Consider the following 144,179-nt stretch of genomic DNA (forward strand, 5'->3'; position numbering starts at 1 on the left):
AATGTTGCTAGGGTGACTCATGAAACTTTGAAGAAAATTATGGCCTACATTAAGTAAAATTGAAATGCCAGAACTGATGTCACAGATTAAAGGAGTGATAAAACAAATCTCAATCCCTGAGCCAGTTTTCTGACCCAGACCCCACAAAACAAAAAAAGACCCTCAGGAGTCCCTATGGGAAATAAATATAGTAATGATTCTTAGTCTTTTGCCAGAGGGAGCTATAGTCATTTATTTAGGAAATCATACAATGGAAAAGTGGAATATTAAAGCATGAAAGTACCTGTGCACTTTGATCTCCTCATGCCATAAGTCTATCAGGCAAGAAGAGGACTGATAATCCTGGCAGAGGGATTGACTCTGAACCTCAGGATGAGATGCCCTTACTTTGACACAATGGAGGCAAAGAAAAATATGTTCATGGCCAATACTGAAGGTAAGGGACAAATGCATCACTCACACCTAAGAAGGGCATTCAGGCTAGCTTCTTATCCATTTGGAAATGAAGATCACTTCCCCAGGTAAGCGACCTATACCAGCAGAGGTACCAATGGAGGAAGCAGACACTGTGGAATTGGTATTAGAGGGAGGAGACAATGACTATCATTTGTGGTCTCAAGATCAGCTGCAGAGTCTGTATTTCATCTTGCTGTGGACTAAAGATCTGTGTCCTCCCTCCCAAATTTATACATTGAAACCTAACCCTCATTGTGATTGTGTTAGAAAGTAGAAGGTTTGGAAAGTGAATAGGTACTGAGGGTAAAAACCTTATCAATTTAATTGTGTCCTTATAAAAGAGACCCCACTGAGATCCCTTACCCTTCTTCTACGTGAAGACACAATGAGAAGATGGCTATGAACCAGGAAGCAGGCTCTCACCAGGCACCATATCTGGTGGTTCCTTGTTCTTGAACTTCAGCTTCCAGAACTGTGAGACATAGATTTCAGTTGTTTATAAGCCACTCAGTCTATGGTAATCTACTGTAGCATCCTGAATGAACTGAAACATCCCATCAACCTTCCTCTTATAACATCTTAGGAAAAGAACCAAGCAGTCTTGAAGAAGCTATACCTAGAACAATGCTATGAAGGTAATACATATGATAGCATAAAGACTCAAGGATGCTGTGGTGAGCTACTCAGATCCACTCTATATCAGCTGAAGATTGCTTTGCCCAAGATCATGCCCCCTCCTTAGAGAATGGCTTGTCTTAATGACTGGCCCATAAGTGGAGGAGAATAATAAAAACTCATTTTCCTTACCTCAAGGTGGAACAACTGCAAAGGACCATCTCAATTCCAGAGCTACCTGTAAGATAGAGACTAAGAAGGATAGCCTAGAAAGAAAGAGGTAATAAACAAGGAAGTAGTGCTCCAGAAACTAGAGAGATGTTCCTAAGAGGAATGTGTGGAAGTCGTCTGGGATTTTCTTTAAAATAATCTCATAAGAGAGTTAAAGAGGGAGAGTGGAGACAGATATATACTGCTCACAAAAATTAGAGGATATTTCAAAATGAATATGAAGCTATAAAATATCCCCTAATTTTTGTGAGCATTAAACATGAAACTGGATCGGTTATGATAACTGCAAAGTTGGGTGATGAGCACGAAATGTTCATTTATATTTTCTCTACTTTGTGTATATTTGAAATTTTCTGTAATAAAAACTTTAAACAAAATACCCACAAACAGAAAAGGAGTGAATATTAATGAATATTGTGTAGGTGGCAAATTTAGAAAACGAAGAAGCTAAGACTTACCTTTTCCTTGTCTCTCAGCAGCACTGCTCTAAGCACTGGGGATACACCAGTGAACAAAACAGATGACAATCCTTGCCTCTGTGGGATTAGTTTCTACTAGGGGAGAGACAGACAATAAACAAAATAATTAATACAAGAAAAGTGTTTTTGTGCAGGTATGTGCTGCTTTTTCTTCCCTTCCCCGAGAGTATAGTGTATAGCCTGGGGAACACATAACTGGCTCATGGATGAAGGCAGAGCAATGAAAATATTCTATGAAAGTACCAGGATCACAGATTACACATACAAGTTCTCCCTGGACCCCTTAACCCAACCATAAAGTAGAAAGATAGTTTCCGTCTCCTCAAATCTAGCAGGACTTACAACATGGAAAGAATCACTTATGAGGAGCCCAGAGTCAACTATGCTTTCCATGAGGTTGATTTTTACTATGGGTTTCAAAAGAAGCAAAACGACTATAGCAGATCTACACCCTATATAACCTCTGTCATTCAAGTTGGCTGGGAAGACCAGAGCCTCTTTCCCAAAATATTAAGCAAAAGTTCCATTATGTGTCATTGGCTCTGATTGAATCATGAACCCAAAACCAAACACTGTCACCAAAGGAATGCAATGCATTCACTGACAGAAATAAGTCTTATGCACCTTCCCTGAGCTGAGGGTGGAGACTTGCTCAGGGATAAGCACATATTACAAATGGCAGGATTTGTTTTGACAGTAGAGTCTACAGGACTTGATGATGAATTTTAAAGAAATAATAGAGCAGGATTTTCAATAGGGTTACCATCACTCAGAAGGGAATTTTACATCTTTATAGGAGTATTTCTGATTGTCACAATTATTGAATGGAAACTACTGGCATTTAGTAGGCAGGAGTTAGGGACAGATTAATGCTCAGCAGAGATAGAAAAAGTGTACAGAGCAGTTTGCAAAGAGTAGATAGTCCTGCATCTTACACAATTTTTATATATTTTATCTAAAATTAAGCCTGGGCCCTGGCCGGTTGGCTCAGTGGCAGAGCGTCGGCCTGGCGTGCGGGGACCCGGGTTCGATTCCCGGCTAGGGCACATAGGAGAAGCGCCCATTTGCTTCTCCACCCCCACCCCCCTCCTTCCTCTCTGTCTCTCTCTTCCCCTCCCGCAGCCGAGGCTCCATTGGAGCCAAGATGGCCCGGGCTCTGGGGATGGCTCCTTGGCCTCTGCCCCAGGCACTAGAGTGGCTCTGGTCGTGGCAGAGCGACGCCCTGGAGGGGCAGAGCATTGCCCCCTGGTGGGCAGAGCATCGCCCCTGGTGGGCGTGCCGGGTGGATCCCGGTCGGGCACATGCGGGAGTCTGTCTGACTGTCTCTCCCCGTTTCCAGCTTCAGAAAAAATACTAAAAAAAATCATATAAAATTAAGCCTGAATGTATGCTCTACAATAAGGTGAGTTACAAACTATAGAAATGATCCCTGAAAGTATAGTCTTACAAGGTGAGTTACAAAGGGAAGATTTGTTTTCTATGACACTATCACCACCCCTGACCCATATCATAACAAAGAAAATTATTTTGTTCTCGCATTTGCAAATAATAAAGGCTGAGATCATTTATAAAATTACAATACGTCCTCATTTTTTATATTAACATGCTCAGTCTGTAACTTGTGTTGACATATTATCAACTTATCCATTTTAATTAAGAATGGTTTCATCATCTTATTTTATATCCTTGGGAAGAAAAAAACACAAATTATGAAATGCCTCTGAGATTTTCCCTATGGTCATTAGGGAAGGGGGTGCCTCACACAATCAAATAGGAAAAGTGGGACATTCTGATGCTCAGCAGAGGAAAAAAAAAGTGTAGCTGTAGTCAGAAGTTAGTACACACTTAAGGGGGAAAAGTTATTCAAAAAGAAGTATTGGTAATATGCATTTTAAAAAGACGACAGCAGCCCTTGTCTGTTGGCTCAGTGGGAGAGTGTCAGCCCAGTGTGTGGATACCTCAGATTCAATTTCTGGTCAGAGCACATTGGAGAAACAACCATCTGCTTCTCCATCCCTCCCCCTCTCCCTTCTCTCTTTCTTCTCCTCCCACAGCCATAGCTTGGTTGGAGCAAGTTGGCCCCTGGTGCTAAGGATACCTCCATGGCTTTGCCTCAGGTTGACATCAATAAATCATCTGGAGCTGCAGATTCATGGTAAGGCTCCACTGGGGATGGAACCACTTCTAAGTTCATTCATATGAGTGTTTCAGGGTTCAGTTCCATTCAGCCTTTTGAAATGAGAGCCTCAGTTCTTCCCTGGCAATTGGGCAGAGGTTATGCATAGTTTGTTTTAACCAGTGCTTCTCCATATCGGGGCTAGCTTCATCAGAATAAGCAAAAGCAAGAGTGAGAGCAAGAGCAGGAATGGGGGTGAAAGGATAATGAAAGCCACAGTTTTTATCAAGTGATCTTGGAAATGATTTCTTATTATTTTGCTGGATCTCTTTCATTAGAAAAAAAGTCACTAAGTCCAGGTCTATCCACAATCGAGGAGAAAGGATAACAGAAAGGTTATAATATAACTGGAAGCCTTTTAGAAAGCTACTTACCACATAGCCCAAGCATTCATGCACTGTGTGTTAAAATTATATATTTATATAATATAAAATATGTTATAAACTACATTTCTTTTACTTTTCTATTTTATGATGGCTAAGGCATGTTATTAATATTTTTACTAGGTGTAAGTTATATTATCAATGCATTTTATTTTAGAAAGAAAAAGAGAGTACTGCAAAATATTTGTTATTATAAAAGAAGGACATTGAGTCCAGCAGAGTTCAAGAATATTAGTCCGGATTATGTGTAGTTGTAATAGGAATGAAGCATGAGACACATTGGTGATGGAACATGGAAACAAAACAGAAGTTCTTGAGAAATCAGAGGAGATGGGAATCAGGACATATGAGAGGGGCTGAATTTCAATAAGGACAGAAAACTGTGTATTGCAGAAACTCAGAAGTAATAAGATAATTATTTTCAAATAACTGAATGTCTACCTTATAGAAGAGGAGTTAGACATAGTCAAGATTGCCCCGATCAGTAGAATTAGACCAATAAATGGGAATTAGAAGACATTATGGTGCATGAGTATATCTCTCTCCTGCTTTCTTCCTTTCTCTAAAGTCAATAAAAGAAACATTAAAAAAAGAGAAAACCAACAACCAAAAAATGTAAAAAAAGAATTTTACAAGGTGGAAACTCAAATAGTCAATAAACATTAGAAAGAAATGATTGATCTTATTAGCAATATGGGAATTGCAAATCTGAACTTCAATGGACCAACATTTCATATCCAGCAGCTGAAAAAATTAAGAAGTCTGATGGTTGTCAAGAGTATGATAAAAAAAAAGAGTATGGAGTAATGAAAAGTCAAAATGGTTTGGGCAGTGCAAATTTGTTTAACTACTTTGAATGAAAGAAGCAATATATAGTTAGTCTGGAAATGTACAATCTTATTGCCTAACAACTCAATTCCTAGAGAATCTCTTGCATGTAAGCTGCATACAATATATTCATAGAAACATTATTTGTATTAGCAAAAAGGGGGGAAAACTGGAAACAATGTAAATATTTGTAAATATTTTTCAAATGTAGAAAAGATAATCTAAATATATTCATATAATACCATACTATATATTGAACATAATTCAGCTTCTCCCATGAACACAACAGAAATAATGTTAAGCAAAACAAAAACAAAAAAAGCAAAAACCAGTCTTAGGAACAAAAATATGTTTTATAAAACAGACAAACTAAAAAATGTGTAGTCTAGGAGGACACAGAAAAATGAGAAACTATAAAGAAAGAGATAATTATCACAATGTTCAAAAAAGTGGTTACTTCTACGAGGAGCAAAGTTATGTGACAGGACCATCACACAGGAAACTGACTTGTAAGGTGCTGGTTATGTTTTATTTAAGACATAGAGATTGATTTCTAAGTATACCTTACTTTTTTCTAAATAATACACATTAACATACAAAACCACATATGTATGTTTTACATACTCCTGAGCGTGTGCAATATTTCACAATACATTTCATGTTTTAAAAAATAAAAAGTAAATAGTAACTGAGAAAGCTACAGCAGTAAATGTTAGAAAACTTTTTAAAGATTTTCTGAGAAACAGTAGAGAAATGGTCTTGTAAGTAAAGAAAAAATGCTGGTCAGTATAAGATCCTTTTAAAGATGGAAAACAAAACAAATGTGCCCATGAGAAAGAGCCAGTAGAGGAGAAACAGATGATGCAGAAAGAAAGAGTAGCTTCAGAAGTACAAGCTTGGAGCAGGAAAAAGGAGAATGACATTCATTAGTCAGAAAGGAAGGAGCTGGATTTAAAAACACAGCAGTCGTGTCTCACTCTTATAACAGAAAGTAGGGACAGATAGATGTGTAGTGTTATGAAGAAATAAATGAAAAGTTTCGTATCTGCTTGCTTAGAAGTCAAGGTTGACAGCTAACAGAGAGGGAAGTGAAGACGAGGGGTTATACAAATTTCAAAAAGAGTTGAAAGTAGGAAATATTTTGGAGAATGTAGCAGAAAAATGGGGAAATGCTGAGTGTTCCCATGGGGCTTTGTGATCATCAATTTTCATTGAAACCTTTCCACCTGGTGTATAATTTCCCCAGGTAACTTGTAACTTCTTTTTTTTTTTAATTGATTTTTTTTTTTTTAGAGAGAGAGGAGTGAGAGAGAGAGACAGAGAGAGAAGGGGGAGGAGCAGGAAGCATCAACTCCCATATGTGCCTTGACCAGGCAAGCCCAAGGTTTCGAACCGGCGACCTCAGTGTTCCAGGTCGACGCTTTATCCCACTGCGCCACCACAGGTCAGGCCTAACTTGTAACTTCTAACAAAGTTACAGAAGAGCTATAGAGTTGGGTTAACCAAGCTTGGAGATGGCTGTAACAAAAGTCAGAGTTTGTCATAAATTACACTGGGGAACAAAATTTTTGTTGCATCCACAAAAACACTTGTTCTTACCTAACTCAAGTGTGCTGATCTCATATCTGACATTAGTTTTTCTCTGTAAGCTACAGTTTTTTTTCAATTCAAAATTTTATGTTTTTATCTTATTGTAAAATTTACAACATTTAGTTTAACATAATGAAGTAGAATGTCTTCTTGGGAATCATCTTATGAAAATATAATAATTTATATAATGCAGTAAATACACTAATACACTAAAAGATAAGATGGCATCAGAATTTGGCTACAAATTTGAAATAGAACATATTAAAATACTTATTTTAATCATAAAATTTGCGTAAAACTTATTTAAATTCTATTCAGGCAAAAATTTGCATTTGTAGCTCTTGCGGTTGTATACTGGTTAAGGACAATTTCGTTTGATGCTTCATCAGTAGTCTGCCATGGTTTAGAGATGTCAAGAAATAGCCGCCATTCTGTTGGATTGTATGTGGTAACACCTAGCTGGCTGAGATGAGTATTGATATCATGACATTAAACAAAGTGTTTGTCTTTGGAAAAAAAGTCCATAAAAATTTGTTCACGCTTCCTGAAATGGGATACTTTAGCTGACTGGTGAAGTACATTCTTTTCTTGAAGCCTGGATGCTAATAACTCAGCTGTTTTCTTTGATAGGCCCAAATCTCTTACTAAGTCATTCAATTTGGGTTGGCTAAACTGCTGAGCGGTTAATGACTGCTTGGCATCAGAAGAAGACACTTCAGATTCTACAACCATTTCCTCATGCATCTTATCAAAATACACTTGATCACCATGTTCACTTTCTTCATCCTTAGAAGAAATAAAACCATTGAAAACTGTCTCAGAGTGTGGGATAGGTCATATTGCTGAAGGAATATTAGGATATGTGATCATATGCCTTTTTTTCTTGCCGATGCCCTTTGTATGGATCAGACAGAAATAACAGTCACTGCTGTGGTCCTTAGGTTCACGCCAAACCATGGGAATACCAAAAGGCATTCCTTTGCCTTTTCCTTTTATCCAGTCATGAAGCATTTCTTCACAATTATGACACATAATATGAGGAGCCCAATTCTTGTCTTGATCACCAAGGAGAACTTGAAAATAGGCAATATATGCACATGTCACAAATGATGAAATATTTCGCCTTTGACATTGAAGTGTGTAACAGCCACATATATAACAGAAGATGTCAGGACTGTTCTTACATTTACACCTACTCGAAGAAGCCATGATTCAATCTTAAAACAAAATAAGAGGGTGTTTTTATTAGATAACAATTTTTTACACTTAAAAACAACTACAATTATGTAAAAATGATGTTTGTAAAACATTAATTGCCTTGTGGTTATGTTCAATCCAAGAGTCGTTGCCCTTTAACTCCAATTTAAAAACCTATGCATGCTGTTAACTGTAACAAAAAGAAATTAAAATTGCACAAATACTAGAGAATGCACCAAAAAACGAATTTCAGATTTGGAATCAATGATGCAGAAATATATAGAAACAGTTCTAAAACTGCATGCAACAGAAAATGAAAAAAGAAATTGTTCTCCAGTGTTATAAGAGGGAAAAGAATCAGGGGATCGAGACTATTAACAAGGGAAAAAGAAGTTGAAAACAGTGATGTATCCATTGTCACCAGTGATAAGGGAGCCCTCAAGTCAAACAAATGCAGCTTATGTATGGTTCAAAAATTGTTGGAGAAGGGTACCAGAGCAGGTGTGTTTTAAGAAGAGAGGTGTCATATCAGATGACAATGAATGAATGCACTCAATGCAAACTGTTGCCCAGTTTGTACATTGTTAAAAAGATATCAAGAAGCCCCCATGACTCCCAGGTAGGAGGGCATCCTTAACAATTCTGTATTTAAATAACTTCTGAGACAGGCCAAAGAGTTTCAGCAGGAGAACTCCAAATGTGCTATGTCTAAAGGTGGGGCTCAGTAGACAAATAGATCGGGGAGTTATCTGGAGCTCTGAGAAGCAGAAAGAGTAGATACAGAGTTTACTGGGCTTCAGGCCAGTAATAATGTCCAGGATGGGGAATGGAATAGGAGACGAGCCACAGGGGCAGGAGCTGAGTGCACAAAGAGAGAAGCAGACACCCAGGGAAAATGGCAATGTAACAAGAGATCTGAAACTTCTCACAAAAGTTGTCAGACGCCTCTTATTGCAAATGTCATCCTAGGTGCAAGGTACAGGGTCAGCATGCTCCTTCACACAAAGCAATCTTTATTGAAATCTCAAGACACTAGGAAGTAACCTGGAAAAAGAAGGTTTGGAAAAGACAAAGGAAGGATACAGAGACACTTGTTCAAATGTTGGCAGGAGAGAAAGATTCACATGAGCTGCTTTGTGAAGGTCAGAGAGAATGTATAGCAAAGAAAAATATATGTCCTGACATTTTCTTCTTATTTGGGGGGTTAATAAAAAAGGAAAGAAAGTTAATATTTAAAATTCAGTGAAGTTTTAAAGCAATGAAACATTTTTTTGGCACTGAAATTGATCTACATGAGCCAAACCTAATGGAGTAAGTCAAACAAGCCCATTGAAGCATCATTTATGCTTCAAAGCTGATTGTCTACCTTCCTGTTTACCATCTTCTAAAGTATGAGATTTGAAGGTTTCAAAGGCTAAGTGACTTCCTCACCTGTCTTCTTCCACTCTGCTCTTACTGTTCATCTCCTCAGCCCTCTCTCTACCTATCCACTCCATGGTTATCACTTGTTGGTCTCCTCAAAAACTTTGATCTTTGCTAATATCTGTGTGCTAATGATTCTTAACTCCTATATCCAGTCCCAAACTCATGCCTGAGCTCCAACTACCTGTGTCTAAACTCCCTGCTGAAAATCTTCATTTGCATGTCCTCTGAGAACCACAATCACACCCAGACCCAAAGGAGGTTCTTCATTATAAATGTCTCCCAAAATCTGCTCATACATTTTTCTATTACTGTTCCTTGCAATCCCGATTACCAGAGCCCCAAATGTTCTCACACTCCTGAAGGTCATCCCATGTTGCTCTCTACACTGAACATCCTATCACTCAACAAGGCTTATAAAGTTCAGTTATTTAACACCTGATATTCATTTATTGAACAAAAAAGAAGTGTTCACTAGCCCTGGCCAGTCGGCTAAGAGGTAGAGCGTCGGCCTGGCATGCAGGAGTCCCAGGTTCAATTCCTGGCCAGGGCACAAAGGAGAAGCATCCATCTGCTTCTCCACCCCTCCCCCTCTCCTTCCTCTCTGTCTCTTTCTTCCCCTACCACAGCCAAGGCTCCATTGGAGAAAAGTTGGCCTGGGCACTGGGGATGGCTCTGTGGCCTCTGCCTCAGGCACTAGAATGGCTCCAGCCACAACGGAGCAACACCTCAGATGGGCAGAGCATCACCCCCTGGTAGGTATGCCAGGTGGATCCTGGTTGGGTGCATGCAAGAGTCTGTCTGACTGCCTCCCCACTTCTAACTTTGAGAAAACACAAAAAAAGTGTTCACTGATAATCGGAAACATATAAATCAACAGAAAAGGGAAAAAAAACTTGTCAACCAGATTGAAAATATAAAAAAGAGAATACTCAATGGAGGAATCAAATTAAATGAATGCTGTTGTGTGCGATATGTGGGAAGGTTAAACCTTTGCAGACCAGTCTTGCAATGTGCATCAGTCTTTATAAGTGCATTTTATTTAACTCAGTCACTTCATGTCTAGTAATCTACACCAAAGAAATAAAATGGAAAGTACATAACTATTTAACTACACTTAGCTTCAGTACATATTTTTAAAGAGTAAAAAATTATAAATTGCATAAATACATAAACAGCCTAAGAAAAGGATTTGTTAAATAAACTGTGGTACATTTGTAATATTTGAAGCCATTAAAAATTATTATGTAGCTATGTATGTGTGTATTTATTTAAGTTTTTAGGGAGAGAAGGGGAGGCAAAGAGACAGATTCCCACATATGGCCCAACTGAGATCCACCTGGCAAACTACTACGGGGAGATGCTCTGCCCATCTGGGGCCTTCACTCCATTGCTCAGCAACTGAGCCACTTTTTAGGGCCTGAGGTATAGGCTATGGAGCCATCCTCAGTGCCCAAGGCCAACTTGCTTGAACCAATTGAGCCATGGTTGTGGGAAGGAAAGAGACAGAGAAACGGGAGGGGTGGAGAAGCAGATGGTCTCTTCTTCTGTGTGCCCTGACCAGGAATCAAACCCAGGACATTCATAAGCCGAGCCGATGCTCCACCACTGAGCAAACCAGCCAGGGTCAAATAACAGTTTTGCTTTCTAAGGTTTTTGGAGGAATGTTGGTGGGGTTTTTTGGTTTTGTTTTTATATATATATTTTTTTATTTATTCATTTTAGAAAGGAGAGAAAGAGCATGCAAGAGAGAGAGAGAGAGAGAGAGAGAGAGAGAAAAGGGGGGATAAGCAGGGAGCATCAATTCCCATATGTACTTTGACAAGGCAAGCCCAGGGTTTCAAACCAGCAACCTCAGAATTCTAGGTTGACGCTTTATCCACTGTGCCATCACAGGTCAGGTGCTATATATTTATTGATGCAAATGATATCCACATAAATTCTTTGACATAAAGAAAGATTACAAAGCAAAATATCTTGTTTCCATTTTTAAAAAATATATATTTATGTATGTATCTAAACAGAAAAAGATATTCTAGGTTCTACTACTTAAGCAATTCATATAAATTGAAAATTATTTCAAAATAAAACTACTAACGGAAAAACATGGATCTGTTGAGGATTTCTGTTTGCTAAGAAAGCATATGAACTTTATTAAGTTAAATCTTAGATCAGCACATAAATATGCGGGAGTAAACTTTCAGACCATAAAAGGTAGGATGAATGTCAAACGACAATACCTATTATTTTAGTTCAGTGACTGCCCTTTATAACACAGAGGTAACTGCCTCCTGCTCTCTTTCTATTGCCAAGTTGTTACAAAATCGGGTAAAATAAATATGTCTCACATTTTCACTTAGAAATTAGATAAACTAAAAAACTTTAAGGGAGTATACAAGTTCTACTTGGACAGAAAATACATTTACTTCAAGTAAAACAACACCTGAGGCAACATACACTAAGTGCCAGAGAAGTCCAGGCTTAAGGTATGGATGAAAAGAACTGATAAGGTCAGAGAGGACGTCAAGAGCACAGGTTTGAACCTGATGTAAATGACAGTTAAATATGAGAAAGAAAAATGAAAATTTATTTCCATTAAAATACATAAAAGGAAATAAAACTGTGGGTAATGTGTTTAGGAAAAATTAGAGGACCAACTGAAATGAAAAGAACATTCTTGTAGAAGAGCTGTGAGAAATTAGGATGGCAAGAAGTAGATGTCACACACACATCCCATACACATAACATGCATAACACACATACCTGACATTCAACATATTCACAACACACACAATATGCACAACACACATTCACAAACATCATGCACCACACACACCCCACACACCCAACATATACAATACACACACACAAATTTACACACAGCATATAGAAGACATACTCCACACACAACACACATAGCACACACACAATAAACACAAACACATATTCTCACAAAACACCAGATATACACACAAACACACTACGTTACACAGAGATACAGCATGCACACAAATAAACTACAATACAAAGATACCAACAAAAACACAGGCCACACATAATACACAAGGCATACATGTAACACACATCACACACAATACACAGACACTACATATGAACACATACACCACACACAAACGCACCACAACACACATATACCCTCCATACTCCCACACACAATACACATACAAACATACCCTAGTATATACCACACATTCATAAAACAAAGAAAAAGCCACACAGACAACAACACACAGCAAACACAAAACACATAACACAAATCATGTGCATCAAATGAGAGTAAACATCTAATTTCATGATCTAAAATAAGGTATATTATGGACAAAATTACCTTTGGTTATAATATAACTTAATTTATTAATATTTCTGTCATATGATATTTGTCTCCATCTGTCCAGTTTCCACCTTCCCGTCATCTCTCCCCCTTGGCTTTGTTGTCTCAGACATGTGGGGAACTGGTCACCTGGTGGTAGATAGAAAGCAACGACCAGCAATGTGACTGTTCTACACTCAGATGCTCAACCATTCTTCCTCTTTTCCCCAGGCCTGTCCTCTGTCTGCTACCGCACCTGCTGCTTCCATTGGCCCACTTCCTCTTGAGATCCCCTTTAGAATGTTTAGATTCCAGGTTCTGCTCCTCTCCTCCCTCAACTAGTTACCATTTTGCTTCCACTTTCCAACTTGTGATAATGCTCTGAATTCATCAATCATCTGATACTGTCTTTTTTCCTCTTCTTTTTGTTTTCATATTGATTGTTTATACCTTTGTGTTAAAATAACTTTTCTATAATTCTACTGGGGTTTGGGGAGGTTATGGACATTAGTTATGTGTGTTCACTCTGTGCTTAAAGTCCTTATAATAAGTTTTAATGGTAGAAATGAGAAAGGGGTCTAGATAATAGTAATGGTTAAACCTCATTTCCTCTCATCTGAGATAAAGTTTGTCTTTTAATCCAACCACTAAGTTTTTTGAAATAAATGCACACAAAAGCACATGCATCATATCTACCCCCATACTGCAAAGCTTCTGAGACCGACCAAGGAGCACCATATTTAAAATAAAATTATCGCAGACTCATGGCAGCAGGAGTGCCCAGCGTGATATGCAGCCATTTTAGACAAAAATAATAACTTTCCCTACAGATATAAAATTGACTGAAGCATGCATGACTTTGCATGTCAATACTGTTACTATCGGGTAGAAGCAACTTTTATAAAACAAACTTAAACAATGGAAAGAAAATTCAGGTAGTTAAGTATAAACTGGAGTCCCTACTCATGCAAACAAATAAAAAAATCGTTGACTTAAATTTCTGGAGAGTGCCAGTTTTGCTCCAGCCTCCAGAACTCAGTCAGGTGAATCTTTGAAGCAATAGTTATTTCTGAATTTTCATTTAGTTATTCCTTTACTCATTCAACCAACCTTTGTTGAACAAATACTATGTTCTAAGCGCCATCTTAAAAACAAGGGATGTAGCTCTGAGTGAGATGGACGTTTCTCTTTTGCAGCTTTTGTTCAAGTAATAGGCAGAAAAAATGCAGCAATTATGATAAGCAGGAAGAAGAAAAACAATGAAAACTAAAGCAGCAGAGTGATAGCGCAGAGAGGAGTACAGGAGAGCTATTTTAGCAAAAGTGGTCAGAGCAGACAAGCCTTTGTGAGGAATGAAATTTGAGCAGACACATGAAAAAGCAAAAGGAAGATGAATAATGCAAGGGAGTCCCAAACTAGTGAGGAAATAAGCTTGTGAAAGTCTGGGGTAGAGAAACAGCAAGTGCAAAGACGCTGAGGCAAAGAAAACTTGGCATTTGGGGGAAAGACCAAAAAGGCCAAAGTGTCTGAGCCTAAATAAATAAGCAGAAGTTCAGAGATTTAGACAAGGCTTTTTAGACAGGCCATGAATGAAGATTTTTCTAGTGAGGGAGAGTAGTTTAATTTACATTGTTTAAATGAACATCTTTGTAGCTGTGTCTCTGGAATAATGACAGTGAGCCAGAAACAGAACTAGGGAGAACAGTTAGGAAGAACTTGGAGTCATCTTAGGGAGAAGGGTGGGCTCCACAAAGATAGTGAGAAGGCATCAGACTCAAGCTATGTACCTAAGTTAGAGCTCACAGAGCTTGATGATTTACTGGATATAGAACAGAGGTCGGGAAACTTTTTGGCTGAGAGAGCCATGAACGCCACATATTTTAAAATGTAATTCCATGAGAGCCATACAACGACCCATGTATGTTATGCATTATCCAATAAAAATTTGGTGTTGTCCCGGAGGACAGCTGTGATTGGCTCCAGCCACACGCAACCACGAACATGAGCGGTAGGAAATGAATGGATTGTAATACATGAGAATGTTTTATATTTTTAATGTTATTATTTTTTTATTAAAGATTTGTCTGTTAGCCAGATGCAGCCATCAAAAGAGCTACATCTGGCTCGCGACTCCTGATATAGAGTAAGAATGAAATTGGGAGATGGCCTGAAAAACTGAGATGGAAAAAACTGGGGATGCAGAAAGTTCCAGTAAGAAACAACAAAGTTTTGTCTTCAAAATGTTAAGGTTAAATTTTACTACAAATTCAAATGGTGATATTAAGTGAGTGGTTAGATATATAAGCCTGGACCTCAGGTTAAAGAACAGGGCTGGAAATACAAGTTTGGGAGGGTCATTAGCATTCAGATGGAATGCGGGGCCTGGAGGATCTCATGGGAAGGGATTATAAATCAAATCATCAGAGGGCCGAGAAAGAGGAGAGTACAGAGGAATGACTAGTGAGGGAGGATGGGGGAGGATGCCCTGAGGCCAAGACAGAAAAGTATTTTAAGAAGGAAGGAAGGATTTGCTCTGTCCAAGCTGCTGATGGGTAAGTACAATCAGGACTGCAAATGGACCACTGGGTTTGGTGAACTGGAGGTCCCTGGCAACAGGACAAGAGCTGTTGTAGTAGAGGAGTAGGAAACCCAAGTGAAGAGAGTAAGGGGTAAGGAGAATAGTGGTGTAACCCAGAAGGTCCAGACCCAGAAAATTGGTCTGGTGTTGTTGTGGGATCCCAAAGAAACCACAAGAAGGACCAGATGGAACAGACATAGCTTTTATTACTTACATACAGGGGCAGCACTAATGGCGGCAGGTTGGTAAAAGTCCGCACCTCACTGAGGAGGGCCAGGTTTTTATAGCTAAGCATTGGAAAATTGCATAAGAGAAACTCTTTGTCTACGGTCAAGCAAGCAAGTGAGCAGGCAAGCAGGGGGGAGGGGAGAAGTATATGCCCCATTCTGTGCTCTTTCTCCTTGATAATATCTGGTGACTCAGCCCCTTTGTCCTTAGTGAAACCTCAGCTGCAGTTTTATTACTCTCTCTTTCATAGCTTGCAGTCAGGATCTGTGACCACGTCACCAGGGACTGGGGAGAGGGAAGACCCATGTCCAGCATCGACCCTACAAATGGTGAAGACCTAGAAAGAGTAAAAACAAATAGATGTTTGGAGAACTGCTTGGAGAAGTAAAGAATCATAGACTTTTTCTTTCTCTTTTTTTTTTAAATGGAAGTTATTTCAGCATGTTTGCACATTGAGGAACTAACCCAGGAGAAAGAAAAATTAACCATGCAGATGAGAGGAGATGAAAGTGGAAACAAGAAGGAATAGAAACTGGACTCAATTCAGCAGTTGAGCTTTGTCTGGGGCAAGGTCAGTTCTTCCGTTTTTATTCCGACCCATTCATCTGTGTCTCTAATCTTGGCCTAAATCCACTTATATCTAGAAATCTATCAAACTTAATGTCTCATAAAGCTAGGGACCTCTTGCTGACATTATTATTTTTAATCCTTATTTTTTAAATTTATCATGAATATTTCAGCATATATGTATTTCCAGCTCACCTAAGTTTTGTTTCAGGTTCATTTCATTTAAAGTAATATACTTTCATATGGTTTGAAATTCAAAAGCTACAAAAAGCATACAATGAAAAAAATCTCCCTTTTGTTAATACCTCCCAAACATGCATTTTCCCTAGCTGGAAGCCAACAATGTCACCATTTATTGAATATTCTTTTAGAAATATTCTATGCATATACAAACATTTTTATTTCTTCTTTCTTTCCCCTTTTTATACAATTAGTGAAACATAGCTCTGTCTGTTGCTTTATTCACTTAAACTATATCAGAGATTATTTTATATCAGTAACCAAAGTACAGTGTCATTCTTAAAAAAAGAAATCTAAGTCTTTATTAAGACCCCATAAAAGAAACACGAGAACACAAGGAAGAAATGTGAAGACAAAACAAAAATAATAAAAAATCATACAGAATTGAAGATAAATTTGAAGGAAAATAAGGATGAGAAATATATTGAAAACAGTAAAAAACAGAAGATAGAAATTTAAAAAGTGAACAAAAGAAATTAAAAATTTTAAAGGATTAGTTGCAGCTTTATTTACAATAGCCAAGATTTGGAAGCAGCCCAAGTGCCCATCAGTAAATGAGTGTATAAAAGGGCAATGGTACATTTACACAATAGAATACCACAGAGCTGTAAAAAAAAAAAAAAAAGAAGGAAATCTTACATTTTGAGACAGCATGGATAGATATTGAGAGTACGGTATTATGCTAAGTGAAATAAGCCAGTCAGAGAAAAACAAGTATTATATAATTTCACTTAAATATGGAATCTAATGAAAAAAATAAATTAACAAACAAAATGAAAACAGAACTCAGAGAACAGATTGACAGTTGTCGGAGAGGAACAGAGTTAGGGACTGGATGAAAAAGGTGAATGAATTAAGCAAAGAAAAAAAATTCATAGATATAGACAATGGTACAGTGATTACAAATGGGAAAGGTGGGTGGGGGAGATGAAAAAGGGTAAAGGAGGGATAAATGTAATGGAAGGAGACTTGACAGGGGGTGGTGAACACACAATACAGTATACAGATGATATGTTTTAGAATGGTACAGTTGAAATCTATATAATTTTATTAACCAATGTCACCCCAATAAATTGAAGAAAGAATAAAATAAAGGAAAAAAAAGAACTAGAAGGAATACGAAAGCTACCAAAGACTGCAAAGAAAAACAATGTACACATGGTTAGAATACCCCCACCTATATTACAATAACAATAATATTAGTAACGAATTAAAACATATTTAAATACATAACTATAAATAAAAGCAAACATGTTTCTGAATGAGAAAAGCATACACTACGTTTTGAGACAGTGTATCAGTCTCATCAATGCAAATTCATATCCTAGTAGTTATCGAACTTTAAAAAAAGACTCCTTTGGGCAGGTAGACAAAAAAATCAGTCTGGCTTCTGATTTCCTCAGAGCAATGATCAACACCAGAAGACAAAGAACAAGGCAGTAACTCTGAGATTAAAAATAAACAAACAGCAACAATTAAAAAAAATTCTCAAGACCCAAGGATTTTATACCAAACAAAGCCATCTGTCAAATACAAAGATGAGAGAGAATTTTGAAGTTGCATGAACTCAGTGACCACAACCCTCATGAGACAACCCCCAGGAGCGGGGGAAGAAAATGGAAAGTTGAGTCAATCTGTGGCGATTGAGAGAGGAAGAATGCAATTCAAAGCTGACATACCAAGAGAAATGTGAGTAGATTACACTGATTAAATATAAACACTAAGAAATATATTACACTGGGGAACAAAATTTTTGTTGCATCCACAAAAACACTTGTTCTTACCTAATTCGAGTGTGCTGATCTCAAATCTAACATTAATTTATCTCTGTAAGCTACAGGTTTTTTTTTGCAATTCAAGATTTTAGGTTTTCATCTTATTGTAAAATTTTCAACATTTAGTTTTACATAATGAAGTAGAATGTCTTCTTGGGCATCATCTTTGTGAAAATATATATAATAATTTATGTAATGCAGTAAATACACTAATACACTAAAAGATATGATTGCATCAGAATTTGTCTACAATTTTGAAATAGAACATATTAAAACACTTACCTTAATCATAAAATTTGCGCAAAACGTATTTAAATTCTATTTAGGGAAAAATTTGCGTTTGTAGCTCTTTGCGTTTGTGTACTTGTTGAGGACAATCTCTTTGATGCTCCAGCAGTAGTCTGCTCATCACTAACAGCTCCAAGATTTTCGGGAAACTTATCAAGGTGACTGTTCAGGAAGTGAATCTTACCACTCATGTTACATCCAATGTCGCAGAAAGCCAACAGCATCCTTTGAACCAGAAGTTCATAGTTTTCTGCTTTTTTGTTGCCAAGGAAGTTCTTTGTAACTGCCACAAAAGACTGCCATGCTGCTTTCTCCTACTCCTTCATCTTCCTGGCAAATTCTTTGTCACGTATGAGGGTTCGAATATGAGGTCCATCTAATACACCTGTTTTTATCTTCTCAAAAGACAAGGCAGGAAAAGCAGAAATAATATGTTGAAAGCATTCACTTTCTTTATTCAAAGCCTGAACAAACTGCTTCATTAAGCCAACTTTGATGTGAAGTGGGGAAAAATGATCCTGTCTCGATTAACTACAGGTTCATTCACAATATTTTGCATCCCTACTTCCATAGCTTCACGTTTTGGCCACTCCTTCTGTGTCCAGTGTTTCTCCCAAGCTCAGCCGTCCCACAAACACAGAAAGCAAGGATACTTTGTGAAACCTCTCTGTTATCCTAGAAGGAAATTTACCATTTTAAGATCCACACAAATGATCCAGTTATGCTCCTCATACTTCAGAAAGTCAAGGACAATTTTTATGTCATTCTTACTAAGTCATTCAATTTGAGTTGGCTAAACTGCTGAGGGGTTAATGACTGCTTGGCATCAGAAGAAGACACTTCAGATTCTACAACCATTTCCTCATGCATCTTATCAAAATACACTTGATCACCATGTTCACTTTCTTTGTCCTTAGAAGAAATAAAACCATTGAAAACTGGAACCGAGAGTGTCTCAGAGTGTGGGATAGGTTGTATTGCTGAAGGAATACTAGGACATGTGATCATATGCCATTTTCTCTTGCCAATACCCTTTGTATGGATCAGACAGAAATAACAGTCACTGCTGTGGTCCTTAGGTTCACGCCAAACCATGGGAATACCAAAAGGCATTCCTTTGCATTTTCCTTTTATCCAGTCATGAAGCATTTCTTCACAATTATGACATACAATATGAGGAGCCCAATTCTTGTCTTGATCGCCAAGGGGAACTTGAAAATAGGCAATATATGCACATGTCACAAATGATAAAATATTTCGCCTTTGACATTGAAGTGCGTAACAGCCACATATATAACAGAAAATGTCAGGACTGTTCTTACATTTACACCTACTCGAAGAAGCCATGATTCAATCTTAAAACAAAATAAGAGGGTATTTTTATCAGATAATATTTTTTTACATTTAAAAACAACTATAATTATGTAAAAATGATGTTTGTAAAACATTAATTGTCTTGTGGTCGTTGCCCTTTAACTCCAATTTAAAAACCAATGCATGCCATTAACTGTAACAAAAAGAAATTAAAATTGCACAAAAACTAGAGCATGCACCAAAAGACGGATTTCAGATTTGGAATCAATGATGCAGAAATATATAGAAACAGTTCTAAAACCTCATGCAACAGAAAATGAAAAAAGAACTGTTCCCCATTGTTATTGATTAAAATCAAGCTATTAAAGAAAAAGAGAAAATGGGATGGTTCTTATGTCATCAGTGCTGTCTAAAAAATAAGGGAGTAAAAAGTATGTGTAATCCAATGTATATAAAAGTAACCAAGGCCCTGGTGGGTGGCTCCAGGGATAGAGTATCCGCCCAGCGTATGAACATCCCAGGATCGATTTCCAGTCAAGGCACAAGAAAGAAACAACCACTTGCTTCTCTCCCTCTGTCTATCCCCCTTCACTCCTTCTGCTCCTCCCCAGCCAGTGGCTAGATTGGTTTGAGCATGGTCCCTGGCACTCAGGATAGCTTGGTTGGTTTGAGTGAGTTAGCCTCAGGCGCTAAAAATAGCTCAGTTGATTCCAGCATCTGTTCCAGACTGGCATTGCTGGATAGATCCTGGTCAGGGTGCATGTGGGAATCTGTCTCACTATCTCCCCTCCTCTCACTTAAATTTAAAAAAATAAAAAAAGTGATTCAGTTCAGATGAAAATAAAAAGATGGAAAAATTACAACTAAGTGAATATAAAAAAGAAGCTTTGGTCGGTCTTAAAATCAGACAAATATAATTTTGGCCTCAAATCATTAAAAGTGACATAAAGAACGTTTTGTAATGCACTTAATACCCAACAGCAGTATCCACAAACTTAGGATACACTAGTGGGAAGAGGTTTTAAGTCACCTGTACATGTATAACAAATCCACAAGACAAAAATAAGTAAATATCTATAGTGAAAAGACATAGTAATACCAATAAATTGGGGAAAATATTTTAAGTCATATTTAAGACAAAGAACCACCTTCCTGATATTAAAAGAGTTCCCAGACATTGAGGGTTACAGGTTTGATCCCCAGTCAGAGTACACACAAGAATCAACTAATGAATGTATAAATAAGTGGAGCAAAAAATTCATCTCTCTCTCCCCTCATTCATCTCTCTCTCAAAAAAATCAATATTTTTTTAAAAAAAGAAAACACATGCAAAGTATATAAACTATCCACAGAAAAACCAACATGAGTAACCCCTAAACATATGAAAAAATACTTAATGTTCATCCATAATGAGAAAAAGTAGCTATTAAAACTACACTGAAATGCATGGCTTCTCACCAAACAGACACGCAAAAATCCCCAGGTTTTACAACATACAAGGTGAGAAAGGCTCTTGGTTTTCAAAAGGCCCCCTACATTGAGAGAAGGAAGAGACTGAGGAAAGAGGCCAGCCACTCTAGACTGGTAGGTGGCAGGTGTAATAAGCAAGGGAACTTACATACCAGGCTTGTCCTGGGTGCCACAGACAAGTAGATCTCCACATCCACCTGCCAGAATTTTACAATTTATATAAAGGTTAGAGGCCTTAACCAGGGTTCAGTGAGTATTCAGTCCAGAAGATCTTAGAAACACATTACTCTCTCAAGACTGCATCCTTGAAATGACGGCTAGTATAAAAAAGAGTAGGCTCAAAACATATTTTAAGGACAGAGGAAGGGGTGGGGACCTCTGATTGCACTGGGTCCAGGTCAAGGGTCAATTGGAGATCATCTCTTTTAGATTAACTCTTCCTACAGAAGCATTCTCTTACTCCAGGGAATGAACCAAAAGATTGCTCTACAAGAAAGAGCCCATCTTGGCAAATCTGAAGGGTGTGGGACCGTCTTTGAAATATATAATCTGTAGGTCTCAGCAATTCATGGGGTGCAGCAAGAACTTGCTTGATGGAAAGAAAAACAGGAATAATGTTGTTAAAGTTGAGAGATATAGCAAATAAAAATATAAGTCACCCAGTGAAATTTCAGATAAAGAATGCATTTTTTGGTATAAGTATGTACCATGCAGTAAAGTGTGTTTAATGCAATACCTGTGACATGTTACCAATACATCTAGTTAGAGTTTGGTGGCAATATACTCCACATGGGATTTCAGTTGGTCAGGTCAGACCCATTCCCTCCATCTCCCCCACTACTGACCACTTTCTACTTTGATAACCACACCAACTTTGATTTTGAAGCTCAATAGCCTTGGCCCCAGGTTATTCTAATGGAAGCTGAGAGGTCTCCACCTAAGGGGGTAGACCTGAGAGATCCCTCAAAATGTATCTAAAGAAATACCAAGGTTAGAGTACTGTGACGATGGAGGGCAAATAAGGCAAATGCAGCAAAGAAACAGCATCTAGTACTTGCACTAGATGAACTTTACGTCTACCAGCAATCATAATAAGAAGAACTAGAACTGAAGGGCAGTGATCAGATGTATTCTGCTTCATTCTGCCCTAGAATGTCACTTTGCCCTAAGTGGCATAATAGCTTCCTTTTAGATAAAGGTCAAGTATGAAATTCAAACTAGACCCTCTAAGTTTTTGATTGGTACAATTACAGAAAGAGCCATAAAAATCATAGCTCTGCTAAGAGCTGTGGAACTCACTAGTGTAGCCCTTCATCTTGCAGTTGAGGAAAATGAAGGCTAGAGAGGTGCAATATCTTGCTCAAAATCGAACAGGAACTCGAGAGTATCTTCGAATAAAACGCATTATCATTTCCATTACATGTTATGTGAAGTAGTGATTTGTAAAGTGTATTGTGATGATTTTTTAGACACACATGCATATTCTTTGAATTCTTATCAAGAGAGTTCTATCTCAAATCAGGAAGTGATATTTAAGTCTCCTCCATTTAAATCTGGACCAAACTTAATGCCAATAGAATATAGCAGAATTGAGCAACACAGGTTCTGAAGGAACATGAGAAAGTACTAGATAGCTTCTGTCTTGCTTGTTCTCTTGCTTAGGTCACTCACATTTAGGGCTACCACAAGGCCGCCATATTATGAGGAAGCCCAGGACACATGAAGAGACCACGTGCAGGTAATGTAGCTGATAGCATCAGCTAAGTAAAGTTCGAGGCAATGACCAGCATCAACTGTCAGATGTGTGAATCTATATGGGCCCTGGTCATTAAGTCACGCTCCCCCTTCTGCCATCTGCTATTATATCTTCTTAGATAAGCCTCCAGAAATTGTGGAGCAAAGACAAGCCATTCCCATTGTACTGTATTTGAATTCTTAATCCACAAAATTCTGAACTATAATGAAATAGTTGTTTTATGCCGCTAAGTTTGGGGGTGGTTTGTTATGCAGCAGTTGGAATATCAACACTATTTTTCCCCTTCTAATATTGCTTTTAAATGGGGAGTAAAGAGGAAAATTAATTCCTAGTGTATTTTATTTCACTTGAGGCCTACTAAAGCCAAAATACTATATTTTATTTGAGAAGAAAAATGAAATAAAACCTGGTTTGAAAATTTAACTTTCTGTAGCACAGATTCTTTGAAGAACAAATATAATACAATCCCAAGAGGTTTTTCTATTTTAAATGTCACAAGATTTTAAAATGATAAATACTTGCCTAGCAGTATAGTTCCCAAGCAAATATCTAGGCAATTAATCACACACATACAAGACTTACTCCTGTGGAGAAAAAATTTTTATTGACAAATACAGCTTTACTTTTATTAATTTTTTTATTATTATTTTTTATTTTATCAGGTGACACTGGTTAACATAATTATACAGGTTTCAGGTGCCCAGTTCTACAACACATCTCTGTACACTGTATGGTGTGTTCACCCCCAAGTCAAGTTTTTGTCCATCACCATTTATCTCCAGCCCATACTTTCTTCCACCTCCACCCCATCCCTGGGCAATAACTAGTGTTGTTTGTATCTATGAGTTTGTATTTCTATTTGTTCTTCTTTGCTCTAACCTTCCACTCCTTTCACCCAGCCCTGCCTTCCAACAGCTGTCAGCTGCTCTATATGTATGATTCTGTTTCTATTTTACTGGTTAGTTCATTTTGTTCATTAGACTCTACATCTCAGTGAAATCATATGGCAGGGGTCGGGAACCTATGGCTCATGAGCCAGATGTGGCTTTATCTGGCTCACAGACAAATCCTTAATAAAAAAAATAATAATAATGTTAAAAATATAAAACATTCTCATGTATTACAATCCATTCATTTCCTACCTCTAATGTTCATGATTGCGGGTGGCTGGAGCCAATCACAGGTGTCCTCCGGGGCAAAACCAAATTTTTATTGAATAATGCATAAAGTACATGGGTCGTTGTGATGCAGGAAGTAAACTTCCCTCCTTTTAATCAAGTAGTCAGCTAGCTAATTGAAGAAACTCTTTTGATGAAGAAGATGGCTAAAAGAAAAAAAGATGAGGAGTATCGTACTTTTCAGCAGGAATGGACAAAGGAATTCGCCTTTGTGGAGAGAGCAGGTTCTGCAGTGTGTCTAATATGCAATGATAAAATTGTGTCAAAGAAACAGTCAAATATAAAGTGGCACTTTGACACACACCATACTACATTTGCATCAAAATATCCAATGGGGGACAGCAGGAAGAAAGCATGTCAAGAGCTACTGTGCAGAGTGCAAGCTAGTCAGCAGTAACTCCGTGTTTGAATCCAATAAGAGGACTGGAATTCGGCTAGCTTTGTTGGTGCTTTAGCAATTGTGAGAAACAGAAAGCCATTCACAGATGGGGAGTATGCCAAAACATTCATGATTGATGTTGCCAATGAACTTTTTGACAACCTTTCGGATAAAGACAAGATAATCAAATGAATGAAAGATATGCCTCTATCGGCAAGAACTGTTCACGATTGTACCATCATGATGGCAAATCAAATTGAGGCAACACAAGTGAAGGACATAATTGCAGCACCATTCTTTTCTCTCACTTTGGATGAGTCAACAGACATAAGCCATTTATCCCAGTTCAGTGTGATTGCAAGGTTTGCTGTCGGTGACACACTACGTGAAGAAAGTCTTGCTGTTTTGCCTATGAAAGAGACAACAAGAGGGGAGGATTTATTCAAGTCTTTCACTGAGTTTGCTAAAGAAAAAAATCTACAGATGGATAAACTTATTTTGGTGTGTACTGATGGTGCTGCGTGCATGGTGGGGAAAAACAGAGGATTCGTAGCACTTCTTCATGAACATGAAAAGAGACCCATCCTAAGTTTTCACTGCATCCTACATCAGGAGGCGCTTTGTGCTCAGATGTGTGGCAAGCAGCTTGGTGAGGTGATGTCACTGGTCATTCAGGTGGTCAACTTTATTGTTGCCCAAGCTTTAAATGATCGCCAGTTTAAAACACTGCTGGATGAAGTTGGGAATAATTACCCTGGTCTGCTTCTGCACAGAAATGTACATTGGTTGTCAAGAGGGAAGGTGCTCAGCCGTTTCGTAGCTTGTTGGAGTGAAATCCGGACTTTTCTTGAAATGAAAAATGTCGAGCATCCTTAATTAGCTAACCCTGAGTGGCTCCTGAAGTTCTACTATCTCGTGGGCATGACTGAACATCTGAACCAGCTCAATGTGAAAATGCAAGGCATAGGAAATACAGACTTATCTCTTCAACAAGCAGTGTTTGCATTTGAAAACAAGCTAGAACTCATCATCACCGACATTGAAACAGGTCATTTACTACATTTTGAAAAACTGGGAGAGCTTAAAGATGCATGCACAGCATGTGACCCTGCTCAACATCTTGATCTCCAGCAGCTAGCGGGCTTCACATCTAATCTCCTGCAGTCATTCAAAGTGCGCTTTGGAGAATTTTGTGAGCACACTCGTCTTTTTAAGTTCATCACCCATCCACATGAGTGTGCAGTGGACAGCCCGACCTGAGTTACATCCCTGGTGTCTCTGTCAAAAATTTTGAGCTACAAGCTGCTGACCTGAGGGCCTCAGACATGTGGGTGAATAAGTTCAAGTCACTGAATGAGGATTTGTAAAGACTTGCACAACAGCAAGCAGAGTTGTCGAGCAAACACAAGTGGGGAGAAATGAAAAAACTTTAACCCGTGGGCCAGCTGATTGTCAAAACTTGGAATGTGCTTCCCATCACATACCACACACTGCAGCGTGTGAGTATTGCTGTACTGACAATGTTTGGCTCTACGTATGCATGTGAGCAGTCTTTCTCACATATAAAGAACGTTAAGACCAACCTACGATCACGTTTAATGGATAGAAGTCACAACACCTGCATGAAGCTTAACCTCACCACATATCAACCAGACTACAAAGCCATCAGCAAAACCATGCAGCACCAGAAGTCACATTAATTGTAAAAAGTACTTTATTCATCATTGGTCAGCAACAGTATAACAACGTTATTAAAAAGAATTCAGAGACTTATTGTACTTTAAAAGTGTTGGTCTTACATAAAATGCACACATTTACTTGTATTTAGTGTTAAACATATTGTATGGCTCTCATGGAATTACATTTTAAAATATGTGGCATTCATGGTTCTCTCAGCCAAAATGGTTTCTGATCCCTGTCGTATGGTATTTGTCTTTCTCTGACTGGCTTACTCTGCTTAGCATAATGCTCTCCAGGTCCATCCATGCTGTTTCATGTTCCTTTTTATAGCCATGTGGTATTGCACTGTGTAAACATACCACCACTTTTTAATCCACTCATCTACTGGTAGGTACTTGGGCTGTTTCTAAATCTTGATTGTTGTAAATAACTCTGCAATGAACACTGGAATGCATATATTTTTTCAAATTAGTATTTTGGGTTTCTTCAGCTAAATTCCCAAAAGTAGAATTGTTTGGCCATGAAGCATTTCCATTTTTAATTTTTTGAGATAACTCCGTACTGCTTCGCACAGTGATCTGCATTCCCACCAACAGTGCACAAGGGTTTTTTTTCTCTCTACTTCCTCACCAAGACTTTTTCTTTCTTGATTTACTGATGATAGCCAATCTGACAAGTATGAGGTGCTATCTTTTCGTGGTTTTAATTTGCCTTTCTCTAATGATTAGTGACACTGAGCAGGCCTGGCTGCTTATTTGGCTCAGTCACTGAAAGAGCCTCTAGCAGTACACAAGTTGCATGAGGAAATTTAACAGTGATTCACTACGTAGGGACAAGCGGTGTTCACTGTAAGGTATTTTTCCCCGCCGAGAAGGAAGGAAGAGGCTAGAGCCACAAAGTGTGGAATAGCAGACGGCTTTATTGAGTACAGAGCGCACATCCCGCCAGGCAAGGTTCCCTGGCCCTGAAGAAAGAAAGATGGAGGAGAGATGGAGGTCAGGGAAGTTGCAAAGATTAAACCGCATGGGAGATATTTAAAGGGTCCCTCTAGGGAAGTGGAGTTACTATGACGTGGTGAAATTTCACTGGCTGGCAGACAATCGCTTCTTTCCAAATGGTTCCTGGGAAGCTTCCTTTGGCGGACTTGATTGTGGGCGGTCCTAGCCAAAGTGAGCGGGTCTGAGTTCTCCACATGACTATCCCTCTATCCACTGACCTTACATTCACCAGATTGATACAGGTTCAAACTCGGTGCCAGTGCTGAGTCTGAGGCCACTCAGCAAATATCCCTGGGTATACCAGGTCTAGCTGCCACCCTCTGGGTCCTTGCCCATCTTTGTGTTAGGCTGAGGTCTCAGGAAGTCATCAGGGTGAGGCTAGCAGAGTTTATCAGGTCCAAGCAGACCAAGATTTGGCCTATTGGAAGGAGGGCTCAGCTCCAGTCAAACAAGCGAAGGAAAAATGACCCTGGTCTAGAGCCACACAATTCATTCTGTCCCATATTCTGCCGGGAGGAGGAGGAGCTCAGCAGGGTGGGGCTGCCAGGAGTCGGGAGGTGTGGCTAGTGGATCTCCCATGACAGGGATATGATGTTTTAGCTTCAGGAAAGGTTGGGGTTGTGACCCCCATCCATGTCACACAACTCAGTCTGTCCTGGAGTTGGCCCGAGCTCAGCAGCTGTTTTCTTATACGGAAAACAGTCATATCAAATTTATAGCCCCCCTACTCCAGTATGACCTAATATTAACTTGATTACATCTGCCAGACCCCTATTTCCAAATAAGGTCACATTCACAGCTACCGAGTGTTAGCGTTTAAACATCTGGGTGACACAATTCATCTCACAACAGTGTCCTAAACAGAGATTTAAGTAAAGGACTGTTGCCGTGAGGAAGATAGAAAAATTGCAGAGTATCTCTTTGTTAATTCTGTAGCCTGTAGAACCTGGGTTTAAATACTGACTAACCAGCTATGAAGCGGTATAAGCCACTTCTCTATAGTTTCAGAATACTTACCTATAAGTAAGGATTAACTGAGACAAGCCTGGCCACAGAACAGCAGCCTGGTCATCACTTTGTGAGAAATGCTAAATTTCAGCACTCTACCTAGACAAACTGAGTAAGAAATTGCACTTAAATGGGTCTCTAATAATTCACATGCACACTAAAGTTTAAGAATAAGATAAGGTACTGGAAAGTTCTGTTCATTTCTATCACAACAAGTTTCGACACGTAAGCACATGTTTATTTGGTGCATGTGTGCCTCTCTATTTTTATCACTTAATGTATACATACTGACATAGCAAATTAACTTAAACAAAGTTGATTCACATTAGTCTTATGTGTGAAGTGATAGTGTACCTATGGCTACTGATAAAGTTCATTTACGCCACTGTATTTTTACGAATTTCAACAAGGAATAAATGCTACAGAAGCATGTAAAATTTATTGAAAGTATTTGGTCAAGGTACAGTTTCTGATAGGACATGCAGAAGATGGTTAGAAAAATTCGAAACAGGTGATTTCGACCTTTCTGATAAGCCACGTTCTGGGCGACCATCTTTGATCTATGACGATGTTGTTAAGACCATGTTGGAGCAAGATCCTTTTCTGACAACATCAGAGATCACAGAAAGGCTTAATTCAGCTCAGCAAACCATTCTGGACTATATTCGGAAGATAGGATTGGTGTGGAAATATTCAAGATAAGTGCCACATGAATTAAGTCAGAAGAATTTGTATTTTGTTTTATTCCAAAAATGGACAGAACTTTTCGGTAGACCTTATAATTTGCCAATAAATGCTAATCCTCCTTACTTATAAACACCACAAAGTCATTTAAATAAAACAACTGAGTTTACACTTAATAACTGTAAACTATAATGAAAGAGAGATGGGAAGAGTGTAGGTCATTCTTAACTTACCTCCTTCAAAATGAAATTGGTTTACCAGCAACAGGCTGATACTGAGACACTAACTTTTGAAATCCTTTTCAATATCTCACTTTTTTTTTTTCAATTTGAGAAAAGTTTGATCACACTACATGCAAAAAATAAATCCAGAGAGGGGACTGAGCTCAGACACATTTTTAAAAGATTTTGTTACCTGAAAGAAACAGATGAATTCATAGGTTACTGGTCTGTAATTTTTATGTGAATTAACAATTACTTAAGTGTCAAAACAAAACAAAAATCTTGGAAGTCATACCCATTCCTCAGAACAAGTAAAGCTGAACAAACTGGAAATCAATGACATTTCTTAGATTTGTGGCAGAGGATAAACCACTGCCACAAAAATTGGAGACAGGTGAATACAGACTATATAGAACAGCATCCCTAAAGCAGAAGCCACCGGAGCCAGGAGCAGGGAGGAACACTGAAGTGGTGTCTTTAACAAACTGCTGAAAGCTAAGGATAGACTAACTTGAGAGTGAAAACCTCCTGAGAGCCCAGTGGAAGGAAGGGTCCCCCACATTCTCATGGATTTTTATCTCCAGTACCCGTACCAGGTTCTCACAGTGAAGACAGGAGAAAAATCGAAATGTTTGGTTGGGATGAGGGGAGTAGCCATTTTGAATATGTCACAATAAATGCCTACTCATCAAGTAAAAAAGACTTCAACAGAGTCTTATCTAGCCTGGGGTAAGAGATATTGGCCAACTCCAACCACCCTCCCCAGCCTGCCTGTCTAACCTATAGGAAAAAAATTTTTTTAAAAGCTGAGAAACTGGCAAAGTTCTTCAAAGAGAAGGAAAAGAATAAAGGTTAGAAACCCAGATCTACACAAAGAAAGGAAGAGAGTCAGAGAATGAGTAAGTGAAGATTCTTAGGTTGTCCTTTGAAGCCCCAAATGTCGACAGTATTGAACGTTACCTGAACCCCAAGCTCCTGGAAAGCAGCAAAGATTAAGGAACTCCTCACCCTCTGATTTGTGGGAAATGGCACGCTACGGGAAAGCCTCCTTCCTGTATGACCACGTAAGGCTACCCTCCTGTGATTACCTATAACAAGACCAGATGCAGACCCTTCAAATTCCCATTCTTTGCCTCATAAATGAGCTGGACTACTATGTCCCCAGTGATCAGTGAGAAAAAAATGCTCATCAGTCAAACTTCGGTTAAGCTTGTTTCCTGCCCCCATGTGCTAGAAGTTTGTCCCACCCTCAGCCTAAGCCAGAGATGTCTTTCCTGGGAAAAGGCTGGCTTCACAGTAAAACACCCTCTGATCCACTTTCAGATCATTCCCCATCTCCCTTTCACCACCAGCCCATCCCTCAGCACCTGGGTCTTTCTAACCTTGTTTACTCTTTTTCCTTTTTTGTAAAAGAAAACCCTTGTTTGCCTAACTCCGGAGACACTGGCAAAGCTTACTACCGGGACATTCCCTCTATTTACGTTTTCTTCCAACCCCCTGTCCACCACATGCAATAACCCTTGTGAATAACGTCTCTCCTTTCTAAGTCAGGATTTGTTTCTTATTTGACTTCCCACTTTGCAGTGGTTCCACGTCAGAGCCTGTCAAGCTCACGCTCCCATCACAGAGATCGGCTCTAGGAACAGTCCAGTCTGAGCAAGTTTCTGGAAAGGCTGTCTTTGCCTTTTTTGCTGCCTTGTCCTTCCAGCATCTGAGCAGAAGAGACATAGACCTCTGCACTTGTTGCTGCTGGGATTATCTATCTGTATGTGTTTCTCTCCACCTGAAAATATTTTTCCTGCTTTCTGAGTAAAGCATTCCTTTTCTGTGTCTTAGGCTCACTTGAATTATTTTTTCCTTTAATATTTGCATACAGGCATTTATACAATGTTACAATTAACCTTGCCTACCATACTGGCCTCCTGACAATAGTTTTAGATGAAGAGTAACATTTGTTTTAGGGGGGAAAGGCTGTATGTTTTGTGCAGAACTAAACATTCTGAATTGAATCAAAAGATAGCTCTTCGGAAGCTAGAGTTTTGCTGATTTTATTGCCAAAGCAGTGATAGTAATCAGTTTGCCTATGTTGAAACTTTGCAATATTCTGTAATTTTGAATTGTTGAAAGCAGTTTTAAAAGAAGTGATGTTTGAAGGTTTCTAAGGGAAACCAGGTCATGCATCCCATGTTTACTCATTGAAATTACTCTTTCTTGAATGCTTCCCATGTGCTGGATCCGAGAAGGAAATATTACAACAAATCAGACATGGTTCCTCCCCTCTCCTTGAGAAGCACACTTTTTCATGAGAAGTAAATATTAAATAACTAATTAATATTATTAAAGATTACAAATAGGAGAAGTGCTGTCAAGGAGAACTAACCTGCCAAGGGGCAAGTAATTCAGTGAGGTAGGGAAGGATGGGTATAAATGGGATTTAGGAAGATGATTTAAGAAACGACAAAGACTGATCAGCTTATAAGTGAATTATGCAAAGAATGGTACCTGTTGCCAAGGGCTCTGCCTATTCATTAAGCAGAAGTATAAATCTATGAGCAACTAGCACAATACGGTATTTTTTGTTTGTTTATTTGTTTGTTTGCATTTTTTCGAAGCTGGAAACGGGGAGGCAGTCAGACAGACTCCCACATGCACCCGACAGGGATCCACCCGGCATGCCCACCAGGGGGCGATGCTCTGCCCATCTTGGGGCGTCGCTCAGCCGCAATCAGAGCCGTTCTAGCGCCTGAGGCAGAAGCCACAGAGCCATCCTCAGCGCCCAGGCAAACTTTGCTCCAGTGGAGCCTTGGCTGCGGGAGGGGAAGAGAGAGACAGAGAGGAAGGAGAGGGGGAGGGGTGGAGAAGCAGATGGGCGCTTCTCCTGTGTGCCCTGGCCGGGAATCGAACCCAGGACTCCTGCACACCAGGCCAACACTCTACCACTGAGCCAACCAGCCAGGGCTCACAGTACGGTGTTTTGCACAAACAAGGCACTTAGTAGTTATGACCTGAATAAATGATGCTTTACCCACATGTTAAAGGGTACAGCTCAAATTTGAAAAGTTGACAAAAGGGGTTGAGTAGTAAAGAATTAGGAGACAAGACAAATTCAGGCATCTCCTTGCTGATTTCTTTATTAGAAGATTGTTCTTTAGAATGACCTGTTTTTAAATGCTACATTACCTATATTTGGCTTTTGTAATTATTCAAAGATGAACAGGAGGAAACACTTTTCATAGAAGAGAATGGGGCAGAGAAGGCAACAGGAAATTTAAAGAGGAGTCTAAAAACAAAATAGAGATAGAACCAAACTCATACTCAAAATAAAGGTTACTCGGCCCTGGCTGGTTGGCTCAGCGGTAGAGCGTCGGCCTGGCGTGCGGGGGACCCGGGTTCGATTCCCGGCCAGGGCACATAGGAGAAGCGCCCATATGCTTCTCCACCCCCCCCCTTCCTCTCTGTCTCTCTCTTCCCCTCCCGCAGCCAAGGCTCCATTGGAGCAAAGATGGCCCGGGCGCTGGGGATGGCTCCTTGGCCTCTGCCCCAGGCGCTGGAGTGGCTCTGGTCGCGGCAGAGCGATGCCCCGGAGGGGCAGAGCATCGCCCCCTGGTGGGCAGAGCTTCACCCCTGGTGGGCGTGCCGGGTGGATCCCGGTCAGGCGCATGCGGGAGTCTGTCTGACTGTCTCTCCCCGTTTCCAGCTTCTGAAAAATACAAAAAATAATAATAATAAAAAAATAAAGGTTACTCAAATATTATTCATTCAACATGTATTGTATTTAGCACACATTTTTTAGGTTAGCATGTGTTCGATGAACACAAAACTTTTTCTCCTTTAACAGATAGTTTTCAGTTGTCTGCCATTCAAACAATGCTGAGATAAATATTCTTATATACTGTTATATATATTTTGCTGTGATATCTGTGGGAAAAATTCTTGGAAGTGAAAAGGATGGATCATAGGGTGTAAAAACTTGAAGTGCTGATTGACATGTCCAAATTATACCCTAAAAATGTTGTGATAAACTCCTATTAACAGTATATATGGGTGTCTGTGTTCAACACATCTCCCCTTTACCTTATTAACTTATTTTTAATAATTTTTAAAATAATTGTCGATTACAGAAAGGCACACACTCACAAATAATCACTATTTAAATTTGTATTTTTCTAGTTAGGGAGGTTCAGATTCTTTTACCAGGTTTTTTTTTTTTGATTAGTTGTAATTCCTCTATGAATGACTTATTTATATCCTTTGCTTATTTTTCTATTGAGCTATATTTCTCTTATTGTTATAAAAATCTTTATATACTGATATTAATTTCTTGCTTGCTAAATATGCAAACATTTTCTCCCAAAGTTGTCTTTTATTTACATAGATAAATATACTAACCTACTCATTTATACCAGTGTCTCTCAAACTATGGTTGATGGAATACCTCCCAGAGAATTAGGTGGAGTGCTTGTTTGAAAATGGAGATTCCGGGGTCCAAGCACCAAAGAGAATCTCTGGGAACAAGATTTTGTATTTAAAATAAATCTCCCAGTGGTGAAATCATTGCTTCATATTTTTAAGTTTTACATGATTGCATATTGAAGCTTTTGAGTATATTTAGACTTCAATCCATCTTAAATTAGTTTTTGTTCCTGTTATGATGCAAATAATCTAAATTAATTATATTTTCTTGTTAATATCTTTATTTTAATTATGCCACCATCATTAATAAATGCTTTTCCCATTAAAGCATCATCCTTATCATATATTAGATTATGACATTTCTAACATTCTAATACTGTTTAAAAGAAACATTCCTTTATTCTTTTTGTAAAATATTATATACTTATTATAGACAATATAGAAAAAATATAAGAAGAAAAATTTTTAAAAAACTCGACTGTAGCAGATTGAATAGTTTTCTTCCCAAAAATTCACATGACCTGGCCCTGGCCTAGCAGCTCAATTGGGTAGAGCACGGTCCTGAAATGCCAGTGTTGGCACATACAAGAATAAACCAATGAATGCATAAATAAAGGGAATAACAAATTGATGTTTCTCTCTAAAACATTTTTTTTTCATGTGACCTGTACAAGTGACCTTATTTGGAAATAGGGCCTTTGCGGATGTAATTATGTCAATATGAAGTTATATTGGACTACATAGGGTTCTAATTTAATCATTTGCATCCTTATAAGAAGGGGACAGACACACAGTAAATGCCATGTGAAGAGAGAGACTGGAAAAGAAACCATAGAATGTACAGGAATGCTAAAGATTGTCAGCAACCACCAGAAGCTAAGAGATTGGAACAGATTCTCTCTCAGTGCCTCCTAAAGAACCAACCTTGAAGACATCTTGATTTTGGACTTCTGTTTCGCAGAACTGTAAGTGAATAAATTTTTTATTTCATACCATCAGTTTGCAGTGCTCTAGGAAACCAGTGTACCAACTAATTATAAAAACTTTGACATATTTGATGGTCATCGTTCCAAATGTGTGTGTATATGTATATGTGTGTATGTGTATAATATATATATTGACAGAAATATTTCCAGTATAATGGGGTAATTCTATACATTCTAAATTATTAAATGTTATTGTACTTGAATGTATCTGAAGAAAAATAGATTATCCCTCTATTACAAATTATTTTCCTATTTCTGTGCTAATTATCCTTTGTGTTTGATTATTTTTATAGGCAAACCCTTGTTACTCTTCTTTTTCAAGGTTTACTTGATAATTGGCGTTCACAGACCCACTGGCACTGCTTAATATCATCTAGTGCAAAGGAAGCAAGGGAAAGAACTAGGTTTTGGAGCAATGGGACTGGGCAGATTATCTCCACAACTGTGATTATCTTCACAACTGTGATTTTCCCTATAAAATTTATTTAGTCAGTTGTAACTCATCCACAAGAGAATTCGGGACTGCTAGAAATTGTGCTAATTTTGTAATTTGACTTGGTAAGAATTGGCATTTTTTTTATACTAATTCTTCACCCAAATAAAAGACATGTGTCTTTTATTTACTCAGGTCTTCTGCCTTTCAACAAAGGTTGAGGGATTTCATCATTAGGATCTTGTAATTTGTTAAATTTGATTCCGAAGTATTTTATAGTTTTTGTTGCCATTGTGGAGAAAATTATTTCACCTCTAATAGGTAATCGCTTGTTCAAAAGGACAGTGACAGTTTGTTGTACCATATGGGGCCACAGATTTCCCGGCTAAGGGCTTGGTGGGCTCACTGGTTATGTGCAAAGATTTCGCACACACCTGCTCTGCCACCTGCTAAGTGTGACCTGGACAACTTTACCTTCTGGACCTCAGCATACCGATCTCTAAAATAAGAATTAAAACACCAGTTAATACATGTAAAGCATCTAAAACACCACCTGGCACATTGAGGCCTAGATTAAGCATAGGCTCCCATTGATCATAGCCTATTTTATCCCCTGTAAGCTTCACAACTTCCTCGTAAACTGTAATCTCCACTGTACAAATGAAGAAACAAAGGTTAGAGAGGCAAGTGATCTTCTCAGGGTCACTGCTCTGTAACTTGGGGCCACCTAGCAAAAACCAGTTCCTAAAAATAAAGCAGTCAGTTCATACTGAAACATGATTTCGTTTGCACCAAAACGGTTATTCGTAGTGTTGGCATCATACCAGAAAGCAAAACCAAAATATAGCAGAAGCCAGCAACTTCGGTTTCTGCGCGTGGGGAGGAGCACGGGGGCTGGCGGTAGGGGCCGAGCGCACTCGGGAACGCTCGTCTCGCCTTCGGCAGCAATCGTCAGGGGGCGGACCTCGCGCGACGGCGCGTTCCGCGCGGGGCATTGTGGGAAGGGCGGCCGGTGCAGCCACGGCTGCCATCTTAGCAACTTCTGGTGTTGCGGCCTTGTCTTTGGAGGTGGCCTTCGTGGCTGCGGTCCACCTTAGAGAGTGACAGAAAGGCAGGTGGCTGGCAGTTTTCCTTTCCAGGCTTCAACAAGACGGCCAGTCGGCGTGTAGAGGCGCAGGTGACAGCATCCCGGCGCGTGCGGAGCCGAGAGCAGCGGTTAGTCACAGCGTCGCCCGGAAGGATGGGCCGGTCTCGGAGCCGGAGCTCGTCCCGCTCCAAACACACCAAGAGTAGCAAACACAACAAGAAGCGGAGCCGGTCCCGATCGCGGTCCCGAGACAAGGAGCGCGTGCGGAAGCGCTCCAAATCCCGGGATAGTAAACGGAACCGGCGGCGGGAGTCGCGGTCCCGCTCGCGCTCCACTAACACGGCCGTGTCCCGGCGCGAGCGGGACCGGGAGCGCGCCTCGTCCCCGCCCGACCGCATCGACATCTTTGGGCGCACGGTGAGCAAGCGCAGCAGCCTGGACGAGAAGCAGAAGCGAGAGGAGGAGGAGAAGAAAGCGGAGTTCGAGCGGCAGCGAAAAATGTGAGCGCCCGCGGGGGAGGCGAGGAGAGGGAGCAGTGGGGCGCCTGCGAGGGGAGGAGAGGGGGCAGTGGGCCCTGGCCGGTGGGGCTGGGCAGGGAGGTCGGAGGGCGCAGGGACCCGCCGGAGAGGCTGCAGCACCGGCGTGCGGACGGCTCCGCTCTGCACAGCCCCGCGGTTCGGCTGCGGAGGAAAAGAGCGGGGCTCGCGCAGGAAAGTCTGGGAGGGGAGAAAGCGATTTTGGCGCGAGAGGGGTGGAGAGTGCCGGAAGCAGGGGGTGGGGTTCCGAGTGGGGGCGGGGAGCGGGGCAGCCCGACGACGTGTCGGGGGAGCGTTCGCGGACCCGCTGGCACTGCTTAGTATGGTCTCGTGCAAAGGAAGCAAGGGAACGAACTAGGTTTTGGAGCAATAGCACTGGGCAGAAGTCGTCTGTCTGCAAATACCTATTGGTTAGTTCACTTCACTAACTAATTTTTTGAGCATTTAAATCGCCAGGCACTGTGCTGGGTGCTGTTAATGTAAAGATTGATTGATCCCGTTCCAAGATTTTAATCTAGCTTGAAGACAGGTAGGTAGGTGCAAATTCAGTGTGGTAAATTCAGTGATGGTGATGTGACCTTAGAGAGCAGGTACCTTAGGTGGTGGGTAAACACTTGAGTTCTCCTGAGGAATGAGTAGCAGGTAAACATAGAGACTGTCAGGCGAGGATTGGAGAATATAGATGGAGCAAAAGAGAATAAAGGGAGGGAGACAGAATGGCCTAAAGTGGAGTAAAAAAATGAATGTTAATTGGAACAAAAAAGTTCCATAAGTACTAAAGTCATGGAGTTACTGGAGAGGTGAAGTAGAGGCTGGGAATCATGGTCTTGTAAGCCATATTAAGGAGTTTGAATTTCATCCTAGAAACAGGAAAGGTGAGGGGGATAGGGCCTTTTTTGAGAAATGGGTACCTGACCACCATGTAGGGTAGAGACTAGATATAGTAAGTTCACACAAGAGTAGTGCGGAAGCAGTTGTTGGAATGGAAAAGGGGAATAGGTTAAAAAAAAAAAACACGTTTAGAACAAAATTGGATGTGAAACTGAGGAAGAAAGCATTAATAATGTTTGCTCTCCTGTTGATAATGTGGTTGTTGCAACTCAGCCACCTAATGTTGAAGTAACTCCTGTGTTTCAGACACTGGTTAAAATGCCCGAAACTCAGTGGAGAGAGAGGATGGAAAAATCACAGAGAGTTTCCATTTGCCTGTTCACTGTGGCACTAATTTTTGGATATAGTGGGTTTACTCAACATTGATACAGGGACAGACCTGGGGGAAACCATGAGACTAGAATGACCCAGCGAGAGTGGGTGGAGGAGAGCCTTGGCGATTGCTTGTATTTACAATTGGATAGAGGAAGACAAGCACGTGGCGGAAGCTGAGAAAAGATACTGGAAGGCCCTGTGACGAGTGTACCTTCAAGAGTTTCAGTGTGAGATGAAGAGAGAGCAAAATTAGAATCTTTGTTAGTTTTAACTAATTAGAAAGCCTGTGGTAAGGTTGGAAATCAGATTGCTTTGCCATTTAACAATTCTGAGTAAATAACCTACTTGTGAGATTGATTTCTTATCTGTGAAATGGAGACACCTGTCATGCTTATTGTGAAGATTAGAAATAGTGCATTTAAAGTATCAGAATAATGCTTGGCATATAATGGACCTCAAATAATGTTGTGTAATATAATTTATGTAAATGCAGCCAGATTGAGCCTGGTGAATTTACAAATTAACGGTACAAGTTAAAATCTTAATGCAGTAAATGACAGGCCTCAAAAATTTTAAAGGTTTTTTCCCTTCATTTTTGCATAGCTGATTTACATGGTTCAAAATTCGGTTCAGAAGCTCTGCCTCTTCTCTCTGTGTCCCAGTCATTTAGTGTGGCTCCCTCTCCCCTTCCTTGGACCCTTATCATTTTCATACATACTTTTGAGATGCTATGTGCATGTTGTATTAACTGTTGAAAACTGGGCAGCGGAAAAGGACTTGCAACAAATTGGGAAAATGTTCATAACAAATAACTTATGGTAGCCTGTGATATATCTAGGTTCGAGTGTGCTTAGTGTTTAACTGCATGACAGATGAGAGCCTTCTAAGTTAAACTATTTAAACTGAACAGGGATCTCTATATTCAATTGAGTGATTATTTGAAGAATAAGAGCTTGTTGCAAAGAGCAGCATTTATGAGCAAAAGTAAAAGTAGTAGGTGGAACTGCTTATTGGGGGGAGGTTAGACTTTGAGACAATGTCAAGGCATACAGTCTAGCTGGTGTTGATAAGAATTGAATGTATTAATATTTAAAATAATTATGTTGATACTGAAATCTTTGTGTATGCCTTTGCCTCTCTTATATGTCCTGGAGAAACAATGAAGGGTAGTATCCTGCTAAAGATCATTCATTAGCCTAGGAGTCTACCCAGATTGAGTCAACTCTCAGCAACATGCAAGGAGGTAGAGCCCAGTGAGTAAAGTGCTTAGCCTTACATTACATTTACAAAGATGTAAATGATGACATGGTGTGTAAGCTGTTGGCAGAGTATTTGGTACCTATTCAATATTTAATAAATGTTGTTTGCTAATATGAAGCAGTTCCTAGAAGTAAATTCCTAGGATTGAGTTCATACATTTGAAAAACATTAAAAAATAATGTTGCAAGCTGCCCTGTATAAAGTCGTGTTCTTTAACTGCTGTTTTACTGGGCTCTTGCTGTTTTGTTTTAATAGTTGCCATTTTAAAATCCATTGTGACTAGAGTTTGTAAAACACCTGAGAGTGTGGAACAAAGTGGAGACCTAATGTCATACCATTTACATTGAAAAACTGAAGGCTTTGATTCAGCCCTTTCGTAAGTGGCCCACGATCTTGGCAATGGAAAAGATTGAGCAGAAGAACGTAAGGAAAAGATTGTAGAGATAAAAACAGCATCAAGAGAGTGATATACTTACCTGGCAGGGGAGAGTCCACGAGCTCGAAGGTGGTTTTCCCAGAGTGAGGCTTATACACTGCATTCTAGATGTGCTGACCCCTGAGATTTCCCCACCTCAGGGAACTTGACTGCATAATTTGTGGTAGAGGGTGACTATGCTTAACTTAAAAAGAGAGAGAAAGAGAGTGACAACTCCAGTGGCAGAAGTTTTAGGGAATGGATAGGCAATATTAGATGGTACATCTTTTATGAGATACCAAAAGCTTTTTTTCCCCCAAGAAAGTTTCAGTGCCACTTATAAAAGCCTAATAGCTGCTCTATCACTGATTATGATAAATTTATCATCAGTAAAGATTAACTCATGCTTAATTCAGTTGCACATTGGGTTTTTTAATTCATTGAGTGTAAAGAGGGGAATTAAAGCATAATTGAACTTGAACTTTTTCAGCAGTGGACCTAAAAATTGTTTTAAAATTTTTTTCTGATTTACTTGAGTCCCGATTTTAACCTTGCCGAGGGAAACAGCAACAACAAAAAGTGTGCTCTTGATAATACTTGTAGGGAAACAGTTCTGTTGTGGTGCCCTGACCTTGCCTGTCTCTCAGTAGGACATGGCAGCAAGACTTAATTATAGTCATGGTGGGCTGCCCTGGGGTGCCTCCTGGAACAAAGGGAGATAAGCAGCCTTGTGAGAAACTCCACTAGGCCATTTCTCATCCTCCTGGTTTCAGTTGAGATTGGGACTTTCCACTTGCCCTCCCCTTCAGACTATAAAATTCTGAGCTGTAGTTAGTTAGAATTGACTTAGCAGCAGAGCCCCCTCCACTTGTGCGTGCTCTGCTGTCAGCCAGCGTTTGTGGTTTGGTATCTGTCAGTGGGAGCGGAGACATGGAAAGCTGAAACCATGCTGATCTGGCTTTTGCTGTAAGTGACACTGAATTTATTTGAGGTCCTTTTCTCCTTGCTTTCTTACATACTTATGTATGGAAATGTGGACCTGTTAGCCATTGTGTTATTGCTGTTACTTAAGGACTGAGTGACAAAAACCCTGAATGTATTTCAGGTCTTTTTGACCTTTACCAAATTTCTAAGTTAACTTGGCATCTTTCCTACTGATAAGCTAACCTAATGCCTTATCCCATTCTTTTCCCTCTTTTTTACTTTATATGGAAAGTTTTAATTGGAACTTCTACATAGTCCTTCCTTTAAGAGTTGAATTGTGCCATAAGAACCAACTAGCAAAAGTATGTGTGTGTGGGTGTGTATACTTTTAAAACTTTGTATTACAAAAATGTTCCAATTTAATGCAGAAGTAGAAAGCATTTTATATAATCCTAATATATCCATCATCCAGGTTCAGTAGTTGTTAGTCTTGTTTTATTTCTTTTTCTCTAGATAAAATAGATAAAATTTTTCTATTTGAAATGTTATTTCATTTCTATTTAAATTGCTGTCCTGTTTTATTTTTTAAAGATATTCCAGGCTATTTATTCTTAGTGTTGGGATAGTTATCTGTTCTCTTACTAAGCTACCATAAAGGCTTATTGAACTACCATAATGCTATATTTTATTGGAAGTTAAAAAGGAATAAAAGAATTATGGTTAGAGTACATTAGTCTTTTTAAAATAAAAATCACTAATGTAGGTGTGTGGAGTTATTTAAGAAACAAGCTAGTCTATTTAGCTACTATTTCCTTGGCAGAAAAATTGTAGAAACTTGAAATGCAGAAATTGACATGAATCAGAACGTGAAAAATACATTGCTGTTAGGATGGTATCACTGTGAATACCAGGAGTTGACAATGATAGCACTGGAGTGGGAATTGAATCAATTTCCTAGCCCCTAACAGAGTTGCAGTGGATTGAATGATTAATGATCACTTAGAAACTGTGAAGTCTTTATTGAACAGAAGGAAACCAGTGACAGTTTTAATAAATTTCTAAGCTATCTCAAAGTAGTCATTTAATGTAATCAAATAAAAATATGAGATAATTTATGTTTTGACCTTTAATTCAGACTAGACACACATGAGGCTATCAGTTTGGATATTAGTGGTATACAACTTGCAAGATTTCCAGTATACTCATTTGATAAATGACTATTTTCAGTGCAGAATTTTGAATAAGTTGGTTCATAATATCTAAATGGGATCAAAATGATTAAATAGTATTATACTTCATTGGGTTTTTAAAAAAGAACTGATAAGTATCTACTTTCTCATCTCTAGAAGAGCTTTTAATTGAAAGTCAACAAAAGAAAAGGTAAAGTATGTTAGTCTTTTTAAAATAAAAATGACTAATGTAGTTATGTGGAAGAGTTATTTAAGAAACAAGCTAGTCTTATTTAGATTGTAAGAGGCTGTTTGCCTTCAATCAGATTAAAAAGAGCAGAGCCTAACACTGAGTGACAAAAGCACCTGCTTTTGATAAATAGGTTTTCTTGCTCTTTTTTCCTTTTATCCTTCATCCTCTACCCAAAATTCTGCCTCAGCACAATGGCAAATTCTAGCATTCTGATCATAAGGTCCTCCGTTGTATCTTATTAATAGATACAGTTCAGAGCCTGAATAAGGTAGTCTGTAAAAGCTATACAGCTATTGCCTTAGCAGCCCTGAATCTCTGAGTCTTGAGTTATTCCGACTTTGGCCGATGGAGAGAATGAATTTTTCTGGTCTGAGTTGCTTGCTACCTAATGGTTGTTCCTGACTTCTCTCTGGTTCAGTCCTTAGACTGGGTGGATTGGAAAATTAGCAAATCCATATATACATTTACAGTTTGTCTTTTCATTGTAAAGTCGATAACAAAAGTGGATTTTCTGTTTCAGATTTGCTCTACAGTTCTAAATAAAAATTCATGAATTAAGCTCTTTGTATATACTAGTTTCTTGTATTCAGAAAGTGATGAGAGGGGAAAAAACCCATGGTTATATATTTATTTGAAATTCTGCATCATTTAACGTCTTGGTATCTGTTACTGTTTGCTTGAATGTTACGTGAAAATGAGTTGTAAAATCATAGAAACCTGTAATTAGGCTCAATGTTTTACTTTATTTTCTTTATTTACTTGCTTATTCACTTTATTTATAACTAGTTTTAATTTTTTAGGTTTATTATATTATTTAAGTCACTTTTCCCCCTTTCTTTGCTAGCCGGCAGCAGGAAATAGAAGAAAAACTCATCGAGGAAGAAACAGCACGAAGAGTGGAAGAATTGGTGGCAAAAAGGGTAGAGGAAGAATTGGAGAAAAGGAAGGATGAAATTGAGCGAGAAGTTCTCCGAAGGGTGGAGGAAGCCAAGCGCATCATGGAAAAGCAGTTGCTCGAAGAACTCGAGCGACAGAGACAAGCTGAGCTTGCAGCACAAAAAGCCAGAGAGGTAACGCTCGGTCGTTTGGAAAGTAGAGACAGTCCATGGCAAAACTTTCAGTGTCGGGTGTGCCTCCTGCTCAGTTCAGAAAGAGATGGAATGCAGACTAATTCCTTTCTCATCTAAACTTAACATTGCTGCGAAAGTTAATTTTTTAGCCTTTTCAGAAGTGCTGACTGATACTTAAAAGTTATTTTTATAAAACATTCAAGGAAACTTTTTGATTTAATGGAACTGACTTCCTACATATTTGAGAAGTGTTTGAAACTTTTGCCATGGCTGCAGGACCTACATTCTTTTTTGGGAGATTGGGGGGACACAGGGAGTGGTAAAGGGAAAAGGTTAAAAATCCACCTGTGGTTATGTATTCTTTTCTGTTTATCACTCTTATTACTTAGACTGTAAGAGGCTTTTTGCCTTCAGTCAGATTAAAAAGAGCAGGGCCTAACACTGAGTGACGAAAGCACCTGCATTTGATAAATAGGTTTTCTTGCTCTTTTTTCCTTTTATCCTTCATCCCCTACCCCAAATTCTGCCTCAACATGATGGACTAATTCTAGCATTCTGATCATAAGGTCCTCCATTTTCCTAATGTGTTTCAAAGAATCTTTTTAGGAAAAATGTCCAGATTACTCATCCACTTTTTAGTATCTACTAACAATTCCTTTTTTTCTCTAGAGAGTTATGAAGGAACAGGTTGTCCTTGTCTGGAGTCAAGCTAAACACATGATTTGTTTTATCAGCAGCTGGAGCAGAAGTTGAAAATGTCTTTCTATGAGACAGTAATTTGCTACTGAAGCTTTATGGCTTATTTGCACTGATTACTCCAGGATCCTAAAACTTGTTGAAAGTCACTGAAACACTCAAGGCAAATTTATTTTATAGCACTGAGTATTCCTCAGCATAGTTTGCCTAATAAATATGAATTCAATTGGTGTGTACCACAGGAAATCCTGTAGTTATATTTTCTTGAACTTAAATATTTGACTCAAAATATATGCCTCATTGTCATTTTTAGTCTTGGCATTATTGCAGACAAGTTGACAGAAATCTGTTTTCCAGTAAGCTTAGCTTTTTAAATGTATTTTCCGTTGTGCTCTCTTTAACTAGATATACATGTCTATTTGGTGGATATCACAGACTGTGCAATTGAATGTTTGAAATTTTTATTATCAGCGCTTTTAATTGTGAAGATATTTGGAGTAATGGTGCTGTCTTGTAGCGAGTTATTAATCATAGGAAGATTTTTTTCTCTTCATGTGCTTTTTGTTTCACATTAACAATTTTTTTTTACACGGACACAACCCTTTGACAGTCTTTCCAAATATTAAAATCATTTGAATATGTATGCTGTGATCTGAACACTGCCCAAACCATCAAGCAATCTTCATATAGTTTGCATTATAAAATCTCATTAAATTCTCCAAGAAAAAATAAATTACAGAATTTTATTTCCTGACTTTGCACCCCCTGGATTCCTGAATTTCAGTTCAGACTGTAGATGACAAGATAAGCTGCCTTTAGAAATTGTCAACATCTGAATGTTAAGTCCATTTTCCCCATGGAAGAAGCCCTTAGTTCCATGAAGTATGGATTACCATTTGTATTTTTCACTAACAGTAAATGTATTTTTCTTATTAATTGTTTGCCTTAGGAATGATGAATTACATTTTTTGTTCCTTCTTACCATAAACATCTGCATTCCTCAGCTCAGCCTTCCTTGTATGTTGTTTCTTTATAAATGGTTGAGCTGCTGATGCAGGTATTGCCAAGCTAACAGTACAAATCATTTTAAAGAGGAAGCTGGCGCGTATGGCAGCCGAGGAGCACACTCTGCAGGACACTGGACAAGACAGTAAATATTCAACTTTTAATGCTGATTAAAGGAGTATAGGTAAAGAATACGTAGGTATACATAATTGGTGAGACAAATATTCACTTTATTTATATTTTATATTATTTTTTTAATTTGGTAAATACTATTCCAGTTTTGTAGTTGTCCTTGTTGATTTGTGTGATATTAAAGTATTAGTAATAATTGCCAGAAAACTATCAATTAGGGAGGGTTTAGTCGGTTGCTGTTTGGACTGGGAGGGATGATTGAAATTTAAGGTTAGAAACAAATTTTAGTGGCTGCACAGTTTATCATTTGTGAGACAGAAGGTAGCTATAATGCTACCCTATAAGTCAGATCAAAAAAGTTCAGAGGAAGATTAGTAAATATTTATCAATAAAAATAAACATTTTATTTTTCTAACATCTTAACATGTCCTCCCCTTTAGGAGGAAGAACGTGCAAAACGTGAGGAGCTAGAGCGAATACTGGAAGAAAATAACCGAAAAATTGCAGAAGCACAAGCCAAACTGGTATGTGTAAAGCATATGTGAAGAATATTTTTAATTTCCAAATTTTGTGAGGTGTTTTGTGCTTTATAATATTTCTAGTTCTCAGGATCATTTTACGAGATTTGAGGCAAGAGTGGAACACTTAACTAGATTTTAGCTACTGTGTTCCAGAGTAATTTGTTTGTAGCAATCCAAATATTCTAATCTGAAGAAAAATCCAAAATTTCAAATTGTTTAAAACAGGTTTCCTGGGGAAAACTATTTTCACCCCCCCCCCCCTTTTTTTTTCTGTTCTAACCTCATTCACAGTTCTGGGCCTAAAAAAAATGGAAACAAAAGCTTGAAGTTATTTAAACCAACCAATAAGCAGTATTTTATTTTGCATTAGTTGCCTTGTTATCTATGGCTAGACAGAATAAATAGATCAGGGGTCCCCAAACTACGGCCCGCGGGCCACATGCGGCCCCCTGAGTCCATTTATCCGGCCCCCGCCACACTTCTGGAAGGGGCACCTCTTTCATTGGTGGTCAGTGAGAGGAGCATAGTTCCCATTGAAATACTGGTCAGTTTGTTGATTTAAATTTACTTGTTCTTTATTTTAAATATTGTATTTACTCCCATTTTGTTTTTTTACTTTAAAATAAGATTTGTGCATTGTGCATAGGGATTTGTTCATAGTTTTTTTTATAGTCCGGCCCTCCAACAGTCTGAGGGACAGTGAACTGGCCCCCTGTGTAAAAAGTTTGGGGACCCCTGAAATAGATAGTGCATATCTCTGTCCGGATAGCTAAATTGGTTAGGGCGTGAGCTGAGGCACGGGAGTTGCCAATTCCATCCCCGGTCAAGGCACATGCAGGAGCAAATTGATGTTTCTCTTCCCCCCCTCCCCCCCTTTTCTCCCACTCTTTCTCTCCGTCCCTCTTTTTCCCTTCCCCCCTTCTCCCTCCCTCCCTTCCTCTCTCTAAAATCAATAAAAATAAACATTTAAAAAGGATTTTTTAAAAATAGTATGTATTTGATAGTGTACCAGATTAGTAAATTCTTTTTTCCTATTCAGAGTTTATATCAAACAAGAAATACAGGAGACTTAATTATAACATAATATAGAGATGGGAAAGGTGATACAGAGCAATTTATTTTTTTAAAAAGAAGCCAATATAAGAATATTGAGATATTTTTAAAATAGAACAACTATGAAGAAGAAAGCTAGAATTTAAAAACTATGGATATAAATCATTAAAAAACAAAGGAGGATAATCAGGCATTTCTGTATAAGGAAAAACATTTTTCCCCCTTGAACGTGGCACAAGAGAAGATATAGGGTGGGCTAAGTAATTAACAATGGATCCCATTAAAGCTGGGGATGAAGGAGGACGGTAGACAATGTATCCATAGTTGATAAGAATGTAAAAAAGTTAGAACCATGAGGGTAGTTGGTTCTGGAACATGATCTTTTAAAAGATATTGTGCCCCAGATAAGAGATAATGCTGGAAATATCCTAAGCAACTTAGTGAGTATGGTGTGATGAATTCTTAGTTAATATCATTGTTCTAGTATTTTTGAAGACCATAATGGAAGGAAAAGACCTAATCCTGTTTTTTTAATGAAAAAAACGAAAATTCTGCTTAAGTGGATAAAGCAATATGATTGAAATGGATAAGAAGCATTAAGATATAGCACTACATGCTTAGTAATTACACTCGGGGACAGAGTAGATTTGCAGCTGTGAATACACCTGGAGTTAGAGACCAGATAGGTTCTGTAGGTTTGTGTGTAAGTTGAAACAGTTGCGTTTACCTATTAAATTCAACTTAGGCAGATGTTTGTTTTAACAAAGCATTTATTTTTCTGTGCATATAAATACTTAAACATTTTCAAACCTACAGAACCTCTCTCATTCATAATCCAGGGACTTACTTGTACATGAAACACACAGTTTATTCCTATGTTATTTATTAAATAATGTGTTACTTTTCATATGAACAGCTGTAAACCTACTTTTGCCACGCCCTGTGTATGGTAATGTTTTTTTAGTGATTTCATGTAAGGAGAAAATCTCAATGCAGGTGGAAGGAAGTAAGAAAGCGAATCTTAATTTGAGCTTTGAAGGTAGAGCTTTGAAAGGTAAATAAATAAAGTCTAGTTTATAATGCATAAATATTTCCAGAAGAGAGAAACTGTATTCAGTGGTTTTCAACCTTTTTCCATTTTGGGACCAGTGAAGATAGAATTATTTTGGGGGCCATTAAGGCAGAACGCACCCTGAGCATAAGTGAATTCAGTTAGTACCATTGGCTCTATAATCATCATACAACATCAGGGTAGTTAACTCTTGTGGGCCAGCACAAAATTTCTAGAGGACCAGTGGTTGAAAAACGCTGGTATAATTGGTATTTAAAACACTGAAGCAGAATTACCAAGCAGGTAGGATAGAATTTCTTTTAGGACATGGGATTGGATAGTATAAGTGAGTTCAGTTTGTGGGTGGTCTAGAGTGGTAGATGGTGACTTCAAGAGCAGTGCTTCTGAACTTGGTATGCCTTGCCAGGATTTTGATCCCTTCTGTCCCTGAGTGGGTATCTGGGTGCCTAGTCATCCTTATGGTCCTCTAGTAGCCTTTTTATTTACCCTTGTGAACCATAAAGGTATAATTTTCTGTGTGTCATCATGAGAAAAGATTAGCAAATATATTATAGAGCAGTGCTTTTCAAGTGGTCGCAGTTGACCAGTTTGTTTTGTATTGCAATTTCTCTCAGACTTCAACTTTTGCGAAATACTAAGATGAATTTATAGAAAAATAAATGCTATAAAAGCTTCTAAAATACCTACCTTATCTGCAGATCTATCGGTTTGCAGACTGTCACTGATCAATGGCCCTTATACTAGCACTAGTGGTTCTAGAACTTGTGAGTTTGGCCCTAATAAACTGGTGATGCGGTCTGACTTCATGTTATCAATAAAACTTTGGTGAAAAGATATCTTTAGGAAAAAGTTTGAATTTGAGAAGTATTGGCAAGAATTTGGACAAAATGAACTAATTTGCTTCTTGTGTTTAAAAGTTGGAAACATAAGAAATTACTGTTGATAGAGAAAATTTTTATTCCATGTGCCTTCAAGAAAAGTAGAGTATGCTTTGTGTAGGTGACGGTGTTCTTGTGTAAAAGATCCAAGGCACATACTGAGCTTTCTTTCATTTTTGTTGTCCTTCCTCTCAATTTGAACATAGCTCTTTATAATTTTATACATGTTTATTAAGAAATAGTACATGGAACATTGAAAACCCCATTAAAGCAATAGATATTTAAGAAAGAAAGCGGAATATAATTGTGTTGTGGGTGACATGGGACTTGCCTGGGTATGTCAGTAGTGGTATTTATCTTGTTGAACCCACATTCTGTTTGTTTCATGGCATAATACATGTGCTAGAAATGGGATGCTCTTTCTGGCTTTTAACAAGCAAGGAACCATGGCAGATTGGCCAAGCTTAACTATTCCCATAATATATATTAAGAAACTCAAAAGTTTAAAAAACAATTTGGAGATAAACAGACATAACATTAAGTTCCCTTAAGGCATTTAATGTGTTTATTGTTTATTGTGGATACAAGACAGCTCCAAGAAAATTTAACTAGTATGGAAATATTTGGTAAGTAATATGGACCATATGAGATAATTGACATAATTGCCCTTAGGAAAGACACATCTGGTCTGGGTGTAGATGGATAGTTAGAAATTGAATTGAGGGTGGGGACAAAAGTGTGAGGAAATTAAGAAGTCAGAGTCCTTTCGAGAAGTAGAATGAGAAAAGTGAGTGGGGTCTCTCAGGCCAGTGGGAAGTAGTAAACCAAGTTATGTGTGGTAAGTTTATGTGATAAGTAATGGGAGAATGGGAGATGAGCTTTTGAAAGCAGATTAAAGACAGGTTGTAAAAGAAAGCACCGTGGGGGAGATTTCTGTAAAAAGAAGACCATTTCACTAATAGGAAAAATAAATAAATGAGAGATGTAAAAGGAGGTACACACTAGAATAGAAATTAGCTGTGATTTCCTGAAAATGTATCTTAACCTCAAGAGTAAAGCAAAGAAATGCCTCCCTCATTCTTTTTCTCTAATACTAAATACCAAATTAGAAAAGACTTTTTTTATTAGTATCAGGTGTTAAAAGGATAATGGTGATCCTGGGAATTATCTGGGTATGACAATTTTAGAAAATGACAGTAAATCTCAGGAACTTTAATTCTGCTTCTAAGAATTTTTCTCGTGAAACTAAATCAGATACAAATAAATGTATAAAGATATTCTCCCCCATATTATTTAGAATTTTGAAAATTGTCCAGAGTTTTAGATAAATTATAATCTACATCCAGTGGATTTTCTGTAGTCAAAAAATATTTGATAATACAGGGGGAAATAACTACAGTATTATTCTAATTTCAAAAATATATTGGGAAAATATACCAAAGTGCTAAGAATAATTATCTCTGATTGATAGATTTTTATGTATCTATACTTTCCTCTATTTTCTACATTTTCTCTAAGTAAAAGTATTAGTAAAGAAAGTATAAATTTATGCCTCACTTTGATTTTTTAGGTGGGCCCTTGGGGCAAAGTTCAAAGATTGGTCCCAGTAATGAGTTTTTTTTTTTTTTTTTTTTTTTTTTTGTATTTTTCTGAAGCTGGAAATGATGAGAGACAGTCAGATAGAGTCCCGCATGCGCCCGACCGGGATCTACCTGGCACGCCCACGGGGGGGGGGGGGCGATGCTCTGCCGCGACCAGAGCCACTCTAGCGCCAGAGCTACTCTAGCGCCTGGGGCAGAGGCCAAGGAGCCATCCTCAGCGCCCGGGCCATCTTTGCTCCAATGGAGCCTCGGCTGCGGGAGGGGAAGAGAGAGACAGAGAGGAAGGAGAGGGGGAGGGGTGGAGAAACAAATGGGCACTTCTCCTGTGTGCCCTGGCCGGGAATCGAATCCAGGACTTCCACACGCCAGGCTGACGCTCTACCACTGAGCCAACCGACCAGGGCCTCCAGTAATGAGTATTAAGGAGTGTTTTAGCTTAACCACATGGGCTCTCTCTCTCTTATGAAAATCATGTTAAGTGCTCTAGACGAAGGCTGATTTTTGTGCATTTCCATTCTAAATTGTTTACCAAGATAATTGATATCTGTTCATAAAGAAGTAAAGAAAACTATTAACAGACGTATTTGATATATAAAATAAAGTAAGAATTAATTCAGATGTGGCTTGGCTTGACTTGTCTCTTTGGCAGATTGGTTCCTGGTTCTTGGGTTAGTACTGGTAATGCACAACTATCTTCAAATATTTAGAAGGTTGCTTTTAATACATTAGAGAATTTTTATTTAAAATGTTAAAAATTGTACTTTAGGTTTTTTTAAGTTCTCTTCACACAGGTTTTTTTTTTTTATGATCTGGCAAAAGTCCAGATATTATAGATATTATTTCTGAAATATATGATTCTTATTTATTGAGAAAAGGAAACAGACTAAGAAAGGTGATAGATGTTGACATGGAATGAAATGTTCTTCCAGGAGGTTATGTCAATAACAAAAATAACAAACTATCTGCTGGTGAAGATGCCAGAATAATGGAGCCTGGTTATTCTTCATGTAAACACCTAAACTAATAAGTCAGGCTGACAATTTCTAGTAGAAACATGCTGATAAGAAGGAAAAATCAGTTTTAACTGGGGGGAAATTCTTTAAGTTTTAAGATATATGCAAATTATAAGTCCTAGATTTACAGACTGTTTCTTCTAATAATGAAATAGTTTTCTCCTTACCAAATAGATTAACCATATTCATTGTGCTTTAACACTTTGTATTTGACCAGTTTGAGAGATGAAAAAATAGTACCATGTATGGAATGTGTTTCACATACTTAAGGTTAAAGTAAACTAGCTAATGCTTTGCAGGTAAGAGAACCTCAGAAGAGAGTTCTTGAAAATGTAAGCAAAGCTTTTTAATGAGGTTGTGCAGTAAGCTGAAAAGTATCCCTCAGACCTATGTCCTTATCCCTGGAACCTGTGAGTGTTATCTTATATCAGGGGTTGGGAACCTATGGCTCGCAAGCCAGGTGTGGCTCTTTTGATGGGCACATCTGGCTTACAGACAAATCTTTAATAAAAAAAATAATAACGTTTAAAAATATAAAACATTCTCATGTAATACAATCCATGGTTGTGGGTGGCTGGAGCCAATCACAGCTGTCCTCCGGGACAACACCAAATTTTTATTGGATAATGCGTAAAGTACACGGGTCATTGTATGGCTCTCACAAAATTACATTTTAGAATATGTGGTGTTCATGGTTCTCTCAGCCAAAAAGGTTCCCGACCCCTGCCTTATATGCTTCCCCCAATAAAAGATCTCTTCAAATGTGATTAAGAATCTTGTGATGGGAGATTTATCCTGGGTTATCTACTCTGCCCTAAGTGCCATTACACATATCTTTATAAGAGGGAGGCAGAAATAGATTTTTACCCTGTAACACACAGGAAAAGCTGAGAACAGCTGAGAGAGATTTGAAGATTCTAACCTTAAGGTTGGAGTGATGTGATCAGAAGCCAAGAAATCCTGGCAGCTACCAGGAGCTGGAAGAGGCAAGGCCAAGAGAGCAAAGCTCCACTGACACATTGATTTTTGGTTCAGTGATACTGATTTCAGACTTTTTTCCTCCTGAATAATTTTGTGTTGTTTTGAGCTACCTAGTTTGTGGTCATTTGTTACTTAAAAATGTGGAAATGTTTTTGGAATTGGACAGTGGGTAGAATCTGGAAGAATTTTGAGTCATATGATAGAAAATGCATACTCTGCTTTAAAAAGCCTATTGGTAGAAATATGGACTTCAAAGGCACTTGTGGTTAGGACTCAGAAGAACATGTTACTGGAAACCAGAGAGAGGAGGTCCTTGTTATCTAGTGGTAGAAAACCAAGCTGAATTGTGTCCTACAGCTGACAGCTATGTGGAAGTCAGAACTTTTAAGTGATGGACTTGCATATTTAGCTAAAGGTATTTCTAAAGTGTTGAAGGTGAATTCTGGTTTGTCCTTGCTCTTTGTAGTAAAATTCAGTAAGAGATAAATTGAGGAAAGAAAAAAGGATAGGTAAAAAGGAATGAGCACTTAATGTTTAGGGATATTTCAGCCTATCTAGATGTTAAAAAATGATTAATTAGGAGATTCACTGTTAGTAAAGTTGTTCTGGAAAGAAAACCAAGGGTATGGCTATACAATCTTTTGCTGATGTTGAAGAGGTGAATGTGATTCATAGATTTCAATTTAGCAAAAACCAGGATTAGGTGAGATTATCCAGGAAAGGTCTGGAGGAACCTCTTTGTCTAATGGCCCAACATACATAGGAGACCCATGTTGTTTTTGAGGTTGGTGTATCAGCAAAGACATTGCCAAGTTGAACTCAAAAGAACAGAGAGAGAACATAATAGTGAAAGGCTGTCAAGACTCCTGACAGACTCCACTCAGGAGGAAAAGGTGATGTGAAGACAAAACAGAGATTTGAAGATACTAGCCTTGAAGATTTGAGTGATGTGTCTTATAAGCCAAAAAACGTTAGTATCCATCTGAAGCTGGAAGAGTCAAGGAACATTTCTTCCTAGAGCCTTCAGAAGGCATGTGGCTTAGTCAGTATCTTGATTTTCTTCCAGTAATACTGACTTAGGATTTCTTGCCTCCAGAATAACTTTTTGCTATTTTAAGCTGTCCAGGTTGTAGTAATTTGTTAGAGTAGTTAGAGGAAACTAACATAGTTGGAAAGAGAACAGGGCATTTATAATATAGTCAGCATGTATTGGTTGAAACAGCATAGTACTTAAAATAGCTAATAGTGATATATTTACATATTTTAATGGTATGGTACTAAATGTAAATGTAATTAAATATTTTAATTTGAGATGAAATGGTAGGAAAGTTAGGCAAGGATTTACAATAAGTGAGAGGCTTATTCCCAATTGATAAGATATAAAGATGGTTTAAGAGTATGTTAATGTATTCTGGGCAACTATTTAAAAATTGTTCTGAATGTTAATGTATTGACATTGTGTGGGGTAGCTCGAAGGAGAAAGAGTGGAAACAAAGTCAATGAGGCCAGTAAAAAGGGACTTGAATTGGTAAGGTGGCAGTATAAACTGTAAAGAGAGAAAAGATAAACTTGTTGGGTGATAAGGTTGTACAGAGAAGGGAAGAAGAGAGAAAGAAAGTATTGTAGCAACCAGAGAAAACCTCCTGATGTAATTGATCATGCTGCTAACAGCCAGCGGACACCAGACATTTAAGGGAAGCTTCCACAAAGGGGAATTAATTACCAAGACAAAAGAATTGACTTGAAAGAACAGAGAAGTTATAATACAGAAGAGTAAAAGAACTACGTCTGGTTGAGTACAGTTTCTGATGAAACTTTAGGACGTGTATGATAAAATCCTTAAGGTATCAGATTTCTCTCTTAAGTTCTGGAGGGCATTGATTTTGTGCCTAATATTCCATGCCAGGCTCAACTATCAGTTTGGTTCCTTTTTGAAACAGTTGTCTCCACTTGAAGTAATACAGAATCTCTGGAAATGTTAATCTAATGTTGAAGCTTTAAATACATATTTGAAGTTGTAAAGGTAACAAAACGGGAATTAAACTGAGGAGAAAAGGGGCTGGATGGAGTGGGTTGGTTGGGTGGGGGTATGAATTCTGTTTAGATGATGATAGCTAATGATAATTTTTATGGGCTGATGGGGATTGTTTTTTCATCTTAATTTTTTAACCACATATTTGAATAACTAGAAAGTTGTACTAATATCTAGTTTACTTAAGGGTCAGAAGTAATTATATCGTTTCATTTTCATAACTTTTTAGTATTTACCTAAAGTGTGCTATTCATTATACTTGTTATGGAGGGGAAGATGAATAAAAAATTACAGGTGGAAAAGTGGAACTGGGTGTGTAGAAGATATATGCAGAAATCTGTATTTCTGAGTAGCATGATGCCTCATTCTAATATTTTTTGTTCTTTCCCTTTATTTCTATAACATAACATTTTTATCTGGATTTTTTTTCTTGTAAAATTTTATGTATATTTAAAGCAGAGAGTAGTAGATTTCAGTTTCCCTCTTGCTAATGAAACTGCTGCAAAAGGCTACTTTCATCTAAAATTATAAGTGTAAGAAGAGTGCTTTACATTATTTTTAAAAAATCAGTAGGACCTCCAGGTAAAGGAGATTGGGACAGAAAATACTAGGAGGGATAAATAGGCTCTTCTAAAGTCGTATGTTTTCTAGGTCCTGGGTGTAATGACTCTAGTATGATGGGTATTAGCTTTCTCTTTGGCCTCCATGGTACCTACCACTTAATCCTTACTTAGTATTGTTCATACTTACATGCATTTATCCCTCCAATGCCCAACTGGGAATAATGCCTTTTTTTGCATAAACTTAAAACAAGGTGGGAGGAATATATATATGTATAATATATAAATACTATATATTATATATAAATTATATATAAATATAACAAATATATAAATTATTTATATAAATATATTTATATATATCTATAGATATAGATATTCTGCAGCAAGTGGGGTCATCAGGAAGCAACCAGCGAGTCTACTGCAGGAGGATGATAGGGCTGAGAAGAATACCAGACAAATAAGGTGTAGAGTCATACCACATGGATGGGCAGGAAATCAATATTTCATCACTTGAGAGACACTATATTAAACCTTTGAGTAGCACGGACGTTCACGTACGTCCTCGTGCCTCCTGACCATCCAGGATACAATTGTACATGTGTAAAGTAACATTAAAAAAAAGGAAAATGTGTATTCTTCTTGTTTCCATAAATTGGTTATCAAACAAACATAATTTTAACTTAATAAAACTGGAACTGGAATTAATTTCTTTCTTTCTTTTTTTTTTTTTTAACTCCCAGGGGTCAGCGAGCATGAAAAAAACTCACTACTCAAAAGGTTAAAATGAGAGATAGCTTTTGTTTTTACTACATTGGTCTACTGTTTTGGTTTTTTATACCAACGTGTAATTGAATAACATTTATGCTTAATTTTTTTTTTTTTTTTTACAGAGACAGAGTCAGAGAGAGGGATAGATAGGGACAGACAGGAATGGAGAGAGATGAGAAGCATCAATCATCAGTTTTTTGTTGCTACACCTTAGTTGTTCATTGATTGCTTTCTCATATGTGCCTTGATCGTGGGTCTACAGCAGACTGAATAACTCCTTGCTCAAGCCAGCGACCTTGGGTCCAAGCTGGTGAGCTTTGCACAAACCAGTTGAGCCTGCGCTCAAGCCGGTGACCTCGGGGTCTCGAACCTGGGTTCTCCGCACCCCAGTCTGATGACGCTCTATCCACTGCACCACCACCTGGGCTATGCTTAATTTAAAGCTATAGTAGAACAAAATATAAATATTTATATGTAGAACAGGATATTCATCTGTTCTATTCATTTATATGCTATTCCATTATCAAGTACTTCTAAGAAGACACTATATACTTAACACTGCAGATAACACTGTTATCTCTAGTCCTGTAGAAGTTACAGCTCCCCTACTATACACATACATACTTTTAGCTCCTATATTTGTAAACCTAAATGAAACTGAAACTTCTTTTTTTTTGTTTAAACCAAAGGTAATTTCAGTTCAGTAGAATTAGAATATTTTTTGTCTATGAAGGAGACTATTTTAAAAGTATTGTTTTTAAGTTTTTGATTCGGTAATGTGATTGCATGATTCAGTTTTGTTTTTTTTTTAAGAAAAATACACAGTGAAACCCCTCTACCTTTATCCCCTATTCACCCACTTCCTATTCCCATTCTCATTCCCAAAAAGTATATTCAGTTATGTTTTGTTTTGTTTTTCCAGAGTTTACAATGCATATTTAGGCAGATACAGACACATTTTTATTTTACCCTTTCAGTTCAAAAGTAACATATTTTGTTTTTGTCATTTAAAAGAGTAACTGGGAGATTTTTCTATTGTAGTATATAAGAGATTCTTTTTTTTTTCTTTTTTTAGCAGCCACATAGTATTGTTTTAGAGATCAGTAATTTATTGTTAGTCCCATATCTACAAACTATGTTTGCAATAAGTAACATTGTATAATTTTGTATGTGTGCAAGTTCACTTATAGACTAAATTTCAGAAAATTAAATTGCTGGGTAAAAGTATTATTAAGTTGCAATTTTAGTAGGTACTGCCAAAATACTCTTCATAAGGTAGCATTATATTATACTTTTGAATTTCTGTCACTATGCTAGGGTAAATAAAAACAAAACACTATTTGTAATTAGATTTCTGTTAGAGATTAAGGTGGTTATATGCAAATCATTCACTCCCCAAGGTTCTAATCTGCTTTCCTAGGGGCTGATTAGAACCTTAGTAAAAAAGTGAGCCTGTGTTGGTAAAGGTTTCTCAAGCACATGCGCACACATGAAGAGTCTTGACTATTATACCTTGATTCAGTTGCACATGCTAAGCTCTAAACCCAAATGTTTGATGGTTTTTTAAAACTGTGGGTAATTGGCATATCATTTCACTAAAGATGATCAGAAGCAGATAATTCTTTTTGTTGTAATTATCAATGAAAGTCTAAACAAGAGAATGGAAATGGATTTTGGTATACAGGTAGAATTTTAGTAGGAGGAAATAATGGCATGAACAAAGGAGAAGGGGTGGCAAGACAGAAAGGATAATTTATCTATTTATTTATTTTGTGACAGAGACAGAGAGAGGGACAGATAGGGACAGACAGGAAGGGAGAGAGATGAGAAGCATCAATTCTTTGTTGCGGCACCTTAGTTGTTCATTGATTGCTTTCCAATATGTGCCTTGACCAGAGGGCTATAACAGACTAAGTGGCCCCTTGCTCAGGCCAGCGACCTTGAACTCAAACTGGTGAGCCTTGCTCAAGCCAGATGAGCCCATATTCAAGCCGGTGGTGACCTTGGGATTTCAGACCTCGGTCCTCTGCGTCCCAGTTCGATGCTTTATCCACTGCACCACAGCCTGGTCAGGCCAGAAAGGGTAATTTAAGAGAGACTAGTATAAACAAAGTTGGAGCCAAAATATAAAGTCCTAGGTAATAAACTAATTTAGGAAATAAAGCCTTATTCTGTGCACAGTGAAAATCTTTGGAAGTTTGAGGGCAGGAGAGAGCAGCAATGCTTAAGAAGAGTGGGACTTGCAGCGTTGTGAAAGATTGATCAAAGGTCAGAGACTGGAAACGGAAATTGTTTTTGATTTGTAATAGATGTGCTCTGAACTGGTATGGTAGCAATGGAAATGGAAAAGAAACTCTAGGTGAAAGAACATAATGGAAGAATTAACAAACTTGATTACTATTTGGTGATGTCAGAAAGAGGAAGGAGCAAAAAGCTATGGGTGTCAGTAGGGAAGGCAGATAGGGCTGATGTATTTCAGGGTTAGGCTAGAGCTGGGGTCAGGAACCTATGGCTCGTGAGCCAGACGTGGCTTTTTTTATGGCTGCATCTAGCTCACAGACAAATCTTTAATAAAAAAAAAATAACGTTAAAAATATAAAACATTTTCATGTGTTACAATCCATTCATTTCCTACCACTCATGTTCTTGATTGCGAGTGGCTGGAGCCAATCACAGCTGTGCTACGGGACAACACCAGATTTTTATTGGATAATGCATAACGTACATGGGTCGTTGTATGGCTCTCACGGAATTACATTTTGAAATATGTGGTGTTCGTGACTCTCTCAGCCAAAAAGGTTCCCGACACCTGGGCTAGAGGAATTTAAATCTTGAACATGTTGAATTTGAAAGATACCAGAGACTTCCCAGGTGGGTATTTATTAGCCAGCTGAAAATGTAGCTTAGGACAGTGTTTCTCAACCTCTGGTTCACAGACCAGTGTCTGTCTGCCAGAAACTTTGTGCTGGTCCTCAGAAGAGTTAATCACCCTGATGTTGTGTACAGACCCTATCTATAAGATCATAGAACTGATCGGTAATCTTCATACAACATCAGGGTGGTTAACTACTTTTTTTTTTTTTTAATTAAGTGGGAGACAGAGAGACAGGCTCCCACATATACCCAACTGGGATCCACCCAGCCAGCCCCCTATAGGGAAATGCTCTGCCCATCTGGGACTGCTGCTCACCTATTTCAGCGCCTGAGACAAGGCCATGGAGCCATCCTCAGTGCCCGGGGCCAATTTGCTCGAACCATTCCAGCCATGGCTGTAGGAGGAAGAGAGAAAGAGAGAGAGAGAGTAGGGGGAGAGATAGAGAAGCAGGTAGTCACTTCTCCTGTGTGTCCTGACTGGGAATTGAACTGGGACTTTCACACACCAGGCCAATGCTCTACCACGGAGCCAACCGGCCAGGGCGGTTAACTCTTCCGTGGACTGGCTGTTGAAAAACACTGGCATAGGAAAAAATATCTGAGAAAAGATATACTTAAGCAATATGGATTTCCACCTTATGAGACTACAAAGACCTAGAAATATATGTAAATCTATTTTGCCTACCCACCAGATTCCCACTGTTTTTCATTCTGATCTTCCTCATCTCTGACCTTGTTGATTACAGTGGACTTGCCCCCCACTGTCTTATCTTCTACCTTTTAGTCTATAGCTATCACCACCCTATCTAAAAGCAAGAAGTAAAACAAACCTCTGTGTTAATTATGTATTTAAAACTTGAGCCTTTTCCTACCCACAAGATAAAATTTAAACATTTTAATATTGTGTACTGAGTCCATTCCTATCAATGGAGACAAAAAGGACAATCAAGTTCAAGAGAACAGAAGAAGAATGAGTAAAGAGAAAGGTGATTAAACTTATTGTTAGTTTTTGACCATGTGAAAAAAGTATCAGTGGAATTAATGGAGATGGAAGTAATGACTTTAATATTTGAGTCTGGGAATAGGAAGGCATTCACAAGTTGCAGTGAATGTTTTAAGATCAAGATCAGATATAGAAAAAAGAATAACTCATTGATAATTGAAATTAAAAATTCAGGGGTTAGAACAGGTTTTTTTCAACCTTGGCACTATTAACATTTGAGATTAGATAACTTTTGTGGGGGACTGCCCTGTGCATTATTGTAGGGTCTCTAGCAGCATGCCTGTATCAGTGCTGGTCAACCTGGGCCCTACCGCCCACTAGGGGGCGCTCCAGCTTTCATGGTGGGCGGTAGCGGAGCAACCAAAGTTTAAATAAAAAGATAGATTTAACTATAGTAAGTTGTTTTATAAAGATTTATTCTGCCAAACTTAGCAAAAATCCGACACAAAGTACTTGGTAAGTAATTATTATTATATGCTTTAACTTGCTGTAACTCTGCTTTATAAATTTTATAAAGTAAAGTTACTTCCCTACTTTATAAATCACCATTACTGTGGAACCAGTGGGCGGCTAGAAAATTTTACTACTAACAGAAATACAAAAGTGGGCGGTAGGTATAAAAGGTTGACTACCCCTGCTCTAGATGCTAGGCGCCATTCCCCATGTTCTGACAGCCAGAATCCTGACCACACGATTGCCTAATGTCCTTTGTGAGAGAGGTGTAAAGTTGCCCTGGTTGTGAATTAAGAAAAAGTGGGCATGATATCTTTGGGAGGCAAGGAGAGTTGATGAGGAAGATCATGAGAATGGCCTGTATTTTCTTGAAGAGAGGAAATCTATAGAGAGCGCTGGAAGGAAGTTGGTTGCTTGAGACTGAAGGAGTTGAATGCACTGAAGGAGTTAATTATACAAGTGTCCATTTGAAATTTGATAGCATTTTATAGTCAGCCAGGTCAAAAAGGTTTCCTAGTTTATTCTCTTCAAAGAAAGATGTCTTTAGTAATTTTTGATTGTGTATTAACAATGTAATATAGTCCCAGTGGGGAATTTTCCTGTAATGTTTTTGTGTGCTTTGCTAATTATAAACCTAGCTATCGTAATTGGTAGGTAAATTAATAAATCAGTGCCTTGGTTTGTGATTGATAATCTATCTGATGATACTAAAGGTATCTATAAAAAATAGGTAACAACAAAATGTATTCTGACCTCAAGACATAATTTGTGGGAATTTCTGTTTTCAAAATGTTTAAGTTGTTGTCTTCGATTTCTTCATTTTTTTAAAATCAAACTGTAGGAATAATTAATAAGTTTTTTTTTAATTTCTCAATATTTTTTCTTATCACTTTTTGTATAAACCTATATTTATGCTCCTATTGATTATAAATTCTCACCTGATTTCCCAAATGCTATTAATAAATGACATAAAATTTGTAGAAATTTCTAATTTTTACTTATAATTTCTAGGCTGAAGAACAGTTGAGAATTGTTGAAGAACAAAGAAAGATTCATGAGGAAAGGATGAAACTAGAACAAGAGCGACAACGTCAACAAAAGGAAGAACAAAAAATTATCCTGGGCAAAGGGAAGTCCAGGCCCAAACTGTCCTTCTCATTAAAAACCCAGGATTAAATTGCAAACTCTGAACTTTTTACAAAGAAAAACAGAAAAACTTTGTATTGTAGCTTCATGTTGAAGTGGTTTTTTTTTTTTTGTTTTGTTTTTGTTTTTTTAATTTCGAAAATCTGGAAAGTTAGCTTGTTCTAATAGGAGCTATGCTCTGCAATTCCTTTTCTTCCCCCTTAACTTCCATTAAGTCAGATCCTTATCAGATCATTGTTGTCTTCTAAAAAGTGATATATTTTTCACCTATTTGGATTCTGTGTTAGTGGTCTGAAGGAGAGCAGATCACTTTATCACTTTATAAACTATGGGTGGTCTGATAAGGTTTATACTGACCCACAGACTACGGAGTTATACTCTGTTTCTACATCACAATGCTGATTTTGCTGACTTTTTGTTTTTTTATATATTTATAAAAAAAGAAAAAGTTGGTAGTTGCATTGGAAGCTCCCGGGTGTTGCTGGACCTTTGTGGTGTATTGTTAAACCAGTGTCCTCATGATACTGTTGCTCTTGGTGTTCCCGATACAGGTAAGGAAACAGTTGGTCAGCTCTAATACAAAATATATACAGTTCAGTATTGTCTCTGTTGAATTTGTTTTTATTTCATTGACAAAATTAAACCAGCATTCCCCATTGTGTAAATAAATGATTTTGCTGAATAAAGTAAAGTCTTAAATTCATATGTTGAAGCAATTTTTTTTAAAGTTCTGTTTAAGTCTTAAAAGAGGGTGGTTTACTTTTTGATGGTCAGCAGTGTAGAAATCCTAGAACTATGTTATATTTCCTCTCATTTATACTTTTAACATAGGGTTTATATGTGTATTAAATATACTTGTGAGTTAATTAGTATTTAATGACTATTTTTACAAATATCTCATTTATGCTGATAACAGCCATTATTACATCAGTATTATCTTTAAGAAAGACTAAGCACCCAGAAAAATTTAAATTCTCAATTCTGTACCTTTGTTTTAGAATATAAATATTATCACCATAAATTATACTTAATAAAAGACTATAGAAAAATGCTTCTAAAATTTATAGAATCTTATTTTCAAAGTGGGCCATCAGAAAGAACTTAGCTTTTGTACTTTCACAAAAGGCTGACGTAGTGAAATCATCAGTGTAGGGTTCTTGCATGTTTATTTGGGGGACAGACACATTTAAACCTAATACAAGTTTTTGTTTTGTTTTTGCATGTGATATGGATGACTCCTACAGAGGAGAGTCTGCCTCATTTATCTTTACATATGTTTCTTTTAAGTGTACTGATATTAGAACATTTATTAAGGAAAAAGATATGAATATAAAAATGTTACGTGAGATGCATAAACATGTCATCAAAGTAGAGAATGTTCTCCAATATTTTTGAGTCAGTTTGAGCAGTCTTTAAAAGTGAAAACAAGTTAATGCAATGACTAAATGGTAGATTACTTTGTGTGTGCATGCTGAGAAAAATGCTATTGTTTTAGTTTGAGCTCTTCACTAATTGTAAGGAACAATAAAATCAGTTTACATATCATTAAAGCTAGAATTTTAAATAGGCATGAACTGTAGTGAGAACTTCTCGTCAACATGATACTACTATAAAGTTTTCACTTTATTTACCTAAAGAATATACTGTAAGTTGCTCATGAGTTATTTTTCAACCTCTAAATACAGGTTAGCTCTATTTCATGATTCTTACCCATTTTTTAATGTAACTTTCTTTGGTGCAGATCCATTGTTCCTAAGTTCTGTATTCAAGTTTTGGGAAATGTTTACTTAGAAATTGTTCTGCTATAACAAGTGTTCTAAACATTGTATCTAAGAGTAGCCTGGACTTAAAATATTTGAATCAGCTTACGCGTGCCTTTTAATTTTTTAAAATTTCTTACTGCCACATATGGTGTGAAATCACAGTAAGTTGCTTAGTGACATATTGCAGTATCTGCTTGTTGTTGGAGAATCACATCAGATACTGAAATTGTTCCTGTGCCAGGCTACAGGAAAGAGGATGTAATTGTTAATAAAATACACCCAATCCTTTCTGTGCTGCAACAATGTGTAGTACTTTGTTTTCTTCATTTGTTTTCACTGCATTTGTGTACATATTATAGAAGTTCAGATTGTCTCCCAGTCTATCAGTAGTTTAGATATTCCCTAATTTATTAAATACACCTTTACTGACAACTTCATATTTTAGGTTATTTATGCATTATAGAATTAGTGACTTTATTACAAATATTGATCTATTTACGACCTATGCAATTTAACAACCATTCGACTTTACGACCACATAGCTAGCCATGACTGCTCTGTGTCTGGCAGCGCAAGCGTTGCCCAGCTGGGCGTACAACAGTTTGGACCAGCTTCCGGCAGCACTACCATCTCCACGTACACCTTTTCAACTGTTATCCCAGACTCAGTACAGCAATTTGTGTTTTGTGTCTTGGATATTTTTCATCAAACCCCTCCCAAGATGTCTACCAAGAGGAAATTGTCTTTGCAAATATTAAACCAGTTATACTGGTAATGCAGTGTTTTACTTAAACCTGACGAATGTAAAAATAAGAAACAAAATGGTGTAGAGATGATTCAAATGGCATAAAATGAACAAAGAAAATTACGATATATAACAATGAAAAAATTATATGATTTAAAGATTTTTATAACATCATTTTACAGTACTGTACATATAGCCTACTCAACTTACAACCAAATCGTGTTATGACGTCTGTCAAAATCAATCGTGGTCATAAGTCGAGCACTAGCTGTACATTATTTAAAATACATAGTTACTGCCACTTATATTATGGAGTTTGCAGAATTAAAACAGTTGTATAAACTAAACCTTTAAATTAGCTTGGTGTGAGGACTCATGTTGCAAAGAGGTAAAGGGGTTTATTTAAAGATTACTGCTCCAATTTTCCTTATGAAGCTGTAGCACTTTTAGGCCATTTCTGTTGTCAGTTAAATACTGAGTCATTTATTTGTGATAATATATACTGATATGTACATAGCTTTTTTGTATGGCCACCAGTACCTTAAGAATTTTCAGTGGCTTTGTACTTTTTAATTTTATAAAGTAAAATAAGCATAGAATCCTGACTAATTGAACTCTGTATATCATTTCTAATGCCTCATTTTATGTGAAGGATCCTGCATTGTCACTTAAAATTTCTCCCAAGCTTTTATGTTAACTAGAGCTTCTGTTTTCAGTTCTCAATTTTCCGTTCCTTTATACCCAGAACCATTGATCTGTTTTGCCTTACTACTGGCCATGAGAAATTCTGAAGACACGATAGCTTATTTCTGAGACTTGTCACTCCCTGCTGTAGTCTTATGAACACTGAAGTACCAAAGTGTTATTAATTAGTGAGAGGACCTAAAAGGACCACTGAAGATAAAAAATCAAGGGCTTCAGTCTAGAAATTAGCATGGTTATTGAAAACCCAAGCAGTAGGCCCAACTTCTTTATTTTCTGAATTGCCATTAATGGTGGTCTTGATTCCTATTACTTTTGTTCATGTTTTTTGTTTACTCGCTTATAACAAAATATTCAGTTGTCCATAATCTTGGAGTTACTAGTGGTACGGTAATCAAGAAGATTTACATTAGCTGTTACTTTGCGATACATTTTGTAGCGAATTTGTCATTGGTTTTCAGATATGATTACATTGCCTGATTCAGTATCTGCAGTTACTGGAGTAATTGATTTGCAGCTAGGAAACACTGGAAGTGGGTGATCCAATATCAAAAGTGTGTGTGAGTGAGTGAACTTTATTGGAAGTCTTGAAGGCTGTTCTCAAATAGTTGTATTTTTTGTACATATTTCTTTAGTATTGCTATGCCTGAAGCTAGTAAATTAAGAAGTACAACTTCACTGACCCAGCAGTTTCACTATCACTCAGGCAAAGGTCTGCATGTATTTAATAGCATCTCGGTATATTTTCCAGGATTGGTATACTGTTGCTGACTAAATCTGGCTTTGTTAGCATTAGAATAAAATGGGCTTACACTTCAAATACATTTGAGTAATGATTGTTTCCTTCACTTTCCAGGTTTTCACTATGGATAAAAATAAATGAAAAGTAAGGAATTAAATATAAAATTGCAGCTGGGTTCTAAATGCTGTTGAATGTCTCAGCAAAAATTCTATCCATTATCTAATGACTGCTTTCTGTAATACCCCTTATATGTTTAGAGCAGAATTTAACTTTTTAAATATACAGTATTCCATAAGATGGGAATGGTTAGAGAATTTGAAGTACTATAATTGAGTGACAAAAACTTCACCACTAGCTACTATCTGCATGTGTATCTCCACCAAAAATCCCATTTGGAATGGTGACTGGAGCTTGTCTGGTCCAATAAACCTGTTGGTTTGCTAATAAGGAAATGAGGCTTCATGCCAAGTGCCCAGGATAGTTCAAGCCATAACTATTCTTTCCACATATGCTGCTTTTGCATTAATAATGTAAAAGCAATCATAGATTGTGCTAGAGATTTAAATGACTACTATAGTGGAAAACTGTTATTTTGGTTTTATAAGTAGAATGTTGTCTATAAAGTATGAGTTGTTGTTAAACTTCCCAAAGGAAAAAAAAAAATGACCAAGAGTCTAATGTAATAGCCAATACTTTTTTCCTACCAAACTTATAAATCTAAGAAGCTTCAGTGTGTAATCTGAATTTTAGAAGCTAGATGGGGCAGGAATGTATGACAAAGTTGATCTAGGACAGGGTGTATTTTCTTTTTGTTTCAAAAAGTCTTCCCCAGTAAATTGAGTAAAATAACATTTGTAGAAGTTCTAAAAACTTGTGTGAAATAAACTGCATGCAATGCTATTTAACAAAGGTACAGTTTTCATGGAGACTTAGGGCTACATGGCTTGGACAACATTTAATTGTGTATATAACATTTCATTTTTCAGTAATGTTTAGATAAGGCCTTTGTTCTTTGTTTTTACAGAAGTTACATTGAAGATATCTTTTGAAGTACATATTAGCATTGATAGGTTACTGTGCAAGGAGTGTGTAAGAAAACCTAGGTTATAAAGATCAGTGCATACTCCGGAGTTCCAGGGGCAGAAATGTAACTAGTAAGGGGAATTTTCTTGGGCAAAATTGATTGCTCTGTTTTATAAACTGGAACTAAATATACACTAAACATATTTGCTACTTTAACATTCAAATTTATATCAATTTTTATAATTGCAATTCCCAAAATTCTTATTAATTTCACTTTTAGAATCCATCCTTACCTCTAGAAATAGTTTAAAGTAACTTCCTATGCTAAAATAAAATTTATTTTTGATGTGGGGTTAATTAAGTTGCTGATAAATTACAGATTTTCAAAAATAACCATGTTTCTCCAACAATTTAATTGTAAAACAGTTCAAATACAAAGAAGTATTAAACTAATGTGATTGGTACCTCTTGGGTTGGCATGTTTAAAAATTCAATTTTGTCTTGTACATCCTGCTATGATTTTTTTTTTGACGGTGCGATATATGAAATTACTATCTAAACAACAATGGAATGGTAGCATCTTGAAATGGTTACTGCTGATGCTTTTCACATAATCTCTACAACTAATTACTCCATATTTACTGAAAGTTGATGCATATTCACACTCTAAAGTTGTACAACAGGAATCTTTTGTGTAGGATTTTTTTGGTCAAATAAAAATAGGAAGCAATTTTTACATACACATTTACATCTTTCCCAAGGTAAAATGCTGTGGATTGAGAAATATCTGATTTACTAAAAATGGAAGCCATGGTTATTTTCAGACAATGCAAATTTCCTTTATTTCCTCTGGTGTCCGTGAAGAGAGGATGTAGGAGTTAAGAGGTCACAACTTAAACTTCACAATGTAAGTTTGCTAAATATAAAACATGATACTTGAGATACTTCAAGATTTAGTTCTTTTAAAAGATCTTTTAGCTAGCTTTATAATAAATTTTAAACTCCTTAACTATTTTAAGCTTAATTAAAAGGTTTTTTTTTTAACCCTTGAAAAATTATAAATAATACTGCCTGCCCCTTCCTGGTTTTTCAGTCCTGGGAATCTGACCATGATCTTTTGAGTCTCTTAAATTACAATTATTTCAAGTTGGAGGCTTATTTACAACTAGCAATTGAGAAATAGAAAGTTTTCTTTCATAAAGATCAATTTGGAATAATATAAATTATTCACAACCTCTTGTATCATAAATAATGTTTTCTATCTTAGTCTTCACAATTTTTTTATACTCCCAGTTGAAATATACATTCATTTATGGTTAATGTTTCAAAGGCGAGTAATTAATGCACCATAAAATCTTCAAGAGCTGAAAAAACAGACGAAAGTAAAAGTATCTAAAGATGTTTTTAACATATATTTTCTCTTTAAATTTACTTTAGCAAATAATTTAGGTAAAGAAATACAACTGTTGGAATACTTCCTAGTTCTTTGCATCTGAAACATTAAATCCTGGAGTAGACAGGTTTTTTTAAAGCGTGTTGTGAGTATATGACATTTTTTTCAAACAATTGTACATTTGTACTATGCCTTATTTCTGCCGTGTTCTGCTCTTGGTCTTTTAAGAAGATTCTTCTTGGGTCTTTTTCTGCGCGATTAGATTGGCGGGGAGACAAGCAAGGGATAGACCATTGTGCTCTCGCACTTAGAGTAAACTGGCCACTAGTGGGCGCTGTGGGTCCGTGGAAGCACTCGACACTGGCGTTTGTCCAAGTCGTTCTTTGAGAAAGCACTTCGCCAAGAACCCAAGTATAGATAGAATTCCTGCCACCTCTCCGTTTGGGCGCTATTTGATAGCGTCACCCCCAAATTCCTGGTCACCTTGGGGAATGTGTCCAGGAGACTAATTAAGGAGAAGGTCCCGTAGCAGGCGCGAGTGTGCCGGTAACACTTGCAAGAAGTGCTGCCTTCGTGCTAAGCAAGGCGCGGACAATGCGGGGCCAGGACGTCGCGCCCCAGTATCTGCTGCCCTGCCGGCGCCTCGTCCCCGGGAGTCATTTTGGGTCTCCCGGCCCCGTTGACTCTAGTTGAGCCCCAGCTGACATTTGGTAGGAAATTAGGATTGAACGCATCACCAAGAGGCCTGGTGGGGGCGGGGCAGCGAAGAGATGCGCGTAGTGGGGTGTGAGACACTGTGCGAAGGAGAAACTTCACATAAAGAAGGAAGACTCACGGGGAAAACGGACTGCCTTCGACTCCGCAGGGAAAGTTTCGCCCTGGACGTGTCCCTCTTTCAAAGTTAAGACACTTGCCGGGCAATGAAGTCGCGTCCTGGGAGCGGGGACAGGTGGCACCCTGCCGTTTCCGCTTTCCACTCAGCGGTCGCCGTTAGTGCCCCGGCCCCGCTGCTCAGGGGTCTCAGGACGCACACTCGCAACCCTCTCCTTCGCGGACTCGCCTGAGCTGCGCTCGCGCCGCTGCAGGGGGGCCGAGGGCGGGGCTCACCTGTCAGCCGGCGCCCCGCTTCGCAGCACCCAATGTAGGACGGAGGCGGGTGACCGACGCTCCAGCCGCCCAACCAAGGTGTGGCTGCCGTGCAGAGAACCAATGGGCTCTGCTGTGTGGGGCGGGGCCCCACGTTTATAGTGCTCTGACAGCGCGCCGAGCGCGCTGACTCCTCGGCAGGGACAGCGGCGCTGGCAGAACCGAGTAGCCGCACACAGAGCGGGTCCCGGCGCCCTCCCCGCACACAAAGGCTCGCGCGCGTCCGGCGCCCGCGGCTGGGACCAAGCCCCTTCTGCCTGCTTTGCAGGCTAGGGAGCCGCGAGGAGTGAGGAGGCTCCTGCGCTCCCGGAGACATCCCTCACCGCTCCGCGCTCTGGGACATGGAACCGCGTCGACTCGGCGCCCGCGCTCTCGGGCCGCTGCCGGCCCTCCTGGATCTATAGTGCGAGGCGGCCCCCTCGGGACGCAGCGCCCGCCGCTCGCGCCCAGTCATCTCTTCTCTCCGCCTTTGTGTCCCGGCCGCGCGCCCTCCCTGCCGCCTAGCGCCCGGCACCCTGGAGCCGCACGGGAGCCAGCGATTCAAGCTGGGTCCGGCGCGGCGACCCGGAGCCCCGAGCCCGCCGCGCCGCCGCGCCCTGCGTGTGCTCTCCCGCCTCTCTTCCTGAGAGCCCCGACGGGAGCGCCACTGTCCTCGGCGACTGCTGAAGCTGCTCTGCGTGCCCCAGAGCTGCCTGCGGTCCCCCCTCCCTTTTCTGCCTGGAGAATTGGGTCTTCAGGCCCGCGCCCAGTCCCTCCGCCGCCCCGAGTGCACGGAGCTGGGAGAGGTTTGGCCATGGCTGCGAGGAGGGACTCCGTGTGGAAGTACTGCTGGGGAGTTTTGATGGTTTTATGCAGAAGTGCGATTTCCAGATCGATAGTTTTAGAGCCCATCTATTGGAATTCTTCGAACTCCAAGTAAGTGGCATCCGCGATCACCCTCGCCACCCCGGGGTCTGCCGCGCCTCGCGGCCCCTACGGGAGGAAGGGTTGGACCGCGGAGAATCAGAGCCTGTTTCTGGAACTTCGGTTCTTCCTTCTTCCCTGCCCATATCCCCGTCCCTCGTCCACGCCACATTGCACTTGGTAGACACTCTCCTTGCTCGGCTTTCCAGCCATAGCGCCAACCCCAAGAAGCCCCCTCCCCGCCTTCCTTCCTCAATAAGCTCCCCGGCGCTAAAAGTCCCCTGGCGACACTGGTGCCACGTCCACGAAGGTGTCGGTTGGCAATACCTGACCCTCACTTCTTTTCGAGGTCGGAGAACACGGCCACACACGGGGCTGGCGCACTCTGGAGAGAGACGGAGATGCTGCGCCCCCAAGGAAAGCCCGAGCACGGTCCGGGCGGGCGGGGACGGCGGGCTCGGGGCAGGGGGCGCACCCCGGAGAAGGGAGCCTGCGGTCCCCGGGCCTCCCGGAGCGTCTCGGAGGGCGCGCGTCCAGGTGGCGCGCCGCCTGCCCTGGAGTGCGCCGGGAGCTCGCCAGCTCCGCCGGAGAACTCCGGGGCGAGTGCTCTGCTCCCCGCCCCGGGGACGGGCCTTGGGCTCTTCCTGGAGGTGCCGCTGCACGTTGGCCTCTCCCTCGGTTTCTGAACTAGTGAGTGTCCTGAACTCGGTGCGGTCCCGCTAGCCGACTTGATTTTAAAGACGCGTTCTGCGAAAGCTAAGGCCCTGCTCCGTCGGCCTCGCGGAAGCCTTCGCGCTTGGGGAGCCTGGGCCGGAACGGGCTCCTTACAGCCGACTAGCTTTTATCAAACGGCGTAGCTGGGGGAAAGCCAGGCCTTGGGAAGATTAACTTTCAGTGTGAGCTACCGGAGCGCATTGAGAATTTAGGAAAGGTGATCCATGCCTAAATAACTCGCAATCAGTGGTCTGTGCACTCACTATTGTATATTACCTCATGCTTGGGATGCACTTTGAATCAGCCAAAAATGTTTTACAGAATCATGGAATTTTGCGTTGGGAAACTTGGGAAAACTATGGAGACATTGGCTGATTCCTGTAGTAAGCGTTTGAGATCAGAAGCAAAACCAATAGCCTTATTGAAGTTGAGGAAGTTGGCTGTGGATTTAGGAGTCGGGGGATGTGATTTAGAAATTACACCTTAATTAAATAATTGTGTCCACTCCTTTAAAAGTGGTAAATTTTAAATTCACCAACACATTAGCCAAGAATTACCAATTACAAGGGTGAGAAAGTCACAGTTTTAAATCGGATCAAACAAATTCATGAGTGATGCTCATATTTAAAAGTTACTTAACCTTCTTCTATTTTATCTGATCTTGTATGGACGTCTTCCCCTCCTCTCCCACCTCTCCCCCTCAATGTAAGATACTATATTTGCTGAGAAATTAGTGGCAGTAACGTCTTTACACCAATGCCGAATCGTGAGGCACCGAGCGGTGCCAGAAAGCGCCGGGCTCGGACCTGCTCGCAGCAGCCCGAGTCCCAGCGAGGCGAGGCGGGCGGGGAGCCGCGTTTGGGAGCCGGAACGAGGCCAGCCAGTGCTCGCTTTGTGCCTACAGAGGTCACTCTTCCATGCGCAATGCTCGCGGCGCCAGCCCTCACCTCTTCCCCCAGGCTGCCTGCTCTGCTCCACTTTGCACTTTCACTGACGAACTGCCTTTGGAGGTTGATTTTCTTTCCCATCAGGATTTAATATTTATACTTAAATCTACTTTAAAAAGATTCCCCCTATTAACCCCTCCAGCGTTCAGCTCTGTATATGTTTCTTTGCATTATTAACTATTAGTTTGCGTGTCTCCAGAAAGAGCATTAGAAATGCCTCCTTGGGAAAAAAAAATAGAACAATACTTATTTCAGTGTAAGGTTTAGACATTAGTATTTCTTTTCCTAATGTGTGTGGGGATTGTTATTTACTTATCATCCTGATGATTAGCCTTAGTCTGTTTCTTTCCGACTGTGGCCACAGATTTAGAGACCTGCGTGGAGGCCTGCATTTTAGAGAAAGAAGCCTCCTTGCACTGCTGATGTTGCTGTCGGAGTGATTGTTCCAGCCCTCAAGAATTTCTTTTATAGTTCTCATGATGATGGCTTGCCTGGAGGACTGGGAATTAGTCCCTGTAAGATGTCTTCTTAAAGTATGTAACTGAATGCTAGATTCAAAGATCAGGAAGATTGCTTCCGGGAGGGATAAATAAGAACCCCTCGTAGCAAGGGGTCACTTTATTTAGGGAAATCGAATATTTATTTCTAAGGAAAGTTTGTCAATGTGTTGTGGCCAGGAAGTAATCAAATGCGTTGAAGTTTCACATCAGTTCATATGAACTGGGGAAACCATTTATAATGAAGCAACCATCAGTAATTAGATTTGTTTCATTCGGGGGTCAGCTTTTTTAGCAGGTGGTGGACATAGGGAGCATGCAGCAGCTGTTTGGATATGGAGTCCGGAAAACCTTTTGTAAATTCACCCCTTTTGTGAATTCACCCTCTCCATAACTACTTTAATCACACTGTCTGCTGCTCCCGTCCCTAAGAGTTTGTGCAGTAATTGAAAGTTATATATACTGAATCATTCGCCCTATTAGATTATTAACATTATATCCTTAGGCTCTGGTAGATTTAGGTCAGTTGTAGCCATTTAGGCAGTTTAAGCAATTTTTTTTTTTTAACTTTAGGAGAGACTAGCAAAACCTGGCTTTCACTAATTTCTAATTAACATTTTAGTTGAAAATTTTTTCCAAGCATGATGTCTTTGCCAAAATAAATTAGTTGTTTCTTTAAAAAAATAAATATTTCACTTTAGAGGGATCAAGTCTGTATTGATACAGTATTCTAAAATGAGTTACACTGACTTTGTTGAAAATTTTAGTTGAGCATTAATTTTTTATGTCTAGGGGTGCTATTTCTTATGCACCACATACTAGTTAGTTAACAAAGCATTTTGCTTTTGCCGTGTCATTTTTCCCTACAAAATACTGAATTCCTGATATTGATTGACTGGATAGAAAAGAATGGCCGGATAATATCCAGATAACCTATAAGACTGTAAGACTGTGGGCTCCACCACAGTCAGGCTCTGAATAAATATGGACCTGTCAGAGATTGATAAAATAAATTACAATGGATAGTGCTGTTTAAACAGTCCATTCAATACCATATATAAGCCAGCCTGCCTTCCATTGTGTCTGAAATTCTTATTTTTGTAGGTAAACAAATGCACATTCAGCACTGATTGAATAGCCTCTTGAACTATGCTCCAGTTTGCGTTTGGGTTAATCTCATCGGTTTTAATATAGAGAGAAAAAAGCACAAAGCACCAGGGGTGGAATTGTTAGTGCTTTCACATCCACATTCCTCAGTTTTGTCAGGATGATAAACTGTAGGTAATGGACTGTCGTTGTTCCACAGGACAAGTGAGCCAGAGAGAGCACAAAGACGGAGCTAAAGCGATACCTCACAACACGCTTGGTAACCTCCTTTCAGACGAGAAGAGAATTTATTTGGGAATCATGTGTCTAGGGACTGCACTTTGTAACCTCAGCAATTACAGCTTCAAGCCTCAGAAATGGGAGCTGGAGGTTAAGATGATTTGTTAAGCACTTGGTTCTAAATCTTTCACAAAGCTTAGCTGTTGACACTTGTCCAGCCGATGCAAAGAAATGCAAATGACTTCAACATTTCTAAATGTTTCTGACTCCTAGGCTCAGGTATGAGGACAGGTGAATTAGGCGTCATTCCCAGGTCAGCCAAAAAAACTAGAGTTTAGTAGGCTTCTTGATACAGAGTCTGCTAAAGAATAAGGGGTTTATTTTGATTCGTTATCATAAAACCTCTTCTCTGTAAACTTACTGAGATAAATCCTTTAGTTGGTGGATCACCGTGGTAATTACCTTCACTGCAATGGAGCAACTAAATCTTTTCTACCTTGCCTTCCACTGAAATGCCTCAGGTAGCTCCCAGGAGGTTGAGGATGAACATCCCCCTTAGAGCAATGTTTCCCAGTATGTCCTCCTAACAGGAAATGATTTGAGAGCCCAGCGTGACTGCAGTGATGCATCATAGGAATGGGAATGGTGGGGAAAGGGAACCTTGTAGGTCCTCAGATCAAGAAAGGAAGAATTTTAAAAGAAGGCTATTTTTAAAAACATCTTCTGAAAACTTTATTCTTAAATTCTCCCATTACAAATAAGACAAAAAGAAGCACTCTTAAGAAAAATAATTAAAATGGTACTCTTGTCTGCCTAATCCCTGCCTTCATTTGCTGTGGACATAAAGAGCCTGTTTTTCAGGTCACTTATCATACATCTACATAGATTTGCTTATGAGCTCACCCTTTGTGTCGAGGAGTAGAGCCTTAAATAGGAGTGTTCAACTGTTTAAAATATTTTGATTAAAATATGCAGGACCCATAGAACTATAAGCTTCAGCTAGGAATTAGCTCTTTCAGGGAAGAGCTCCCCCTCCCCCTTACGGAGAAAGAATTAGAATGGGGCTGAGAGAAGAATATAAGAAACGCAAAGAAGGAAGGGTAGGGAATGGGACAGTGTTCGGAACAGCTTGGAAAAACTCCCGTGGCTTCATTGTCTCTCTAAAGCCAAATAACACAAAGACATAAGCAATTCAGCCCTTCTCCCATGATGGAAAATGTAAACCGTTGACATGGCTCCCCTGTTTAACTTGTTTAATTCTCATTTTAAATTCAGTACTATACTAGCCGTGTGAACTCTGAAGATTTCTTTAGTAATCCATTTTGTAGTTCCGAATCAAAAACAAAGTGAAAGGGTCTGACACAATTTGCTTTTATTTTTAGGCAAATCAACCCTGGTCATAGTTAATAAGGGGATTACAACCCAGACTAGGTCTTTACAGATGTAATGTAAATCAAGGGCAGAGTATAAAGAAACTGATCCCTTTTGATTGAAGTATGGTAAAAAGGCATAGAGAAACTAGCAGCAGTAATCTGATTGTATGGCAATAAAACCACCATTTTCTGTCTTTCAGATAAAAATAATGTGGTAAATCCATGCAGTTCATAAGATGTAAAGGCAGATAAAGGGTGAAGCCATGGCAACATATAGATTAGCTTGATGTTGGAAATGACACGTCTCTCAAAGGGGTGTAGAAATGGAAGCCCTTGCTCCAGGCTGTTGGCTATTATGTGAGAACCACACAGACTTGGAAACTCGGATTAGAAAGTATGAAAGCCCTACTTGTGGCCTGGGCTGGTGAGAGCAGGGAAGAAAAGCTGCTCAGTTCTTGCTCATTGGTGGCGGATAATATGGCAAAGGTAGATTTCATTGACTGCCCTTTTTAGAGATTGCGATTGGGGCTGATTAAAACTTCAGATCACTGCAGTTGTTAAGGCCTGCAAGATTTTTCCTTTTTAACTCCTGGCCTAACAGCGGTAGCCATTCTGTAGGATTAACTGCATTTGGCGGTCCCTTCCTTAATCTATTTGGGCTTCAGGCAGGGACATGCTGAGAAGGAACAGAGACCAGAAGGGATAGGTAGGGTTGGAGTTATCTGAAAAGAAAACAGAGACCTTTTGATTTCAGCCATCTCTCAGACCCTGAGCCATCTCGCACAAAGTGGGAGAAGAGAAGGTAAACATTACGTATTGTCCCTCTCCCTCCGCCAGACAACTCTTCTCCGAGTTCTTCCCATCCTGGAAAAAGTATGTAATAAAATAAATAAAAACAGGAATTTAGTTTTCATTCTATTCAGTAGTAATCCAGCATGCCCAAACCGGTGGGCTCGCTCTTGATGATATTTTACTCATAATTATGAGTCTTAATCTTGGAGTTGAATGGGATAAGCACCTCGTGTGTCAATGAAGGGCTTATGAAAATGTTAGTGCTGCCCAGCTTTAAAGTTAAATACGACAATAACGAAATCGTCATGCTGTTGAATCTCATTGTCCCCTGTACTGAACGGTGTTGTAAATAAGCTGTGCTTTTGTTTTGGCCTTCCACACTTTCTATTTTACTCACTAAACAAAATAAGCCATTGAAGGCACGATTGGGTTACACGCAGAGTGACATCCGCAATTGGGTCAAGCCAGAAAGGAAATATTTGCTTTATTGCCTCCCATTTGGCGTTGAAGAAAAGTTTCAGCAGTTCTTTAGGAGAGTCTGAACTGTTAAGACATTGACAATGCTGAAAGCTACAAACAACCCAAGTGTCTTTCGTGATGGAGTGGCTGGCTCAAGGGCATTCGGGGCTGTTTTCTTAACAGCAACATGGGGCCTATCTAGACACGCACACATTCTGTGAGAGTCTGAAGATCTTCATTAGTCCTAAATATTCTATTTCTGACCCATTTCATTGATTTTTATTCTGAATTCTCAGACAGCTGACTCGACCACCTGTTTTGGGCTGTAGATTTATTGCATTTGTTGTCCGTGCTTCTGGTCTTGATTATGTGGCTGTCATAGATTAAAAACATTTTTTTAAATGATTGTACATAGACCTGGCATACCCAGTGCCTACTGCTTTTCCCTTTCTTTCTAACTTAATTCAGTAATCTATATCAAAAGATCCATTGCACTTGTCTAGATTCATCAAAGGGAAGGGACACCCCCTAATTTACAAGCTGGTCACATCCAAGCACCTTGCATTCTGCATTTGACAATGATTGCTAATGGCCCATTCAGCTAAAGTATTTGCTTGTTAACTGGGAACAGAGCATGATAAATGTCCAGCAAGCTTGCGGCCCCCTTCAGCTTTTCAGTTGCAAACTGGTGCATATTTATGGAAGGGCAGATGACAAAAGAAGAAGCTGAATTGCCCTGGCCTTCAGCTTTCTATGAAGAACAGGGTTAAAGTGATTAAAGAAATGATGCTGGAAAGCCCTGCAGCTTGTTTACTAGCCGTCCTCCACTGTTGAGGTTTGTTCTACCTGCTGTGAACATATTTTAGAAGTGTTAAAGGTAAGGCTGGCCGAATCTGGTTTACCAGATTAGTTAGGAAATGTTGTCTGTGCCCATTGAGTGCCGGATAAACCTAGTTATTTTTGTTGCTCCCACAGAAAATCAGTAGTGGCTCTTTATTCTCCTTTTCATGTATAAATTCAAACATGTAATTCTAGTCCAAGGCATTTTGTGACAGGTGAGTGCATGCTTGCAGACTTCCAATAAAAAAAAAAAAAGAGCATAGAATAGGAGAATGTTCCATTCAAGAAAAACAAGTTGTTTCTGCCCTTCGTAACTCTATAAACATAAAATCTAAACAAACTATAGAGAAAATTGGCAGTAGTGAAGTATTCATAGTTTGCTGTTTCCCTTCTCTAAAGTATGGATAGATAAACGTTCTGACGTGCCCAGTGGAGGGCACACGTTCTGAACGCTGTAAATGAACCACTCACTGGTGTTCTGCCTTGCTTTCGAGAACTTTGCAAGAACTATAGATTCTTCACGTGTTCGGTATAAAATTATTAAACAATCCAGTTCACGTTCTTCTCTTAAATTTAGTGCTATCTAGTTTTGACTACAGTCCTGGTATCATTCCTTCAGGATTTGCTAATGAAGGCCTTATTGCTTTCGAGGCATTACTACTCCTTTTTAACGTAAAGATTACTCTTGTGTCACCCCAGAATAATTATGAGTGCCACTCACATTTTTTAAATCAGTATGTCAGTGGGATTGTGTTAGAAGAAAATGTGTGATTATAGACAGGCCTGGGCTTCTACTTGTTCAGCAGGAGTGTGCGCTGGGGAGAGCGGAGTGCATCTCCCAACCTTCTGCCTGCTACACGGTAGTCCCCAGTCTGTACTCCCTGCGGGATACCGAACCTCTGTGCATATCAGAGTCTCGCAGAGCCAGAGTGTCTGAAGTGTTCCTTCCAGTTTCTCGTCAGCCTCTCGTGTTCCAGCCTAGGAACCTGAGGCCCGGTGTGGTTCCACCACCCGAGGAAATGTTTCTGAACCTGGCCTGAAAACATTTGCCCTGAATAGGAACTGCCCAATATGTGAGGGGGGCGAGGCCAGCTCAGAACATATGGACCTGCAGAAGAAATGAGAAAATGTCAGTTATCCCTTCACTACTGGAACTATATTTGGGGTACATTTTGAATAAAAGCAAACACTTATCAGTCCCATACAGCCCTCCCCCTTTTGTTTTTGAGAAAATGAATCTTTATTATGATGGACTGATCATAAAGTTCACAGTTTCCCCTAGATGAGTGCCCTCTCTTTATGATGTAATAGATCAAAGGTAATTTCTTTAAATGTTTTCTCTATAATCCCACAGCACTTTAGTTAAATACCTAGGGCATAGGAAGATTATTATACACTGCACTATCATGATTCATATGCAAACCTTAATCCCCTTCATTGCCGCCCTCCCTGTCCCTGAAAGGCAGAGACAAGAATTGTTTTATTTCATCATCTACTAGCTAGCATTGACGTCCAGTAAGTTGTACTTGAATGAACCAACACAAATGTGTGTTTATGGCTGCCTACTCTTTATTAACATATCACTCGCTAGTAGAGATCTACCTTTAGACCAGCAGCTCTAGAATGTTAGGGATTTAGAATCACCTGGGGGGCTTGTTAAAACAGGACTGCTCCCCCCCCCCTCCCCAGAGAGTTTGTAATTCCTGAGGACAGGGTGGGACTTGAAATTTACATTTCTAACTAGCTCTCAGTTGATGCTGATGCTGGTCGGAGACCACACCTTGAATCTTTGCCCTAGATCAGTGGTCTCCAACCTTTTTTGGTCCAGTTTAAAGGCAGAAAATATTTTCACGGACCGGCCTTTAGGGTGGGACAGATAAATGTATCACGTGACCGAGAAAAGCCTCAAGAGTGAGTCTTAGACGGATGTAACAGAGGGAATCTGGTCATTTTTAAAAAATAAAACATCGTTCAGACTTAAATATAAATAAAACGGAAATAGCGTAAGTTATTTATTCTTTCTCTGCGGACCGGTACCAAATGGCCCACGGACCAGTGCTGGTCTGTGGCTCCGGGGGTTGGGGACCACTGCCCTAGATCAACCTTTTTTGGAAAACAGCTCAACATTAGGCCATCATCCTTTTACAGGCTATTGTGGGATCTTGGAAGAAGTCTGTAGTCCTGCCTCTCTGCTCTGTGCCCCATTCTTGCCTCTTTGGAGGCCATAAGGGATCATCTAGGTCATTGATGGTAGATAATTTATTGATTTATTCACAAGCACTTATGAGCTGTGAGGTCTGTTACTAGTCTCTGAGAATACAAAGAAGAACAATCTCTACTCTCAAAAGATTTCAATTCTAAGGGGAGTAGAGGAAATTTTGGTGGTAGCAACAGCATCTCATGCTGTGGTGCATAGGACCTGTGTGCGTTGGGAACACAGGAAGGGAATGGCACTCGTTCTGGAGGAGTGTCCCCTGAAAACCAGCCCAGGGGAAGGGGAACTGTCTAGAGAGATGGCAGGCATCTGTAAGCAGAGTCACAGTAGATGTCTGAAATACATGACTCAAAGTAATAACTTTTCAACTCAAGGCATGTGTGCCTATAAAGTGTATATCTGCAAGCATGCACCTTGTTTTATCCGAGCGTAACTCAAAGACAGAGCCCACAAATGACACACATCACCCCTGTAAGAGAGTGAGCCCAGTGATTCCTCAGCTACTTTATTAATAAGAGAATTAGCAGTATTCGATTTCAAAAAGCCTGTCTTGATCATGGAAAGGTCAGGCAGTTCGATTTAGCAAAGACAGCCAGGCAAGTGCTATTTTAGTTCGTCAAAATGCATGCTTTGGAATCTGGCTGTATGAACACAATATCAGTTTAGTTATCTTTTAGCTGTGTAGCTTTGGGACCAGTATTTGCTATGTTTGTTCTTTGTCCCATCTCAGAAATGGGGACAATAATGGTACTGAATAAAAAGGTAATATAATTGTGGTCAGGATTTAAAGAGTTTATTTAGCTCTATGCTTCGCACATTGGGCCAATTAATGTCTGCTAATATTAATTAAAGCTAATTGAAAATACCTACTATGTGCCTAGCCCTGGTTCAGTTTGTCTTTCAAATACAAATGCAGAATAAGTAAGAGTAAAATGTTAATAAAAATTATAACATGGCACTTTCACCTTTTAAAGTCTCTCATGTTACATTGTAGCTTCTTTAGCTGCCAGACTTTTATATGTTCTTTAAGTCTTTTCAGCTCTAAGAAGCACCTTTTTATTTCCCTTCTACCAAAGTAGATACTCTTTTGTGCTTTCAACCCCTGATGCTTTGCTGTGGCGTTTATAACCTGGCCCTGCTCCCTCGTCTCCACCACAGATGGAGCAGGGCCTGGTCAGAATTCACTTTGTGTGTTCTACTACGGGTTCAGTAAGAGATTGGGTTGGTGAGTGAACACACAAATTCAACCTGTACTGATGGACAATGTAGCAATTTTTTTGCATTAATATTAAATGATATTTCTTATTTGGAAACCTACTTACTTGGTGGACACTGTATATTTCATTTAATCACATTGTATAGAGCACTTACTCTGTGCCAGCTGCTGTGCTAACCAATGCATTCAGCCTTCGTCGTAACCATCTGAGAGGGGTACTTTATGATCCCCATGATACCAATGGGGAAACTGAGGCACAGATTGGTTAATTATCTTGCCAACAGTCCTGTAGCTAATAAATGGTTCAGTCTGTATTTGAACCCGCATACTCTGGTTCCAGATTCCCTTCTAAGTCTTGGCCTCTCTTCCTTAAGCTATTGCATGGAATAGGCAGAAAGTGAGTACTAAAGTAAGCGCGTGTTAGCTCAAAGCAATACACACAGGGTGGCTAAAAAGGGGATTTGGGGTTTGATTCTTTCCTTGTCCATCTTATAGTCTTTCCTCTGATGGGCATGCCATTCTAAATGGAGCTTTTAAATCTTTGATATAACAAGGTTGTACCCAATGGAGAGTAGACAGTTATGAAAGTATATAATATTAATGTACTTACTGGATATATTTCCTTTCATTACCAACAATTTTGTTTCTAAAATGTAAATATTAGATTACGGTACTTCCTAGCTGGGGGAAAACGTCAGATTTTCAAGGGGAGTTGCATTTAGTTAGGTGCGGCGCGTGTGTCAAGCTACGGAGATAGCATGACATCTTTTTTAGAATCTAGTCACAATTAAATGCCATTTTATTTTGGATTTTGGGAGCTGTGCCAGCTTCCAGCTTGTCAGAGCTGAGAAGACTCAAATCAAGTCCAGGCCTATTTCTACAGCAAACTGGGATTCTGGCTTCTTGCCTGTGGATTCATTCAGTATAGCCCATCTGGCTTTTGATGTTCTGCAAGTTTGGAGCAGTTTGTTTCAGGAAGGCAGGCGGCAAGTACTGGTGGGTCTGGGGTTCTCAAGTGAGCCTCTCCGGATGGCATTTCCCCGGGACTTATCATCTGCCTATACCTGTAGACCACGCAGCCAGCTGGAGATTTCAAACACCCGGATCTCTACTCCTTTTAGAGAGCCTTGGGGCGCCCTCTTCTCTCCTCTTGTCCAGATTCCTTCATTTTAGTGCAGTAGCAGCTTGCTTGAATAACTTAAGAGTATTTAGCTTCTGGGATGTTTTTACTTTTTTTGGTCAAGGTCATTCCAGGCTCCTTGTGGACACCGAGCAGGAAATGTGTTGTCCACCAAGTTATAATGGCGCACCATTCAGATTTTTGTAACCTACACAGTTTTGGGGTGATCTGTGTGGAAGTCAGTAACCCAGTTCGGTTTTACTCCTCTTACCGATTAGCAGTGCAGACCTGGCTGTTGTGTAACCTGCTTTGTTTCTCTTCCCTCTCTTTTCTCCCTACTCTCTGGGCTGTTGCCAAGCTATGAAAGGTGCAGGAAAATGTCTCCTGTCATTTGCCCACCACAGACCTATCCCTGACCCTGCTCTGGAGCCTGGGAAGGAGGAAGTACCCAGGAGGCAGCCATTTAGGGGGCTGTAAAGTGGTTACGCACCGCCTTATAAATTGTGTTGCTTAGACTTATTATGCTTGGCTGGCAAGAAGAATCTCACCTTACATTGAGAGAGAGCTAAAAGAATTTTGTCTCTTCGTAAACCTAAGTAAAGGTATTTAGTCTTTATGTACACAGACACCTATTGGCCACCCATTCTAAGCAAGGCACGGGGAGGTCAGGGGAGTGGGGTCCTGGGGTGAACGGGACAGGCTCAGTCCTAGAGTCACACTTCAGCGTGAAGAGCAAGCATTGGACCCCCTTGGTGGCGCACTTTTTCTTTCAGAGCTGTTTGCCCCACCACAGTTTCATTCACCCATAAAACATGGGTGAATTGTTTTTCTAAATAGACAAAATTCTTTGAAAGTAAAAAAAAAAAAAAAAAGTGATGATAGGAATGAAAGAGATGGGAGGGGTTGGTAGAAAAGATACACCCACATTCTAGGTTGTGATATTGCTATGTGCTATGATCTTAATTCCATTTCTTCGAGTTGTTAAAATGCCAACCTGTTCCCTGTATGATTTACGCGTGACTTTCATCTCTGTGATTTTCCCACTCGGCTAGATGATCAAATAGAGCTCCACGCTTATATCTAAAACAACAGAGAAAGAGCTGGAAATGCCCTTTAAATTTTTTTCTATATGAAAGCCATTTTTCTTCCTGATGCCTCACCTATAAATAACGAGAGTTCCACCTTCCTTTATAGACTCTTGCTAAAAGCAAGGTATGGAACAAGACCGTACAGGTGCAAGCAAATTACAGTTGGGAAAGAAGCTTGCACTGTCTCTTGCCTCTGAGGGTTGTGAAATAATTGTTTCGATAATGGAGCCAGCGTGGTCAAGCCAGCATGACAAAGGCCGGCCTTAGTGATTCACTCCCTTGTTCACTTTCCCACTGTGCATCAGAGCATCCCAGACTCACTGTCCGTATCCCTCAGTGCTGCTTTCCCTCACTACAAAATTCATGGCATGATGGTCTTTTTTGGAAAGTTTTTTATTTTATTTTATTTTATTTATTTATTTATTTATTTTTGTATTTTTCTGAAGCTAGAAACGGGGAGAGACAGACTCCCGCATGCGCCCGACCGGGATGCACCCGGCACGCCCACCAGGGGGCGACGCTCTGCCCACCAGGGGGCGATGCTCTGCCCATCCTGGGCGTCGCTCTGCCTCGACCAGAGCCACTCTAGCGCCTGGGGCAGAGGCCAAGGAGCCATCCCCAGCGCCCGGGCCATCTTTGCTCCAATGGAGCCTCGCTGCAGGAGGGGAAGAGAGAGACAGAGAGGAAGGAGAGGGGGAGGGGTGGAGAAGCAGATGGGCGCTTCTCCTGTGTGCCCTGGCTGGGAATCGAACCCAGGACTTCTGCACGCCAGGCCGACGCTCTACCACTGAGCCAGCTGGCCAGGGCCGGGAGGGCATATTTTAGATCAACTGGTCTCTGTGAACCTGTGAAAAGAAAACAGCAAAATCTGTTTATCATAGACTTAAAGTTTGACTTAGAGATGAAGATCTCTTTTTTTTTTAACCTGAGCTTGGTATAAGCTGTGCTGCTGTGAATCGCAGGTCTTTATTAACAATGAAAATCACGACATGGTTAAAAATTAAATAATTACTTGTGGTATTTTTCTGAGAAAAAAAAAACTTAAACTATGAAAATATTACCTTTGAGCATTTAAAAATAAAGTTTACTTTAGCCACCAGTGTTTTGAGCATTATATCACAAATAAAAGACAAGATTAACATCAAAAGGAGTCAGTTTTCATTCAGTCGTGCAACAGCGTAGGCTGTGAAATTTAATATTATTTTGACTTGTATGGTAATTGTAGAATGACAGAGGGAAATGGATTAAGTTTAAATAAAAGTATACACATCAGCACACACAGACTGATAAATGCAAGTTGAGGTCACTGAACCAACTATGGGGTCCTCTAGCTTTGTATGGCAGATTCAAATTTTAGAAATAAAACCCCTTTAGATGAGTTTAGTATTTTTTATTTGTATGCATAAATGCAGGGGCACAAATACTGTATCACCTCACCTGCAAGAGTTGCCAGACTGGTTCGTGTGCCTATAGGCTCACAGTGCATTTGAATTCCTGGGCTTCTCATCTTTCCCTTTCTTGAAAAGACTTTGCTTGTCATGGGTGTGAAGTTTGGAAAGCACAGCCCTCCTCTTAGTTCTCGGATTTATAACACTTTAATGGTCCCAAATTGTGTAGCTTGCTTTTTATGCCCTTTTCTTTTCCTTGAATAAAGCAGGTTCATGTTGCAGATGATATTTGTTTCAGAAAAGTGTGCGAGGAGGGGCACCTGTGAAAACAGGCAGTTGTTCCAGCACACATACACATTTGAATTAAAGCAGAAAATGGCAATTACAGCCTCCAGTTCCTACCTTATTTCTTGGAGGTTTGAAGCCACTGAGAAGACAGTGGTGCACTCGCTGAAAGTTTTAAGGTAATTACTTGTTACTCTAAGCACTGGGATCTGGTAACCTAATTCTGTATAAACCTGACACCCTGTAGCTACACCCCACTATCTCTCTGGTTTCAGAAGAAGTTTGTACTGAAACTTGTTCTGATGTTAAAGTGCAAAAGGGGGCAGTAAAGTGCTATCCACCAAAAAGGAATTTTTTTTCCCAATTATTTCTTATGGTTGATATTGCCTAAGTCTTTTGGGGGGCACTGCTTTTATTTATATGTTTTATAACAAACTCTCTGTTTTAGGCATTTAGACAATGTCTTATTAAGTGGTAGCAGCAATTGAGCATTAAATGAAAGAAATGCACTACTGAATATCCTGCCTGTTTATGAAACGTGCCATCATATTTACACGCTCATGGTCATTCTTCCAGGGTATTTATATTACTCAGTGCACAGAGCATTTCTGAGAGTCCTGGGCTTCTATAGAGTGCAAAGCCCAAGCGCACGGTGAAGTTACAGGTCAAGGTTTTGGGACTACCTGGAGCAACGTGCATCTTTTGTCAGGAGGCAACTGCAAAGACCAGCCCGTTATAGCAAAGCAGCGGAGTGCTTTTCCTCAGTCAGAATTTCACCCTCACCCCATTTATAAACTGACTGCTCTTCTTCCCAGCAGAACTTTGACATTTAATTAAAATAAAAGTCAAAACACTTTATGGGGAAACTGCATGTGTTCTAAAATGTGAGCAACTCAAGGTGTGCTCAGTGCAGAACTTTGATTTGTGAATAACCCTATTTTATGATATTATATTGCTTTTGGTGTGTGACAACTACTTAGGTAAACCTGTTTCTTAAGTTCCTAAAGCTGGCACTCCGAGTCCCTAAAATGTTAGCCAACTCCCAGATTTGTACAGTTCAGTGACTAAGCATAAACTGTATCTCTGCCATATTTTTTATATATTTAAATGAACTAGTTGTACGTGACATATTAGCTCTCGCTACAGCTTTTGTGGACTCAAAAATTTATTTGATGAATAGATTACAATTCAAACTATAACAGCTATTTTTAGTTAAGCTTTCTAAGGAATTACATCAAAAAAGTTAGAAAGTCTACAGGCTTTAAAATTTTTAAATGCTTATTTTAAAAACCACAGTTATGAAAGATTTCAAAAATATGATATAATTTGTTCTTTGAAACTGTACAAATATAATGTTCCAGTCTGTAATGTTTATTGCAGAAAATTCTGAAAAGTACAGAAAACTGAAAATTAGAGTATTCATCATATATACTAATGATGTAATTTGAAATGAAAGGAAAAATAAAAGTAATTCTCCATGAAAGAAAATCTATTTACTTATGAATCTGATTTTGCTTACCAATGTGCTCCAGAGATAGATCATCCCTTATAGCTCTCCTGTCACCCCATTTTGCATATTGACAGGATTTACATTAGTCCTGTTAAATGAGTCCACAGTTTTTGTGTTTTGGTTTGAGAGAGAGAGAGAGAGAGAGAGAGGAAGGGCGAAAGATAAGCATCAACTCATAGTTGTGGCACCTTAAGTGTTTATTAATTGCTTTCTCATATGTGCCTTGATGGAGGGGCTACAGCAGAGCGAGTGACCCCTTGCTCACGCTGGCAACCTCAGGGTTTTGAACCTGGGACCTCAGTGTTCCAGGTCGACACTCTATCCACTGCGCCACTGCCGACCTGACAATTCCACAGTTTTGTTTTCAGGTGGATAATATCTTTCGTAAGTGTGCAGAAATTTTCGATACTTAAGTAGATATTTATGTGCAGAATAATAAATAGAAGTGACTTTGGGTTGGAATTGATACTTCTTAAATTAGAAACAATATTGTCATGTCTGCTTGGAGGGGCTTTGCCCAACCTAGTAATTTGTATGGACACAGAAACTGGTCTTTCTTGGCAACATGTTTTTCTTCACATCTCTTTTCTTCTGTGTTAGCTTGACGTTTCTGCATTCCCTTACAACATACTGATTTGCCCTTGTTTATGTGGTAGTTTGTCCTATTCTCCATTTACCATCATGTATTGCCTTTTATAGAATATCCAAGTCTTTTGTATTTCATGTATATTTTCACAATGATTTGGCTGTTCTAGGTGAACCTACATAGTTTAGTCAACCTTGAAGAAAAGGGAAAGAAGTCATTGAATGGTTGTCCTGAGGAGGATGGTCAGAGACAATACAGGAGCAGGTAGGATAGAAAAAAAGAAACAAGGAAAACAGGGAGTCCACAAGGGGTGCCTACGCATCTCATCGTCCTGGCTCCCCAGGGTCCCCCTGTTCCATTGCCCCGGGTTCAGCGGTCAGTACGGCAGCCATGGCCTCCCTCTGGTTTCTCTTGTGAAACCTGAGAATACAATACTGGTCAATAGAAGAATTTAGACTTGAGATCACAATGTGTGAGGTTCTGCTCTATCTAAGAAGATTGCGTGTTGTGATCCATAAACTCTTAAGTGGTTTGTTTATGCTTTAAATGCATTATACTAGCTTTTTAAACAAGCATGGGTTCCTAGTGTGGATTAAAACATTAAAGAATACCATGTTGCATAATGGCTGTGTGATAAAAATAGTTTTTACAGTGGTGAATATGAAGTTTGAAATGTCTAATTTAGATTATTAAATATTAATGTCCAATTTGGGTTATTAGATTGATTCAGAGTATTCCCCGTGGAAGTATTACAGTCTGGTTTGCAGAGTAACTTTTAAAAACTTGGATTAAGTTCAGTAGGTAATCAGTAGATAAAAACATATTTTATATCAAATCTTTTTTTTTTTTTTTTTGTAATTTTCTGAAGCTGGAAACGGGGAGAGACAGTCAGACAGACTCCCACATGCGCCCGACCAGGATCCACCCGGCACACCCACCAGGGGCAATGCTCTGCCCACCAGGGGGCGATGCTCTGCCCATCCTGGGCGTCGCTATGTTGCGACCAGAGCCACTCTAGCGCCTGAGGCAGAGGCCACAGAGCCATCCACAGCGCCCGGACCATTTTGCTCCAATGGAGCCTTGGCTGCAGGAGAGGAAGAGAGAGACAGAGAGGAAGGAGAGGGGGAGGGGTGGAGAAGCAGATGGGCACCTCTCCTGTGTGTCCTGGCCGGGAATCGAACCCGGGACTTCTGCACGCCAGGCCGACACTCTACCACTGAGCCAACCAGCCAGGGCTATATCAAATCATTTCATTTCAAGCAGCTTAACTTTGGAATCTTACTTCAGGTTTCCATTTTATTCCACATTGTACTGTCTTTATATTTAACTCAAAGTCATCACCCTGTTTGGGAATGAGTGATTGGGAAAACCACAGGAGTTGCCTGTTTCTGCTCAGCCCCCCACTAGTGTAGAAGTCCAAGGAGGCCTCCAGTAGGAAGCATGAAGCCACAGCACCCGTGTCCAGGACGCCGTCCTGAGCCCCGGGTCTGCTGATGGCGAAGCAGAATGCGGCTTCCCCCTCTCAGGAAAGCCGCGAGGTGACTGTTCTGACCTGGAGTAGCCTGGCTCAGAAAACTCTAACCTGGTAATGTTCTCTCTCCTATGCAGGACATGAAGCACTGTTGGTCATCTCTGTTTATTTTGTTTTGTATTAAAAACCAGCGAACTTTATTAAATGATGCCTCTAATCACTTTTTGTTTGGGGTATAGTTTAATAAAAACAACTCACCCGTGCAGTATGGGTTGAAAATATGGGGCTTTCCTTCTTTGCTCCTTTTCGTTAAAAGGTGAACATTATTTCATTACAAAAAAAGAAATCTGTGTTTGACATCCATTATGAATAGTCAGTTTAGTAATTGAAAATTAGTCAGTTGTCACCACCATAGTTATTCTTTCTTTTTTTTTTTTTTTTGACACTGGCTAGGTCAACATAAGTGTATTATTGAATATTACAAAATATTTGAGGCATAGATGTACTATATTCTCAGATGTATTAAATCTCTAAGTAATCTTGAGATGACAAAATCTAAATATTAATGACCTAGTTTCAAAAATAAACCTCTACTGACTTGATTTTGATATATGGGCTATATTGTTTTCCATTCAAAAAGAGCAGTATTAAGACATTCACCCCATTTTCTGTTCACATATGTCCTTCAAGTCTCATAGTTGTCTTGAGTCCATCTGTAATATTGCATTTAATACGCAAATCCCATGTAGTTGGGCATTGTCTTTTGATGCTTGGCCTCCTGGGGAAAGGCGGGGATACCAGAACGCCGTCTTGTGAGCTGTGGTCTCATGTCCTCTTACCTCAGAGGCAGCCTCAGCTTTGGGCACAACTAAGGCGATTGGCACGGAGCTAGCCAGACTGTGTGATGCTCGCAAGCTTATGTATATATTGATTTCCTCTTGATTTTCCTCTACTTTACGGCTTAGCCATGAAAAACTCAATGTAGAAAAAAAAATGCATTTCACAAACCAGATTTCTGCCTTAATGTAATGCAGTGAGAACTGAAAAGTGTGCAGCAAAAGGGAGCTTTTTCTCTTGTGCCTCATGTTTGGCACAGGTGTGTCCTCATCTGTATTGCATGTTAGGTACGTGTGTGGTGATTAAATGAAGATAATGTGATGTAAGGCGCTTTGATCAGTGCTTAGCAAAGGGTAAGTGCTCAAAAGCAGCAGTGTTTTTGTTATTAGTGGTTCTGGAGGTGGTTAATTGCCTTGCATTTTTAATAGAAAGGGATTGTAGAAGACTGCTGATACTCATAAATCCTTCCAGAGAGAACAGGTCTGAAACTCCAGCTGCACGTCTCCTTTTTCTCCAGAAACACCATCACGCCTGGGATGGTGTCTTCTGGAAATCCCATCTCTGCTCACAGCACACCCCTGTCCCAATTCTAGGTGGTCCTATCCTGAGAATTCCTTCCATGCATGTAATTGCAAATAGTTCGTGGCACCTAATTTGACTTAACTTTATTTGTGTATATTTTGGCTTCCATTTGTCCTTTCAAAAAATTTTTTTTTCAACTTCATACATTACTTACTGAGCATTTACCATATGTCAGCCCTTGGGCATTCAGCATTGAATCAGATACACAGGAGAGGTCTTGCCCTCAGGGAGCTAGATTGTAAATTCCTGATGATCAGGATCTTCTACTTTTTTGTCACTTAGGATCGGGCACGAAATACGGGCTTTGGTTGTTACATACACACTTCACTCTTGTTTGTTCTGATGTTGCCTTAGAAACTGCCAGGGTTTCTGGGAGGGAAGAAAGAGGCTTCAGGGGCTGGACTGCACATAGTGGTGAGGTGTACAAGAAATTCATGATTTAGGCTCAAAGCTCAGCCACACCCTTTGTCTACTGAGAAACCATAATCTCATCAATCAAAGTCACTGGTATGCTAACTGGTTTAATTATAGATATATGTATATATATTTCTAGAGGCTTAAAAAGTAAACTTCTAAAGCACTCAAGTATTGAGTCCTCTTTGTATGGATTTAAATAAAGAAGCAATAATGTTTTAAGGGAACCCTTGAAACAATTATTTTTTCAGGGAGAAAGATAAAATACTTGCTTTACTTTTTGCCAGAATATATTCTGAAAAGTGAATTGATTCTTTTCAAAGCATTAGAAAGAGTGAGTTCTGTTGAGGTTTGCTTTTTTATGAGCATATTAAATATGCTTGTTGAAATTTAAGGTTTCTCCCCTTCTCCTCTGTTTTGATAAGCTACCCCATGGGTTACCTTCCCCATACATCGCGTCCCCGTCACTGACCATTACGGCTTTTCATGTGCCTTCAGAAAATCTGGTCTAGAATATGGAGATCCACGTAGGCACACCGTTCCATGTGTCATGTTCTTGACCTCACCCATCAGCACCACTTAAAGCTGTAACTCAGAGTTGGTGAGTGAAGACAGAGTCATGAGGAGTTACTGACATGGGTGGCAGGAAATCTCTGATGAGTCTTTGGGAAAAGAACAGAATCTTAGGAGCATTTTGAATGAAGAAAGAGCTCAGTGAGCCAAACTTTAGACATAGGGTATGATATGGGAGAGTTCTAAGATAGGCAGAGATGATATACAGCTTAGGGGTGGGGACAAGAAGAGATCTGCATTTTTTAAAAAGGAATCGACTGGATGGACATGAAAATAGGTCCATCTGTCTGCCAAGGATTCTGGTCTCTGAAGCCTGGGCACTGGCCCATGGTAAGAGTTGATGGGTGTGAAATCAGAGCTTTGAGAGGAGGAGGGTACAGGCATCCAGGCTGCAGACCTTGGTTGTGATTTATGAATACTTCTACCAACAGCTTACATGTGGTGATCGCTCTGTGCCAGCTATTAAAAGAGAACATTTAGAATAAAAAATACTTGGAGGAATTGGCCTTTGGTTCTTGGATGCAATGCAGATTTCCTAAGAAGGTTAAGGAATAAAACTGAAAATAAGGATGTGTCAGGCAGTGAACGAAAGATAGTGCTCAGTGTATTTCATTTGTACTGACTGCCAGCCCCACTTCTTAATCGCAGGGACACATTGGGATTGCTGGGGGGGGGGGCAGGGTGAAGACTAAAATGCCTGACCCACAGACATTGTGAGTCATTCCTTCAGTCCCTCCAGCAGAATCCAGCATCTGTTTTATTCACAAAGAAGATGGAATTGCCTCAAGAGACTACACTGCACTCAGGGGGTAGAGGGAATACCCAGGCATCCTTCAGTCTCCTAGAGATGAATTTTCAAAGCATCTTCCACAAAACTATAGATAGAAATGGTCAAGAAGGTCAAAAAGAGACTTTCACGGAGTGGTGATTCTCATTTCTCAAAAGTTATAGAAAATTCTTCATAATGTGTACACATTTGTATGAAATTGGTCATTGTTATAAAAATATGTTCAATTTGAGATTTTGTTAGGTGATTTTTGTCCTCCCTCCCTCCTTCCCTCCCTCCCTCCCTCCCTCCCTCCCTCCCTCCCTCCCTCCCTCCCTCCCTCCCTCCCTTCCTTCCTTCCTTCCTTCCTTCCTTCCTTCCTTTCTTCTTTCTTTTTCTTTTTTTCTTTCTTTCTCTCTCTCTTTGTTAATGAATAAATGTCATATGTCCTGGATAAAAAAAGCTCAGTAAATAAGTGTGGGGTACTCTCTCTTAAAGATTGTATGATAGCATTCCCAAGGACGATGACACACCACTGTCTGCAACATGCATTTTTCCTGCCATAAAGAGCACTGGTTTTTAATATAAATCTATAATGTAACTTCTGTTATGTTCTGTGATACTTCATAACCAACCTCATGCAATTTTCAGAAAAGTAATACCATTCATTAGTATAAATCATCACCTGTTTCCTCAGTATGGATTTTAAATTGAGGTTCCCCATCATCCTGACTTTCTCTGGGTGAATTATGACCCATGTGTTGTCATGGCTGGGTGGGCTTCCCTGGTTTAAATAAATGGTTGGATTGGAAGTATTCAGATGTGATGCTTTGTTCTCAGGCTTTACTATTTTTAATGAGCCTGAAGGCTTGGCTTCTTATGGAGGAAAGAGTCGGGATTTCTAAGTGTGTTGTTAGTGTTAGCACTTGTAGAAGGATGTTCATTAGGAAGCTCTTGTTTCAGTTTCTCAGAGAAACTCCCCATTAAGAAAGATCTTTCAGCAGCATGGCTGGCAAGAAGGAGGGAGTGGGGAGAGAGCTTTTAGCTGTAAGCATTGAGGGGATGCTGTATCAGTTGTCTTAGTTCTAAAGGTTTGTTTCTAAGAATTAATTGGAGCAAATACATGTCAAGGGAGGGGGACAAAGGGTTGGTGGAACAAGGACAGTTGTTGCTGTCCTTGCAAGTCAGGGACTCTTCCCCTTGCAGCTGAATCAATACTGCCACTAATTATTTCTAGTTATCTTTTATGAGTTTGTAAGACATTTCTTTTGTTCAGTGTAATAAAAAACCCATTGTTTGATTAGTAACTGACTAATTATGATAAGTAATTTGAAGCATTCTTGATGAAACTTGTCTGTTAATTAACATCAACAGCCAATGGAAACTAACAAGACAACAAAGTATTAGTGCACCCACTGTTCCCTGGCATTGATGCCATCTTTCTGTGGCATGTCCAATAAATGAAAGCTGCCAATGGTTAAAAAGAAACAAACAGGTGGGAAGGTCTGACTCACCAGGAGGAAAAGTTATTGTAATGTTGCACAAAGGAGTACTGAACTATTACAAGGGAGGGGGTAATGAAGAAATGTCAGCGGTTGACTGGTCCTATTGCATGGAGTGAGGAGAGTGATTCTTTCTCTTCTTTAAAGGTTTTAAATTCCTAAATCCCATGCTGACAAGAACTAAAATACTTTTGATAGTAAAAGTATGGATTTATAAAATTGTAGTTTGGAATTATTGATGTCATCTGGCTATATTGTGATTATTATTATTAATATTGTTAACTTTTATCAACTCGGTATTTTTTTTTATGCTTTTAGATTTCTACCTGGACAAGGACTGGTACTATACCCACAGATAGGAGACAAATTGGATATTATTTGCCCCAAAGTGGACTCTAAAACTGTTGGCCAGTATGAATATTATAAAGTTTATATGGTTGATAAAGACCAAGCAGACAGATGCACTATTAAGAAGGAAAATACTCCTCTCCTCAACTGTGCCAAACCAGACCAAGATGTAAAATTTACTATCAAGTTTCAAGAATTCAGCCCTAACCTCTGGGGTCTAGAATTTCAGAAGAACAAAGATTATTACATTATATGTAAGTATAACTCTATTTATTTATTTTATAGAAATTAGGTTAAGCTAAATAGGTTTGTATCAGTTTTTGCTTCCTTAAAATTATATTGTGGCAAATATTTGGTGAGAATCATTGCTGAAAATTGTCCTTTTTTTATTTTTGAAGAAACCTTAATTGAATGTGGGACCCTGTATTAATAGTGCTCATTAGATATAAATACCTAAAGAGAAAAAAGTCTTCTAAGAGTTTTTGTAATATAAATGAATATATATGAATATACTCAGCATCTCTACTGACAAAACCATTTTTAGGACCATTGGTGAGATTTTGATGGATAAATCATGTGCTGTGACTTTTCATCTATTTATCCATCTTTTCATTCACTCATTCATTTAGTGTTTACTCTGTGCCAGCAACTGTAGCTGAGTACTAGGGGTTCAACAGTAAAAGATGCTGTAGTGTACCCTTTCCTCATGAAGGCGTCCGTGAGGTGGAGCGCATAGGTTCGAAGGGCGGGTGTTCGAGGCAAACTGCGGTTATACACGGGCACATCCGAACCAGAGTTAGAAAACGAAGAAGACACTTGGTGTTGCTCAGCAATTACTTTAAAAAATCTGTATAATTGATACATTGCTTTAGGAACAGATACTGTGTATCCTTAGAGTCATATTTGAACGGCTGTTCACTGGTGAGGCTATGAAGTCAAAGGAAGCAGCTCCTGCAACACATATTTCCGAAGTGCAAACCACAGCCTAGCACAGGCAGGGCCGTGCCAGGGCCGTGGTTAGTCAATGTGGTCTGGGTGACTGAGACAGCTGCTCACATCACTCAAGCAATGAAGTATTTCTTTCTTAATTTCATTGGTTTAAAATTTTACTCGTTGTGGGATAGCGTCTACACTTGTTGGTTGCCATGGACTTCAGTTCCTTATGGAACACGAAACTGCCGCTCAGCGGCTGTACCCTCCCATCTCTTGGTGACCAGGTTGAAGCTCTGCTTTCTCAACCTACTAGTTGCTCTTTTTAAAAGCTCAGAATCAATACTTCACTGAATAGTGATTTAGTGCTCAATAACACACTCATTTTTTTTTTTTCTGAAGTGAGAAGCAGGGAGGCAGAGAGACAGACTCCCATGGGTGCCCAACCGGGATCCACCTGGCAAGCCCACTAGGGGGTGATGCTCTGCCCATCTGGGGAATTGCTCCACAACTGGACCCATTCTAGCACCTGATGTGGAGGCCATGGAGCCGTCCTCAGCACCTGGGCCAACTTTGCTCCAGTGGAGCCTTGGCTGCGGGAAGGGAAGAGAGAGATAGAGAGAAAGGAGAGGGGGAAGGGTGGAGAAGCAGATGGGCACTTCTCCTGTGTGCCCTGGCCAGTAATTGAACCCGGGACTTCCACATGCCGCTCCAACGCTCTACCACTGAGCCATCTGGCCAGGGCCCACACTCTTTTTCTTTTTTTTACTATATTTGTAACTAAAACAAAAGTGGCCATAACTATCTCATTATCTTGTCCTTTGCTGTGAACCTGAAATGCCACAGACACTGAGAACCTATTTGTAAGTCACCTTGATACACAGAGAGCGGCTGAGCAAGAATAAGTAACAAAGAAAAAGGGGGAGAGCTAAATTATAGGTTTAAAGAAATAATTATTATAAAATGAAAACTGCATTCGAAGGGATGAAATAAGTAGATGGAGTGGCAAAATGTATAAAATAATAGAGAAAGCTTTGACAATATAAAATACTGTAATTATTAGGTAAAATAAATAGAAACCTTAAGCTTTTGGAAGCCTAGCATTTTTTATTAGACATTTTAAGTAAGACTGTTTGCCAAGGACACTAATGTTTAGTGTACCATTTGTAGGGAACAGAAAATGTCCTTATATGAATTCATTAGGAAGGTTAATTCCCCATGTAGAGTGGAAGGAAGAACATGAGGTGGAAGGGGCACCTGGTGCCCTAGTATCAGATGTTCCTAAGGTGTCAAGTGTATGCCACTAGAACTGTACCCACAGCCCAAGTTCACTGATTGGCTCTTTCATGCAGATCAGCCAACAGACCCAGATTCCCTCCTCTATATAGCTCAGTTCATGACTTCATAAAAATGGCCTTAAAAATTCTAAGTTCCCAATGAGTATAAGTGAGATTTCAGCATACATTATGAGCTTAGCCTTTAGTCTGAAATAACAGGCAGGAACTGCAAATAATTAATATACTGTTTAGCAACATCTTTTTGTTTAATGCAGTGAGCATTTAATAGTGAACGACTTCAACACATGATAGGTTTGTATTGTAGAAGCATGGTTTAATTTGTAATTAATTATAATACTAATTCACATAATAATGGCATTTCTTTTTTTTCTTTTTCTAAAAATGCATTATTAGGTTCATTAGCAGGTAGCTGAGCTCTGCTGACCTCCACAATTCTCCTTAGAGTTATGATTTACAGTGCAGAAGCATGTGATAGCCTGGGATAAAAGAATTGTTCTTAAAATAGAGTTGAGGGTTTTAAGTCTGAAACAATGAGAGGTTGTCTGAATGCTGCTAGTTGGGTGCTTGTCACAGGGCTGGGTAAAGGGCTCAGAGCTCAGAAGTGTGCCGGGAAGTCCCTGCAGACTGTGCACTGAGAGTTGAAGGACTTCCACTATGTCACAGACTCAGGAAGACATTTCAGAACTTGGGAAAATGCAGAAGCCAATTTCTCACCCAGCCTACAGAGAAGCTCATTGATTTACAGCCTTCCCTGGAAAGAAAATGAATGATGAAAAGAACAAATTTTAAAATACTGTGTGTCTGTAAAGTCATGGTGCACTTTTGACCGGTTACAGGAAAGCAACAAAAGATGATAGAAATGTGAAATCTGCACCAAATAAAAGGAAAACTCTCCCAGTTTCATACCTATTCAGTGCAGTTCGATGTGGGCTCACACACAGATTTTTTAGGGCTCCTCAGGTAGCTATCCCGTATAGCCTCTACAGGCTTGTCACTGACTGACGGCCTACCAAAACACGGTTTCTCCACCAAATAGCCGGTTTCCTTCAACTGCTTATCCCACCAAGTAATGTTATTCCTATGTGGTGGCACTTTGTTATAAATGCGCCGATATTCACGTTGCACTTTGGTCACGGATTCGAATTTAGCGAGCCACAGAACACAGTGAACTTTCCTCTGTACCATCCACATCTCAACTGGCATGGCCGTGGGCTGCTCTGCTGTATACACGGTGTTATATCATCATCTATCTGCACATGCGCACATGCTGCCACATCATCCTACAGAAACTGGAAGGGTTTTCCTTTTATTTGGTGCAGATTTCACATTTCTATCGTCTTTTGTTGCTTTCCTGTGACCGGTCAAAAGTGCACCATGACTTTACAGACACACTGTAGTTTAAAAAGTTAATGTTGACTTTCTTTGCTTCTTTAAGAATCCCAAAGCACCAAAACAATTAAGAGATTTTTAAAAAGTGGTTACTTTCCACATCAATCTCAGTCTCTCTTTCCTTCTCTTTCTCTCATACACACAGTCAGTCGTATTCTACTTAAAACAGTACTATACTATGTAGAATGATGAAAAGCACTAAAATGTACAATTATATTAGTAACACTTCAGCAGTTCTTTTTGAGACGTTAATAATACTGATGGTTTTGAATTGCTACAGTGTATACTGTATGTGCTTAATTTCAAATCTTAGTGTCTACTTCATAAGCACATTCATAATTAAGAGTATCAGTATGAAAATCATCATTATTGGGTGTTGGTTTCTTGCTATGGGAGGGAGAAGGGAATTGATAGTTTGGAGTCCTGCTTCATTACTCTGAAGGGGAGCAGTCCAAATTGCTAATAGATTGAACTGACGCAAGGTCCTTCGCTCCATGAACTGATTCCAGGAGCACTAGCCCCAGAGATGTGAATTCTAGTCCTGCTGCCTGAGCTTACCAAGAAAGTCACTTTAATTGAGTTTCTTCTCTAGAAACTGCTGCTACAGCTATTGTTATGGCTAATGATGGAAGTCTCCAGTTTCCAACCTTTTTGTGATTGGAAACATCCACTAGAGGATCTCTTCTTAGTAATGGTTTTTCTCCAATTGAAATGGACAAGATGTTCTGTAAATTTCATTTGTACTATTGCTAGATTTAAGATATAGATATCATACTTTTGAGTTTCAGAAAAAAATATTAATTTTTAATTGGAAATGTGTTTTTAAACTTCCTGAGTATCCGCCTGGCATGACAAAATGCTATGAATGAATCCTAATTAATTTTTCTCATCGATGATTATTTGCTTTGACTTGTGGCAAAAAAAAAAAAAGGAAAAAAATATATATTTCTTAATGTTTAGAATTTACTTTTTCAAGTGACCTATTTCAGTAATTAGCCTTTGACCTAATTTGAATAATAAAATCTCCTAATCTTAAATGATCCAAAGGTGAGGATGTTAAGATCACTTGGTCTGATAAAGCCCCATTTTATAATACATTCAGATTCTTAATTACTTTGAAAATATAGTAAGCGTTTTACATAATCTGTGGTTGTTTTTACTATGTCTTTAACCTCTAAAAAAGGGTTTATATAATAACTCTCTGTTCTAAAGTTGCACGTTGTCAGCAGAGGTTCTATCTTAGTAAACACTTCACTTAGTATTAGGAAAGCATCCCTGTGTTCTCAGCCTTTGTTCATATTTGGTTTAAAGGTTTTTTTGTAGACACTGTGCTTGCTTTCTTTTAGAGGTGATAGAGCTGAATGAGTCAATTTTGGTGTGCTGGCCCTTTGCAACATCCAGCCTCGTGAAGGTTCTGTGGGTTGGTTAACCAACCTTCGCATGAAATCTTGCAAAATAGCTATGAAGAGGTTTTCATCACACTACCAAAATTTCATGAGTCAGAGATGGATGAAAATGAATGCCATTGTGCTGACATTTTTTTTTTTTAGGAAACAGTGGCCATGACAGAGTTGTTAGACAAAGAACACCACGTGCTCAGAGCTCCTCCCAATTTAGCTTGTGAAGCTTTTATGTGATTTTACTGCAAATCCATAGCCAGGACATGGGTCTGTGGAAAACATTCTAAAGGTCCGCATTTCTAATGATTTTGTTAAAAGTTGTTCTATAAGATACACCTTGTGTGTTCACGGTCATCCTTCCAAAAGGCATCCCTCCCTTTTCCACACTCTTCCTAAGAAACACTGAGTGAGTTAGAAAGAGTCGCCATTCTTAGACCCTTCATTGCTTTTAGTTCTTCAAAGCATTTTTTTTTATCAGAGCATATAAAATTGGAAGGCTCCAGAGTCAGCTCTGCTATTTTTAGGCATAAACTCCACTGCTGAACAAAATCGCAAAATAAATTAAAACACTTGCACGCAAATATAATGAAACTATTTTTAAACAACCAAAACAGAAGAAAAAATTTCATTTCTGTGTTTTTGTTGAATGTGTCTATATATTTGTTTGTTTTCTTTTTTGTCTTTCTTGGTTTTGATTTACATGTCAGGGGAACAGGTATGGCAGATGGCACTAAAACATACTGAATATACTATTTTTCCCCCAGCAAAATTGTTATGACCGCTTTCAAATGTCCGTCTGCATCTAGGTTTCCTTTACAATATATAAGAATGTGTGGTCCCTGTGAAGTAATTAGATGCTTTAGCTGATGAATTATTTATATGATAAATGTAGCAAAAGCTACGTTTCTATCAAGTTTAGTGATATGGTTACATCAGCTTGTCACTTATGTCTTCTGACTTTGGAATGAGAATTTATGTTTGATGCCTTGCCTATAAGTGCTGAATTCTAACATTCAAACACTTTTATTTTTAACTTACAGTGGTCAACTTTGTAATAGAAAGTTCATCCGAATCTTGGTGCTGGGGGATATATACACAGACGCCACATAGAACTACAGATTAACATAGCTGAGAGTCTGAAGGGGTCAGGCCTCTCTCGGCTCCTGACTGCTCTTCAACCAATAAGCCAACCCATGTCTACCACAGCTCTTCTTTAGTGAGTTAAGGGTGGTGGCAGTACCTGCCTTCTCTGGAAGATGTGCATTTAAATGGGTAATATGTGTAAAGTGCTTGCCTCCATGCTGGGCACCAAAGGAGTACAAGTAAGGAAGTCTTTGGAGTGAGGGAGGATGTACGAGACAGAACACAAGACAAACCTGTGCTTTCTTGCGAGCTAGGGGCGGGGAAGATGGGCGCAGAAAGTACCATTTATTTGAAAACCATCCTTGAAATGAAACTTCAGAAAGTTTACAAGTTTCAGTAATGCAACATAACTTAATTATAAGATCTTCCCTCTTTGTCTTCTGGAGTGTTATGAAAGTTCTTTTGTCCCTGGGCTTCCCTTACCAGGAAACAGGCATTTATGTGTCTTTTTGTTGGTGGAATTGCCCAAGCTTGTTAGCATGTCCTCTGTAAGACTCAAAGGAGATGGACCGAGAGGAGTCTTCCAAATGCATAATCACTTTCCCCACTTGCCATTTAACCCATTTGCCAGGCTTTTCCTCAGTTCCCTGTTACAGAGGAAATGCTGTGTTTTTATTGATAATTTTAGCAGCATCCTAATGTATTATAAACATACTCCTAGAGGGGAAAAAAATGTGTCAGACTTGCCTTGTCACAGAGACTACCTGGGAAAGGACACCATTTCATTAGTCTGAGAATTACAGCGTCATTTCTATTATCTTTCAACGTAATGTGAAATCCTTTTCTGACTGTATTGAAGGCTCTCTGTAAGACTCCTTGTTGAGTTTAATATGAATAGAGCTTTAATTTTTTGTACTTGAGAAGTAAAGCCTTGGCTTCTGCTTAACTGGAGATTGTGCTGAGAAGCTTCTGGCTTATGGGTCTGCTGAAGTTACGGCACTGGGATATTTGTCCCGGAACACTCAGTGTTTAGGAGGAGAATTCTATTGTAGAGTGAGATTGTTCATGTTACATGGCGTCACCTAGGCAGTTAGTGACAGCTTATCTCACTTAGAGTTAGACAAAGAGAGTCCTGTGAGCACTATTCCTAATTCCCAAAATAACCAACAAAAGAACAGGACTAGTCTGATTCCCAAAGCGATGGGAGAAACCAGTCCTTCATATCAAAACAAGAGCAAAGCAAGAGCAGGTGAGAAATGAAGGTGATCACTTAAGGAAAAGAAATTATTTAGGAATTGCTCAGAATAAAACTGCCTTTACTGTTTCATAAAATACATCTTAATATCTTTAGCACCTGTATTTATAGCTTTTTAAAAGTTCACTTAGACTTAAATAATTGAACAATACTGGAGACTTAGTACAAGCATGAGGGAACATTTCTTTCTTAATAGCCTTTAAATATTTATCATGATGATCAAAATTCAAAGCAAAATAAAGCAGTTTAGAAAGTAGCCAGAAGGCACAAACAGATACAAAAGATGACTTTGTAAAAACTTATTTATATTGTTCTTAAGAGCCTGACCTGTGGTGGCGCAGTGGGTAAAGCATCAACCTGGAACGCTGAGGTTGCCAGTTCGAAACCCTGGGCTTGCCTGGTCAGGGCACAGACGGGAAGCAACTACACTACTATAAGTTGATGCTTCCCATTCTTTCCCTTTCTCTCTTCCCCCTCCCCTCCTTCTCACTCCTCGCTCAGAAAATCAATCAATCAATAGAAAAACCTTATATTGTTCTTAGGAGTCACACATTTGTTCCTAACATTCATTCTGAGGTCTCAGGCTGGATGTTTGGTCATTTGGGGGAAGTGTTGTTGCCTCACATGCTCTGTGTCCCTTTGGAGTCTTAAAACACAGGTGATAGAGAAATTTTTATCACTGAGAAAAAAGTGAAACTTCAAAAGGGTGAGTTGTTTAGTAACTACAGTTCACATAGCCATGAAATGTCAGTGTCAAAACTCAAGTCAAGGCTGTCAGACCCTTAGACCAGTGTTAGTTTATGACAATGTCTCCCTCCTGAGTCACCAAGCATATAGATGCATATACAGCAAGAGGAGAGATAGTATTTGAATATATCACATCACATGTATAATTACAGAAAAGAGTATACTCTATGCATGCATAACACATCCATAGCAATAGCAAAGCACCTCAGGTGATAGGTGTACCTGGGAACCCTATACCTGTATCAAGCATGTTGGGCCTGATACCCTGTCCTATATTGTATAGCTAACTTCAGTAATAACAGACTTTAATCATATGCCCCAAAGTTAAACGAAGAATGTCTACAGAGCAGTAGGAAAGGAGAAAAGGCCTTGGGACAAGGTGGTTGTAATACCTGAATTTTTTCTTAGATATACTATTTATTAATCAATTCCATTTCTTCCATAAGACTGTGCTACTTGGCTTTTTAAGAATATTACCAAGCACTTTTAAAAGGCCCTCAATAGAAAGTTGCTAAATGGTAAAATTATTTTAAAAGTCTCTCAAGTAGAGGGATTAAGAGACTAAAAATTTCCTTAACCAAGTTCCGGTGCTGCAGTTTGAATCGATGGATGGATGGATGGATGGATGGATGGATGGATGGATGGATGGATGGATGGGCAGGACCTCTGGCAGGAGCATAATTGATCACTTCACAGAGGAACCCGGCTGTGTGTTTCTAAAAGACAGATGTGCTTAGCAAATGGCTTTTTGCATTAGTGAGGTAGCCTAGTTTCGTTGTTTCTGATATTAAACCAGAAGATGAAGGTATTCTTTTATTGAAGCAAACATGTGGAAAATTGCTCTAGATACTTAGAGGAGAAAGCATGCCCGCCGAACAAAATAAGGTTCGCATGTAAGGCACGTTCAGACAAGGCCCTTTATTGGGATTACCACTGGTGTCTCAATGGTCAAAGCAAATAACATCATGTCCATCTAAACTGTAATGCCATGAGAGTGGCACATTTTCTCATCTGCAGTGTTGTATTCTAAACTGTCAGCAAACATTAATTCAGTCCCTGGTGAAGTCCTACCACCCAGAGCTGAACTCTGTCTCAGATGGATGTTTTCCACTTCAGTGCTGTGGTCCCGCAATTACTGGGTCATTAATATCATTGCATACAAATTAGTGCCAGCAGAATGAGCAGAAGTCTGTGGGATGTGCAGCCCCTCCCCACCATGAACTTTTTACTCTGACTCTTTGCTATCTAGACATTTCTGTATCTCTACAAAGGTATTTTAATGAGTAAGACAGTTAAAAACTTAGGCATGAGTAGTGGGCTGTGTACTAGAAATAACCCTTCACTCACACATATGCTTCTTCATATTTTGGAGCATTTTCATCTGATATTGTCACTATCTTTTGACCAGGAAGTCTCATTTTTAAAATCCCAATACTTAAATTAAGCTAATATAGACAATAGGGAATTATGTTTTATATTTAGAACTCCTAACATCGTTCTCTTTCTTTTTTCTTTAATGTGAGCGTGATTATTATATTGAAGTAGTCATCTGGGCACCTATTTTTAAAACACAATTTCTCTTTTTTAGTAGTTGTTGGCCCATGCTAAGGTTGACTCTCATGTATAAAGGTAACTATTATTTTTACTGTTGATTATCACATTCTTTTGTGATAATTTTGTCTGAATCACTGTGACAATAAGATAAACTCCCTTAAGCATGTTAGATGAAAAGCTTTTTTATGGATTCATGTTGAATTTTTTTTTAACCTAATGAGAGATTCCACCTGTATAAAATCATTATAACAGTAAAATCATTATAAGCAGTAAAATCTTGGACTTAGCAAAGGGATGTTTTTTCTCAACAGACTTCATTAAAAATCAAGACAACAGAATATACTGCGAGCAATATTTTGAAGGGAAATAGAGTAAAGCACTCAGAAATAACCTCGTTGTTTAATCATGCCTCTTGTTAAAAAAAAAAAAGTCAGGGAGGAAAAGTAATGTATTGCTAGGATTGTTTGATCTTTCTCAGAAAAGTGTTAGTGTACCCAGTTGAGCTTGGTGGGTATTTTTTTCAGCGATATATACCCCTAAGTATGCACACACTTACACTCACTACTTTTCCCACCTTTTTCACTCAGATTGTACATAATCAGTGACTTTTCAGGACTTGATTATCAAGGATAACTATGGCTCTCAGCATCTTCAGTGATTGTCATTTACTTGATCTCTATCTACAGTTTTTAATGGTTAAAATATTTTATGAGTAAGCTGTGATCAAATTTCTTATGTTCTAGATGTAGTGTATATTGCTTTGTATTGTCATTCTCTCAATAGGTAGACCCTCCATGTCTTATATGATGTATGGGATATGAGGTATAATAATAGGTATTATATTGGTACCTTTACACGCCGTCCTACATAGTATCCTCTTATCTTCTGTGTTCCCATAAAAGTAAGTGAAATGGCAAAGTAATATATGTCCTTAAATCTTTTGGTGAACACACAAAGACAGTTTACCAAACTGTTTTAAGGTTGTTACATTTTTTTAAAAAAAAACCTTTTTCTAAGGAACCCTCATTCACTGTTGGTGGGACTGTAAAGTAGTACAACCATTATGGAGGAAAGTATGGTGGTTCCTCAAAAAACTGCAAATAGAACTACCTTATGACCCAGCAATCCCTCTACTGGGTATATACCCCCAAACCTCAGAAACATTGATACGTGAAGACACATGTAGCCCCATGTTCATTGCAGCACTGTTCACAGTGGCCAAGACATGGAAACAACCAAAAAGCCCTTCAATAGAAGACTGGATAAAGAAGATGTGGCACATATACACTATGGAATACTACTCAGCCATAAGAAATGATGACATCAGATCATTTACAGCAAAATGGTGGGATCTTGATAACATTATAAGGAGTGAAATAAGCAAATCAGAAAAAAACAAGAACTACATGATTCCATACATTGGTGGAACATAAAAATGAGACTAAGAGACATGGACAAGAGTGTGGTGGTTACCAAGGGTGGGGGGGGAGGGAGGACATGGGAGGGAGGGAGGGAGATAGTTAGGGGGAGGGGGAGGGGCACAGAGAACTAGATAGAGGGTGACGGAGGACAATCTGACTTTGGGCGAGGGGTTTGCAACATAATTTGATGACAAAATAACCTAGACATGTTTTCTTTGAATATATGTACCCTGATTTATTAATGTCATCCCATTACCATTAATAAAAATTTATTAAAAAAAAAAAAAAAAACCTTTTTCTGAGCTGTCAATATAGCATTCTATTCATGATGAACATTTGAAATTGTGGAATTATACCACTTCATTGAGAGCATCCATTTACACTTTATAACCTGGTATTGTTACTCATATTTTAATGCTAGAATACAAGAGGGAAGGTCTAAATTGTGGCTTCATTTATAAATTCATTTTTCTAAATCGTTCTGTCTAGCAGAGAAACATAATTAATCATGTTGTAGAGAAGTCACTGGGGCTAAGCCAGTTATTACTTCTTAATGCCTGATTTACTGCTTTAAAATTTCAAAGCACAGCCATGGTGATGTGGATTTAATTTAAATGATTCTTCCTATCACGTTGGAACATTGTTTCCTTGGGTGAGAAACACACATCCTCTATCACTGGTAGCTTATCCAGTGTTTCAACTGTGAATTATTCCCCACACGCTAAAGCCACTTCATCAAATGCCAGTAAGAGTTGTCTCAACAAGTAGAGAATTAAAAAAGAAAGAAAGAAAGAAATAGTTTTTGTGGATATATATTTCTTTTTGAAAATACCTGTCTTTGTATTTTTCTTTTGTGAGACCATTTAAGAAGTACTATAAAACTTTTACTCTAAAATCAGGCGTTATGGGATGAAATGCCACGTGGTTTTGAAAGATTGCTGAACTTTTTTTGTGATATTATGCCAAGCAAAAATAACAAGGCTTTTGGAAAGTCATGATGGTATAACTCATTTTTTCACTGTAAATCTACAAAGAAAAATACATAAAGAGGAAAAAGTTAGAAGTAAATTTTTCTTCTTCCATACAGATGTTTCTATTTCATGAGTTTTTATTAATTAAAAAAAATAGCGTATTTATTTTTTGGCATTCAGTTTACATTATCATTTCCATGTTAGATTTTTTTTTTTAGGTTGTTATCTGAAAGGAGAACCATGATACCCAAGCATTAAACTACAATCATTTGAGTTATAGAAATTGATTCTTTGTTTCTGTAGTACACATTTTGAATTTACCTCACACATTTGAATTTGAACTGATGGTCAGACGTTAAGTAGACAGGGCTTAGCTTCTTGAGTTTTGTCTTTCCATTAAGTAATTATATTTTTATTAGCCTCTTTGTTTTTCAACTTACATATCTCATTTTCATTTTTTTTCTTTTAGACAAGGAGTTGTTAGCCCTCATAAAGGAAAACAGTAACCTAGCTTGTGCCATGTTTATTTTAATATCCTGCCTTTACTTTCCATATTTCTCTCACTTGATTCTGCTTCTTTTAGTGCTTAACTTTGCCAGGTGATAGGTTTCTGGTTCTTTGGAAGACTGTGTTAGGCTTAAGGAGACTAATGTGTAGGAAGGTTGGCCTAAGAAATCAAAGTAAGCAGGGCCAACATATGGTGACATGGTGGAAAAGGACAGTACAAAGAGAATGATGTTGAGAATAATTATAAAATGTTGTGTGTCTCATAATCAGATACGAGTGAATATGTCATGTGCAGCTTTATGTAATGACAAGGTTTTCATTCTTGCTAGAAAACTGAACTCTGATTTTCCTGACCATGTACTTATCTATCTCTTTTTCGTGGACTTCTTTGGTTGATAAAAAAATAATTGCTTTTGAGTGTCCCATCAACCACCCCCCCATCCCACAACGCATTCCCAGCCTCCTCCCAATAAGCTACATTTTAAAATAGTTTGACATATCCTCTAAAATATTAGTGTATGTTGATGATTCATTCTTTCCTTTACAACCTAAGAATTTTGTGAACACAGTGAAGCTATGATTATGTAGAAGTTTTTTGTGTGCTGCCCCCTATTCCTAACCTTTTTGTGAATGTGACCCCTATATCGACACCAGTCCAGCAGTTGAATTCTCCATCTGATTAGCACTACGTTTACTGATAGGACAGGCTAAAAACAGCCGAGATCCAGTGCAGCCTCTTATACGGCCCCCTGGGATGCAGAGCAATAACAATCAGATGAAGACATGTTTAAATGCAATGTACTTCCTCTCCCTGGGCACAGTCTAAAAAACACAGCCAGAAATATGCTTGCCCTTTTAGTCTGCTTTACTCACTGATTCTCTATTTTCTACTCAGCTAACCAGTATCCTATTCCCAGTGAGTAAGAACTGCAGCTAAATTTGTGTGCAGATTAATGGGAAACCACAGATGTTGGCTGTGTAGTTTTAAAATGTAAAGAAGACAGGCAGCATGAACTCAGTATACTTTTTTGCTGAGCAATGTTCTCCACCTACTGAAAATCAGGCCCTGGGGGAACAATATAGTGATTTCAGTGTACTCACTACATGCAATTAGATTCCTGAAGCAAAAGCTTTTAAAAGTAGGCTATTAAAATGCCCATGTATTTTTATTAAACTTATTTCTAACTAGATGGAGGACCTTTTCTAGTAATTTTTAATTTTATAAAGCCTTTTTTCCCTGGGCCAAGAAAAAAAAATGTCTGGGCACTAAAAGCGTAGGTATAACAATGTTATTTTTTTCTGTCTCTAAATGATTAAATTCAATTTCATCCATTTAGTACTACCGATTATGGGGGGATTAGATCATGCTGGTAGAGAGATATAAAGAAAAAGAAGGTATAATGAGGTAACAATGTAGTTTTACTCCTTCTTTATGTTAAAAAGTCTTGATACATTCCAATCAACAATAAAAATAATTGCAAAATTGTCTCCTGAAAGGGAAGTAGATTTTATTGTTAAGCATTAGCAGTTTCTTTGTTGTTTCTCAAAGTCAGCCACTAAACTTTTTAAAACTTCTTGGTGACTGGCTGTTGCCGGAGAAATAGAGTATTAGTGTTGTGGCTTTATTTCAGCCTGCCCTGCCAGTAAAGAGCATTATCAAAGCAGATGCATGGCTTTGTACTTTCTCAAGGTAAAGACAGCGGCACCTCTAGAATGAAAGCCACACCCCTTACACTCCTGGATGAGGAGGTAGAGGGGAGGAGAAAGGTTAGTTTTTACAGCGGAATCCAATATAAAATAAGTTGAGTTACTCTGAATTAGTTTATACTTGCTATAAAGTTTACCTGCTGAAGCCTCAGTTGGTAGTAACATCTGAAAGCAGGGTTTTCTGTGACAATATAGACCAATACTAACTTAGGACAAAAGTCTTTTCCTGGCAGAATATCAAACTAGGTTTTAAAATTTATCCTCTTTTTAAAGAGCCGAGTATTTGGGTACTGTTTAAACTTAGTAATGAATTTTTCAATATCTTCAGTAATCTTTGCAACTTCCAAGTTGACTTCGAGGAGAAAGAAGCAGATTCCAGGCACGGAGAAGGAAAGAACTGCCCTCACTCAGTGTTTTTCTGCCTCATGGCCACCAGCTCTTGCCCTTCACCCCTCACCCTCCGCCAAATCAGCAGTAGCTTCAACTGTCAAGACCTCTACAAATATCATCTGTGGGTTTCTCTCTGTCTAACCCCAGGGTTTAAAGGCTTTTTACTTCCCAAAGAATAGAATTTCAGCTGTTAAAGATGCAATGCAGTTTCATTCCCCTACTATCTTGTAGTCTGTGGATGCTAAAGAGTATATATTGCGATGTAATTTGAATACTTCTAGAGTTCTGTATATTCAGGGGTTCTTCAGACATCATTTTCAGTAAATCAAAGGGAGCTCTGCACAGAAAGGCATTGACCTACAAATAAAATCAAAAGTAAAATATCACTCAAATTATGGGTAACTCTTGTGCCTTCAAATTGACAAGGTAGAAATAGGAGTTTCTACCTCTCCAGATATTGATTTTCATTATATTTGCCAGTGACTTTTCTCTGCCCTGCCTTGTTTTACCTTTCTGCTATTCACTTATTTTTGCTTTTCAGACCTAAATCCTTGACCTTGTCTTCTCAAGATTAAATCTATATTTCTTCCCATTTTTTCTGTGCCCCACCCTTTAGCTCCTATTTTTATGATTTGCCAGCATAATGTTAAGCAAGAAAAAACGTCATTTAACTTGTGTATATGAATTAGAAAACAATGAGATTTCCCCCAAACAAAGTGAAGTAAACTTTTGAAACCAACAGACAAAAAGGGACATCAGTTTCCTAGGTTTTTTCCTGTATTAAAACATTTTTATGTTTGAGAAAGCTCAAATGAGAAATCAAATCTAAATAATTAAGTAAAGATAGTGCTGCTCTATAATTATCCAGATATAGTACCTACTCATAGATATCCACACTGTTCTAAATTTTTAAGAGAAAGGGTTCTTTGAAATTAAGGCACGTATTTGGAGGCAGGAAAAGGGAAAGAGAAAAATGAAGAAGTAGGGGGAAAATGATTTAGTTAGATTCACATTTTATAGTTTTTAAGAATTTCTTTTAACCTATCTGCCAAACATATTTGCAACAATCCTCAAGAGTCTACTGTCTACTTTCTATCCTGTCCCCCCACCCCCAATAAGTATTATGGCAACTTTTGCCCAGTTTCCCAGGAGGAACTTGGTGTCAGCAGAGCAGAAGAGTGAGATATGATTGTGAGACTCAGAACTTTAAGGAAACACTGAGATAAGCAAAGAGATGTTTATGCACACAAGGTAACCATTGTTTGTAAGGAAAATAGTGAAAGTAAAAGTCGATAACTCAAGAATACAAAGACAACTAAATAAGTCTGATTTTGCAAATCATATAATTATACGTGACATGCATATTTCTATATACACATCCAGAATCTGTTTGCTGACCCACCATTTGTATAACAAAGAGACCATTAAAAAAATTTCTCTTGGGTCTACTTTTACCAGAAAGTCTGTCCCTTTTTTTTTTTTTAAGAGTATAACATTAGTAGAGAAGACTTTGATAACCAAAGTAGAGAATGATTTACATTGCAGAAATGTATTATGAAACACTTCTATTCTTTACCCCTTGAACTTTGGAGGAATGAAAATGTCCAGCTCTCCCTACCTTCTTTTCTGGAACCTGACCCGTAATTTAAATCCCGTTCCTCAGCAAAGTACCTGGCAGCCTACCTCTCTACAGCTTTAGTTACAAAGCAATTGAGAGAACTCACTGTCCTAAAAAGACAGAACAATAATGTATTTAAATGGAATACAGCATAGACTGCTTACAAGAGATACCAAAAGTGATCAGATGTTGTCCTTCCTCTGTCTGTCCTTCTTGGAAGTGAAAAGGTAATGAGGCAAGTTGCTGCTACAACCCGTGCCATATATCCCGATTTGCCACAGGACCCTAATGGAGCAGTGGGATGTATAGGTCCTCCTCTGTCCATCCAGAGTTGCCCTAAAACAGGGAGCTTGGTGGAAGCGTTTGAAGAAGGTTGATGTTGGTAATAACACACTCGTTCTTCTTGGTCAACTACAAAAATGAGGGTTACAAACTTCGGAATTTGAAATACGGATTTGTAGGATACATTTGAAGCCTGAGTAAGGCTGGGAAAAGAAGAAAAGGGGGTGTGGGAATCTCTCTTTTAGTGTTTATAGAACTTGGATGCTTGACAAACAGCGCATCAAGCTAATTGTTCTTGAAGCAGGAAATCTGTAGTAGAGGAAGCAGGTGTTGTGCGATGATTACTACGTTTTGAAGTTACCATATTAACTACTTTGCTCTTTTGAGTTGACCCCGAAATAGTAAGCTTTTTGGAAGACTCTGTTTTGTTTTGTCTTGTTTTGTTTCTATCTGTGTACTCTTACTAAAGCAGTAGATTATGAAGGCAATAGAAAGTGCTTAACTAAATTTGTAACCAGGTAGCATACATGCAGTAGTGTTGATAGTATCCATTTTTCTTTATTTCTTTTTTTTTTATTTTTGACTTTCAGCATCCCATACTTTCAGAAAACTTGTGACTAAGAGTGAATTCTTATTTTTCAAATTGTTTTCAGACATTTCATGTTCATGTAAAGTTGGCTTATTGATTTCCTGATTTTTTCTTTATTTTTTTGTTTTGTCCATTTTATTTTTAATCAGCTACATCAAATGGGTCTTTGGAGGGCCTGGATAACCAGGAGGGAGGGGTGTGCCAGACAAGAGCCATGAAGATCCTCATGAAAGTTGGACAAGGTAAAGACCATCTGCTGCTTCATGAAGCCACTGTAATCTGGTTGAGCCCCCCAGCTAGTGTGGCATCAGTATTGCTAACATTCACCTTCAGTTACTCTTCAGTTTAGTTTTGAAAGCAAACCTTTGTCTGTACCTTGAGTCACTAAGATGTTCCTCAGCCACTGTAAAAGACTTCTTTTCCTGGAGGTAAAAGTTAAGGTCAACCAGGTAGGATGTCTATTACCATCAATGTGTATATATAATATATATAGTTTTTCCTCTTAAAAGCAAAACACCTCTATGGTTCAAAATTAAAATACCCAGAATAAAAACTAAGTTTATGCAGTTTTGCCCATATCTACATCTTGACAACAGAAGACTTTTGTTTGTTGAGCCTTTTTGCTTATCGATAACCTATTGTGCAGAATGAATTATTCTTCTAATTAGAAATTGGTACAGTAGTCAATCAACTTGCTCAGTTAAATTGAAATGTCATCTGCAATGCTTCTGCCTGCCAAATGCAAGAATCCCTATAGTTTCCACAGATGGCCTCACAATCTAAACCTCTGAAGTAACTAGTATAACCATTTTTGTTTTAAAAGGAACATTATATTCTTGTATCTCATAATACTTTGCATAAAGAATCTTATGTTCGTTGATATTCGTGCCTCTTGAGATATATACATTTCCAGATCCTAAAGCTAGATCTTACCAGATATCTGTGCTGTAAGTAATCATTTGTTTTTCATATAGATGCAAGTTCTGCTGGGTCTACCAGACATAATGATCCAACAAGACGTCCAGAACTAGAAGCTGGTACAAATGGAAGAAGTTCAACAACAAGTCCCTTTGTCAAACCAAATCCAGGTATAACAGCATGACCTGTGTGTGTAGGTCTGTGTGCACCATACACTTAGAATCTCAAGAAGTAGAACAGTGTCAGAGTCCTTCTACACCAGTAGGATTAACTTGTAGTTACCAAAGTCAGTCATCTTTGCTCAGTTAGCTGTTATTTATTACTCAGTAATAATAAAATTCATTCTCAAAGAGTCCTAAATTCAATTCAAGAGTGGAATTCATCAGATATAAATGCCAACTATTAGCACTACTTTTTCTTTTTTTTTTTCTTTTTTTTTTTTTAGCACTACTTTTTCAGAACAAAGTTATTTTCATTGGCTGACACTTCATGCTGGTTGCAACACTAGCTTAAAGCCAATGTTAATGTATATATAATTAATGTTCTAATCCCTCATCTAATTATATCTAATCCACAAAGAGCTAAATTGATCCTCTTCTACATTTTAGATGGTAACATCTTAAAATATTACATAATGCTGTGTTTTTTAGGTGATTAATGTCAAAAAACTTTTTTTTTTTTTTACATTTTCAATGTAATATAAAATATTAAACTGATCCCTGGCAGAAGTTTAAAATGCCATATAAAATTGGCTATCACTTAACTTCCTTTTCTTAACAGTCTTTGAACAAACAGCTATGTATTTGTTACCGTGCTAATGAATTTTTTATACGGTAGCTGTTGAGCAGACTTCAGCATGTTTGTATCAGGGATCTGTATGCCTGGTGGGTAGTCACGTGAATTTAGCATCTGTAGCAATATTCCATCTCTTTCCAAGCATCAAGGAGGGGAGTTGTTATTTCTGACTTTCAGTGACAAGATGTGTCAAATTCTTGTGACAAACTGATAAATGGATAATATAATGATGCCAGGCAGTTTTTTAGTGCTTAACATTTGGGCTGGCAGTCTGTTCAGCATGAGAGTTTCTGCTGCCTTCCAAATATACTTTAAGTGTAAATCAAATAATACAAACGAGTTACACGTTGAACATTTTCCCAGGCCCCATCACTCCCTTGGCGTCCCTGTGCCGCGCTGCCAGGAGGCAGGGCTTGTCTGGAGAAAGCAGGCGGTGTGGCTTCCCAGGAAGCCACCATTTCTAGAGGAAACCAGGAGCGCAGTGCAGCCTGGGCCACCAACACTGACAACCTAGAGAATCGGCTGCTTCCTTTCTCCCCCCTGCTGTGGCCGCAGGCTGGCTGACATGGGTTAAGGCATGAAGCAAGATCAAGGGCTGGCTGTCACAGCCAGCCTGTCCCTGTGGTTGATGGATGATGATGTATGAAAAGGGAACGCTGTGATTTGGGAGCAGCCTGAAAGCCTGACCTAGAGTCACATCTCCCTTCACGTTGATTGCTGACTTCTGCCTTTTACATTTAGCTATTAAACGAGGTAATTGGTTTGTCAAAGTCTGGCTGCCAGTTGAGACTTGGGCCCTGCTTAATGATCGTGTGTTCAAGGGCCCTGCAAGAAGCTCGTCAGCACTCAGGGCAGCGATAACTGGTCTGCTGCTTTCTCCACCTGTGCAGGTTCCAGCACAGACGGCAACAGCGCCGGACATTCTGGCAACAATATCCTCGGTTCCGAAGTGGCCTTATTCGCAGGGATTGCTTCAGGATGCATCATCTTCATCGTCATCATCATCACGCTGGTGGTCCTCCTGCTGAAGTACCGGAGAAGACACCGGAAGCACTCACCGCAGCACACGGCCACGCTGTCCCTGAGCACACTGGCCACCCCCAAGCGCAGCGGCAACAACAACGGCTCCGAGCCCAGTGACATTATCATTCCGTTGAGGACTGCAGACAGTGTCTTCTGCCCCCACTACGAGAAGGTCAGCGGGGATTATGGGCACCCCGTGTACATAGTCCAGGAGATGCCTCCCCAGAGCCCAGCAAACATTTACTACAAGGTCTGAGACTTGGCGGTGCCTTCGCTTTCCCGGAGGAAACTTACTGTCCCGCTGCCACCAGCCCGCGGAGGGTTGGATGACCCCTTGTGTCGCGAGTGGACTGAAGCACAGCGGGGGAGAGGGAACACTCCTTCTCAGAAGAGCCCCGTTGAGTTGGACAGCTTACCTAGCGTGTAGCGTTTCGGCCGTGGTGAATCCAGATGCTCACCGACAGCTGGAAGACTTGTGTAGAAGATGCCCGTCCAGACTGCGGCGCTCGCCTCACTCCGCTCACCCTCGAAGCCATGTGCCGCAGTCGCTCAGGCCTACATGGAAGCCAAGGGAAGACAGAGTGGTTGGTGGACAAGGGAGAGCCTTGAGCATCCTGGGCAGGTGTCCTGGGGCACCATGCCTGGAAATGCCGTCTTCTGCGTCGGGTGTGCCCCTCGACCTGTCGTACAGACCTCTGGCTGAGTGGGGCTTGTGAAGATCTCTAGCTTTTAGTCCTCACTGTTGCACACTCCTGTTATCCAGGGCTCTGCCGCACTTCACATGGGATCCCTCTCATGCCACATTCTGCATCAGTAATGGAACATTAACGTTTGAGGTCTCCTACTCCATCCATTTACAACAACAGCTGCAGTTGAAATGGGTAATAATATGATACATTTACAGAAATTGTGTTTGCTGAGAAGGAGCCTTCCAGCCAGACGCTGAGCTGTCGGCGAGGAAGACTAGGAGTTGGTGGCATGGGGCGGATGGGGGGGAAAGGGCTGTCTGCAAACGCAGTTCCACGCTGCTGCCTCTGAAACAGAAGTTGGGGAAGGGGGAGAAAGCCAGTTAGGTAGCACAGCACTTTGGTTTCATTAAGATTATAAGAGGCAAGTAGGAGACACAACAACACACACACACACAGTGGATTAGGGTGCATTTAAAGGAATTCACTCTTATCAAATAGCAACTTGCAGGGAAAAGAACAGTCCTCCTTCAGTAGGTGGAACAAAGGGGCATTGTTGGTAGAGGAACAGGCTGGGAGAGGAAGGGAGCAAGCGGCCTGATGAGCAATCCCGCAGGACTGTTGTGGTACTGGCAATAAGATGTACAGCTCTGACGCTGGAGGAAAGTCTGTCTGCTTTAGCTGATGTTTAAAGCAGACTCAGCTGCTATACTTATCACATTTTATTAAACACAGGGAAAGCATTTAGGAGAATAGCAGAGAGCCAAATCTGACCTAGTTGTTTAAAAGCCAAAGGTCAAACAGGCTGTGATTCCATCATCATTGACATTATTAAAGAATTCTTATATATAAAAGGTAGGTCAGATTCCCCATCCCCTCAATGCCCCACTCCCTCCCCGCCTCCCCGATCGAGCCTTACGACACTTGGGTTTATGGTGGTGCTGTCCAGGCTGCGGGGACCGCAGCGTAGGTACTAAGCGAGGCCGCGCGCGGGTGCTCTGTGTCAAGGTGAAGCACATATGGCAAACCTCTTAGAGTCCTGAAGACGGAAATAAATTATGATGTCTAGGGGGAGAAGGAGGATAGGACGTATTTATAATAGGTATATAGAACACAAGGGATATAAAGTAAAAGATTTTTACTAATATATATTTTAAGATTGCACACAATACACACCAGAAGATGTGAAATTCATTTGTGGCAATTAAGTGGTCCCAGTGCCCAGTGCTTTAAAAAAGAAAAAAATTGGACAGCTACTTCTGGGAAAAACAACATCATTCCAAAAATAACAATAATGAGAGCAAATACAAAAATAACCAAGTCCTCTGAAGGCGTCTCACGTTAACTGTAGACTAGGAAATGCAAGCCCCGAATACCAGGAAGTCGATGTCACTGCATCATATATTTAACAATGACAAGATGTTCCGGCACTTATTTTCTGTGTTGTGTTTTCCCTTGCCTTATGGCTGAAGTGTTCGCTAAAATCCACCGGGTCACACTGAGGGGGCCTCAGCTGAAAGTTTGGCTTTAGCTCCCTCCTCTCTCCCCCTCCACCCAACCCTCCCGTTTGGGAAACAAAACAAGTAAACAAGAAACCTACTTTTTATGTGCTATGCAAAATAGACATCTTTAACCTAGTCCTGTTACTATGGTAACACTTTGCTTTCTGAATTGGGAGGAAAAAAGAAATGTAGCAACAGCATTTTAAGGTTCTCGAACCTCCAGTAAACACCTGCAAAAATGAGTTGCAACAGAAATTATTATTCTCTATTTCCTGAACCTGAAAATGATGTTGGTCCAAAGTGCGTGTGTGTATGTATGAGTGGGTGTGTGGTATACATGTGTACATATATGTATAATATATATCTGCAATATATATTATATATATCTATATCATATTTCTGTGGAAGGTTGCCATGGTGACCAGCCACAGTACATATGTAATTCTTTCCATCACCCCAACCTTCTCCTTTATGTGCGTTCATACAAGATTTTCTTGTAAGCCATCAAAAATTACCTTTAGGATGGGGGAGAGGGGTAAGAAGGGGAAAAATGGGAAATAGTCTGATTTTAATGAAATCAAATGTGTGTCTCATCGGTTGGCTACATTTTGGTTATATGCTAAACTGTGAAAAATCACATGAATTGATGAAGAGTTACCTGCGACCAGTTGAAAAGTGTTCTGTGCGTCTGTTTTGTGTCTGGTGCAGAATATGACAATCTACCAACTGTCCCTTTATTTGAAGTTGGTTCAGCTTTGGGAAGTTACTGTAAATGCCTTGCTTGTATTATCATCCCTAGTCACCCGACTTTGGAATTTGCACCATAATGTTTAAGTGAAGATGCTGTAAATAGGTTCAGATTTTACTGTATATGGATTTGGGGTGTTACAGTAGCCTTATTCACCTTTTTAATAAAAATACACATGAAAACAAGACAGAAATGGCTTTTCTTACCCAGATTGTGTACATAGAGCAATGTTGGTTTTTTATAAAGTCTAAGCAAGATGTTTTGTATAAAATCTGAATTTTGCAATGTATTTAGCTACAGCTTGTTAAAACGGCAGTGTCATTCCCCTTTGCACTGTAATGAGGAAAAAAAGTGGTTTAAAAGGTTGCCAAATTGCTGCATATTTGTGCCGTAATTATGTACCATGAATATTTATTTAAAATTTCGTTGTCCAATTTGTAAGTAACACAGTATTATGCCTGAGTTATAAATTTTTTTTCTTCGTTTGTTTTATTTTAATAGCCTGTCCTAGGTTTTCAGTCTGCTTTAGTTCCACATTGCAGTTAGCCCCCAGAAAATGAAATCCGTGACGTCACATTCCACGTCTGTTTCCAACTGAATTTGTTCTTAAAAAAATAAAATATTTTTTTCCTATGGAAAAAGCGCCTTCCAAGTATTTTCCTTTTCTTCTTTTTTTTCTTTTCAGTTTTCTTTCTTTTTCTTTTGTTTGTTATTTTAATTTGCCTTCTACTCTATTTCTCTGTTATAGAGTCCTAATCATCCTGAACAGAAAATGGCTCTAGTTTCACCCAGGGTGTGGTCTGAACAGCGCCCCACAGAGGGAATCTGTGAAGAGGAGCAGGAGGGAAACACACTTTGTTATCTCAACATTTAACCTAGATTGATCTAGTTGTCATTCAGGCCAAGCAGCTTGCCATCGACAGCTTCATTTTTCCTAATGGAATAATCCCAGAGGAAGGAAAAAAATCAAATGTTCTATGTAAAATTTTAACATTGATGAATGTATGTTTGTGATACTACATTTGGGGCAAGCCAGAGGCCAGCAGTGAATGTATCCACATTGTGAATGCTAGCCTTCCTGGAGAAGGTGACCGAGGTGACCAGGTACTTTGACACTAGGGAGTGTTTTTCCCTTGCTCTCATAAGCTTGGTGGTATTAAGACTGGTCACCCGACTTCCCTTGGGGGACATCATCGTGGGCAGTATCTGGGTCACGGGCGAGTGAGGAAATCAAATGTGTGCTTTGTTTCAAGTGAATCGTTATCACAGGAAGGGAGATACCTTAGGGTGGGAAAAGGAGAACGGCCATGGAAGTGAGGGAGCGAAGCGGACGACCTTCCAGACCCCACTGACTCACCGCAGATCATAGCGCTAGTTACTGGAGAAGTTGTGTTTTAAAGGCTCCCCAGAGATTCTCTTGAAAAGCTGGTTTTGGAAGCAGGGATCTTTTAACTTGTCTGCTTGTACCAAAAAAGGAAGAAAAAAAAAGCTTGTCAAATACCTTCTTAAAAATCAAACGAAAACAAGGGTCCACTATTTTAGTATGCTAGAATAGTAGTTTCATCTTCAGCATTTTATTCTGCTGCACCTGACCGCAAATCCAAGTTTAGGGACACAATTTATAGCCAAGTCACTAAGTTGATTGCTCTACTTTATACACCAAGATCACTAATGATTGGTCTGGGTTGAGAAAAAAAGAATAGAAGTGCTGCGCTTTCAGCATTTACTTTGTGCTCACAATTTAAATGACCAAATCGACCACGTCACTGTTTCCACTTTGTTTTGGAAACCACATTTTCCAAGTCCAGTAAGCAAAACTCAAAGAAGAGCGGATGAAATGGGGCCTGTCGTTTTCCTGTTCCACTGGCGAGGAGTCTCGCCCAGAGATGTCTCGCAGAGGCTGTCCAGCCAGAGTCTCGGTGCTGTCTGAGAGATGAGCCCTCTGTGACAACAGCTCTCCCCGCATCGTGGGCCGGCATCCCGGCCAGCTGGCCACTCCTCAGAACAGCTCTCGCTATGATCCGTCCCCTTTTAGTAAAATAGTTGCCCATTCAAACACTGTGATAAATGTTGACAATGGAAATGAGGGAGGAAAAAAAATCAATAAAACATCAGTTGCTGTGCAGCTTACTCTTAGGATCTGCACCCAACCCAGAGAAGAATCAGCAAAAGTAGAAAAGTAAAATCTGGAGGAGTAAATCTCAATTTCTGAATTCACGTAGGAAAAAATGATGACCATACTTTTTGGTTGGATGGCAATAATAGGCCATCAGGTGGCTCAAAAGGAGACAGAATTGCTATTGTAGTACCAAAGAGACTAACCGGGGTGTTCTGCTTTCATTTTTGTTTTCAGTGGATTTGGGGTTACGCTGTGATATTTATGCTGTAGACCTACTTGAGGGCAAATGTTCAGTGTTTAATGGAGAAGAGTATTTTCTACCCCTCACTGAAGTACAGAAGCACTGACTAGGGTTTTTAAAAAAATATACCTATATGTAATGAAGTATATAGCACACCAGATAAATGGAACAATTTTTAGTGACTAAGCTGTGCACTAAAAGCTAAAGATACATTCATTCATCCCAAGAATTGTATACTTGATAAAATTGATTAGTATAATCTCCTAAAAATAATTTCTTTTAAGTGAGAGGTGGGGAGGTGAAGATAGACTCCCACATGCACCCTGACCAGGATGCACCCATCAAGCCCCTACCAGGTGATGCTCTGCTGGTCTGGACCACACTGCTCTATTGCTTGGCAATGGAGCTATTTTAGCACCTGAGGTGAGGCCATGGAGCCATCCTCAGCGCCCGGGGCCAACTTTGCTCAAACCATTCGAGCCATGGCTGTGAAAGCGGAAGAGAGAAAGAGATAGAAGGGAGGTGGAGAAGCAGAATGGCGCTTCTCCTGTGTGCCCTGGCTGGGAATGAACCCAGGACTTCAACACGCCAGGCCGACGATCTACTGCTGAGCCAACTGGCCAGGGCCAAAAAACAATTCTTCATATGAAGTTAATTGTATCTTAGAAACCAACCAACCCCCTCATAAAAAACCTTCACATTTATCACTACAAAGCATTCATTGATAAAATGTGTTAAATGAATGGAAGGGGAGACCTGGCTTCCAGCTCTATTTCTGCTGCTGATAGCTCCATGGCCTTCCAGCAAAGAGCTTCAGGTTTGGTGCCTCCTCGGGCTCCCCTGTAAAGTGAGAGGGTGGGATTCTACTACATGAAGGTTGCTTCTAACTTTTACTAGGGTTTGAAGTAAAGACAGCATTTTCAGCTGTACAAAAGTATCTTAATGTAAGCTGCTGTTTCTCATGGCATCCCACAGGCAACATTCTGAAGACCATAAGAGTGGTTCGCAGGTAAATGCCACAGCCCTCTGGCTGCACGGGACCATTTACCTCCCACCTCCATCATGAGCCCACATCAGGGCCTCGAGCTCCACTGTTGGTGCTGTATACTTGTTAGCATAAAAAATGTTTTTAATTCAATAATTAACAATTTATATGCATATCTATTAAGCCAGGAACCGTGCTCTTGTGTGTTCAGGCTTCTATGCAGGACTGTTAAATAGATCACTTTTTCCTCCTTAATTATAAACCATTTTCAGGTCCCTGCAAGCAGGCTTCCATCTTCTGTTTAAATATTTCAAGGGCCAGGACCCTCGTTAGGTGGTGGTGGAGGTCTCTGCCACCAGTTAACTTAAATCAACTTCACTTTGTCTTTTTTGTAGACATGAGCTGATTTTACTTACTCGTTAATTCTTTTCGTGCTGTTGTCTAGAACACATCCTTGTTATTTATACCTCCCTTATTATTTATACCTCTGATTTTTGTGGCAAAAAGCTGTATAACTGAAAGCAGCTTTTAGTTGATAATACTGCCCTCATTTCCTGAGTGCCATTCATGCTTAATAGAGATTAGAGGTGTGTGTGCTTTGTTTTTAAAGCTACAGTGACTATCTTTAAAAGTCCAAGATCCATAAGAGAGATAAATGTCATCAAAGAAAATTGCTTATAATTAATTGTAACCAAACACTCCAAGGTTCCTCTTCAGATGTATCATGTTTGTACAGTGGCTTCATTAGCACAACATTAACCCCCCCCCCAAAAAAAAAGCATAGAAATGAATGTCTAACTTTAGGGTCCGTGAAGCAGAGAAAGTAAATAGAGAGGCTACAGGCATTGCTTTCAGCTCACCTTTTATTGAGTGAGGTCTGTGTTTGTCTCATAGTTCTTTAGCATCTGGGTAAATCTGCATGTTACTCAAAGTGTGAGGTTTCTAGAAACGTCACTCCAAATTTCTTTGTTTCACATGTGTAATTTAGCATAGTCTGGGTCCCTGCTCATCCTTTTGATGAAGTGTCATTTCACTCTGAGAGAAAGGACACAACCCACAGCATCTGGGACATCTCTGTCAGGAACTTCTGGCTCCTTCTGTGACCCTAGGCAAACTGCATAGCTGCTCATCCACTGAGGCCTGCCATCTGATGAACGGGGATTCTCTGGGCTATTCATGGAGATTTCCTAAGGTTTCACTTGATTACATGTATCTCATTCTGAAGTGTTGCTTATAAAACATGACAGATCCAAAAATATTATTTCTGTAGCTTAGCAGCGGCGAACACTTACAGGTTAGTAGAGAGCAATGATGTCCAGGCAGAAACACTGGTTTCAGCCATTCTCAGCTAGAGCCCTTTAATTAGACTGGTCCACAATGTTAAAAACCAGCCCACCCAAGCAGACTCAGGCTTATCTACCAGTCTAGAAGCTTCTGTACAGTGAACACAGCGCACACATTAATTTGTTCACTTATCTGACGTGCATCTATTCAGTACTTAACAAATGCCAGGCACTGTGGTGCACTAAGCATTGGAGAGGACATGAAAGACAGAATTGCTCCTATCAGGGAGTTCACAGTTCAGTCAGCAATTTAAAAACTTCATGAGTAACAATTAGGCAACTCAGTTGCATGTGTAAGAAGAAGTAATAATGATTAGAACCACTTTGTTTTATTCCTGGAGTATCTTTTTTATTTTTTTTTAATGTATTTGTTTATTAAGAGCCTTGTTTTCATCCACCTGTATGTTCTGTTACTGTGGGTTGAATTTTTTCCCTTTTAAATCTTTCATTACATATATGCCAACTGCTGGTTAGAGGTTAAATTTAGTATGACTGTTCTTCAAAACATCCTAGGACTTGGCCTCAAGTGCCTGCCTCTGGCCTGAAAGGGCAAATCAAACTGTTTCCAACTGGTTTCCAGCCCACATTGCAACGTGTGTGTGTATTTGAAAGACTGTTTCTTGGCTATAATTGGTAGTTTTCTTGTAGCTAGTTCTGGGGAATGACTTGCAGAGAGCTTTATGTCTGCTAACAGTAGTTAGCACTGAGCTCAAAAACAGCAGGGAAAAAAAATGAGGCCTGAGCCTCTCTGGAAGTTTGCCAGAGTGACCTACAAGTTACAGGCAGCGTAAGCATTTCAGAGGAGCGGGAGCAGTTCTCCTCCTGCAGAGACCCAGGTCTCTGCCTTTTAGCTTTCCTCCTTGGGAAAGGGGAGAGGACAGATAAGGGGCTCGACCAGCTCCCTTAAATATTTCAGATAAAAATGATGACTGTGTTCACCTCACTTGAATGCGCCTGAATTTATTTCCCCGTACTGTTGGCTGACAGTCAGGGAAGGCTGGAGCACACCATTTTCCAGGAGCGCCCGGGTCAGAAGTTCAGACTGTACATAGCCGTCACACGAGTTTCATAAAAAATGTCTTCTGGACGTGGCAGAGGCACTATTCCCCATTTCCAGAGAGGGAGCTATGGTTTAGTTTGTCAAACAATGAAAAGTATACCTTGGTGAAGCCTTCTCTCAAGCTACTTGGCCACACACGGCGGGGACAGGGTTTTGGCTACAGAGCATTGCTGAATGTAGGAAACATCATCTGAGTATAAGGCAATGACCAAGACTCGTAAACCTTGGTGCGCAGAGATCATTAGAGACACAGGGAAAGGTGGCCGTCCACTGGGATGGTAGCATCTCTCTCCCCCTACACAATGACTTGGAGCGACATACTTTCTTCTTGAGTCACCACCACCTCAAGGATGTGGAGAGAATGAACTGAAGTCATCTGGTTTTTCATCCCCCTGTGCATTGTTTTTAAGAGTCTCATTTATGCTAACTTGAAGAACAGATTCCAGAAAAGCGTTTGAAATATGCTGCAGAATGTGTTAAACGGCATTGCCAGCTAAGCAGGTACTGTGCTTACGACAGTGATTAAGCAGTTTAAATAGTCTGGTTATGCTTAATAAGGTGGCCCTCACCTTTTATAGGCCCGGACAGAAATGCTTTCAGAGACCTTGTTCTGTTACGGATCGTCATCACCACCGCTTTCTCTAGTGAGTCTTGAATTCAGATTTTGATGACTGTTTCTGACATTTTCATGTGGCTACCTCTGAACTCCATTCACACCAAACCTGAAGGAAAAAGACAGGAGCTCTGTTTTATGGTGGGATGCTTTTTACCATTTAGTTTCATTTTATTTTCCGCAGCTTTGTACTTCAAAAATTTTCGGGCGTCCAGAGAAGTTGAAAGACCAGTACAATGAACTCCCATGGATCTACAATATAAATTCAACAATTAACATTTTGCACATATGTGCACACTTTGTGTTTGTACACACACAAAGATACACACACGCTTCATTGGATGGAGCATTTGCAAGTAGTTGCAGACCTCATGAAACTTTCTTCCCACAGTTTAGCATCTAAGAAGAAGGAATCCCCTTCAAATAAGCACAATACCATGATCGATCTGGAGAAAATTAATGAAAATATCATGATATAATCAACTAGGCTGTTAAATTTATCTTTTTAGATTTTAAAATTTTAGATGAAAATTGTACTGCACTTGTAGAAAATTATGTTTCCTTTCCCACCCCCTCCTCAATTCCTCAAAACAACCATCATAAATAGAATCTTGTCTATTGGTTTAGAAAAATATTGTGTGCATACACTTGCATATAGATACATGCTTCTTTTTATTGAATTAACTGGGGTAACATTGGTTAATAAGAGTATACAGGTTTCAGGTGCACAGTTCAACAACACATCATCTGTGTGTTGCATTGTGTGTTCGGTACCCCAAGTCTAGTCTCCCTCCATCACCATCTATCCCCCCGCCTTCTTCCACCTCCTTTCCTTCCCTCCTGAAATCCCCAATGCATGTTTCTTTAAAAATGATCATTTTAGAGATCACCCTATAGACATTGGTCTATGTCAGGGTTTGTTATTGGTAACTAATACGTACATCTTGGAAAGCTATCTTTATTGGTACATTCAGGTCTATTTTTTTAAAAGTGCATAAAATACCACAGTTTATTTAAATCATTACTCAGTAGCAAAATTTGAGTTTTAAGTCTGTACACACACTACGTCATGAACATCCCATGGTTAGCGGCAGAGACGGTGGGGCACTTCAGATAATTTATGTACCCTCTTATTTCTTTCAGCCCTAGTTGCAATTTAGGTAAGGGCCATGGGCCAGAATGAGAATGATGTGTGAAGGATAAAAGAGAAAATACAGGCTCCCCGTGCTCTCTTCCTTTCCTGCTGTTGTGACTGAGAATGTCACAAGTTCCAAAGGGTGTAGCTCAAAGATGCAGGGGGCTTGGTCAGCCTGGGTCTTTGAGTAACTGTGTGGAGTACAGCTTCCTGCCAGCAGATCTGTGTTACTATGAGAAATCAAATTCACAGGTTAAGCCAGAAGATTTGAGGGATTATTTGTTACCACAGCATGTGCCACCTCTCCTATCTCACATGTGATTAACCTCTTGAGCTACTTTTCCAAGTACATCCTTAAGGTAAATTCTTAGTGGTGAAATTACTATAGTAAAGAGGATGCAAATTTGGAATTTGTGCAGATACTGCCAGACTGCCTTCTAATTTTCTTCTTCTTTTCTTTTCCTGGTTTAAATATATAACTTCTGCTCCACTCCATTGCCTCCTTCTCTGGTTTGTTTACGATCTTACTCTGTGTTAGGCTATAAAACCTATAAGAGGCAAATGGATGAAAAAGATTAATACTAAGAGGAGCTATTTGTTTTTGTGTGTGTTGTATTTAAAGTACCACCTCTTTAAGTAGCAATTTTTAAGACATTATGTATCACTTTGATGCCAAGTTCTGGGAAGGCATATGACACATATTTAAATATGAACCAATGTTCATTAGCGTATTCTCTACTAATACAGGACTCAGTGTGTACAGAACCTGTTCTCTTGAGTTATGGACCTGCAATCACAATGTATAGCTATTTACTTTTGTTTCTAGTACAGAAGGTGCCCAAGTATAAGCCGCTTAGTCACAGTCAGTTACCTTGCTAATGCAAACCACGGTGTCTACCCAGGATCTAACAGAAATTTCATCTAGGAAGATTAAGGTAGTAACTCTCTCATGGATCTCGTATACTTCATTACTTCTGCCTCTGCTTGTACTATATGCACTGTGGACCAGGATAGGGAAACAGTAAGAGGATGTGTTAATAGTTCTGTATAAACATCAAGAGGCATGGACTTTTTTTAGTTCACCTTGTATTTATTGAGTGTCTCTCCAAATGATTCCTCCAAATGACTCCTCACTTGCCAATAACTGCGCTGGAAGCTTTGCAGGAGAACTAGAAAACGCATAAATTTAAAGCTACTCTTGAAGCAGTAATCACAGTCCGATACTTTAATCTTAGTTTTCAGGAAGAACATATTCTTTTTAGGTAAGTTCATTTTATTAAGAAAAATAAAAGTTTAGGAAATTAAAGACTTGTTCTAAAAATGATGGCTCTCTACTAAACTAGTTCTGTAAATGTTGATTGATGCCCCAGTGTTAAATAGAACTTCCTGTCAGAGAAAGACAAATACTGCATGGTGTCGCTTCCATGTGTAATCTTTTTAAAAAGTCAAACTCATAGAAGCAGAGAGTAGAATAGTGATTGCCAAGGCCTGAAAGGTGGAAAAAATAGGGAGCGGTGGTAAAAGAGTACAAACTTTCAGCTGTAAGATGAGTAAGTTCTGAGGATCTAATGTATAATATGGTGACTGTAGTTGATAACACTGTACTGCATGTTTGAAATTTACTGAGAAAATAACACACATTTTTAAAAAACTTTAAAAAATTTTTTAAAATAATGATAACAGGTAGTGATAGAGGTGTTAATCAATTCATAGGAGAGTGGGGGCAACCCTCTCATAATGTACACATATATCAAATCATCTGTACACTTTAAACATATTACAATTTTTTTTATCAATTATACCTCAGTGAAGTTTAAAAAAATAAAACAGAAAAAGAAAATATAACATAGCTTCCTGTATCCAAAGCCAGAGGTTCAGATTCGATAAAGACTAGAATGTGACCCTAGAATCTTTTTTTCCCAGTAAGCATAGAAGATCGCTGACATATAAATGGCTAATTCCTACTTGACATTTTCTTTTTCATTTGGATATTTTTTTCAAATAGTGTTCAGTCTCTTCAATTACAGGACATAAACTCTCTAACATAATTCTAGCTATCAGATAAGAAGGAAGAATGGGGAGGAGGAGGTATGTGTGTACGTATGCTTTTCCTTGGGCAGAACTTAGAACTCCTTAGACTGAGAGCTAGAACTAGGACTTAGACCTCTATCTCCCTAAATGGCACTACATGTGTGGTTGTCCACTCTGTCTTGGGTAAGACTGTCCCAATCCTCAAAATCTACCGTGTATGGACAAACACTACTCTTCAAGCCTCTTCAATGCCCACCTGTGCTTTGCTAATCTGCATATATTACAAATGTTTCATGTGGGTGGAGCGCAGCTCCCTGATCTTTTCAGCCATTGGCTGTGAAGGACATGCTGTAACACCCTATAGGCTGAACCCATGTATATAAGCTAGCTTACTTCCTGAATAAAGTGGATCTGCGTCACTGAACCTGGTCCCTGGAGTCGGGTCTTTGCGTCTCTGTCGTCCTCACCCCCGGCAGGACTTGTCCACAGTTTCAGAATAGAGATTAAGCCAACAGATCAGAGACTTATAAACGGAGGGTCTGGCAAAAGAATCGGGCCTTAGAAAAATGGTCAAGCTGGTTTTGAATGAGATCAATGCACCTCTGCTTCATCTTCCTCTCAACCACTCAGGCCACACATTGTAGGGCTCATGCGTATGCCCTCCTGGGCTTGCACTCCTCCTGCCTGGCCTTATTCAACCTATCACTAACCTGCAAAGTTTGCTTGGGTATGATCCACACCCCCTGAAGTCTCCCTGTTTAGTATCTCAGTTCCTCCACCCTCAAATTTCAACTGTCTAATCTGATGAACAGTTTCTAAAGGTTAGAAGGCCTTGTGCAGGAAACACATGGTTTATTTAACTCAGGCCTTCTGAAGACAATGCGCATTTTTCTTATTTTTCCTAATAAAATGTCATCACTTAGCAAGTCGACATAGAAATATTTTTTTGGCAACAAAGCTTCTCTGTAACATTCAAATTGTGCCTTCTCTAGCCAGATGTAGAATTGGTTTTGGCTGCAGTTCCCCCAAACAGTAAAGACCGTGAATACTCTCCATTTTTTCTTATAGGCATTGAAAAACTGGGCAAGGCTTTTAATTAATTCAGCCAACACAATCAATAGCTAGTGGTGATAACCAAGAAGAGAGAAAATGGAATCCATCTGTTTTCTTCTAGGCGCTCTCTCTCTCTCTCTCTCTCTCTCTCTTTTGCCAATTTCTGCACGCAGGGAAAGAACTCACAGGGCTTGCACTCTGTGGATCTGAACGACAGGAGGTTTAATCAGAGCTTTACAAAAACACATTAGAAAAAGATCGTATTGCCAGGAGAGCAGGCTGGACCAGTCAGTGATATCTCCTTCTGTGTTTGGAATGCAGTGGTATGCAACTCAGAGCAATGTACTCATCACATCTTTCCTACTTCCTGCCCTGTGCAAAATCTGCAGGTGGCGGCCTTCCTGTTTAATCCAAATTATGGTATATAAAGAGGCCCTTGCAAAAACACAGTGCTATCATGGGCACAGCTTTCCTAAAAGAGAGCTGAAAGTGCTTATCCATTGGCGATGGATGGCAGTGGGACTCCAGTTCCTGCTGCTTACTCACTCCCAGTTCTTGGGAAAGCTACTTAGCCTTCTGGAACCTCAGTTTCTTCATCAATGAAAAGAGGTCTACTAATTCTAAACTTGAAGAGCTGTTGTGAAGATTAGCAGACGTTACCTATGTAAATGGGCCTATGAGATAATAATGACCTTTGGACGAAGTTTCTATTTTTCAAATAGCTGATCTCAAGACTTGGCTTTGGGATAGATTTTACTCTTGAACACAAGTAATCCTATGTTGCTGATTTTTTAAAAAGCTATACTTATTTTAATAGACATGCAAAGCATTAATATTAGCAGCATTAGATTATGTATGTGTCATCTTTTGACGTCTCTAAATGAAGGGAAATACCAGTAACAATTTTTTTTTCCAGAGTAAGGAAAGAACACACTCTTTTTGCACCTCACTGCTCTGTCTTCATTATTTAAGCCAATGACAAAATATAGTTTTTATAAAGTGCAACTGATTCAGATCTGAAGTAAGTTCTTATTTTTTCTGGGTATAATTAACTAGGATAGATGGTAGCTGTAATAACATAATGGTATATATTGAATCTATTGCTGCATAGAAGTTCCTGCTTCTATGTCAGTGTTCCACATTTGCTGACTGCAACCAGAGCTTTCCCAAACACAGGTCAGGACAAAAATAGAGAATGTTCACAAATGGCCACTGAGTTCCAGAATTCACAGGGTAGTGATGGCTCTTCATCTGGACAGGCCGCAATAGCGTAGTTCTCACAAACTGGTAGAGAAACTGACAGTCTTCACAGTACATCTAATGGGTATACACATTCCCCTCTAACCAAATGTTATGGGCTGAATTGTGCCTCCTCTTAAATTTATATGTTGTAGTTCTAATCTGCAGCGGCTCAGAATGTGACCATATTTGAAGACAAGATCTTTAAAGCAAGGTAATTAAGATGGGCCCTAATCCCATATGATTGGCATCCTTATAAAAAGGGGAATTAGAACACAGACACAAAGGGAAGAGGTTGTGAAGACACAAGGAGAAGACAGCTATCTATAAGTCAAGGAGAGAGGCCTGGGAAAGATTCTCCCTTGAGGCTTTCAGAAGGAACCAGTCACACCAATACCTTGTCCTCAGACTTCCGGACTCCAGAACTATGTGAAAACACATACCTATTGTTTAAGCCACCCAGCCTCTGGTACTTTGTTACATCAGCTCTAGCCAACTGATCCATCAAATGTCTCTCTCAATTATTGGTCTGAAAGAAATTCCTAGACTCCTTTTCACCTGCCTTCCATAACCTATAAAGCCACGTGCTTTTGCCATTATGAGGACAAAAGATGCTTCCGCGGAAAGCTAGGCGTTATCTGGAGCAGGAGTTGGCAAATGTTTTTTTTTTTTTTTTTGTGAGGGGCCAGATGGTAAACATTTTAGGCTTTGTGGCCACAAGAGGTCTGTTGTGACTACTCAGTCCTGCTGTTGTGGTGTGAAGGCAGCTGTAGACCATCAGTAAACAAAGGGGGAGGCTGTTCCAATAAAACTTCACAGAAAGAGGTGGTGCGCTAGCTTTGCATTTCCCTGGAACAGAGCGCACGACCAGGCTATCCACGGCATGCCTTTCTGTGCCTTTGAACGATCATGACTCTGTAAGTTAGAGATAACTGACAGCAATGCTATGCTGTTTAAAGAAACAGAGATGAAGTCTGCCCAGAGGTAGGAGTTCAGTGGACTTGTTCGCTCCACTGTGGGAGAAGCTGGCTTTGCCTTCATCAGCATACTCACTTTAATATGCCTGATCTAAAATGGTTTTGTTCTTTGTGTTCTCTTTTGAACTGGCTCTTGTACCTTACCAGTTGCCTCATTCATGTGTTACGTAAAATCTTTAATGTGTGTTTGTTTTTGTATCAGTGTGAGAGCCATGAATCTATTCTTTTCTACCTGTTTTTGGAATATTATCCTTTCACACTGGGTAAAGGGATTTTGTAATCTAGGGAAATGAGAACGTTGTCTGGATTGTTCTACAATAACACTGAGAAGTCCAAGTGTATGAGGCAGAGAATAATAAAGTTTTTAAGGCAGCAGGCTGTTTCTTCCTACTGAGTTGATGGGTGCCAACCAGGAACCGGGGCAGCAAAAGAGAATGACCCAGAGCTTGGAGCAGGGGCCTGGAATTCAACAGATCTGCATTCATTGTCTGTGACCTTGGGCATCTCCCATAACCTCTGTAGTCCAGTTTTCTCACCATAAAATGAGCATAGTAGTTGCTCCTATCACATGAGATGTTGAAGGAATCAAATGAGATAGTGAACATAAAAGATTTGTCATAATGTGCAGCCTATTCTAAGAGCATGAGAAATAATACTAGGTAATAAAATGCAGGCAGTTATTATCATAAAAGCAAGAATGAGGACACCCTGAGAGCTTGACGGGATATGAGACATAGCCAGAAAACTTTTTTGCCCTATTCTTAATTTTTTCTGGGTGGCAGCATTACATTTCTGAGAGGACCGCAAGCAGAAAGCGGTGGCGTGGCCAAGACTATAACTCTTTCATATCTCTCAGACTGACAACAGTCAGGAATTTCCTTGAGAATTTTCTGCCAATGATTCATACTTGCAAATTTTATGATAAGTAGGTAACAAAACACACAGTCCAAAAGCTATTCCCACAAAAGGCTGGGGGGGTGAACGCAGCACAGCCGGAGAAGTTTCAGAGTCCAGACTGCCACACTGGGCTGAGCAAAACAGTATGGCCTAAGAGGCCAGAAGTTCTGGCTTCTTCAGGGTCGCTTTCCGCTTCCTAGTTTACATCTGTGCTAACCATGAATGCCATCAAATTTCAAAACATGGTATGTATCAGTTACTTTTTATGCATTGATTTGAAGTAATTACTATTTTTTAAATGGTTCTATTCAAATTATGTATCAAAGTGAATGCACACACCAAAAGCGAAACCCCTCAAATTCACCAAATATGCAGTGAGCTGCAGCTATGCACAAGGGATACAAGATGAAGATGGCTTAACCAATCAGCAAGAGGCTTTCAATCTTCAGAGAAGATAGGCAAGGATGCTCCGTATTATAGCCCAAGGGAGGGTGAGAGAGGGTTCTATTAGGGCTGCTGCTTCAGGGTAACATTCACCAGGAAATTACCATATTTCTCCTTGTATAAGGTGCTCCCACGTATAAGACACACCTTAATTTTGGGGCCCGAAATTTGAAAAACAATGTATTACATAACATTATTGAACTCACGTTTTATTCATCATAAAATTCATACAAGTCCTCATCACTGTCAAAATTCCCATTCATTAGCTTGTCCTCACCTGTGTCTGATGACGAATCACTGTCTTCATACATTGCCTCATCCTCAGTTCCATCTATGGCATTTGAAATGCCACACTTCTTCAATCACTGTATAAGATGCACCCAGTTTTTAGGCCCCAAAGTTTTCGAAAAATGGTGTGTCTTATACATGGGAAATATGGTATTTCTACAGAGGCTCCTCCATAGCGGCTTTCTAGTTGCCAGGTTAGTTAAGGTTACCCTCGAGGAAATGACTATGCTGATCTGTTCAGGACTGGTGATCAGAGGGAGAAGGGCAAGGAGGCCTTGTCGCCATAGTTCCCTTGTGATTATCATCATAAGTGAATCATGCTGTGTGTGCGGCTCTACTTCTTGGGGTTCTGTGTTTAACTCACACCATGAAGATAATATGCTACTTTTGCTCTCACCGTGAAAGAAACAGATAGCTGTCATTGTGTTCCAAAGGCAAAGGGGATATGATACCTTCGCTCTGATTGGATGAGAAACCAGCCGTGCATTTTCAGGCAGGTCCAGTTAACTTAGCATGAGCTCAAATCCTCACAGTCCTGCTCCTGGCCAACCCTGGCCTGGAAACACTGAAGTTCTCTTGACTAAACCCCAGTTATATGTGAAACAGTTCCTTGATGTGCGCGGTCGCATGCACACACACACACACACACACACACACACACACTATGCACGTATACACAATACACAATTAAAACAAAAGTTTTATGAAAACATTTACAATTATCGTATTTGATATAATCTGATATTTTGTATACTATTTTGTTCTTTTTCATTTTTTTTAAACAATGTAACCCATTATATTTATTTCACAACTTTTTTTAATTTCCTAAGGTCAAAATCCACACTCTGAAAATCACTGGTAGAGGAGTTTCATGATTCTCAAAAGGAATTCCTGGCGATACAAGCATTATGATAGGGTCATTGAAGCAGTTAACAAAGTGAGAAATACTCTTATATCCGCACGGTTTTACTTCTTAAAATCTTGCCTCATAATGAGTACAGGTTTCTTTTCCCCCCTTCTTATCCAAGAAAAGAAAGGGGAAGGGAGAGAGAGAAATAGACTCCTGCATGTGCCCCGATTGTGATTTAACCGGAAATCCCTGTCTGGGGCCATGCTCTCAACAGAGTTATTTTTAGCGCCTGAGTCAGAGGCTCCACAGAGCCATCCTCAGTGCCAGGGGCTGATGCACTTGAACCAATTGTGCCATGGCTATGGCAGGGGGCTGTAGGAGGGGGAGGGGACTGGGAATCAAATAGAAACATCCACACACCAGCAGACGCTCTACCACTGAGCCAACCAGCTAGGGCTGAGTACAGGTTTCTGAAACTGTGCCTCAGTTTCCTCACTCGTAAAATGGAGAAACTAATGCCACCAATTCATAGTGTTGCTGCAGTGATTAGATAGGTTAATAAAAGTAGAGTACTTGAAACAATACTGTCCATAGTAAAATTGTTAGCTTTCATTACTACTATTTTTGTTGTTGTAGTTATATACAGCAGATTTAGTGGATGGGTAAATAAACAAACAGTGTTTTATATAATAATTTAATTTTTAAAATACCATAACTGAGGATGAAAACTTTTGTTTCCTATCACTTCTCATTTTAAGACAGCCATTAAAAATTGCAATTGACATACATTTACAAATTATCAGCTCCCATAAGGTTTGTTTTAATAATCTTTACCATGTTACAGCTGACACTGTCTCCGCTATTATTAGCACAATAAGTTAATGAAAAGAATATTGGCAAGCCTTTATTTTATAGAATACACAAGTTCTATATCTGTTTTGAAGACTTCCCCCAAAGGCTCAGCTGAGTCTGTCATTTGTTTAATTAAACTTTAGGACAGCTGGAGGCTTAGTTCCAGGACTGGGCTCTGTCACTCACCTGTGACTCGGGATCCAGGCCGGTGACTGACCTCAATCACCCTAGGATACATTCCCGTCTAGGGCTGCTGGCGGGCCTGGGGTGTGGCCTGCCCAACATTTGTATGGATGAGGAGCTGAGGAGTCTCCTGGAAAAGGATCAGAGAGCCCAGGAAGAGTCGTGCTCCCCAGTTTGATTCAAGGCCATGTGCCAAGTGCCGAGGGAAAACCTGACTCAGAATGCCACAGTGTGCCCCTCCTTCATCCCCAGCCTAGCGCTCACATTCTCACTTTAGAGGCCTGGGCAAGGGTCTGAGGTCAAAGTGATGTGCAAAGAAGAAGAGAAATTTTACCAAAAACTCACACTTCAATGCAGAAAATACCTACGCATGCCACCGACCATCCAGGTACTTTGCTAGGCTCGCTTCTGAAGGCTCAGCTTGGCCCCAGCAGCAGAGCTCTCCATGGTGATGGCTCTGCTAGGGCCATCTTGGGCAGCAAGCACAGGGCCACTGCCCCGGGCAGGAGTGTCATGGGCTGAGACTTCGGTAGACACCTCTGTTACTAGGCGATAACGGGCAGAGGGAAGGAGGCAGTGATTATGTCCTGACTGTTCAGAGGAACTGGTCGAGCGCACATCAGACCCTCCCGGAGAACCGCACTCACTAAGGGGAGTGAAAAGTGTAAAGACGCTTACAAAGGATGCAGACCGTGCAAGAAAAATACTGCGTTGTGAGCAGAATGAGAAGCCATTTACCTCTAGATCAGTGTGATCCCAGACACATGAATTACCTTTCCAATCATCCACAACTGGGGTTAGAGACCCAAGCCCACGGACAGGTTAGGGATCTGTGAACTCAGCCAGAAAACCGAACCAAACAAAACCTGCCTGCATCGTTATTTGCACTAACCTCTAGTTGAAACTTAGCATTTTTCGAAATAAGTCAGACATTTAAAGGCAAGTATCATAGGACATGCCCTCTCCTACGTGTGAAATATAAAAATAAATAAATGAATGACAAAGCTTAGAGACACAGAACACAGGGACTGGAGGTGGCAGTGGGAGAAATGGATGAAGGAGACCAAAAACTAGAAAGAGAAGAAACTTAGCATTTCCTACCATTGTGAATAGAAGCATTTTTATTGTCAGGTAGAACTTTATTCTACCAACCCTCCCTGTCGTCTCAAAACATTGGGTTAGCTTGGCCAGACAGTTCATTTTTAGAGAAATCGGCTTAGTCAGGGAGCAGGCAGATAACAGGAACTCTGACAGCCAGGAGTCAGGCTCCCGGAGATGAGTCAAAGCAGAGATGGAAGCTCCAGACATAAGAAACGGGGGCAAACGGGGGAGAATCCAACAGAGCCTGGGAAACCAGAAGTCGGAATTAGGTGAAGAGAAATGCCGAGCTGCCTCGGGGCTGTAAAGGCGAGGGGACTGCGTGCTCCTCACCTGGTTAGTTCCCACGGCCTCAGGGAGGCTGACTAGCCTCCCGCTGACTCAGCCCTGGTGGGGCTGCCCTCTCCGGAGCCCTACCTGATTTCAGACCTGGCCCGGCCCCAGCCTCCCGCAAACGCTTGTCTCATCTGTGTGACACACACTGGTCTCAGTGAAGAAGCTAGTTGCCCTTTTTTTTAAAGAGAAGATTGCTTCACAGCTAGGAGGAATGATTTCTGTATACAAGAGAGGCAATGAAACAGGAGTTCTTCACCAATTTTTAAGCCAATGGACCCCTATGACAATCTGGTAAAGCTCACGAACCCCTTCTAAGAACAGTAGTTTAAGAATCATCATATAAAACACATAGGTGACCAAAGAAACCAATCATAGTGAAACAAAGTTATCAGAGGAAATCAAATATCTTGAAACTAGGTTATCAAAATACTAGAATAATTGTGATATAGTAATACCAATGCCTCTTTATTAGCTCATTAAGCAGCAGGATCTGCATGTAATCCATAAGTTGTGATGAGTGGCAATGACATTACAAGGTATTTCCCAAAACTGTGATGTGCTGTGAAAATATCTAAATTTCCTGTTGGTGATAAAGTGACGCTTTTAAGGTAACAATGGTGTGTTTCCCTGCTTTTCCTAGAATAATAGTGTGGGGCTTACAGAGAGGATTTCATTAAAAAGGCAGCATATGTGGATGCTGCTGATTCACTTAGTAGAGTCAAACATTCCATTTCTCGAATCGAAAACTACAGGAGAACTGCTGTCTAGCAATGTTAAAAATGACCTAAACACATTGTTTTGTTGAAGAGCGGGGACTGTGCCGTCAGATCGACTACTGCAATCCTAGAAAGGTCATTTACTCCCTCTGCCACCAAAGGTAAATTTCTTTACCTCTATTAGCCTCAGTTTCCCTTTTTGTTATAACAACACTTTGTAGAGATTAGTTCTGATTAGCATGTGAGACCAAGCTCTGAGCCACTTGGCACATGTTACATACTTAAAACATTTTATTATTTCATCTTTCATTATTTAGACACTAAGCACACAAATGAGCAAGAATTTAAGGGGTATGATTTGCTTAAAAACTCCGATGTTGGTGTTATGCCTAAATAGATGTAACCAAGTGCTTTGTTACAGTGTTGATAATGAGAACAGCTGTGAGGGGGAGTGGTCTTTAGGAAACAGAGGGGGAGAGTTCAGAGGAGGCAATGGGCACATGGGGAAGACGCTTCAGTGCCTGTCAGACACCCGGGGACACTGGCTTTGCCCCAGTCCTGGGAAAATGGGGACATATTTTGGGGCAGAGCGCAGCAAAGCAAAACAGAGGAGGAACTGTGATAGTCACTGGCATAACTGGAAATAGAAGAATTTTATTTTTCAATGAAAATATTTTCTCTGGAAATAGGAAAAGGGATGCTTGTAAAGATAATGCATTAACCATTTCCTTTTTTATTCACTTTAGCATATTCAGAGCAAATAGTGGGTTTAAAATTTTTTTTTCTATTGATTTGAGAGAGATAGAGAGGAAGGGAAAGGGGTAAGGTAAAGGAGAGAGAGAGAGAAGCATCAACTCATTGTTTCACTTAGTTGATCCATGTAGTTGTGGACTTATTGATTGCTTCTCATACATGCCCTTACCGGGGGTCAAACCTGGGACCTCTGACATGCCAGGTTGATGCCTATTCACTGAGCCACCTAGCCAGGCCCAGAGCAAAACATGTTTTTATTTGACATTCCTCAAAAAAAATTGATGAAGTTAGAAAAAGTTGGGCATAAACAGTAAGGAGTAAACTGAATAAGTAATTACTGCATTGCAGAGTTTACAATTCCTTATATTCCTAAGGCAAAGCCGTCTACCAACATAAATAGCGTTAACTTAGGGTGTGATATAGTCGTTTTTTGCTTGTTTATTTTTATTGTTGGTGTAAGCAATTGGATTTTATTTGAACCTTAAATAAACGATCTACTAATTCTGGAGATTTGGTCCAAAGACTTCTTTTCTAACTGAACTTATATGACGAGAGAATAGACTCAGAATAGCCAACATGATATTGAAAGAGAAGAAAAAAGTTGGAGGCCTGACACCGCCCAATTTCAAGATGTACTATAAAGCCACAGCAATTAAGACTTGTGTAGTGGTGAAAGAACAGACAAAATAATCAACAAAACAGAATAGAGAGCTGAGGAATAAACCCACATAAATACTGTAAACTACAGTATAATGGAAGAAAGACAGTCTTTTTAACAAATGGTGCTGGAACAATTGGACATCCACAAGCAAAGCAATTATTCTATACATAGTCCTTTCATCCTTTACAATAATTAACTCAAAAAGGATCACAGATATTAATGTAAAACACAAAACTATAAGACTTCTAGAAGATAACATAGGAGAAAACCTTGATGACCTTACTGTGGTGATGGCATTTCAGATACAAAACCAAGGGCACAATTCTCTAAAGAAATAATTGATAAGCTGGACTTTAACAAAATATTAAAGATCTGCTTTGTAAAACAAACTGTCAAGAGAATTAAAAGACAAGCCACAGACTGGAAGAAAATATATGTAAAAAACAAAACGGGCCTGACCAGGTGGTGGCACAATGGATAGAGCATTGGACAGGGATGCAGAGGAACTAGGTTCGAAACCTCAAGGTCGCTGGCTTGAGTGCGGGCTCATCTGGTTTGAGCACAGCTCACCAGGTTGAACTCAAGGTCGCTGGTTTGAGCAAGGGGTCACTCGCTTTGCTGTAGCCCTCAGTCAAGGCACACATGAGAAAGCAATCAATGAATAACTAAGGTGCCGCAACGAAGAATTGATGCTTCTCATCTTTCTCTCTTCCTGTTTGTCTGTCCCTATCTGTTCCTCGCTCTGTCTCTCTCTCTGTCTCTGTCACACGCAAAAAAAGACAAAACTGAAAAAGGACTGTTACCTAAAATATGCAAAGAACACTTAAAACTCACCAATAAGGAAATGAATAACCCAATTTAAAAAAGGGTCCAATGACTTTAATGAACACCTCATCAAAGATGTACAAGACGGCAAATAAGCATATGAAAAGATATAATATTTTATCAGGAAAATGCAGATTGAAACAAGGAGATACCACTACTCAGAATGGTCCAACTCTAGAACGTTGACAACACCAAATGCTGTTGAAGATGTAGAGCAACAGGAGCTGTCCTTTGTTGTTGGGAGGGATGCAAAGATACTTTGGAAGACAGTTTGATAGTTTCTTTACAAAACTGAACAACTTTTACCATATAATCCAGCAATCACACTCTTTGTTATTTACTCGAATAAATTGAAAATTTATGCTTACACAATAAAACCACACACAGAGGTTTATAGAAGCTTTATAATTTAAAAAACTTGGAAGCTACCAAAATGTCCTTCAGTGGGTAAATAGAGAAACAAACTGAGCTTCATCAGACAATGGAATGTTAGTGCTAAAAAGAAATAAGCCATGAAAAGACATAGAGGAACCTTAAATGCGTGTTACTAAGTGAAAGAAGCCAATCTGAAAAGGCTACAGACTGTATGATTCCAACTATATGACATTCTGGAAAAGGCCAGACTATGGATTCAATGAAAAGATTAGTGGTTGGAAAGGGTCAAAAGGGAGGGGTGAATTTGTGGAGTACAGGATTTTTAGGGCACTGAAAATACTCTGTATGATACCACGATGATGGATACATGCCATTGTGCATTTGTTCAAACCCATAGAATGTATAACACTAACAATGAACCCTGATGTAAACTATGGACTCTGGGGTATAATGAGGTATCAGCACAAGTTCACTGAATGTAATAAATGTACCATTCTAGTGATGATTCTTTCTTTCTTTATTTTTTAATTTTTATTAAGTGAGAGACAGGGAGGCAGGCAGGCAGAGAGACAGATTCCCTCATGCACCGTGGCTGTGATCCACCTGGCAAGCCCTCTAGGGGGCCCATCTGGGCCAACTGCTCCACTGCTCTGAACAGAGAGGCCATGGAGCCATCCTTAGCACCCAGGGCCAAATGCTTGAACCATTGGGGCCATGGTTGTGGCAGGGGAGGGAGAGGAAGAGGAAGAGGGAGAAAGAGAGTGAGAGGAAGAGGGAGGGGTGAAAAAACAGATGGTTGCTTCTCCTGTGTGCCCTGACTGGGTATCATACCCAGGACTTCCACAAGCTGGGCCAATGCTCTCTACCGCTAAGGCTATAGTGGTGATTCTTTATAATGGGGTAGGCTATATGTATGTGGAGACACAGTGTATATAAGAACTCTCTGTACCTTTCCCTCAAATTTGCTATCCTAAGACTGCTATAAAAAATAAGTTTTATTTTTAAAGAAGCACCATAACTTACCTTTTCTTCTAGACCATTCTTCTTGAGATTTCCTTATTTCTACCAATGATTTTAATATTGTTTAATAATCCAAGCCCAAAACTCTAGTCAAAAATAGCACAAGGAAGCAAACACACAACTCCAAAATGTGGGACCGTCTTTAGCTAAGTGATGAGATTTTCACACAAGTCAACAATATGGACAAACAAACATAAAAACCAGGGGAGATGGCTCTAGATCAGTGTTTTTCAAACTCTGGCCCGTGGACCAGTGGAAATTTCCTGCTGATCTGTGAATGGGTCAACTCTGCTCTAGATGACATGTAGCTTACAAGTCATAACAAACAAATATAATGCATTGACTTTGGACCCTGATTTAAACAATCCAAATGTAAAAAGACATTATTTGTGATAGTTGGGGAAATTTTTCATAGACTGGGCCTTAGATGACTTCAGGGACTACTGTTAATTTTGTGGAGTGCGATAATGATGTTACAGTCATGTGCCCTCAGTGTGCTTGTATGAGATTAAAAAGTATAGTGACATGCTCTTTGGGATTTCCTATAAAATGCTTGAGTAAAGAAAAAAAAAGTTTAGATGAAGCAAATATGACAAAAAACTCAGTAACTATTAAATTTGTGGGATAAGAATGGAAGTTCATTACACTATCCTATTTTTGAGTATGAATAAAAAGTTATATAATAAAAAATGTTTTAAATTCTTTGATTTCTCTTCTTTGTTCAACCATTTCTCATGCTTGTCAAATTTGATGCCCTGGTGAACTGTCCTCACCTTTTCTCTTACTTCTGCGCCCCAATTCTGTACTTTCTGACTTGTCTGGGTGCTGGATGTCCAGGACCACCTGATGTGCCTTCTACACCAGGTACCTCTACCTGAGAACCCAGAAAGGCCCAGCTACGATCTCACTCTCTTCTTCACATGAATAAACACAAAACCAAAAGTCACACAAACCGAAACTTAATTTCTACATGTTCAGGGTTTCTGAAAGATAAAAGATGTCTGTATTTGTATGTAAAATCTGGTCTTTATTTCATGTAAGAAATACACACTGGCAATTAGATGGGCATTAGTAGAGTAGGAACCATGGGCCAGGTGCAGAGGGGCACCAGGGTGGCCAGCTCGAGGTGCCTAGCAATGGTCAGCACTACCAGCCCTTGCAGGACCGCTCCCCTAAGCATTAACCTCTGGAGATGCCATGTAGGCCTCAGTGGTGTTTCAGCTCTAGGCCAAGGAAAGCAGCAAAAGCATGGCTGACATCAGGACCAGCTGCAATGATTAATCACCCCTTGCTCTGGCAGCAACGAATCAGTGGAGACTAAAACCCTGAGGAGACACAGGGGAAAGGCTGACGAATAGTCTACTGAGATCCTCCCCTGAGACTTCAGATGAAAGCCCTCGGGATGGAGGACCCAGCGAGGTTCCCTCTGTGGAGCAGCCAGTGCCTTGTGCCTGCCTTTCCCCACCTCCTTCTTTCTCCAGGGCAGAGTGAGTGCCCCCCCTCCCTCCAGAACCTGCCCAAACCTCCCTCCCCTTTTTTGTCTCTCAAGGCATATCTATCTCACCCCCCACCAAGGTCCAAGGGCTCTTCTTCTGCTGGAACTTGTTTCCCGAGTCCATTCCTTCGATGGCTCTTTCTTCTACCTCTGTGACTCTCTAAATAAACTTTCTCTTACAGTTTGAGTCTTGGCTCTGAATTCGTCTCTTAGCCAGAACTCAAGAACTGAAGTTGTCCCACTGCTAAAAAATACACTGGCCTTAACTTGAAAAAGCAATATGTCTCTTTCCAACTTTCCGTTTTTCACCTTTGAATTCTTCAGTTTGTTTGCAAAATGAAGAGCTGAATAATCATGCTTGGATCAATGTCAGAATCGCTACAGGCCAAGCCCTCTTTTGGGCTCTGAGTGGCAGCTTCTTACTGACTCTCAATTATTTATGGGAATTCTCCACCCTTCACTGACGCTCTATCTTTGCAGGCACCTGCAAGACAGTCACCTTGGGAGGTGAATTGGAGGGTTTCAAAGGCTGTGTTTGTGCCAAGTCAAAAACATGAATTCCTCCACATGTTCTGCGAGAACCAGCTTCCGCGCTGTTCTGGTCAGGAATTGTTATCAAGGTGATTAGTTCTTCCCTGTAAAATCATCTCATGTTGTGGCAGTGCCTCAACCATGGCTGGGGCCAAGGGCTGGACTGTTTGCTTGCAGGTGGATTTCCACGAAGAGTCCCATGCCTTCCAAGTGTGGGCAAGAGGAAAGCCCTGTGCCCAGACTAGATTTCCAGGATCACCTGTGACTTCTGTCCACACACCTGCAAGGAATTAATGTTTTCAATATAGACTCATGAGGATTACTTGCATCTTCCAATGTGCGTTGGTAAAAAGTGGCTAAAGCGTTTCCCACATCAACTGTGGTTTCCGAAAGAACGAGGAGCATTACCTGTGTGCGGTTGTGTCTCCAGGGGAACATGTGAAAAGAAAACTGAGGAGAATCATGTCAATAGTTGTTAGGGTAACTTTTCTATTTTTCCACAATTTGTCAACATTTTGTCGTCTAAAATATAATTTATCTTGGATTCCTAACTATCGAGGTGTAGACATGTTTATTTCAGAAACAGATATACAGGAAAGGTGGGAAAACCAGATTTAAGATCAGGACACAGAATGATGAATTTCCAACTTCGGGGGAAAACTCAGGTCTGAACCTGCCCTGCTGTATCCTTATCACATTCCCCCAGTCCCTGGAGGCGGCGTCTGCTGGCTGGTCCTGTCAGAGCCCCCGCTCCGCCCGTCTTCCGGTTCCTTTCTCTGATTCGTTTTTGTTGCTTGCCCGTGTTCACTGCTGTGTCTTTTTCACAGATCTGGCTGTGTCGCCCTGCCTGAGGTAGCTGATGGGTGGCTTCTTGCCAGCTGACAGGCTGACCAGAGCTGCAGAGCAAAGTGCTAATTGAAAGGCACCGTCATCACCCGGGGCTCTCAGTTGCCTCCTCCGGACGGCTGATGCTTCTGACAGTGTTATCAGCCAAGGCTGTAGGCCCAGATTGGAGACTTGGGGACATGCAATCCCCTATCTTCACATTGGCAAGGGGGCCTGGCGTTCATTGCACAGCCAGGAGGTTGGCACATGCCCGAGACCACAAAAAAAAAATCTGCTGTTTTCACTTGTGATCCAACTCTGATAGCTTCCTGGGTCGAAGAAAACGCTTTGATTGTAACCTGTATCTTTTTGCTGAATCATTTGCTGAGAGGACTGGGTTTGTCTGCTTAGATAATGCAGGGGAAAGTTAAAAGAAGTTCTCTGTGCATTACTTATGGGCTCCCAACTCTTGTTTGGCCTCTAAAAGAACAGCTTTGAAAGGCCCTAAAAGAGAAAGGTTTAAGGTAGCCCCCCTACCAGACAAGTGTTGATGCCAGCCAAGCAAAGGGCAGGTCAGAGGGGTCACTGGAGATAATGAAATTTCAAAAACATTGTAAAGAAGCGGTCAGGCCCGGGCACGCTGAGAGGGGAATGAGCTGCGGCTCCCAGCAATTTGATGTCCGGGAGTAATGAAATGATGAGTCTATTTCACACAATGGACCTGTCAAGGAAAATAGTGTCACTTCAGAAGAACCTTGGATAGCTTTCCTTACTGGCCTTCAAAGTATCCAATTTCAGGTGCTAAGTGGTAATTAAAGTTAGCAAGTTAGAGTAGCATTCGGTGAAATTAGATCATGTCCAAGATCACAGAAGAGTCAGGATTAGTGTTCACTCCCATGGATGGAGCATTCCAACCAAGCTGATGTTTACAATACTGGAGAACGCTTTTAGGTTGAAAAGAGGAATGCATCTTTTTATTTCATCAGAATGTTCTGTTGTTGTGGGTTGAAAAATTTGTCTTTGAAGGAAGTGTCGGCTTTATTCAGAGAAATAGTTCACTGTTGTAAAAAAATTACCTCATTAGATCTTTTTTCCCCATTAGAGTTCAATTGATCTAATATGGTTGTTTTATTTGATAAAGTCATATAACATATTAATTCATAGTATCTCTCCTATTTTTTTATTATTATTACTTTTTGGCTGTGGTTTCTATGAACTGTTATGTGTAAGCACCATTGGTATAGTGCAAAAAAAATCCACTTTATTAATTGAGTTTTGTTCTATTTTTCTTATTTTAGTCATGTTACTAAAATAACATGTGTGCATTTCTTCTATTTGTTTCAGGAAATAATTGAAAATGGATAAACTAAACTAATCAATAAGGCAAATAAATAGTAATAAACCAATACAAATTAAACTTTGGCAAGAAAGTGGATTAGGCTAGGCCCCGCCCATGAGGCTCTGCTAGTGGGGGAATGGGTCCCAGGGGCCAGTGGACCAGGACGAGTGTTGACGGGAAGGTTGTTTGTTTTATCAGAGTCAGAGAGATGAAAGCCAGAGGCAAGAGGAGAGCTGAGGTCACAGACTAAGAGAAGGTGGATCATGCATCAAATTGGGATGACAAGGAAAGACATAAACAGAGATTAGACCAAGAGAGCAGTAGCAAAGGAGGTCGGAAAAATGGAACAAGAAGCCAGGTGCAGGCTAAGTGACATTTGACAGTTTGGGAACTAAATCTTCCAGTGTTAGGCATCCAGTTGGGTATTTCTTTTATATAAACCAGGACAGATAACATCTGCATAATATCTTTCTGCTGGCTGGTCAGAGGATGGGGCTGACTGGAGGTATAAACAAGGAGCTGCAATGGCTGCATGTGTCTCCATGCTGTGAGCAAACAGCCTGGGTGGACCAGGCAGGGCACACTCCCTCCACCGGAGCCAACAGTTAGCTCCAAACTCCTGGTGCTGCGGAAATGGGTTGCTCAGAGATGCCAGGAATATAATTTTTACAGGAATGTGCTGAATTATTATTATGTATTTGTTGCCTTGAATTTACAAAACTGTGTAGTCAATAATAATGATGATGATGATGATAATAATAATAATAATAAAAATAAAAACATGTCTGTGGACCGCATGTGGTCCCTGGGCCACCAGTTTTGCATCTCTAAATTACAGAGCTGTGTTTTAGGATTGATAGAAGCCAAATTTCAGTCTGGTCTCTTCCACTTGCTGGCTATTTGGCCTTGGGCAAGAACCCTGGGGGCCCATGGACACCTTGGAATCCTCTTTATCTGTACCTGTCTCTTGCTTATTTATCAGTGCAATTAGACATGTTTCCATATGGTTATGTCCTATTTGTCCAAGTGTATCATGAGGTCTGGGAGGTCAAGTACTATGGTTTACGTTTCTCTTAGTCTCCCTTTCACATAACACTTTAACACATAATAAAAGCTTACCATATATTTTTTGCTTAATGGATATTTGCTTAATGACTTGCCAGAGTATAAATGCTTTTCATTTGAACATCTTTGGAACTTACCTTCTTCTTCTCTATTGTATCAGAACTCAGAATTTTAAATAAATGGCTTCTGTAGTTTTTCCTCATTTTTAATTTCTCTTGTTCTAATTAGTTACTTTCTTAAAAAACACCAACCTATACATTTTGATATTTTTTAAAAGATTTTATTTATTCATTTTAGAGAGGAAAGAGAGAAGGGGGGAGGAGCAGGAAGCATATGTGCCAACTCCCATATGTGCCATGACCAGGCAAACCCATGGTTTCAAATCTGTGACCTCAGCATTCCAGGTCAATGCTTTATCCACTGAGCCACCACAGGTCAGAACATTTTGATACTTTTCATTTTATTATTATTATTATTATTTATTAAGTGAGAGTCAAGGAGGCAGACACAAAGTCTTGCATGCACCCCGACTTGTATCCACCTGGCAAGCCCCCTATGGGGCTATGCTTTGCTCATCTGGGGCCCTTGCTCTGTTGCTTGGGCAACCGAACTATTTTAGCTCCTGAGGCGAGGCTATGGAGCCATCCTCAGCACTCAAGGCCAATTTGCTCAAACCATTCAAGCCATGGCTGTGGGAGGGGAAAAGAGAGAGAGGGAGAGAGAGAGGAGAAAGGGGTGGGATGGAGAAGCAGATGGTCATTTCTCCTGTGTGCTCTGTCCAGGAATTGAACCTGGGACTTCCAGATGCCAGGCCAATGCTCTATTGCTGAGCTAACCAGCCAGGGCCCATTTTCATACCTTTTTAAATGATAGAAAATAAGATATTAAATTGTAAAATCCTGTCTATTTTTAATAAAAATAAATGGATACAACCTAATGTGTTGTGATATTCAAAGATGATATCTCTCAAAATCTAAATCTCATATCTTAAGGATAAAGAGTTTTCAGATAGGAAGTTCTTCAGGTACACAGACAACATCTTATTTCTCTCCTAATTTAGAAGGTTGGATTTCTCCTGCTTCTGTCTGTTATAACTGGTGATAAAAGGAATTCTAGAAGGTCTAACATTTTGATAAAGGGTGTTCTAAAGGCCAATACAAAATAACATTTCAGTATTGATTCAAAAATCAATCTGCACAGCCGTAAAACATTTTTTCTTAGTGTGCAATGTTATCCATTCATTCATTTAATTTCTCTACAACTGCTACCACCGCTGCTTCTCCTCATTCTGAAAAGGTCTGTAGCAGTTGGCATAGTCACAGTTATGCTGCAACAATAATGACCACACCATCGAAGTGGGTTCCAACAATAAAAGCTTTATATTTCATTGCTGTTTTGTGTCTTTTGGGGATAGACTGAAGCTCTGCTCCCCATTGCCTTTACAGTAAATCCTCACTGTATGTCCTCGTCGATAAGTTCTGCAAACTGTAAGTGAAATGACATACAGTGAAACCAATTTTTACCACAGGTCAATTGCTAAAACAAGAGTTAAATTCCTATGGGATATCTCATCAACATTATAACAAAATGATGTTGAATGAAACGACATTATTTAAGTATGTGCTGTCCTCTGGGACCTGCATTGAGAAGTGGCCCCTATGTGGGAAAACCTTACTGGGCCAGAGGAAGAGAGAAATGTGGTAAGCTATGGGCCGGCTCTGAAAACTTCTGCGCAAAAATGAACACTTTTGACTTTTTATATTTTCTTGGCGAAAGCACACAGGGCCAAGGAAGTATAATTCTCCCATACTGAAGTCTACTGCAAGGAGGGCCCTGTAGAGAGGGCCATCAACATTTTCTAGAAATAGGAATGGAATCAGCCACAATGCCCTTTGCGCTTTGTGAAGCTTTTCTTATTCTACATAAGAATTCTAACCCATCATACATAAACATGCTGGTCTAAACGGTCAGGCATCCACAAGTTATGGCCAACCGAATAGCGAACTCTTTTTTGTTTTGGCAAGAATCTCCAAAAAAACACTAATGTATGTTGTTGGGAAGCTAGAGGGATTTAATATCTTTAGAGAACACACAGGAAGTTGTTATTAAAGTTTCAGATATGCCATTCTACTTTGA

General features: G+C 39.6%; 2 protein-coding genes, 1 non-coding gene and 1 pseudogene across 3 annotated transcripts; 3 read left to right on the forward strand and 1 right to left on the reverse strand.

The window, feature by feature from the left end:
- Positions 1-3,090: 3,090 nt before the first annotated feature.
- Positions 3,091-3,226, reverse strand: LOC136309685 (small nucleolar RNA U3; annotated as a pseudogene).
- Positions 3,227-35,898: 32,672 nt separating this feature from the next.
- On the forward strand, positions 35,899-61,318 carry ARGLU1 (arginine and glutamate rich 1). Its single transcript, XM_066235102.1, has 4 exons — positions 35,899-36,491; positions 42,599-42,824; positions 45,098-45,181; positions 60,481-61,318. Exons 1-4 carry the CDS (start codon positions 36,145-36,147, stop codon positions 60,643-60,645), a joined length of 822 nt encoding a protein of 273 aa, XP_066091199.1. The 5' UTR covers positions 35,899-36,144; the 3' UTR covers positions 60,646-61,318.
- LOC136309650 (U1 spliceosomal RNA) lies at positions 39,462-39,617 on the forward strand. The gene has a single exon (XR_010726342.1). It is a non-coding gene; the product is annotated as a U1 spliceosomal RNA (small nuclear RNA).
- Positions 61,319-68,304: 6,986 nt separating the features above from the next.
- Positions 68,305-115,293, forward strand: EFNB2 (ephrin B2). Its single transcript, XM_066235061.1, has 5 exons — positions 68,305-69,044; positions 91,852-92,135; positions 109,172-109,264; positions 109,997-110,110; positions 111,626-115,293. Exons 1-5 carry the CDS (start codon positions 68,923-68,925, stop codon positions 112,012-112,014), a joined length of 1,002 nt encoding a protein of 333 aa, XP_066091158.1. The 5' UTR covers positions 68,305-68,922; the 3' UTR covers positions 112,015-115,293.
- Positions 115,294-144,179: the final 28,886 nt, after the last annotated feature.

The sequence above is a fragment of the Saccopteryx bilineata genome, chromosome 6 (assembly GCF_036850765.1).
Source record: "Saccopteryx bilineata isolate mSacBil1 chromosome 6, mSacBil1_pri_phased_curated, whole genome shotgun sequence".
Lineage (NCBI taxonomy): Eukaryota > Metazoa > Chordata > Mammalia > Chiroptera > Emballonuridae > Saccopteryx > Saccopteryx bilineata.

Excerpts from the sequence above, each read along its gene's own strand:
- ARGLU1 (XM_066235102.1), top strand. The coding sequence starts at position 36,145 with ATGGGCCGGTCTCGGAGCCGGAGCTCGTCCCGCTCCAAACACACCAAG. Across the intron at positions 36,492-42,598 it reads TTCGAGCGGCAGCGAAAAAT|CCGGCAGCAGGAAATAGAAG; the intron begins GTGAGCGCCCGC and ends TTTCTTTGCTAG. Across the intron at positions 45,182-60,480 it reads CAGAAGCACAAGCCAAACTG|GCTGAAGAACAGTTGAGAAT; the intron begins GTATGTGTAAAG and ends TATAATTTCTAG.
- EFNB2 (XM_066235061.1), top strand. The coding sequence starts at position 68,923 with ATGGCTGCGAGGAGGGACTCCGTGTGGAAGTACTGCTGGGGAGTTTTG. Across the intron at positions 92,136-109,171 it reads CAAAGATTATTACATTATAT|CTACATCAAATGGGTCTTTG; the intron begins GTAAGTATAACT and ends ATTTTTAATCAG. Across the intron at positions 110,111-111,625 it reads CTTTGTCAAACCAAATCCAG|GTTCCAGCACAGACGGCAAC; the intron begins GTATAACAGCAT and ends CCACCTGTGCAG.